This window comes from Cupressus sempervirens, chromosome 4, assembly GCF_028749045.1.
Source record: "Cupressus sempervirens isolate cs-2001-9-10 chromosome 4, ASM2874904v1, whole genome shotgun sequence".
NCBI lineage: Eukaryota > Viridiplantae > Streptophyta > Pinopsida > Cupressales > Cupressaceae > Cupressus > Cupressus sempervirens.
Window position 1 is genome coordinate 191,568,406 of NC_143121.1, and position 144,179 is coordinate 191,712,584.

A 144,179-nucleotide genomic window follows, 5' to 3' on the forward strand; every position below is an offset into this window, starting at 1 on the left:
TTGGGCCATGTGTAATCAAACATCATCTTGCAACATCTTTGTCTGGTAGCCTATGCTCGATCACATAGCCTTTGGATCTCCTAATCTCACTCGAAGATCTACATATCCCTAACTACCACCTAAATTTTAAGCTCTCCAATCTATTGGGAGGCTTGGGGGATCCACTCTTTATACCACTATAGTGCATCCTAAGGTCCTATAGTAGGCTGCTCCTCCATCTCCTCATCAAGCATCTCAAGTGCTTACTCTATGGGTGCTTACTCCTCCACCCTCAACCTCTGTTGCTAACCTTGCTCTCTTCCACTGCCTCCAGCCCCTGGGTCTGACCCTATCTACCATGGGGGAATCTAGATTTGTCACACCCTCTATCTCACCTATGTTGGTGGACCCTATAGTGGCTGCTACTACTGTATAGGTCCCTATATTGGTGCCTATTGGGGAGCCTGTGCTGCTACCCCCAGGGGATCTGTGAAGCATGGGAAAGGGTGAATAATAAGATATGCCTGATATGCTAGCATCACCCCTACATCTGATACCTCTAGAAGGTAATCCCACTATGCCACAAAAAGGTTGCATAAGGATCAAAGCTAAAACATAAAAAATACAAGTTTTAATTAACATGACGTGCTAGATTTTTGCACAAAGATGCATTTACTCACATGAGAATTCATTTCTTCTTGCGAGATTGTACATTTTTGCGTGAGAAAACAACTCCTCGCATGAAGAAATATGATCTCACATGAAAGGTGATGACAACATGAGTGAGGTATGCCCAAATTCTTGTGCTTCTCATGCGAGAAGTGGGTATTTTCCACATGAGAATTTCCACTAGTGTGAGTGGAGAAACACCGAGTTGGTGAATCTTTGCATGCAAAGAGATTGGCTTCAGATGAGAAAGGACGGTCTTGCATGAAAATTGATTGATGACCTCCTACAACATCCTAAAAATGTAATAAATAACCTCAAAATGTGTGAAAATGAAAGTACAAAGCAAGGTTATCGACCACTCACTGGAGGTCCATAGTACACTAGATGGCTATATCGTCAGAAGCGCTCAAAATGATGATATCAGATAGGGAGTACCATCTTCCTCTTAGAGCTCCTATTCACTAAAGACAAAAGGCATAAATGATTTGAAAATGACACCTTGGGCCCTTATATAGGGTTTGACTTAATTTCTCAAAGTGCTTCGATTTGTGCAAAAATGACCTCCTAGCTAATTTGACCATTCTGAATCCATTTTCAAGTTCGAATTTAAAATCTTACACACTTAAGTGGCTCAAAAATGTGTTTGAAATTTTTTGGACCGATGCAATCGAATGCTTGTGCAATCCAAATTCTTCATGTTTTCAAAATTTATTTTGGAAAAAAGTCAACGCAAGTCAACTATACTCAATTTTGGTCAACTTTTGGTCAAACTTGGTCTATTGGACCTTGAAATCATGGTGAATTGACTCCAAATCTTTTGCTAATCATTATGATCTCTTCTACATTCTTTTGAATCTTGTATTTCTTCTATATCCCTCAACACACTACTTTACATCATATTTTTGGTGTGTCATGTTTTGATTTCCCTCCCGAGGGGGCAGGATGATTACATCATTGAATCTAAATTTTGACTCAATCTAAATCTTCATTGCTCGGGGCATCTTGTTCCCATATTGTGTCCTCACCATTTAGGGCATCTCATCACTAGGGGCATCTTGTTCCCCTCTATTTGACATCTTTGTCCTCTATTTCATGTTGCAATCAGTTGATCACACTTTATAGCAGTTTTTATCAGAGTTTGATAGATAGGTATTAGGAAAATCTAAACCTTGACTCCTGAGGATCAAGCCTCATTCTAGGGATGATTCTATGACTCATAATTTGATCTTGTTATCTGCTATCAACTTTAGGTATCCTTAAAGATTAAGCTCCATTTTGGAGATAGTCTTTTAAATGCTATCAATCTCAAGTATCTAGATGTTATATCTAGATCCTTAAAGATTAAGCTCTCTTCTAGAGATAGTCTTTTAAATGCTTATCGAATCTTGGGTATCTAGATGTTCTATCTAGATCCTTAAAGGTTAAACTTCATTATGAAGAAAACCATTAAAATGCTTATTGAGATAGGTATCTAGGTGTTCTACTTGGATTCCTTAGGATTAAGCTTTTTTCTAAAGATGGTCATTAAAAGCTTATCAATTGGTCTCCATAACATCAACTTAGGAACCAATCTTATTTTCTAATCTTTGCATCATGCTTTTTGATTTTCTTTGAATCAAACATGCTACTCACACATTAATGCAAAGAGAGGCAAAATGTAATACCCCAAAATTGGCTCATTGCCATGACCACCAATTTTGGTCTATTTCAATCAATCCTAATTCCTATGTCACTAGGCAATTCTTATTCTGGTACTCACCACTTGACTTAATTGTCAAATACAGAAAACCCTAAATTTGCATTCATCATACTCTTTATTTAATTCTAAATATTGACTCATATTAGTCACATCAAACCTACTAATCAAGATTTAATTTAATTTGAATTATTTATACTTTAATTAAATTAATTTATCACCTAAGACTAATATAGTAAGGGATTAAATTTATTTAATTTAATAACTATGCTTACTTTAATTAATTGAATGTGATTATTCAATTAAATAAAAAAGGCATTTGTGAGGTCATATCTCACTTATTAGATTAAATAATATTATTAAAATCCTCTCTTCAGTCTAAAGAAGAAACTCTGAGTGAACTACTTCTGGAAATTAGAATTAATCTAGTTAACTTGCTCTCACACTTATGACAAGTTCAGTTAACTACTTATCACACTCAGATTTGAAACAGTTAACTTCACCTACACAAGGAAGTTTCCATATTAACTAAATCTTCTATCTAATCCTAACCATTGATCAAAGTTGATCCTAACCATTGATGGATTCTAGGAATTCTATTTAAGAGACTCCTAATTCCTCATTATGAAGGTTGAATTGAATTTGTATCGAATCTTTGTTGAATCATGCACTCATTTAAAGCTCATTATTATCATAAGCTTTCATTTCTTATGTTAAATAGCATATATTTTAAATATGCATACTTATAGTTTAGTTTATTTTATATGTTCTTAGATTAAGTGCATATTTCATTTAGATTACTTGCACACTCATATAGACTTAATTGTATTTAAATCCTTCATTCTAGAATGATCTGGTTGCCTGCATCTCAATCCTAAGAGCATAAATAGGCAAAATCCTTCTAGATAGAAGGCAATGGGTCTCACTATTAGACCTCTCGGATGAACTATTCCATGTTCATTGCAAGATGAATCCGTAGGTAAGGACAACATTGAAGTGTGTGTGAGGTTCAAAGGCTCAAAAATTCACACATACACTGGCCTCTTCCCTTAACCACACAAACATGTGAATGAACACATTTAACCATTTTTTCCAAGTCATAACATAAACTATTAATAGTCTTTTAACCCCTCCAAAACTATGACCAAAGCAATCACTACATTGCACAATAAAATCTGGGTTAAACAAAACCATGTGCAACCCTATGACACCATCATTTTAAACCATTGTGATCATGTGATATGCATGTAACTAATTGGTAGAAATTTGGGCCTAGTGGGACACATGGCATTTTATTGTATTCTCACTTTGGGTATCTTCCATGCGTCTTCAAAAATTGATAATACAATAACCCAAGATTCACATTTGATCAACGGGCTAGGTAAAATTGTAATACATGTGATTTTTGTTTGAACTCACAACCAACTAGGAGCTACCCGTATGCCATATCATTATGACATTGAAATCACCATTCTCATCCACATGGCATCCTACCACATGTCTATGACCTTAACTCATGGTTTCCTAGTAACTCTAGCCATCATGCAATCCACTATATTTCACACCATCATGACTCAAACCCATGGTCAATGTTAACTCATCAAAATCATGTGAAAAATCAATATTTTAACTAGATTACTAGTTTAGAACTCAATTTTATCTTTGACTGATTTGACCCATGAACATGTGATCAACTATTCATATTTCCTTGGTCACCACTTCGTAACTCAAAAACTTAACTCACACTTAACCTCTATGAATGCATGACAAGGAAATCACGATATCACAACCTTTACCCCAAGTGAGCACTAACCAACTATGACCATGTGATGAAGGAAATATTAATTGCTACTACCTTAGGACCACATGATACATGTGTCAACTTGGTGTATCCCTGAATTCCTTAAACTATGCACATCTTCATAACCCTAGAAAATTCCTACCTTAGATCCTTGAAGGTATGATGACTAGGAAAACATTCAAAAATATATAGCCTTGAACTAAGAAGGGGCCTTTCCTAGATACATGGAAACTAGTTGTTCCATCGTGACATGAAATATTTAACTCAACCTGAAACATGCAACCACGCGACAAAGCCTTCAATCATACTACATCTTTGAACCATAGTTAACCTTAATCCTCTATGATCAAGATGTATCATAGCATCATAAAGATTGAATTTAACCCATGAGGTCTTACAATTTACATTTTTATCATGCCATCAGATATCTCCCTTGTCATAAGATTGGCACTCAAAATATCTTCTTTTTAAAAATAACCTGTGATCTTATGATAACTACCTTTTGTAGTATCGTGCACTATCATTTCTTTTACTGAGATCCTATGATAGACTATGTGTCATAACATTAGGACCTAAATGATCACTTGGCACTTCATACCATTATGATCCTAAAACAAAGAGAAAATTATATGATCAAGGACCTCAACTCTAACTTTTATGATGTTACGAACACATAATATATTGTAAGATTGAGGACAATAGACCACCTGACTACCCTAACATCGTAACATTAGAAGATGGACATTTCGAAATCATGACTAGACATTTAAACTTAACATCTTAAGATCATAACATTTGAATATGATTCGATTTCCTGCTCTTGGAGAAAACCTAGGGTAAGGGGAAGGATGATCATAGATTTTTACTAGATTTTTCATGGCATGGTAAAACATGACCAAAAGATAGAAAAAAAAATTCCCTTAGGAAAAATTTTCAATACTGGGCTAGGGAAAAATAACTAGGTTAGGGTTTTGACTTGAAATTAGAAATAAATGAAAGACAAATGCTAACAAAATAACAAAATTCAAACATTTTCATGAGGGATTTTCAAATTTTTTTGGTATAGTTGAAATGAGGGCTATTTGTTAGAAATTCTTTAGAATAATTGAGAGTGGGGGTGAATAAGTTATTCAAGGTCCAAATTTCCTATCCAAACTTTTTACTAAGTGTAGTGAACCTATTCAATCATTCATTCATTCAAGCTTTAACTTTTCTGATTAGTAGGTTATTGTAAATCAGCATGCAAACATAATACATGAAAAATCAACACATAACACAGTAATCAACAACATTTTTTTCTTGGTCTATGACTCCTTAAACAGAAGTGTTGAAGTTCCTTTTCCCTCTCAATTCTTCATTCCTTTAATTTTAATTTTTATGGATTAGGTAGGATTCATTGCATCTAACCCATATTTTTTTTCCTCTAGAAACTTCTTGAATAATCCTTTTGAATTCCTCCAAAAATGGTTTACATAGATTTTTGTACTACCATCTCATCATCCTTATCCTCCAACTCATTCAAAAAATTCAAGAAAACAAATATGTCATCTTAGATTTGGTGAATCTTTGTCATTTGAAATAATGAAGTAGCTTAGCACTATTGAATTACTAGTGCTCAACGCATACTAGGTTACTCAGCATCAACTATGTTTTTCCTGATGCTCAGCACTTGATCTTCACTCAGCACCAACTAAAAATATCCTGATGCTTGACACTTAAACTTTACTCAGCACCTGATCTTCACTCAGCACCCACTAATGATCTTAGTTTAAGCTTTGCAGTCAACCTTGTTACAACTTCTTCCTCCAATGTTTCTAAGTGTGACCAACCTCTATATCTTTGAGTATGTTATCAATACATCATTTAACCATTTTCTTAACTGATCCTTGCACTTCATTACAACATCATAACTCAACCTTTCCCTCAGGTACTCTTGTTACATCTTATTGATCAAATCCTCTTCATCAATCAACTAATTTATAGTACTTAGATCTTATAAGAAAATTTCATTCTTACAAATAGCAGGTTTGACATCAATGAAAAAATAATGATTGAAAACAACAATCTTCCTTTTTTGCAAAAATCTCCCTCTTTCATCTTCAATCAGATTTCCAACACTATTAGGTGTGATGACAAGAAATAGAGTGAATGAGGAATTGTATTCAATTTCTCAAGTGGAGCCTAAATGTGTAGATGAAGCTTGTAAGGATGATCATTGGGTTCAAGAAATGAAGGAAGAATTGGATTAAATTGAGAAGAATGAAACATGGGAGTTAGTTCCTAGACCTAAATAGAAGAATGTGATAGGAACCAAATGGGTATTTAGGAATAAGATGAATGAACAAGGAGAAGTTGTGAGAAAAAGGGCCAGATTTGTTTGCAAATTTTAGGCACAACAAGAAGGCATAGATTATGAGGAGACATATGCACCTTTAGCCAAAATGGAAGCAATAAGAATGTTCTTGGCTTATGTAGTGAGTAAGAAGTTCAAGTAATATCAAATGGATATCAAGTTAGGATTTTTGAATGGAGAAGTTGAAGAATAAGTCTACATTGATCAACCTAATGGATTCCCTCTAATAGAAGAAATATTTATATGGTCTAAAGTAAGCTCCTAGAAGTTGGTATGGAAGGTTGGATAAGTATTTTAAAAAGATTGGATTTATTACAGGTACAACATGTGGTAATTTATATTTGAGAGAAGTTGATAATGATTTATTTATCATTGTAATATTTGTTGATGACATAATATTCAGGGGAAATGATGAAGAAAGTGATAAGTTTGCTAAAGAGATGAAGAATGATTTTGAAATATGTATGATAGGATAAATGAATTTTTTCCTAGGATTGTAGTGTTTGTAGAATAGTGATGGTATTTTCATTTAACAGGCTAATTACTTGATAGACTTGTTGAAGAGATTTCAGTTATAGAGTTGTAAACCTATTGGTACACCTATGATAAATGGTCACAAGTTATTTAGCAATGATGAGACACCCACAACTAACAAGAAGAAGTATAGACCTATGATCAAAGGATTGTAATATCTAACTCACACTAGATGAGATATAGAAAATGTAGTTGGGATTATAGCTAGATTTGAAGTTGATCCTAAAGAGTATCATTATGTAGCAGTGAAGAGGATATTCAAATACTTGAAAGGAACATTTGATTATGGGATTTGGTATGATAGATGAAGTGATTTCACTTTGTGTGCATATATAGATGCACATTGGGTAGGAAATATGGATGATAGAAAGAGCATCAATGGTGGAACATTCTTACTTAGAGGAAGATTGGTTTCTTTCCTAAACAAGAAACATCACTGTATTTCACAAAGTACAACTAAGGTATAGTATGTTGTAGTAGAAAATAACTATGATCAAATTATGTGGATGAAGCATATGTTGAAGGATATTGGGATTGAGTTTATAGAACCTGCTATCATTTACTATGATAACACAAGTACAATGAGTATGTCTAAGAATCATGTATGGCCTTCTCAGATCAAGCATATATCTATCAAGTATCAGATTAATTAGAGTATGTAAGTACTAAATATCATATTTTTTATATCTTTGCAAATCATTTGCCTAAAGATACATTTGAGTACCTGAGAAGTATGCTTGGGGTTATGCCCTTGCCTTCTTCTGAGTAGATGATATAGAGAGTGCATTAGTCTAGTGGTATAGAGCACTATTGTTAGACTGGAATGACTATTGATGCTTCTTATATGGTGGAGTATCTATTGTAAACTAAGTAATTAAGGACTCTGGGGATTTTGTAATTGGTATTGAATAGTGTCTTTAGATACTTGAGCTAATTGAAGAGTCAAAGAAGTACATGTAAAAATTGGTATTTTGTATTATTGAGGCCTTTGGAATTGATGTCAATGGGGGAGAATTTCCACAAAAATCATCTCCTAAGTAATGGGGGAGAAGAAATCATAATTATTTATAATGGAGAGATAACTCTCTAGGGAGATTTAGAAAGATTCATGTAAGGAAGACAGAATATGCACCTAATGTGCATCTTATGTACTATAAATTATTTAGTGTGAAATGAACAATTGAAGTCTATCTAGAATATAGATATGCACCTATTGTATTAAGAAGTTGTTAGTGAATAGCTCATGATGTTGATCTAGAAGATGATGATCAGTGCGGTGATAGTAACAACAATAGAGTACAGTTTGGTATTCTTGGAACTTAGATTTTTTTCATCTATGTTGCTATCAATGCTAAAGAGGGAGATTGTTAGCAAGAGTACTGATGATGCTACATTGGGGGAGTATCCACAGAATTGGAAAGTATTGATATGTTGTATTCATGAGTATGTTTGTCATTGATGTCAACATAACATTATTTCTATAAAGACTGGGTGAACAACAGTCAGCGATCTTACTAGTACAAAAATGGTTTGATTGTATAGTGATCCATAGTTAGGATATATTCCAAACTATGTCCTGATGATGTGGTTAAATGCATAGAGTCTAAATTTATGGTGTATGATAGTTGTACCTAATTACTGAGAGTAGTAGAAAAATAGAGTATTAGAGAACAACATTCTGATGTTTGATTGTTATCTTACATCTAAGATGCAATAAAGTAGTGTACAATCACACAATGATAGAGGATAGTCATATGGTGATGTCAGCTAGTGCGCAAGCCCTAGTATTACTCATGTGAAGTTTATTATACACTATGATCCAACAGTGATATTGTAATTGTAATTAATAATTGTTTTATTATCATTAATTGGGAAAGCCTCAAGGCGGACTCAAGGGATTATTATGAAGATATGGTATAAATGAAAGTTTATTTTCTTGTTTGTAAAGTGTATGAAATAAGCATTTACTATCAAGTAAAAGTGCAAAGTGTGAAAAGGAGAAGAGTTCCTATTGAATGTGAGTAAGTGATCCAAGGGATTATTAGATTTGAATTGTGACATCTAGTTACAAGATCTGAATGATCAAAAGTCTAGTTGAAAGGACAAAGATAGAGGTGTTGGCATATTAGTCAAGTTTGTTATTAGTGAAAAACACTTATTCAAATTGTCAGTAGCTACCAAGCTCATTAAATAGTTCACAATTCTTACCAAGCATTTTAGTTGCTACTAAGTCCTATAGTTGCTATCATGTTCCTTGAACAAATCCAAGTGGTTACTGAGAAAATTTAGTTAGTGTGATGATTAACAATGTAAATTGAGCATCTAAGTGTATGCCAAGTTTACAAGTGTAAACCAAGCAGCGCAATGCTTACCAAGTTCATAGTTTATGTGATGTGAATCCAATGTTAACCAAGCTACTCTATGTTAACCAAATGATTCAATTTATACTGAGTTCAAGGTGATAGTGTTTACCGAGTATTGCCATGGTAAACAAGTGATTCAATTTATATGCAAAGTTGCACAATATCTACAAAGTCACCATTGCAGATTGAGTTCAAGACTACTTGGAAGTGATTAGTATGGACCGAGCTTCTATGTCTACCAAGTGCATCATGATGACAAGCATTGATAGTGGATGTTGAGTATCATAACTTCACCAAGTTAGTCTTTAGATCCTGAGTGTCTTGATTTGGTCCAACCTTGTAATATTTGTGTAAACTTGTATTATGACCAACTTTGTAATTATGTAATTGGATTGATATATTATATATGTAATGTAATGTATCACATCCAAATAATTAATGTGTGTACAATGTAATTGAATACAATCAAGAAGAGTAGAAAAGTATGAATTACAAAGGCCATAATAGTATAAGGAGTAGAAAAGACATATCTATCATAGAAAAGTGATCAGTACACAAAAGGATCTCATTCAACAAACAAACTTGTAGATTAGAGATCAACTATTATTTCATTCTAATAGGTGGACTAGTCAAATCCTTTAACAAGGTAGACCTAACAGTCTTTCATAAATCTCTTTATTGATTGCATACTTCATTGTATGTTTAAAATCCATTCACAAGGTGGATCTAGTAGTCATTATTGCTCCTAATAGGATAGATCATTAGAAGTGATCAATGTAAGATTTAGTCGGATAACTTTATACTGTAGTACTAAAGTTTGTGGGTATCATCCCCACCCTAGTTTTACTTTATATTTAGAATATTTATAGGTCACCAAATCTTTGTATCAAACTGATATGTATGCTTTCATGTTTTGAGTTTCTTGTGCATGTAATTAGATCTAATTATATGTGATGAATGCTAATTGGATTGTTTGATTAAGAATTGAAATTGGTGAAGTTTTAGAAGTTACTAATTCACCCCTCTCCTCTTAGTAACTTAGCACAATCTTGAATATTTCCAACAATTGGTATTAGAGCATTGTGGTTCTCAAGGAGAAAGTTTAATAGCTTGAGAAAAGATTAAGGCCATGGGGATATTTAGACTTGACAAAGCTATTGACAATGAAAAGTTAGATTTGGAAATGACCATTGACCAACTCAAGAAAGAAAAAGAGTAACTCTCCCAATCTCTAAAAAGAAGAAAGGATCTTGCAATTCAAATGAATGATCATCTCTACATTGAAGAAAGAATTGAAGACTTTCATCCTTCAAGAAACCCAGATGAAGAAAATGATGCAATCAAAGAACTCCTAGAGAAGAATGGTTCACTACAAGATGAAGTGAGAAAACTAAGAAAAGAGCAAGAAATTCAGTCAATAATACTATGTGAAGTCATGGAAGAGAAAAAAAAGATAAAGTAGAGTTGGAAGGAAAAGATAATGAGATTCAACATCTATCCCTCCAACAAACTAACTTCATCAATTATCTCACCAATGCAAATGAAGAAATCATGAACTTGAGATCTAAGAATGAAAGATTGTAGAATGATCTACACTTTGAAAGGAAAATCAATGAAAGAATGATGAAATCCCAAGCTAACATGAATTAGTTGAATGAGTAGACTCTCTATAGAAAAAATTGAAAAAAAAGAATTGGATACAAAGAAGAAGGAAAATCTTCAAAACAAGTTGCTCAAAAGAATCAAAGACCTACTTGCAATCACTATGGTAAGATAGGTCATACATCAAACAAATGTTGGAGCAATGGGAAAGAAAAATTCAATGGAAAGTACTACACTTGCAATCAGCATGCTCATAGAGCTAATGAATGCCAAGAGAAACCAAGATTTGAAGGCAAATGAGACAAATGCAAGAAACATGGACACAAGGCATCAGAATGCAAAACCAAGACATTGAATCCAACAAAGAAAATTGCGAAAGCAATATTTGGTTGGGACTGTAACACTTGGTGCATATGTCATTACTATGGAGAATTTGGACACATTGGTATGAATTGTGTTAAACATCATATGAGGAAAAGAGATATTGCCAAAAGATGCTTCATTTTGTACAAGACTTGGTCATCTTGCCAAGAACTGCATGAATACTGGTAAAATTGAAGATGAGAAAAAGGAAAAAGATAATAACTTCTAAAAATAGATGAGGTAGTAATGGGTTCCTAAGTCTACTGAGGATACTAGTTCAATCAATGATGGGCAAGTCACTTAAGAATTGGGTGACTCTACCATTTCTAATTAAGTTCTCAAGGGAGAATTGGAACTAGGCTATCAAAGAGGGCATCCAAATTAGTTCTAGTTAAAAGGACACCAAGATCCAAATCTATATTTAGGATACAAAGGCATCATAGAGTGATACAAATACTAATGTCTACTGAGTTACCTTCTCTACTGAGAGAGGTTGGGTCATAGACTCTATTGAGTGAGGTCGAGAGTAACTAAACTTCATATGGTTACCAAGTCGTGAAGACTTCCTCGTGTGACCAATGCAAAGGAGTGGATGATAGTTTGTCAACATGGTGTTAGTTGATCTACCTTCTTAATGTGCATTTATGGTGAAATTTTGATAAAAGGTGAAATTGAAGCCATTTCTTACCATGAAATTTCAAGTTCTATTGCGAAGTGTGATCTTTAGTGCAACCAAAGTGATTTGAATGAATTTTTTGCCAAAGTTTTTGAATTCTCTCAAATCCTACCAAGCAAAGATGGCATTGAACAATAGAAAGGTTAAGAGAGGATATGACATGTTGATTCATGGAGTGGAATGGAAGGTACCAGATTTCAAGCTCACTCCTGTGATCGTTGAAACCTTAGATCCAAGAAGAGCTTAGTCTCAAATCCCACCAAAGGTACTTCTAATCAATGACATTCAAACTCATTTCAAATGTGTTATTCAAGAGATTAGTACTTTGGAAATGGATGATGCCCTAGATAAGTTGTGTGTTAATGGAGTTTTAAAACCTAAGTACCCACATCTAGAAACCAAATGGTTAACTCACATCCCTCACATGCCCCATGAATTTAAAGTTAAATGGATTATGTTTATCCTAGGTTGGGTACATAATGGACAATTGTGTTTGGAACAAACAACATTGATTACAAAGAAGATGATTCATCAAATCATTGGTCTCCCAATGCTAGCGAAAGCCAAAATGACAAAAACACTAGGGTGGGTAGAACTTGAAAAGAAAACCCTAGTAGAATGGGATAGTAGAGGAATGAAACTTAGTAGTTTTTTAGATATATATTTGAAGTTTGGTATTCACATTATTGCACACAAGATATATTTCTCTAGCAGGTTGAAAAGTGTGTCATGTGAAGCTGTGGACTTAGCATACAAGGTGGTAAAGAACAATTTATCATTTGAACTTACTGAGTTATTGTTGAAGCAATTCAACAAGAATATGGAAAGCATAAGGACATCAAAGAATAAACCATGTAAGTTTGGTTCCTTGTTAACTTGTCTATTCTTTTATGTTTAGAAATTCTTCCCTTCTAAAGACACTGTAGTTTGGAGAAATGATGTGCCTTTTCTTTATCAAATCAATGAGTATATTGCCAAGATAGGTGAAAATTATAACAGTATTATGGATAACTACTTTGATGAATTTAAGGAGAAAATGAACAATAGGTTCAAGATTCCCAAGAAGTTAGTTGAAGACTATAAAGATGATGTATGCTTCATGGTGGACAGTGACAAAGTATACATTTAGGTAGTCATGCCTAGAATTGCATGGGTAAAACCTCTTGGTTATGAGGTTAATATTGATGAGACAAAGGATATCATTAAAGATCTTGTTAATGAACTAGTTGATCCCAAGGCTACATATTTTGGGATGTATGATGAAGCAAAGGCTAGGATTGAACTAGAAATAAAGCTCCTTCAAGCGTTCAACAAAGGCAAGAGAAGGATTGCCAAAATGAAAGCCAGTTCCACCCTCTTGTTGATCAAGGGAAAAGTCAAGGATGAGCAAGGTGAGGAAGTAGAGGATGAGGAAGAGTCAGAAAAAGAGGAACCATTGAAGAAAAAGGGCAAGGTGATCATCACCAAGCCAACCAAGCCATCTGCTATAGTATTTACAAGAGGTTAAGGAAGAAATCTAACAAGGAAGGAGGTGACATTATATTCAATAGACCTCCACCCACCTTCCAAGATAGATTGAAAGAACTAGAAGATGGAGCAACTATAAAAAACTTTAAGGCATTAAAATATGAAACTAGGACTGAGGCAGAGTAGAAGCAAATAGAAGATTTGCTCATGGTTAAAATGGATAAGTGGAAGTACTCACCTGACTAACTTATATATTTGATTCCTAATGCCTTAATGGAGAAAATCAAGCCAAGATGGGAATTTTCCATGCAAACTATCAAGGACATCTATGGGAAAACCTTGAGGTAGATATTACCGAGTATATTAGATGCAGAGGTAAAAGAGTCATTGAAGAAAAATGAAGAAAAGATCACTCTTAAGTTCAATACTTGTCTAATTCTAATGAAGGATATTGAACATATAGTGAAGAATGCAAAAAACACTTGGAAGAATGTTTATCATCCTCATAAACTAAGTGATTTTCTTGTTAATGTAAAAGATGATGATAATGATGATGATGATGATGATGATGCGATTAGATTTCCACAATCCATAATAGTTATTAATTAGTTTTTGGATTAGATTGTGTAAAGATTTTTACCATCAACGTTTCAAATCAAACTACGTGATCCATCATCAGGATGAGAGAGAAAGAGATATAAAACAATATAAGTTGTAGATTTAGTAAAGACTCACCAAATAAAGGAGACCAAGAGAAAGGGATTGCACACACTCCAAAGCTAGAAAAATTAATAATAATAAACATAAAAATAATAATACAAAACAATTGGGGTATATGACTGAACAAGAAGACAACTCACAATGCAAGTAGTGAGGTTAATAGTAAGGGGGAGAAAGAGAGAAAAAAGGAAAAATTTGATCAAGATCCAGGAGAAGCAAGCAAATGGATTAAGAAGGAGCATAAGCATAAAAATAACCAATGTATTATAAATATATATGCATATAAATATTACATATATATTAGTAAATAAATATTACATATCTATAGGTAAGTATATATTATAAATATAATATATGCTTATTTATATGTAATATGTGTATTATATATATATATATATATATACACACTTATATATATATATATATATATAAAAGTGTGTGTGTATATCTAAATAATATATATGTCTATATTGCATATATATAAGTATTTATTATATATATGTATATATGTGTGTGTGTGTATATATATATATATATATATATATATATATATATATATATATATGTATGTATTTATAAATATATAATATATATAATAATATATTTATAATATATACTTATATATACGAAGTATATATTAAAAATATATAATATGTATAATATATACTTGTATATATATGATATATGTAAGTGTATAATAAATATATTGGAAAATTTTGCATATATCTCATACAAAGTATGTATGTATGTATGTATAAATGAATATATATTATATATATATAATGTATTCTATATATATATATATATATATATATATATATATATATATATATATACATATATACATATATACATTTATATGAAATATAAATATAGAAAGAAATAACCAAAAGTAGCAAGCAAAAATATATTACACATATATAAGTATGTATGATATATTTGTATATGTAAGTATATATATATATATATATATATATACCTATGTCTAAATGAATATACACAGATGAAAAAGAAAAGAATAGAAACAATAAGATTAAACATACAAGAGCCTAGCCATATATGTGAAATAAACCTCTATAGAAAAAATAAGAGAATGCAACAACAACAATACACACACACACACACACACACACACATAGAAGTGTGCATGTATGAGTGCGTGTGTGCATATAATTAGGAGAACAAAAAATATAAAAAGGAAAAAAAAATGTAAAGACACAAAAGGAAAAGAGGAACACTAACAGAAGAACCTAGGACAAAAGAGAAATGAAGAAGGCGAAGGAGTGAGGTGGAGGGTGCAACACATTTTACTAAGAGGAGGAAGGGAGAGAAGACAAGAAAAAAGGCAAGGGAGAGCAACCAAGTAGGAAGGAAAGGGGGAAAAAAAGATGACAAACAAGGCAAGGGGGAGCAACCAAGTAGGAAGGAAAGGGGGGAAAAGAGGCTAACCCATACAATGAGAGTGTCTGTCCCTAGAGATCAACATGGGAAGCCAAGAGGGGTTGAGAATCCAACCATCATCACAATTGAGGTTGATGGGGTGGTTGTTGATTTTGATGGCTTCTTTAAGATTCCTTTTGAAATAGTTGTCCTTAGTGGAAATGATTTGCATATTCTCCAAACATATGTGATGTTTGGTAGAAAGAGAATGTTTAGCTAATGCTAATTTGTAAACCCTATCATGACTGATGTCTGTCGCATGCTCTTTTATATGAGTGTGGAAAGAGCAGCCCATTTCACCAATATAGGGTGTGTCACAAGAGCATACAACTTTTTAGACCCCTGAGTTGGAATACATATCTCTAGGGTCTTTGATAGGTGGGACATGATTCTTGAGCTTGGAGAGGGGTTTGAAAGCAACATACAAATCATTTTTAGATAGGATCTTGGCAATTTTTGGGAGATGCCTTCCACAAAGGGGAGGGAGGCATGCAAAACACAAGGGGGGAGAGGCAAAGGATTAGGATTTGAGGGGGCAAGGTGGAGGGACCTGGCTTGCTTGAGGGCCCTTGAAATTTGCCGAGAAGAATAGCCATTAAGCCTAAAGACCTGGCGGAGATGGTTAAGCTCAAGGTTTATGATGATGATGAAGTCAAGGATAAAGATGAAATTTATGTAGAGCCAACACATTATGACAATGAAGAAGATGAAGAGGAATGAGGGAAAGAGGCTAATGAGAAAGAAAAGAAAAATGATGAGGAGACTGATCTAGTTAAGATAGTTGTAGTAGTTATTGCCTCACTTCCTCACTCTCCAAGAAAACCAATGAAAACATAAAGTGCAGAGATAGCCCAAGAAAGTTTTATTGTGACCACTAACGACAACTCAAACTTCCAATCACTCTCTACTCCTATTTCACTTAGCACATCATTGATTGAAGTGACCTCGACTTCATCTACCAAGCTGTAGATTCCTCCTTCATCAATTGAGTTGGCTACTTTAGTTTTGAGCACATCAATTTTCAATTCTTTAGGTATTTCTATAAATATTCCTTCAATATGTACAGTATCAATTTTTACTACTAGCCCTTGTATATCTACTATTGTTTCAATTCTGGGCTCAAAGGAAATAAATGCAATGACAGTTGAGACCAAGCCTCAACGAGCACAAGATTTTTGGGGAAAGGAAAGGAGATGGAGGAAGACATTGATTTAGATGAGGAAATAGTAATCCCTAACTGGGATATTTACAAGCTCACTCCAAACCAAATACATACATTTGGTGAACTCCTCTAGAAGAAGGATAAACAACAAAGACTAAGAGAGGAGAGAGATAAGGAATTCAAGATAATTGAAGATGCAAAGAACATTTTGACAAATGCAATTGGTGTAGACATTGATCCTTCATAGCCAATTTTGTTCTAGCTAGCAGAGGAAGTCCAAAAGTTTAACGAAGATAGTGATAGACAAGATAATCTAGTACAAAAGGCTGAAAAGAAGTTTGATAATAAAGTGTTGGAGCACATTGCTTAGTAGATAGCTATTTATCAAGTAGAACTTTCCACAAATTTGGGCAATTTAGAAGCTTCTTGTTCAAATGTTTCATCACTTTTTGGAAAGCTATGTGATGTTTCTGAGTTTACTAAAAAAATAAGGACAAATTGTCCAAAATGGATGAAGGTCAAAAGGCTAGTGCTCAGTAGCTACAACTTGAACCTAGTTCAACCTCTACTCATTTCAAGAAAATAAGATTTTTGTTAGATATGTAAGCTAAATTGCTTAGAGAAGAAGCAAGGATTAGATCCACATTGATAGATATACAAAATATGGTTCTTCCCATCATGGATACATTGCAAAAATAGATTGCAAATTCAAAAACTCTCATCCATGACAATAACTTCTCCATTGTGGACCATATGATAGAATTGTCAGTAGAAGTCTAAATTGCACTTCACACATGTAAGGTCCTACAAGACACTTGGGATAAAACCTTGGAAATCATTCTCAAGGTACATTCATAATTTTTATCTCATTTTGGTGTTAATATGTAAATAAATAGAAAAAATCTTTGGCATTACTATGAAAAAGGGGGAGAAGACATATGGTATGGGGGACAACATGAAATAAATTGCAAACACAATGGTGGAGAAAAGATGCAAAGAGGAATGTTAAGAAATGTACAATAAGATATGTGGTATATAGCAAGAAGATATATAGTAGATTGGATGAAATAACCTTACCATGTATAGATATATACCTTACAAAATCAATTTTGAAAAATCTCAAAAAAAGTATACTCTACTAAGGCAGTATCACAAGGTGATGGATAAGAGGTATTTAGGAAACCTTTTAAATTTAGTTTTGGCTGATAAGTGTTTTTGTCACTAATGCCAAAGGGGGAGATTATTGACATATCATTTAAGTTTTTTATTAGTGATAAACACTTATTTAGATTGTAAGTAGCTATTGAGCTCATTGAATAGTTAACCATGCTTACCAAGCATTTCAGTTGCTACTAAGTCCTACATATGCTACCGAGTTCCTTGAACAAATTCCAATGGTTACCAAGAAGATTCAGTTAGCGTGATGATTAGTAGTCTAAAACAAGCATTTAGTGTATGCCAAGTTTACAAATGTAAACCAAGCAATGTAGTGCTTACCAAGTTCATAGTTCATGTGATACAAATCTAGTGTTAACTGAGGTACTCTGTGTTAACCAAATGATTCAATTTATATTGATCTCAAGTTGATAGTGTTTATTGAGTATTTCCATGGTAAACAAGAAATTTAGTTTACATGCCAAGTTGCATAATATCTATTGAATCACCAGTGTAGACCAAGTTCAAGACTACTTGGAAGTGATTATTATGGACCAAGCTTCTATGTCTATCAAGTGCATGACAATGCCAAGCATTGATAGTGGATGCTGAGTATCAGAACTTCACCAAGTCAGTCTTCAGAACCAAAGGGTCTTCATTTGGGCCAACCTTGTAATATATGTGTAAAATTGTATTATGGCCAACTTTGTAATTATGTAAATTGGATTGATATATATGTAATGGAATGTATCAAATATAAATAATTAATGTGTGTACAATATAATATAATAAAATGAAAGAAGAGTAGAAAAGTGCAAATTACAAAGGTCATAGCAGTATAAGGAGCAACAAAGACATATCTATCACAAAAAGGTGATTAGTACCTAAAGGAATCTCATTTAGTAAACCAAGTCACAGATCAAAGATCAACTACTATTTCATCCTAACAGGTGGACTAGTCAAATTCTTTAACAAGGTAGACCTAATAGTATTTCATTAATCTCTTTACTGAGTGCATATTTCATTGTATGTTTAAAATCCTTTCACAAGGTGGACCTGGCAGTTCTTATTTATCCTAATAGGGCAGATCATTAGAAGTGATCAATGTAAGCTTTAATAGTCTAACATTATACTACAGTACTAAAGTTTGTGGGTATCATCCCCACCCCAATTTTACTTTCTATTTGGAAGGTTTCTGAATCACCAAATTTGTGTGTCAAAGTGTTATGAATTCTTTCATGTTTTGAGTTTCTTGTGTATACAATTAGATTTTATTATATGTGATGAATGCTAATTGGATTGTTGGATTAAGAATTGAAATTGTTGAAGTTTTAGAAGTTACTAATTTACCCCTTCCCTCTTAGTAACTTAGCATAGTCTTGAATATTTCCAAAAAGAGGAAGGAAGTACATTTCATTTCTATTATTCTACAAGAAATAATATAGAGATCATTTGGACAATGGGTTCATTGGTCTTAGCCTTGAAGCTATTTTCTTAGTGGGTCCAACTATCTTCCACAACTCCTAATAGGGTTGGAATCTCCTAACATGGATTCAAAGTTTGCTAACAGGGACTCATATTAATTGAATGTTGTAACAGACTCCTAAGATGGTTTATCCTCTAACAAGGAATATTTATATTAGTACACAATCTTGTGGGTTCCATCCCCACTAGGGATTTCCCTCTGATCAAGGGTGCCCTAGTTAACATATCTGTGTATGAGTATCTTGCTGTGGTTTTAGTTTATATTACTCATATGGTTAAGTTTGATTAAGGTTTATATTTTGTATAATAGTTAGATAATTGAATCACACCCCCACACCCCCCCCCCCCCCCCCACCCCACCCCCCCCCCCCCCCCCCCCCCCCCCCCCCCCCCCCCCCCCCCCCCCCCTGCACCCAAGTTATATTTGTGGACTATAGATTCTAACAAGATTTTCTACCTTCCTTTGGATAGTCAATTGGTCTATCCTTGCCTATTTCACCTTCCTCTAATTCTTCATGTAATGGGGTAACTATATCTCTCTGAATAAAACCTCCCCCATTTTCCCTAAAACACATCTCAATATTTGAGTGAGAGCATACAATTGTTGGAAATATTCAAGATATGACAAGTTACTGAGAGGGGAGGGGTGAATCAGTAACTTTAAAATTTCAAACAATAAAACTGCATACTGATATATTCACCATTCATCCAAGTAACCTACTGTAAGCATGAAACAAAATCATTTGCAACACTTGAACACACAGATTTGGTGACCTAGAAACCTTCCAAATAGAAAGTAAAACTGGGGTGGGGATGAAACCCACAAAGCTTTGTTACTGCAGTATGAAGTTGGCCGGTTAAGGCTTACAATGTCCACTTCTGGTGATCTGCCCTGTTAGGAGCAAAAAGGATTGCTAGATCCACCTTGTTAGAGGATTTACAAACATACAATAAAGTATGCACTTTGTTAGGAGATTTACAAAAGACCATTAAGTCTACCTTGTTAAAGGATTTACAAAAACTGATTCACCTGTTAGAATGAAATAGTGGATCTGATTACAACTGATTGCTGATAAGATCCGCTATGCTCTGATTCACCTTGATGTGATAGATAAAACTTTTCTGCTCCAAAACTTGACCTTGCTGAATACCTTCACAACTCAGCACACATACTTTTGCACACATGTATTTCTTTCACACTTTCACATTTTCATTCATTATCATTACATTTGAATGATACAATACATTGCATATATATACCATCCAAATAAACAATACATGCAAGGTCGGCCAAAACAACAAGTGCAAATCTCTATACAAAGTCGGCCCAAGGTAAAAACTCGGGTTCACTGAATTGACTCGGTGTCCCTCTGATACTCGGCGTCCATTGCGTTACTCAGCATCGTCATGCACTCGGTAGAAGTGAAGGCACAGTCCATACTAAACACTTCGAGTAGTTCTGAACTCGGTAACCACTGGAGACTCGGTAGAAGAGATGTCACTCGGTGAACACTAACTTCTTTGTTCACCTCGATCACTTGGTAAACACTGAGAACTAGGTAAAGCTTGGCTTACAAAGGAATGTTCGGTGAGAGCTTGGTAAGCATTCGGAATCCAATAAGTGTTGTAACTAATGACAAAAATGTATCATAATGCCAACAATCTCCCCCTTTGGCATTAGTGACAAAAACACTTATGAGACAAAATTTATCTGACATGCTGATGACTGATTCTGAATATACATAGCTTCGTTATATATAACTCCCCCATAGAATGTACATACAGTATTTACATGAGCTGTATATCTCTTCCTTTGTACAATTTCTCCAAAAACACTTATTCACCCATAGTATACATATCCAACAATAATCTCCCCCTTTTTGACAATAATGCCAAAGAATAAAAGAATATATATACTTATATAGAAACACCAAAATGAGAGATGAACTCTGAATGTACCTGAAGAATAAGCTGGAGAGTCTTATCCCAATTCTCTTGCAAAATTTTGCAGGTGGAAAGAGCTACTTGAACTTCAGCCGAAAGTTCAATCACATGGTCTGCAATGGAGAAGTTATTATCATGGATTAATGTCTTTGAATGTGTAATGTGCTTCTGCATTGAATCCATGATGGGAAGGATCATGTTTTGGATATCTATCAATGTAGATCGGATCCTTGCCTCTTCTCTCAACAGCTCTGCCTACTTCTCTAACAAAAATTTGATCCTGAGGTGATGAGATGAGCTTGAACTGGGGTCAAGCTTCAAGTTCTGTGCGCTCACCTTCAGATCCTCATCAATTTTATTTAGTTTCTCTCTTATTCACTTAGTGTACTCGGTAACATCACAAAGTTTAGCAAAAAGAGATGTTACATTATTAAAAGAATTTTCCATATCTGCCAAAACTAAGGTTAATGCAACCTGATTTATTGCAATGTTCTAGGCAATGTGCCCCAACACCTTATTATCAAATTTCTTTGCTGCACGCTCAATCAACTTTTCTTGTCCGGAGGCATCTTCATTGAATTTATTAACAACCTCTTCCAATTGAATCAAAATGTGTTGAGAAGTATCAACATCAACACCTATAGCCTCAGTAATTATGTTCCAGGCATCCTCAATTATCCTATATTCCTTATCCCTTTTCGATCTTAACTGCATATGAGTAGCCTTTTTCTCAATAAGTTGACTAGCATACCTCATTTCTTCAATGGTAGCATTATCAAAGTCAATCTTTGGAATTACTATCTCTGTGTCCAAGTCAATGTCTTCAGGAATTTCCTTTCCAGTGATCATAAGTCTTAATGGTTGCTTTTGTTTGACTTCTAAGATGACTGGTTTGACCTTTGGAATAGACACAATAGTAGAGACAGAAGGACTAGGAGTAAAAATTGGGATGCTTGAGGGTTGAGTGCCAATAGGAGTATGTACAGGGTCAAAAATTTGAGTACTGGCCAAAAATGGTGATACACTCGGTAATATAGTATCTAAGCTCACTGTGCCTGAAGTAGATGGCGACAAAATTGTAGAACAAATTGGAGTAGTCAAAATTGGAGAATCACAGCAATACCAACTGATGATGATGGAGTCGAGGAGGCCAACTCAGTAGATGAAGAGGGGTGCATCTCGGTAGATGAAGTGGTAGTCACTTCCACTGATGATACCTGGAGCTGAGATATGGTAGGTGTAGATGGTAAATCTGGTGTAGATGAACCTGCTGAAGCTGACTCCAACCTTGATGATGTCACAGGTTTAGCTAGGGAGTGAGGAAGGGATGCAATAATTGCTGCTACAATTTTTACTGGATCATCCTCCTTATCTTCCTCTTCAGCTTCTTCCTCTTTGTCTTCTTCCTCTTTCTGTTCCATCATTGCATGCAACTCTCCTGGTATAACTGTGATGGATGGAGCACTATCTGATTCATCATTGCTGCTACTACTATCATCATCCTTTATTTCTACTGGGTCTACACTGGGCTTATGTAGATGATAGATGTTTTTCCACATGTTTGTAGCATCATTTACAACATGCTCTATATCTTTGATCAAAATCAAACAAGTGTGGAATCTGATCATCATTTTACCTTCATAGGTTTTCAATTCAGATTTTACCTCTGCTCCAGTGAGACTAGGCTGAAGATTCTTCAGGGATTGCTCATATATATCTTTTACCGTCTTGGTGGCTAACTCTCATCTTGACTGTACTCTCTCCAGTAGTTCTTTAGAGATATGAGGAGCAATCTGGTCCGGGGAGTATTTCCATTTTCCCATTTTGTTAAGTACCAGTTCCTCAATCTGCATTTTCTCTGCATCAGTCCTTGTCTCAAATTTCAATGCCTTGAAATTTATGATGCCAGCTCCTTCTTCAAATGATTTGAGCCTTTGCTTGAATGTAGGTGCAGGCTTGACCAATACAAGTTCCTGAATACCTTTTCTTGTCCTCCGAGTAAATACTGTAGTAGGATGCTTCTTGGGCTTGGTAATGATTACCTTGCCTTTCTTCTTTGTCGGTTGCTCTTCTTCTGATTCTTCTTCTCCTTCTTCTTCTTCTTCACTTACTTTATCTTCACCTTTTCCCTTGGTGAGCATAAGAGGACCCATTGCAGTTTTCAGTTTGGCCACTTTCCTCTTACCTTTGCTAATGGCTTGTGGAATTTTGATTTCCAGTTCAATTCTGGCCTTTGCTTCATCATAAGTACCAAAAATCTATTGCCTTGGGTCTACTGGCTCATTTACCAGTGCTTCAATGATATCCCTTGTTTCATCAATATTTACCTCATATGGAAGAGGTTTCACCCATGCAACTCAAGGTCTAACTGCCTGTATGTACACCTTGTCACAGTCAACCATAAAACATACGTCATCTTTATATTCTTCAACAAGCCTAGGAGAAATTCTGAATCAGTTATTCATCCTCTCCTTAAAGTCTTCAAAATAGTTATCCATGATACTATCAAAATTTTCTCCCATATCTGCTATAAACTCTTTAATCTGATACAAAATTGGGACATCTTTTCTCCATTCTACGGTTCCCTTTGATGGAAAGAATTTTTGTACATAAAATAGTAAACATATTAACAGAGATCCAAATTTATAGGGGTTATTCTTCGATGTCCTCATACTGTCCATGTTCTTGTTTAACTGCTTCAACATTACTTCTAACAGATCAAACTCAAGATTCTTCTTTACAATTTTCAGGGCCAAATCCACAGCTTCACACGGTACACTATTTAACCTACTGGAACTATATAACTTATATGCAATAATATGTATGCCAAATCTTAGTTCCAGATCTGTTACAGTGTTAACCTTCAAACCTCTACCATCCCACTTGGCTAGGGTTTGCCTCTGTAACTCATCCCGTCCTAGGGTTTTGGTGGTTTTGGCTTTGCTGAGCATCGGGAGACCTGTGATTTTGTGAATCATCTTCTTGGTTATCAAAACGGGTTGTTCCAACCACAACTGACCATTATGCACTCGACTCAAGATATACCTAATCCATTTGGTTTGGAAGTTTCTAGGCATATGTGCGATGTGAGTCAAACCTTTAGTTTCCAAATGCTTGTGCTCAATTTTGAGAGAACCATTTACACATAACTCTGCTAGGGCATTATCCATGTCTAATGTCCCTATTTCTTGAATAGCACACTGAAAATGAGTGCGAATGTCGTTCACGAGGAGTACCTTGGGTGGAATCTATGATTAAGCTCCATTGGGATCGAGCGATTCAGCGATGGCAGGAACGAGCTTGAAAGTAGGTGCCTTCCATTCTGTTCCCTTCACAAGCATTTCGAAACCCTTCTTTGCCTTGCTACTGCTGGTGCTTGCGGATGCCATTGCTGCTCGGTGAGTGAAAATCTTTTGTAAGAATACTTCGCTAGAAAATCTCTTCAAATCGCTTGAACTCGCTTGAAAGCCTTTTTTTTTTCTGTGTAAATCTCGAATTCGCGATGAAAAATGAGGTCAAAATCTGCCCTTTTGATGAAAAATTCACCATTAACGTTCAGTATGGAGGTAGCTACGATCGATAGACTATCATCCACTAGCTCGGCTTAAACTTTGCAACTCGGTGACCAAAAGAAAATAGGTTAAACCGACCTTAACTCGGTAAGAGAAGAACCAACCGTGCTCGGTAAGTGCAACTTGGTGAAAGAAGCTTTATTGCACCCGACTGAGCTCGGTAAGGTCATGTACCGACCATGATCCTGATGTATCTGAAATACTGATTTGATCATATTTTCATTCTAGGACTGCTTAGGATATTGCATTGTAGATACAGTCCTGGTCTTATCCTGATGAGTCTTAATTGGAAATGGTAGAGTCACTCACTTCTTGAGTGACCATTCCATCACTTGAATTATCTGGCTCAGTAGACTTAGGAATCCATTGCTGCTTCATTTGCTTCCGAATATTGTCTACTTTGATTTTCTTCTCATCCTCGACTTTCTTTATGTTCATGCAATTTTTAGATATATGACCAAGTTCTGTACATGTATAACATCTTACAGTGGTATCCCTTTTTCTTAGGTGATGCCTTACACAGTTTATGCCAGTATGACCATATTCTCCACAATAATGACATCTGCACCAAGTGTTGTAGTCCCAACCAAATGTTTCTTTGACAAGTTGTTCAGCTGGATTAAATGATTTGGATTTGCATTGTGATGCCTTATGACCTTGCTTTTGGCATTTGTGACATTTACCTTCAAATTTCGGTTTCTCTTTGCATTCATTGGATTTGTGTCCATGTTGATTGCAATTGTAGCATTTTCCATTAAATTTGCCTCTTCCATTGCTCCAACATCTGTTAGATGTATGACCTAACTTACCACAGTGGCTGCAAGTAGGTCTTTGATTCTTTTGAGTACCCTGTTTGGAGGATTCACCTTCTTCCTTGTATCCAAGGCCTGCTTTACCATTTTGTTTGTGAAAGTTTTCTTCATTTTGCAGATTCAATTGATCCATGTCCTTTTGAGATTTTACCATTCTCTCATTGTCTTGTTTTTCAAAGATTAGATCACTTTGTAAGCTTGCATTGATTTGCCTTTCAGTAATTAAGTCATTTCTCAAATTCTCATTCTCAGATCTTAGATTCATAATTTCTTCATTTGCATTAGATAATTGAGTTACAAGATTTTCAAGCTGAGAGGATTGATTATTCCTTACCTCTTAGTCTTCAGCTGCCTTGTTCCTTTGCTCCAAGATTTCACATAGCCTGATGGACTAGATTTCTTGTTCCCTTTTGAGCTTTCTTACTTCTTCCTACAGAGATCCATTCTTTTCTAAAAGTTCTTTGATTGCTCTGTCAGCTTCATCTGAACTACTTGATGGTGAGAGATCTTCAATCTTTTCTTCAACATACTGATGGTCATTCATTTGTCTTGCAAGTTCTTTTCTTCTTTTCAAGGATTGTGAAAGATGCTCTTTTGCTTCATTGAGTTGAGCCATGGCCATTTTTCAGATCTAGCTTTTCATTCTCAATAGTTTTGTCAAGTCTGAATATCTCCATTGTCCTTGATCTTTGCTCAAGCTATGAAACTTTTATCTTGAGAACGTTATTGCTCTGATACCAATTGTTGGAAATATTCAAGATATGACAAGTTACTAAGAGGGGAGGGGTGAATCAGTAACTTTAAAATTTCAAACAATAAAACTGCATACTAATATATTCACCATTCATCCAAGTAACCTACTGTAAGCATGAAACAAAATCATTTGCAACACTTGAACACACAGATTTGGTGACCCAGAAACCTTCCAAATAGAAAGTAAAACTAGGGTGGGGATGAAACCCACAAAGCTTCGTTACTGCAGTATGAAGTTGGCCGGTTAAGGCTTACAATGACCACTTCTAGTGATCTGCCCTGTTAGGAGCACAAAGGATTGCTAGATCCACCTTGTTAGAGGATTTACAAACATACAATAAAGTATGCACTCTGTTAGGAGATTTACAAAAGACTGTTAAGTCTACCTTGTTAAAGGATTTACAAAAACTGATTCACCTGTTAGAATGAAACAGTGGATCTGATTACAACTGATTGCTGATAAGATCCGCTATGCTCTGATTCACCTTGATGTGATAGATAAAACTTTTCTACTCCAAAACTTGACCTTGCTGAATACCTTCACAACTCAGCACACATACTTTCGCACACATGTATTTCTTTCACATTTTCATTCATTATCATTACATTTGAATGATACAATACATTGCATATATATACCATCCAAATAAACAATACATGCAAGGTTGGCCAAAACAACAAGTGCAAATCTCTATACAAAGTCAGCCCAAGGTAAAAACTCGGGTTCACTGAACTGACTCGGTGTCTCTCTGATACTCGACGTCCACTGCGTTACTCGGCATCGTCATGCACTCGGTAGAAGTGAAGGCACGGTCCATACTAAACACTTCGAGTAGTTCTGAACTCGATAACCACTGGAGACTCAGTAGAAGAGATGTCACTCGGTGAACACTGACTTCTTTGTTCACCTCGATCACTCGGTAAACACTGAGAACTAGGTAAAGCTTGGCTTACAAAGGAATATCCGGTGAGAGCTCGGTAAGCATTCAGAATCCAATAAGTGTTGTAACTAATGACAAAAATGTATCATAATGCCAACATTAGCCACACATTTGTTAATTTTATCTGGAAATCCTTTTAAGTGACCATCATAAAATTCCAAAGAAACTATAAACTTTTGATTTCTCTTTTAAGCATTACTAGATCTAGGTTTTTAATGCTAAAATCCATATACATGATCATAATCATATCTCATTTATTATATTTTCATTCTTCCCATCCCACAATGGACTCTAATCGATTTCCTATATCTTTTATAATCTCTATCTATTCATTCCATAGGTAGATCTGGATTATAAACAACTCTAATATTTTAAAAAAAAAAATTTACATCATTAGTTCTATAATTTTTTTACAATTTGTAAAGTGAGATGGATACCCATCTAGAAAAGAAGACCAACATTTTAAAAACTGTGTTTTAAGATTAGAAGGGAGTGCCATGTATAAGAAACCAATGCAGAGGATTATTCTATTTACTTGAGGAAATTTCAATTTGAGCCAATCAATAATGGTCTCCATCATTTTACTTAAGCCATACCGTTTGGAAAATATACCATATTTCTTACAAATCAATTGAGCATGTTCAATTTAACAATCCTTAATCTCTATCTCCACGTCTATAGAAACAAGTGTTTGTTTGCATAAAAAATGTATTACCACAGGGGGTCTACATTGTTTGACTTGATGGGAGCCAGTTTTAGAAAACCATCCTCCTTCAAAAGGAGCTGATTAAAATGATTTGAGAGATTCAAACTTTTGTTTGGAGGAAATTAGTCTCATCGATGCTTGTAGACACCTAAATTTGATTACACCGCTTTGGTAATCCTATTCAGTCATCTCTAAAGGAATCATTAATTAAATTTCTATTTAATTAATCCTTTGCCATCCCCTAGCTGATTAATTTAATTAATCATCTATAGTCCTAATTGATAAATCAAATAACCTATTATTTATCAATTAAATCCTATTCTCCTATCTAATTCCAAAAATCCCCATTTATTAAATAAATCTATTTGATAAATAAAATCCTCAAATCTAAAAATCCCCTAACTTATCCCTAATCCTCCATTTAGCGTAATCCACCCCATCCACCCATACTAACCAAGCTTAGCCACTAACTCACCCACCCTCGTTAATGCCATCCACTTGCACATCTCTAACATTCCTAATCTAATCCTAAACCCAAGCCTAATCCACCCCTTAATGATGTCACATTCCCTAAACAAGTTTAAGACTTTCCTAAACCAAACCAAAGTCCCCCCTCAAAAATCCCAACCACCAAGTCATGAGTGCTCTTACAAACCATAAAAGACTTTTACAAGCCCACTCATGATTCTTACATCCATCTTCCACACTCTTCCCTCTTCCACACTCATTCCTCTTACATCTCTCTTACATACTCAACCCCACTCATCATGCCTTTAACCAACCCTTTACCCTACCCTCTCACATTCATCCTCCTTGTGACACATGTCACCTTCCCATTGGTGCTAAACAAGAACAATCCATGTGCTCCCCTTTGACTGCATCCTAGCCCTCCTTAACCATCTCCCCATCCTTGCATCTAATCCCTCCATCCCTCTACCCCTTGGCTTATAAATTGAATCCCATCCCAAGCCATTTCAACAACAATCTTTGAGCTAAAGTTACCATGCTATTTTGAGAACCAAAGTCATCAATCTTAACCTTATAATGCCAAATTGAGAGCTCACAAAGCTACCAATTTTCTATTATCTATCTCCACCATTGAAGAAACTTTGAGCAATTGAGCATACATCCACATCAAAGGACACATCTACAAAATCAAGAAAGCATGGAGTATTTTCTCTTGTGAGGTTTGCATTTCTTGTTTTCTTTTCTTTGTCTAAACATATATGTGAATTTAGTTTTGGTTTGTGAATGTTTACTTTATTGTTAATGTTCTTTGCATACTAAATCTTGTTCTACAATACTTAGCATGACATTTTTTGTATGTTACTTGCATCCATCCATCATCCAAGATGAATCTGATGCAATATTTCATACCATGTTCTAGGGGCTTGTTTGAGACCATATAAAGATTTTTTTAATCTAAAAACTATGTCCATTTTTCTAGGATGTATGAAACCTTCATTTTTTTTTAATGTAAACTTATTTTTCTAGAATTCCATTCAAGACTGTTGATTTAACATCCATCTGGTACACTTTGAATCCTTTATGTGCATCATAAGCAATTAGTGTTCTAACTCCTTCTAATATTGCAATAGGAGAAACACTTACACCATAATCAATACCCTCTTCTTGTGAATAACCCTTGCATACTAACCTTGGCTTGTTTCTTGATACTTCTCCATCTTCTTTATGTTTATTTCTCAATACCCATTTTGTGCCAATGACATTTTTGTCCTTAGGTCTAGGAATAAGAGTCTAACTTTTGTTCCTCTCAATTTTTTCAATATCTTCATTCATTTATTCAATCTAAATTTCATTATCCAAAGTATCTTTAATTGTTCTAGGTTCAAATTCAATGAGAAAACATGTACCTTTCAATTTGTTCCTTTTCATGGTGTCTTATGACTAATCTCTAGTGATTTTCTTAGGTGCTTGATTCCTTTTGACATATCTTGCAAGTACAAGTACCTTGGATTTATAACTTCTTTCAATTGGCTCACCATGTTCAACATGATCTTATGAATCATGTTTGGGTCCTACTGTCTATAAATCTAGTCCTTCAAACTATGACTCAGGTTGTATTGGTTGCAACTTGGGCCCTTTTGACTGTGAATTGGGTCCTTGAGAATATGATTTAGGTTGCATTTGCTTCAACATGGGTCCTTCTGGATATTTTGGGGACTCAGGAGGTAAATTCCTATGAATTACAATTGTGTTTGTTTGAATATTAGGCAATGTATGAGGTCCAAAGTAAATAAAACTTCTGTAGTTTTTAGGTTCTTTGTTGCTATCCTCTTCACTCTTCCCTGCAAACTCATCAATCTTTACATGTTCACTCTCTACAATCTTATGAGTAGTTAGACTCAAACATTTTTATGTTTTGCCTCTGTTGGAGTATCCTTGGAATATAACTTCATCACTCTTGACATCAAGTTTTCCTTTCCTAGTCTCTTTTAGGATATAACATTTCTACCCAATACTTTGAAATAACTTACCTTAGCTTTATATCCATACCATAGTTCATAAGGAGTTAGAATTGAGTCTTTCTTCATTTGTACTTTGTTCAAGGCATGTGTTGTTGTACTATTAGATTCCTTCCAATAGTTGATTGGAACATTATTTTCTATCATCAAGGTTCTTGCACATTCCATGATAGATCTATTCCTTCTTTCTACTATGTCATTCTGTTGAGGTGTACTAGGGGTTGATACTTGTCTTTTGATTCCTCTTTTAGTGCAGATTTCATTGAATTCATTAAAAATGAATTCACCTCATCTATCTAACCTTAAATAGTTTAGTTTCTTTCTTGTTTCTTTCTCAACTCTAGTCAGATACCACTTGAACTTTTGAAAATCTTTAGACTTATCTTTCAAATACATTATTGTCATTATCCTAGAATAATAATCAACAAATAGAATGAAATACTTATCTCCATTGCAACTCTCTATGCCATTAGGTCCAAAAAGGTCTGTGTGAACTAGCTCCAAAACTTCTTCATAATGATAGTTCTTGCTTTTGAAACTTGTCTTTCCCATCTTTCCAATTTGAAATTTTTTGACATGCCCATATTAGGCTTTCTTAGACTTGGAATACCTCTCATCCTTTTATTCTTCCTTATTTTTATTAGGTTATCAAAATTCACATGACACAAATTTTTATGCCATAACCAACTTTCTTCTACTTGAGCTATCAAACATGAAATTTCACTTAGATCTAGGTAGAATTGATGACCTTTTGTTTGATTGCTAGTCCCAAATAGATTTCCTTTTCAATCCAACAACTTGGCATTTCCATTCATGAATTCTACCTTCAATCCAATATTTTTCAACTAAGCCACACCAAGTAGATTATTCTTTAGTTCTTTAACCTAGTAGGCATCATCACATTTGAGTTCATTGGTTATTGTAATACAACCTTTTTGTCTTATACAACAAGGTTCATTATTACCGAATCTGACACTCCCACCATCATAGTGTTGCATTTGTTCAAAATTTGTTTTATCACCAGTCATATGGTGAGAATAGCCACTATCAATAATCCATGTGTAATTCTTACTAACATGATAAATAAGTCTTAAATTATCATCTTCACCATCTTGATCATCTTTTATATCAATATAAACTATTTCATCATCATCACTACTATCCAAATGTTTAGCCATGTAATAGGATTTCTTACCTTTATCCTTTTAGTCCTTATAGTTTTTGAAATCTGTCTTTCCTTTGTACATGGTCTTCCTCTTTTCTTCTTGGCCTTCTTTTTTTGGACACCTCGCAGCAATGTGACCAATTTCTTCATAAGAAAAATAGATTACAAGAAGTTTACCTTTGTACTTTCTTTTGCCTTGGGGGCATCTTCTTGAAATAAGGAGTTTAATGGCTTCAAAATGACTACCACAACTATCTTCACTTTTAGATTGGTTTCCTTTAGATTTTCTACCTTTTTTTAAAAATGTAATCTTAGCTTGAAATGTAGACTCAATACTACAAGAGTTAGGAACATAATTGTTGTAGTTATCTAACTCAAAGGATCTTAACCTTCCCACTAGTGCATCCAAAGTTATATCATTTTTGGAATTACATCTCATTTCTTAAATAGCTAAAAATTTAATTGAATAAATAGGAAGAAGAGTTATAAGTACCTTTCTTACCACTATCACATCATCTATTATCCCTCCTAATCCTTTGATTGCACTGACACTTGATTTGATGTTTTCACTATAGTTAGCAATGTTTTCATCTTCTCTCATTTTTATCTGATCAAAATAACCTCTTAGACTTTTTGCCTTGGATCTTCTTAAATTTTCAACTCCTCAATAGATATCTTTCATCTTGATCCACATTTCCTAAGAAGATAACAATCTTTGAATTCATCAAATTCAACATAATTGAGAGTAGAGTTAATGTCAATCATTATTATGTTATGATTCTTTTTTTCAATGATTTCTTCCACTCTAAAATTTCTTATAGGTACCACATGTTTTTCAAATATTTTTAGGCCCAAGTCACTGATGGTTGCCAAATGTAGCTTCATAAGTTCTTGCCATGCCTTGAAATTATCTTTGTTCAGCTTGAGAATCTCTCTTTTGTAAGACATCTTGATCTTTTTCTTAAGTCCTTGAAACCTTCTCTTTAAGCACTAAAAGCTCTGATACCAATTGTTGGAAATATAAGAGGAGTGATTGAGAGGGGAGGGGTGAATTAGTTACCAAAAAAATAAATCCTAGATCCCTTAGATGTCAATACAAATCAAAATCAATATTTTGCTAAAAGTGGAATACTCCTCTAACTTGGTTAGCACTAGAATCACTTGATTAACACCAAGAATTACTATCACTCAACAAGCATTGAAATAATTACTTCTTTTGACATTTAGTTTTATAAACCATAATTAAATTAGTTTTAGAAGCATAAAATAAATAGCATGAACATAAGAGACACCAAGATCTAACATGGAATCTAATATGGGAAAACCACCAATTGTAACTAGTTATTGTTTTTCACTCTATTGGTCATGTTTTCACTTTATCCCTATCTAAATATACATCAAAGTGAATGTTCCAATTTTCTTTGCAAAATTTGGGTTTGATGTTCTTAATTTTATTAACCTTAGAAAAGCCCTGATTCTCTTTCAATCAAAAATATGTTGCCCTATAAAAACCTTTTGGTTAGGTGCCTCCTCATTTTTATTTCAAGTGGGAGAAATATTTTAAAATATTCATTCATATTTCTAGTAATCTTTATATAGTTATGTTGGAAGATTGGGGAGATTGTTGGAAGATTGGTTGGAAGCATGAATTCTTATTATATTCTTATGGGGGAGTACTACTATGATGATATGTTACATTCATGGCTAAGTCTTTCATTGATGTCTACATAGCAGTTTTCTATGGTATATGACAGAAGAAAAATGGAAAGATTAAATTGGTACGAATGGCCTATTGAGCATGATAACCACCTAAGGTTATGTGAGATAGTTCTAAGTATTTAGTATATGTAGTTAACATCAAAAGAAGAAAGGACAAGTCTAGAAGAAGTTATGTAAGTTTTGGTGATGTCTATTCTCGAATAGAGTTTATAGAGGCATGTTCTGGCAGAATTGTTATATCTCTTATCATAGTTGATATCTTTAGGATCAAGGTTGAGTAAATGAAGAAGACATACTAATAATGATGTTTCTAATATTACTCATCATAATATTGCATGTACAAAAAGTTTTTCAAGTTGCAAGGTGGAAGAGTAAACTTATCGCTAATTGTAATGAGTTCTTAATGTGGTCCTATAATAATTAATTGAGAAGATCTAACAACTAACTTAGGGAGATTTTTTATGGACTTGGTATAAAGGAAGGACATTTTCCTTTATCATGAAGTATAAAGATATGATTGAATGGTCGATGATAAGTAGCAGAGAGTGTGTAATGTGAAGTTGAGCAGAGTAGTGCAGAAGTGAAGTAAACTTCATTATTGAGCTTTTTCTTAGTGATCCAAGGTTTGATATTTAGATCTGAGGTTTGTGACCTAGTCTACAAGGTTTGACAGTGATTGGTCCAATTTAGAGTACAAAGGAAAAAGAAAAGGAAAGAAGGAGATAATAGTAAATTACTTTTTTGAGTAGTGAACTCTTCTTGTAGTTGAAATTGCATGTTTGGGTAGTGGGCTCTTCTTGCATACATTATACCACAACTCCTAACAGGGTTGGAATCTCCTAATAAGGATTCAATGTCTCCTAACAAGGGCTCATTGCACTAAAGTTTTAATAGACTCTTAACATGGACTATCCACTAACAAGGAATATTTATTTTTGGCATTAAATTATATTAGCCATTAGTGACAACACTTATTCATATCTATGAAGTTACTAAGCTCAGCACTTAGTTTCTAGCATCTACCAAACACTTCAGTATTAACCATAATCAACAATTATTACTGAGCTTCATAGTGTCTACCGAGAAATTAGTTAGTGTAATGGAAATTTATTATAAACCAAGTATTGTAAGAAGTAGTGCTTACCAAGTGAAGCAAGGTAAACTCAGCATCTAGTATCTACCAAGTGACACTACATCTACCGAGTCTCCAATGGTCACTAAGTTCAGAACTATGTCACATGATTATTGTGGACCATGCCCTCACTTCTATCAAGTGCATAACAATTCTGAGTAATGTAGTGGACATCGAGTATTAGAAGGTCACCGAGTTAGTTTACTGAACCCAAGTTATTTTCTACTGAGCTAACTTTGTAATGTTTTGTTCACTTGTGTTTTGGCTGACCTTGCTATTGTAATTATTGGAATGCTATATATGTAATGTATTGTATCATTTTCAATGTATTATGAGTATGAAGAAGGAATGGACATGTAATATTTTGAGAAGAGTAAATGTGAATCAGCAGTAGAGTAGAGTATTCATCAATGTCATCATAGGAGCAAAAAAAATTTATTCATCACATAAGGTGATCAATGCTTAATGATCTAATCAGCAATCGAAGTTGTAAGTAGATCCACCATTTCATCCTAACAGGTGAATTAATTCTAAATCTTTTAACAAGGTAGACTTAACAGTCTTTGTATAAATCTCCTAATAGAGTGCATACTTCATTGTATGTTTGTAAATTCTCTAATAGGGTGGACCTAGCAGTTCTATTTGCTACTAATAGGGCAGATCACCAGAAGTGGTCAATGTAAGCCTTAACTGGCCAACTTTATACTGCAGTAGTGAAGTTTTGTGGGTATCATCCCCACCTCAGTTTTACTTTATATTTAAGGTTTCTAGTTCACCAAATTCTTTGTTCTTTGTGTCATCTTTCAGTTCTTATAAAGGTAGTAATATAGATGGATTTATGATAATTGATTCATGCTAAATTAATGAAAAGTTTTGAAGTTACTGATTCACCCCTCCCCTCTTAGTAACTTAGAAAGTCTTAATTATTTCCAACAATTGGTATCAACGCTTTGTCATTCTCATGATAAAGTTTGATAGCTTGATAAAAGATCAAGGGAAATGGAGATATTCAGACTTGATAAAGCCATTGGTAATGAGAAGCTAGATTTGGAAATGGCCATAGCTCAACTCAAAGAAGCAAAAGAGCATCTTTTCCAATCCCTAAAAAGAAGGAAGGAACTTGAAAAAGAAATGAATGACCATCAGTATGTTGAAAAAAAGATTGAAGACTTTTCCATCAAGAAATTTAGATGAAGCCAATGAGGCAATCAAAGAACTCTTAGAAAAGAATGGCTCTCTACAAGAAGAGGTAAGAAAATTGAAAAGAGAATAAGAAGTTCAGTCAATAAGATTGTGTGAAATCTCAAAATAGAAGAATAAGGCAAGTGAAGACTTGGAGGCAAGAATTAATGCAAATCAAAGTCAATTCATTCAGCAAGAAAGTCTCATCATTTAGCTCTCTAATGCAAATGAAGAAATCATGAATTTGAGATCTGAAAATGAAAGCTTAAGGAATGATTTAACCACTGAAAGACATATCAATGAAAGATTGAGAGCTGATCTAATTTATGAAAGGAAACTCAATGAAAGGATGATGAAATCTCCAGTGGATATGGATCAATTGAATCAACAAAGTGAGCAGAATCTTCATAGGCAAAAAGGTAAAGCAGGACTTGGATACAAAGAAGAAGGTGAATCTTCCAAGCAAGGTGTCCAAAGAAATCAAAGACCTACTTGCAATCATTATGGTAAGTTAGGTCATACATCAAACAAATGTTGGAGCAATGGAAAGGAAAAATTCAATGGAAAATGTTACAATTGTAGTAAACATGGTCATAAAGCTAATGAGTGCAAGGAGAAACCAAAATTTGAAGGTAAATGTCACAAATGCAAGAGACAAGGTCACAAGGCATCTGAATGTAGATCTAAACCATTCAATCTAGCTGAACAATTTATTAAGGAAATATTTTGATGGGACTAAAATACTTGGTGCATATGTCATTATTGTGGAGAATATGGACACAGTGACATAAATTGTGCAAGGCATCATCTATGAAAGAAGGATACTACTATAAGGTGTCATACATCCATTGAACTTGGTCATGTGGCTAAAAATTGCATGAATATTGGACGAGTTAAAGATGAGAAGAAAGCTAGAGCTAACAACATTTGGAAGCAGATGAGATAGTAGTCGATTCCTAAATGTACCGAGTAGAACAATTCAAATGATGGCAATGTCACTCAAGAAGTGGGTGACTCCACCATTTCCAATTAGATTCATAAAGGAGGAACTAGAATTGTATCTTCAAACCAAATCTTGAGTAGTTCCAAAATGGAAGAATGTAAAGGATCCAAATCAGTATTGAGATACAAAGGGATTACATGAATGTAGTTCATGCCAAGCAAGGTCAGGAGTAGTGGAAGTTTGGTTTGTTTGCCGAGTTGCAAACACTTGCCGAGTTAGGTTAGTGGATGATAGTTTTTCATGTACTATGTCATTATGACACTAAGTATTAATGGAAATTTCTTAACAAAATGGGAAAAATCAACTTCATTCTTCATCACGATTATATCATTCACAAAGAAGAGCAATTTGGAAGAGCTTCAAAGGGTTTTCGAGAAATTTTGTAGCAAGATCTTCATAGAATCCAATCACCCATCGTGCAGCGATGGCATCCACAAGTGGTAGAAGCAGAAAAACAAAGAAGGGTTTTGAGATGCTGGTAAAGGGTGTGGAATGGAAAGTGCCCAATTTCAAGATTGTTCTGGCCATTGCAGAGTCACTTGATCTGCATGGAGCTCAATCCCAAATTCCACCCAAGGTACTCCTAATAAATGATATTAGAACTCATTTCAAATGCACTATTCAAGAGTTAGGAACACTAGGAATAAACAATGCCCTAGCAAAAATGTGTGTGGATGGATCATTGAAACTCAAGCATAAACATCTGGCGACAAAATGGTTAACACACATCCCTCATTTGTGACAAAATTTTCAAGTAAAATGGATTAAATACATACTTATTTGATTTCATAATGGGAAATTATGGTTGGAGCAACCCGTATTGATCACAAAGAAAATGATACATAAGATCATGGGTCTCCCAATGTTGAACAAAGCCAAAACTACCAAAACCCTAGGATAGGAGGAGCTGTAGAAGAAAATCCTAGCCGAGTGGGATAGTAGAGGTTTAAGGATTAACAATGTCACTGATGTAGAGCTTAGATTTGGTATCCACATTATTGCTTATAAGATCTATAGCTTGAGTTAGTTGAATAGTGTTCCATGTGAGGCAGTAGATCTAGCATACAAAGTTGTGAAGAAAAATCTTGAATTTGACCTTTTAGATTTGTTACTAATGCAGCTAAAAAAAACATGGACAATGTAAAGACTTCCAAAAACAATCCCTACAAGTTTGGATCATTATTAACTTGTCTATTCTTCTATATTTAGAAATTCTTTCCATCTAAAGGTATTTTTGTATGGAGGAAAGACACCCCAATTTTATATCAAATTAATGAGTTTATTGATGAGATGGGTGAAAATTTTTAGAAGGTTATGGATAAATATTTTGAGGTATATAAGGACAAAATGAACAACAGATTCAGGATCCCTCCTAAGCTTGTAGAAGACTACAAGGATGATGTATGATTTATGGTAGACTGTGATAGAGTATACATTCAAGTAGCCATACCTAGAGTGGCATGGGTAAAACCATTGTCTTATGAGATTAATATTGATGAAGCAAGAGATATCATTGAGGCACTAGTCAATGAACCAACTGATCCTAATCTTCCTACCTTTGGTACTTATAAAGAAGCAAAGAAAAGGATAGAACTAAGCATCAAAATTCCCCAAGCTATTAGTAGAGGTAAGAAGAGGGTTGCTAAGTTGAAAACTATGGAGCGACCTCTAATGATTACCAAAGACAAGGGAAAAGATGAAGAAGATGAGCCTAAAGATGATGAGGAAGAATCAAAGAAAGAAGAGGAACTAGTAAGAAAGAAAGGTAAGGTGATCATCACCAAACCTTCAAAGCCCACAACTGCAGTGTTCACAAGGAGAACCAGGGGAGGTAAGAAGGAAAATGAAACATTATTTGTCTGCCCTCCACCCATATTTGAGGAAAGGCTAAAATAGTTAAGGGTTGGAATAGGTATCAATAACTTCAAAGCTCTCAAGTATGAAACTTGAACTCCTGCAGAGCAGAAGGAGATTGAAGATTTAGTAATGGAGAAACTAGGAATTTGGAAATTCTCTCCCAAATAATTTGCATCTCAAATTCTAATAGTACTCCTTGATAAAATAAGAGTTAGATGGGAAAGCATAGTACAAACTGTCAAGGATATATTTGAGCAAAAAATGAAAGAATTGGTACCCAGTCTGAGAGATGTAGAAGTTAAAAAGGCATTGATAGAACATGAAGTAAGAATGATTCTTATATTTAACACATGTCTCATACTAATAAAGGACATTGAATCAATTTTTAAGCATGTCATAGATATTTGGAGAGATGTATATCATCTCAATAAGCCAACTAATGATCTAGTTCAAATAAAAGATGATGACAGTGACCAAGAGGATGAGGAAGATGATAATATTCCCTTGGTCACTGTAACTAAAGAAGATATGCAAGAATTGATGAAGGAGAAGGAAGAAGAAGAAAAGGAGGAAGAAGCTAAAGAGGAAGACAAGGATGAAGAAGATCCAGTGAAAATTACAATAGTGGTAATTGCATCTCTTCCTCACTCTCCACCAAAGATTGTTACATCTGCTATGGAGACAACTTCTGCAAGTGAGATTGTGAGCACAAGAACCATATCAATAGCTCAATCATCACTAGCCACCTCCCAGCTCTAGGTATCTTCAATGGAAGTGTCAATCACTTCATCTACTCTGATGAAAGTAAGTTCTTCAGCTACCAAGTTAGCTCCCACTACCCCTACATCATCATGTATAGTAAGTGTATCAGATAGTTCCACAATTTTGTTAATTTCAGCATTATCTGCATCTACTTTAATTTTAGTCAATTCTATAGTAGATATTTCTATATGTGTTCCACTAAGTTATGCATCAATTTTGGGAAATCTTTCAGCTTTGGACTTGGTTGGTATCCCCCTAGGCATTTCTTCAATAAGTCAAATCCCATGTTTCATTTCTAGCCCCTCTATCTCTACTATTGTCTCAATTCCAATGGTCAAATTAGTAATCCTAGAGGTAGAACTCGAGCAACCTTTGAAATTTCTTATTACTGGGAAAGAAATTGAAGAAGATATTGACTTGGACACTAAGATAGAGATACCAAAGATTGATTATGACACTGCCACTGTTGAGGAAATGAGACTGGCAAGTCAACTCCTAGAGAAGAAGGCTAGGCAGAAACAACTTAGATAAGAAAGGGATAGGGAATATAGAATAATTGAAAGTGCAAAAAATATCATCACTGAGGCTATAGGTGTTAAAGTGGATTTTGCCCAATACATTTTGGTTCAATTAGAAGAGGCAATTCAGAAATAGAATGAGGATTCTACCAGCCAAGAGAAGCTTATTAAGAAGGTAGAGAGAAAGTTTGATAACAAGGTGTTGGAGCACATTGCTCAACAAATAGCAATAAAGAAAGTAGAGTTGTCTAAATTTTTGGGAAATATTGAGGACTCCTTCACTAGTGTCACATTACTTTTTGTCAAACTATGTGATGTTTCTGGCTTCACCAAGGAAATTAAGGAGAAGTTGAATAAGATTGATGTGGACATACAATCCAGTGCACAAAAGTTGTAGCTTGACCCTGCTTCAAGCTCAAATCATCACATTAAGGTGAAGTATTTCTTAAAAGTGTAGGAAAAACTCTTGAGAGAAGAGGCAAGGATCAGATCAAACCTGATTGACATTCAGAATATGATCTTGCCTATAATGGACACAATGCAAAAATACATTGCACACTACAAATAATTAGTCCAAGATCATAACTTCTGAGTGGAAAATCACATGACTCAACTGTCAGTAGAAGTTTAGATTGCTCTCTCCACTTGTCAAATTCCACTTGTCAAATTTTGTAGTATAATTGGGATAAGACAATTTCTCTCATCCTAAAGGTATATGAAGACTTTCTATCTCATTTTGGTGTCACTATGTAAATAGATTATATAGCTCTTTGGCATTACTATCAAAAACGAGGAGATGGATTACAATAAAATGAGAATGATAAATCAGTTAGTATAATATAAAGGGGAGATGGAAATAAAACAAAGGAGGAGATAGCATTAAAGAGATAGATAGATTTGATGAATATGTTTATAGCTATGTACAAGAGTGTCTATGTATATACATTATGTTTCATAAAGGAGATATATGTAGAGATGTATATACAACATCTTTAAAAACATCAAATTTGAAAAATCAAAATTCAGCATGTCAGATTGTGTACATAAATTTTGGCTTATAAGTGTTTTGTCACTAATGCCAAAGGGGGATATTGTTGGCATTAAACTATATTTTCCATTAGTGACAACAGTTATTCATATCTGTGAAGTTACTGAACTCAAAACTTAGTTTCCTACATCTACTAAACACTTCAGTATTAACCAAGATCAGTAGTTATTACCAAGCTTCATAGTGTCTATTGAGCAGTCAATTAATGTAATGGAAATTTAGTGTAAACTAAGTATTGGAAGAAGTAGTGTTTACCAAGTGAAGTAAGGTAAACTCAACATTTAGTATCTACCAAGTGACACTACATCTATCGAGTCACCAATGGTCAGCAAGTTTAGAACTATGTCATGTGATTAGTATGAACTGTGCCTTCACTTCTATTGAGTGCATGAAATTGCCGATTAATTGAGTGGACACAGAGTATAAGAGGGTCACCGAGTTAGTTTACTAAACCTGAGTTATTCTCTACTAAGATGTCTTTGTAATGTTTTGTTTACTTGTGTTTTGGCCAACCTTGCTATTGTACTTATTAGAATGGTATATATGTAATGTATTGTATCATTTGCAATGTATTATGAGTATGAAGAAAGAACAGACATGTAATATTTTGAGAAGAGTGAATGTGAATCAGCAACAAAGCAGAGTATTTAGAAAGGTCATCATAGGAGTAGAAAAGTTTTATTCATCAAATAAAGTGATCAGTGCTTAAGGATCTAATCAGCAATCAGAGTTGTAAGTAGATCCACTATTTCATCCTAATAGGTGAATCTGTTCTAAATCCTTTAACAAGGTAGGCTTAACAGTCTTTGTTTAAATCTCCTAATAGAGTGCATACTTCATTGTATGTTTATAAATCCTCTAACAAGGTGGACCTAGCAGTCCTATTTTTTCCTAATAGGGAAGATCACAAGAAGTGGCCAATGTAAGCCTTTACTAGCCAACTTTATACTGCAGTAGTGAATTTTTGTGGGTATCATCCCCACCCCAATTTTACTTTCTATTTGGAAGGCTTTTGGGTCACCAAATTCTGTGTTCTTTGTGTCATCTTTCAGTTCTTATGCATGTATTAATATTCCTGGATTTATGATAATTGATTTATGCTAAATTAATGAAAAGTTTTGAAGTTACTAATTCACCCCTCCCCTCTTAGTAACTTAGAAAGTCTTAATTATTTCTAATAATTTATATTAGTATATCATCTTGTGGGCATCATTCCTACTAGGGTTTTCTCTCTAATAAGAGGTTTCCCTAGTCAACATATCTAGTGTAATTGTCTATGTGCATCTTATTATGGTTGTTGTAAAGAGTTTGGTCATTTTTCAAGTAAATGTCTTAAGAGATTGAGAAAAGCTAGAAAGAGTCTACTTTCTGATAAAGTTGAAGAATTTAGAGAAAGTATCAAAAGATCCTTGAAATACTATATTAATGAGTCTAGATTGGTTAATGAAAAGCATGTATCAGAAGAAACAACTTTGGTAACTATTATGGAGAGTGAAAATGTGGGAATTGATGAGAAGTTCAGAATACAAGAGAGAATAGTTGATTACAATTCGGATGATGATGTTGTTATTAATCCAAGGAATGATGAAGTATTTCTCGAGACTAATAATGATTTGCAAAATGAAGAAGAACCAAGGAAGTATAAAAGTTCACAACTTTTAGTAGAGCCAAGAGTTGAGATACCAACTCCTACTTCAGGAAGGAACATGATTAAGAATCACCCATCCAAGTAGATCATTGAAAGCAAATATAAAGGAGTGATGACAAGAAGTAGAGTTGATGAAGAACTATGCTTGATATCTCAAGTTGAGCCAAGAATGTAGATGAAGCATGTAAAGATGATTACTATAAATGAGCTATGAAAGAGGAATTGTATTATATAGTAAAGAATGGGACATGGGAATTGGTCCCCAGACCAGTAGACAAGAATGTGATAGGAATTGAATGGGTATTCAAGAAAAAGATGAATGAACAAGGAGAAGTTCTAAGAAACAAAGAAATATTGGTATGTAAAGGTTACTCATAGCAAGAAGGAATAGATTATGAGGAGACTTATGCTCCAGTGGCTAGAATAGAAGTGGTAAGATTATTCATAGCCTATGCAGCACAAAAGAAATTCAAAGTATATTAGATGCATGTCAAGTCAGCATTTTTGAATGGAGACCTTAAAGAAGAGGTATACATTGAGGCAACTAAAGGATGTCCTTTGATAGATGACAAGGACATAGTATGCATATCGAGGAAAGCATTGTATGGATTGAAGAAAGCATCTAGAACCTAGTATGTAAGGTTAGACATGCATTTGACAATGCTTGGATATAGAAAAGGTATTGCAAATAGTAATCTATATTGGAAAGAAACTAATGATGGTTTGATGATTTTGGTAATATTTGTTAATGGTTGAAATGAGTATGATAGGAGAGATGAAATATTTCCAAGGATTGTAGATTGTACATAATAAAGAAGGAATTTTATTTCTCAGTCTAAGTACTTCAAGGATTTACTAAAATGGTTTTGTTTGGAAACATGTAAATCTATTGGAACACCTATGGTAAATGGACACAAGTTATCAATGAAGGATGAGACACCTACTATTGAGAAGAAGAAGTATAGATCTATTATTGGAGGATTCCAATATCTAACTCACACAAGATCGAATATAGTATATGTAGTTGGAATTGTTGCAATACTCTGGGCCGATCCTAGAGAAGCACATTATGCAACTGTGAAACGGATATTTAGATATCTAAGTGGAACATCTAAGTTTGGATTGTGGTATGATAGATCCAATAATTTTACTCTAAGTGCTTGTACTAATGCAAATTGGTAAGCAGTATGGATGACAGAAAGATCACCACTGGAGGAACTTTATTTATTGGAGGAAGATTGGTTTCTTGGTTAAGCAAGAAGTAGGATTTTACATCTCAAAGTACATTGTGAAAACATACACATAGTAGATATGTCTAAGAATCATGCATTGCATTTGAGGACTAAGCACATTTCTATTAAGTATCATATCTTGAGAGAAAAAATTGTAGAAAAGGAAATCAAATTGGAGTATGTGAGCACTAAAGAGAAGATTGTAAATATATTCACTAATCCTCTTCCCAAAAAGACTTTTGAGTATTTGTGAGGTATGCTTGGGGTTATGCCCCTTGCTACATCAAAGTAGAAGATGCAAGAGTGGATTAGTCCAGGGTAATAGAGCACCATTGTTTGTCTAGACTAGATGTTGATGTTTCCTATATGGGGGAGTATCTATGGTGGATAGAGTCATGTAAAAATCTTTTTGATATTGTTTTGAATAGTTTTGTTTGATATTCAAGCTAGTAAGTATCAGTTGATCTAGAATTTGATGCAGAGACGTTGGTTGCAGAAACTTTTGACATTGGTGTCAATGGGGGAGAAGTTTAGCATGAAAAACATTATACTAAGTGAATTTTGGTAGTATGAAAAATAATAGTTTGGTATAGAGCACATTGAGGTATATCAATGTGGGAGTATGATTCATGAAGAGGATTTTAAGACTGATAGTCTTTTGTTGGTATTATTGGAAATGGATATTTTTCATCTATGTTACCATCAATGCCAAAGGGGGAGATTTTTGGAAAATTGGTTGGAAGTATGAATGTTGATGATATTCCTATGGGGGAGTACTACTATGATGATATGTTCAATTCATGGCTAGTTTTTTCATTGATATCAACATAGAATGGTTGATGTGGTATCTGATAGAAGAAGACTGGAAAGATTGAGTTGGTAGAGATGGCTAGTTGAGCATTATAACCACCCAAGCTTATAGGAGATAATTCTAAGTATCTTGTGTATGTAGGTTAATTTTAGAAGTAGAAAGGACAAGCCTAGAAGAAGTTATGTAAGTTTTGGTGATGTCTATTTTGAGATAGAGTTTACAGAGGCATGTTCTTGTAAACCTATTATATCTCTTAGTAGAGTTGATATCTTGAGGATTCAAGTTGAGGACATGAAGAAGACATATTTAGGATGATGTGGCTAAGCTCAATCATCATCATATTGTGTGTACAAAAAGTTATTCAAGTTGCATGGTGAAATATTAAGGTTATCACTAAGTGTAATGTGTTCTTAATGTGGTCCTATAATAATTAATTGAGAAGGTATAACAACTAACTCAGGGAATTTTTTTATGGACTCAGTATAAAGGAAGTACATTTTCCATTATGATGAAGTCTAAAGATATGATTGAATCATCGAGGATAAGCAACAGAGAGTGTAGAATGAAAACTTGAGGAGAGCAATGCGAAAGTGAAGCAAACTTCATTGCTGAGGTTTTTCTAAGTGATTTGAGGTTTGGTATTTGGATCCAAGGTTTGTGACCTGGTCTAAAAGGTTTGAAAGTGATTGGTTTGGTTGACAAGATTGAGGAAAGAGTAGAGGAAAGAAGGAGATAATAGTAGATTACTTGTTTGACCATTGAACTCTTCTTGTATCTTAAATTGCATGTTTTGATAGTGGGCTCTTCTTGCATACATTATACCACAACTCCTAACAGAGTTGGAATCTCCTAATAGGGATTAAAAGTCTCCTAATAGGGACTCATTGTACTAATTTTTTTAGTAGACTCCTAACAGGGTCCATCTTTTAACAAGGAATATTTATATTAGTACATCATCTTGTGGGAAAAATTTCCACCAGGGTTTTCCCTTTGATCAAGGTTTTCCCTAGTCATATCTGGTGTAATTTTCTATGTGCATCTTATTATGGTTGCTATTTACTTTGGTTGAATGGTTAAGTTTGTTTAAAGAAGATAAATATTTTAATTGTTGGATAACTAATTCACCCCCCCTACTCTTAGTTATCTTGGTGGACTATTGTTTCTAACAAGTTATTCACATCATCTCCTAAAGTTCCTAAAATGATCTTTAACTATCAGATCTCCCTAAAATTAATGGTGGTTACTATGTCAGCATAAGAAATAGCTTTCCTTTTACTGCTAGCAACATGGTGACCAAAGGACGGTTACAAGTGGGACCTAGTTGGTGAGTAAACAATAGTTTCATGATTAGTTACCTACACCATTAGATCTCCCTAAGATCAATGGTGGTTGCATTATTTCTACCATAAGTTGTACAAACTTTATTGATAGAGACATAGCAACTTCCCATGAAAAGAGAATATGATGGGACCAAACTTTAAGGTGGCATAGAAAATTTACATGTCATTAATGTTTGTGTGAGCATCTCAAAATGGTATGATGTAATATGATACTAAGGATCCACACTAAAGGAAATGTACTTGCTAATCTATGCCATCAGATCTCTTCAAGATCAATGGTGGTTGCTATGTTGATATGAAAACTTCCTCAAACTTTATTTCTCATGACATGGAAAATAAAAGGGAATTTATGTAGGCCCACCACATTACAATGGAATGATCAAAATGTTTTAACTGTTCGATCAAGGCATCATCAACAGTGGTCATTATGTTGCCATTAGAAGTTGCGCGATATTTACACTTGGTGAGATATAATAATGTGACATGTTTCCAAGGGCATAAGTGGGACTGGTGTAATTTTATAGTAGTGAAAAGAAAAGCTTATGTGGTTAGATTCAATTGGTTTGACTTCCAACTTGGAAGGTAAGAGCTGATTCATTAAAGTTTAAATCCCTCAAACATCAAATTTTCCACAAATTGATGACTTATTTTTAAATTAGAAGGTGATGCCACCTTGTTTTTCCCTATGATCTATTTATGAAAATTAAGGCTCCTCGTGCAAAGTAAAACCAAAGATATAGTGCAAGATCTCAGATTCCTTCTCCACACAAATGAGCTTCTAATTTTCTGAGAGCCAAGAACGTTTCTTGCCTGGTTGAATTATGAAAGAGATTTCTATATCTATTCTCTATTGCAAAATTCAAAGCAGAAATAGAAGAGAGCCAAGTAAGTATCTCAACTTGCATAACACTCAAAGAATTATAGTTTCTCTATATTATTATCATCAAATATTCCTCCAAAGAAGGGTTTCTCAAGAAAATTAAAATATTCTAGTAGGAATGTACACAACAATTTTTTGGACCAGTTAATTGAGTCCATGAATGAGTTTTCCGAAATTGAAAAGATAATTCCTATGAACGCTAGGATCAAGACTATAGATGGTTTATATGATAGAGGGAATTAGGTTAGGGATGCTATTACTTCTAAAATAGGGCTCTATCTTTTTAAGAAGTGGTTTTTAGAAAGGAAGTTGTTTGACCCCCATGGAAATATCTAGAATTATGTCTTGGGTAGATTAGTAGTCACTGGAGTTTTTATGGATTCAGACCTTCTTATAGCCATAGCCTAAAATTGTGACATAGTGGCCAAGATAGTGAGAAGAGTAGATGGGGAATGTCTAGTGAGAATTAATGCTAGAAAAATTTGAGAGGTGTTTGGGTTGGAGCCAATTACAAATTACCATGAGTTTATTAATTTTTAGGGTTTGGAGAAGGAATATCTTTCTAAAAAGGATTAGGTTAGGCAAGGTGCATTGGGAGAACATCTAGCCACAATTGGGAATTTGACCTTTGTTACCACATCAATTAAAGAGCCTTTTAAGAAGGAATTTTTCACTACTATGGCCATAGATATTTACATGACTTTATGTACAGGGTTCCTAGTGAGGATGAACAAAATTTTATGCCCATAAAGTTCATGTATATGATGACATATATTTCTTCTTTTGGTGTATATATCATCTTTGATTTTGCATCTTACCTAGTAGAGGAGATTCATGTAGGACTAGTTGGGATTGCAAAGAGAAAAGTTGAGAAAACATTTGGCCATTATTCATTAGTGATGCACATGTTCTTATTTAAAGGGGTTACTTACTTTGAAAAAGAAATAGTTTTAAATAAAGAATATGAGGGAGAAGCTCTACCAGTCTAGTTGTGGAGTGCAGATATGACCTAGAATGTAGAGGAGGCTAGCTTTGTTAGAATTGATAGATACTTTGCATCCAAGTTCAGAAACCTCTTATTAAGGGACAATCCTAGAATTCCCAAGGCACTACTAGATTTTATTAGGCCTACGAACAACCCTTCTAGTTTGAAGGTATTCCACAATTGGGCAGATATTATACCCTACCTTATTTCTACAAATTTTAGAGTATGTGGTTTCCAAGGGACTCCCCATGTACTTCCTTACCAAGTGCCTCTAAATGTAGGGATAGCTAAAATGATATGGCAGATAAGTGGATTATAGGAAGCACAATTGACTGGTAGGTCTAGGGGCTCAATTTTCCCATCTTGTACTATTTCTCACCAATTCATAATAACTAAGGGTGGCTAGTTATTCCTATGTAAATTTTGGGACTAGTATAAAATGGTTGTATCTAATGCACATTTTAATGATAGTAAGGGATTTTTTGATATATTCAAATGAAGGGATAAGATTGGTGCTAAGGATCATCAACCCTACTTCCTCAAGGGCACAATAAGCAATGAATTCTCTCTTGAAGAGCAAGAGATTAAAAATGAAAAGTGGAGAGTTTACTCTAGGGTTTAAGAATTCATTAATTATTTTGATAGGAACTATAAGCATCTAGAAGATGCCAAGACAGAGGCAAATAAATTAAATAAATTGATAATCGCTTTTCTAGAGATCATGGAGAATATGTATGAGAAGAAATTATTTTTATTAATTCTTATCTTGATAAGGCCCGAGAGGTCATGCGAAGGTTGTATTTCACCCCTGCAATAGGAACAAGGAAATTAATTATTCAAAAAAGACCTAGCTACAATGTAATTTAGAATAAAATGCTTGTAGTGGATAAAGGAAAACAAGTAATTTGATCAACTAGTGCTATTCTAGAGGAAATGCCTAACAGGTAGAAGGTAAAAGAAAAACAAGTACCTCAAATATGGGAGTGTTCACCAACTCAGTCCCCATTACCCATAGGAGATGAATAACTCACTAAGGAGAAAATGGAATAGTGGGGGCCCCAAGGGGGAATTTTCATTAGTGCATTAGAGTTGGAAGAAGGAAATCCTCAGGAACCTCCTATGCCCATCCTTGAGTTGAAAATTGTTGATTATAGAGGAAGAGAGTTGGAACCTATTGTAGAATAGTCCAACCATGAATTTAGTTCTAATGACAATTTTTTTAAGTCTAGAGTCTTTTATAATTTTTCCTGGAGGACAAACATTGAACTTTTTGAAGAGAGATGTAATAAAATGAAAATAGAGCATCCAAAGATGGAGGAGGCAGATCTACAAAACTAAATAAAGGAGGAAATCATGCAAGAGTTTAAAATCTTGACCCTTGAAGAAGGAAGGAAAATGATAAAATCATCTAGGGTTCTACTGCTGCCAAATTGGGATATTGTAGATACGATGGTCTTTTATTATGTTACCAAGAAATTAAATATAGATGAGAAGGAAAAGAAAGAAATAAAAGGTGTCAAGTTCAGTGAGGATGATGTTGCATTGGTAATCTAGTCAATGAGGAAAGGATATAGAACTAGCACTTCCAAGCCTAATGATACTGACCTAATAGGAAATTTAATTGTAAAGAGAGTTGAAGAAACTATGAGTGAAGAGGTTACAGAACTACGTGTTGGATCAGCCAACTTTACCTTAGCCACAACTCTAAGGGATAAAAGAGAAAGGTTAGAGTTACAAGATAAATATGAGAAATTTTTAGTTGCCTATAATAAAGAAGTTCAAAAGAGAGTTGAGCTTGAAAATAAGTTAATGGGACACCAAGGGAAATCTAGTAGGCCTAGGATCACTTATCCTTATCCATTCATGGAGCCTTTTAAATCCACTCCTCTTATTGAAATTCTAGACACACCATAGAGACCTCAATATTACGCTGAAGAGGATTTTGAAGAAAAAAATAGTAAATGGTGGGCATTGTATGTAGAGTTAGATATTCAATATGAGGATAGGTTAAGGAAAACCATCATGTATTTAGTTAATAAGATTGATTGGCCATCATTTTATAAGAAATTAGCATAGATAATAGATATATGGGAGGATTTGAAAGCAAGTGATGATGCCCTAAAGCCAATTATTAGTAAGTGGAGCAAGAGGGACAAGGATGTCACTCTTCTATGTTTTTTAGTTATCACTCTGTCTTGTGAACACATAGATGAAACTTATGAATTGACTAATGATCTCTCTGAATCTAATGATAAAAGAATTGCATTGTAAAGGAGAATCATGAATTATCTTGAAAACTATAAGAGTAAAATTTTTAGACTCTTCCCTCATGCCCTGGATAAAAAGGATAAGTTGAAGAACAAAGAGGACTGGGCCTAGGAATTAAGTGTGTTATTATGTATTCAGATGAATAGAGTCATAAATGAGAATAGAAATGATGGTGAACAATTACAACTAAAGTTGTAAAAGTGCAATTATTCTATGATTCTTTGAGGGAAGATTTTGTTGAAATTGACAAAATTGGAGAATAAATAATCAAAAAATAACATGATATTCTAAAATTTAATTAGCCAGACAACACACTTTTTGACAACTGGATGGAAGATTTTATTCATGCAAAAAATTGAAATATTATGAAATTGATGATGAAGAGATGGAACATGATGAAATGAAAATAATTGACACATCAATAAATGTAGAAGAGGATAAAGGTAAGCAACAAATTATAGTTACGGACATAGAGTCACAAATAGAGGACTTGGCAATAGGACAACCAATGGTGTTTGTTAATTTTTTAGTGCAAGAGGACATGGATGGAGTACCTCAAGTTCAGTTCAGCCTTCAAGTACTAGAATAAGGCTCATCTCATGCAGGACCAATGATCACACACTCTAACAAAGAACAACAACAACAAGACCAATCATAAAACCCTTAGCAATAAAAATTACTCTCCACAAAAGAAAATTCATGATGAAAGACATTCTGTTGCACCAATTTTTGTGTTTTGTAATAGTAACATTGTAAATATCTTTTTGTCTTAAAGACAACTATCAATTTTTGCTATTCCTAAAGCTTGTTTGATCTCACACTATATAAGTGATATCCCAAGGCTAGAGAAAGGGTCCAATTTATTTTATAACTTTTACTTCTATTAATATTTTTCGATTCAATTTTTCTTGATGTCAACTCTTTGATGTATTTTTTGTGTAATTCTGAGAATACATTATTTTCCATGATCATGGTGTCTTATCATGAATTGTTTTGAGTATTATCTAATATCATATAATTTTCAAGAAGAATTAATACAAAGATGAATTGTTCCCATGTCTTTTCTCTCTAAATCTTATCTCCATTTTTACTAGTTGGTTATTTTGAGATTGTATGGGAAAAGCTTGTTTAGTTTAATGCAACTAGGATAAGTTGTATATCAATTTTTTATTTCTTTTGATTCAATGAATTGAGTAAATGCTTCAATGAATGTGACAAGATCTCTAGGAAATAAGAAGGATTTGTGTAAAAAAGAGTTCTAAGGAGAATTGTTGATGATATTGATTATAATGCAATCAAATAGGTCAAGAAATTGGATAGACTCTAAATCCGAATGGATGAGACAATAATAAACTATTTCGGTTAGCATATGAAAAGATCATATATAGATGTTAGCCAAACATCTAAAAATCAATATTAATTTTACTTTAAATGTATGAAGAATATTATACCTGGTCAATGTTAGGTTTAAACCGCATGTAGAAATAACAATTACATGCAAATATAACCAATATCAAAAAATAATAAATCTCACATAAAAGAACACAAGACACCAAGATTTAACGTGGTTCACCCAATCCCTGGGCTACATCCACCAAACAACAAGTTCGATATTATTATGATTTAGTGATTACAACTTGATTACAACCTATAATCCCTTACAACTAAATACTACCACAAGAATGAATTTTTGAATCACCACTATGGAAAAATCCCTAACCCTAAGCTCTTTTATACAAGTATTTTCACTACTTTAGGGTTGTAATTAATAATTAATAATTTATGAAGTATGTACAATACTTCCCTGATCAGTCACCACAAACTAATAGTATCCCACTTGGGGACTAATTAGACTCCAAACTAGACCAATAATCTCCCACTTAGAGACTAATCCTATAGCAATACCGCTACCAGATGGGGTTCCCATTAGATCAGACCACCCTAGCTTTGTTGTTTTGTATTCATGTTAAGTCTAGAAGACCAACCAAAGCTAAAGAGGAGTTCAAATTCTCCCTTGGTACTACCTTTGTAAACATATTTATTGGATTGTCATTTGTATGTATTATGTCTAGCTTTAACTATCCATCTGGCCTTTGAATGCAAAGCTAAATTCTTTGCAAAATGAATGGCACTCTGACTATTTATAAACAAATAATTATCCTTCTAAGGGTCTCCCAATTTTTCTAAGAAGAACTGAATCCATATCATCTCCTTGGCTTCCCTTTTAGTAGCAACATACTCTACCTCTATAGTGGATAAAGTATTTACCTTCTATAACCTAGAAACCTAGCTCACGACTGCCCCACCAATAGTAAATACATACCTTGTAGTATTGTGCCTAGTATCAATATGCCCTACCAAATCTGAGTCAACATAGCCCTATAAATCAGTAGTATATCCCCCAAAGTGTAAAAATGTATTGGATGTTCCTCTCAGATATCTACGAATCCATTTAATTGCATTCCAATGCTCAATTCTTGGATGACTCATATGCTTGCTAATGACTCCCACTATATGTACAATATCTAGCCTTGTACATACCATAGCATACATCAAAATTCCTATAGTTGAAGTGCAGGGTACCTTGGACATCTTATCCTCCTCTTCTTCTATCTTGGGACACATCTCCTTAGTCAACTTCAAATGAAAAGGTAAAGGTGTGCAGACAACTTTAACATTCTCCATAGAGAAATGTTGCAACACCTTCTCAACATAATTAGCCTAAGATAGTGTCAATTTTATGTTCTTCCTATCTATGCAAATCTTCATACCAAGGATTTGTTTTGCTACCCCCAAATCCTTCATAGAAAATGCATGTGCTAATTGGTGTTTCAACCCTTTAATGTGATCCATGTTATACACAACTACAAGCATATCATCAACATATACATAAAATAATGTAGCTATCACCATCCAACCTCTTAATTTGAACACAATGGTCTAAATAAAACCTACTATATCCATGCTTGTGTATAAACCTATCAAATTTTAGATACAATTGCTGAGGTGCTTGTTTCAAGCCATATAAACTTTTCTTCAATTTGTACACTAATTTCTCCTTACCCTTGACCTCAAATCCATGTGGTTGTTCCATATATATCTCTTCATCCAAATCACCATGAAGGAAGGTTGTTTTAACATCAAACTATTCCAAATGAAAATATTTAGTATCCACAATACTTAAAATAGTATAGATAAAAGTCATTTTAACAACAGAAGAAAATATCTCATCAAAATCAATACCTTTTTCTATGCAAATCCTTCTACAACTAACTTGGCTATAAATATTTTCTTACCCCCTTCCTCTTCTTTCAACCTGTAAACCCACTTATTCTGTAAAGCCCTTTTACCTACAGGAAACTTGTATAAATCTCATGTCTTATTTTTTAGCAAAGACTCCATTTCATGTTTCATTGTAGACTTCCATTGAATCTTAGTATCCATCTACACAACTTCATCATAACATTTAGGTTCACTAGCATCAGTAAGTAAAATAGAATATGAAGAGGGAGAAAATCATTCTGGAGGTCTACTCATCCTTGTTGACTATCTAACATTGATTGGTGTGTGTGGTATTTGTTGTTGTATTTGTTGCACATCATGAGGAATTGCTAGAACATCATCTTTTGGAGTATCATCCAACACTACATAATCATCTTCTTTCTTCTCATGTTGCTACAACAAATCTTTTTACAACACTTTCTCATTGAATATGACCCTACTTCTTACAATTTTATGATTTTCAAAATCCCAAAGCCTACAACCAAATTCATTAATGCCATATCCAACAAATACACATTTCTTTGACTTAGCTTCCAACTTGGTTCTATTTTCAAAATCTATATGAGCAAATGCTTCACAATCGAAGGTTCTGAGAAAAGAATAACTCACCTCCTTACCAATCCATGATTCCTCTAGAATACCACAACCCAAAGGAGTAGAGGGGCCTCTATTATTCAAATATACAATAGTACTAATAGCCTCTACCCACATGTGTTAGGGAAATCGATCATGCAACCTCATGCTCCTTGCACACTCCATTATAGTCATGTTCATGCATTCAACCACTCCATTTTCCTGTGGAGTCCTTAGAATAGTTTTCTATCTGCAAATACCATTAGTGGAGCAATAATTTTCAAATTCATGACTACAATAGTCACCAACATTATCAGATCTAAGACATTTTAATTTCTTACTAGTCTCATTTACAACCAATCATTTCCATTTCTTAAAAGTTTAAAATACATTAGATTTTTGTCTAAGAAAATAAACCCATACTCCTTTATTAGCATAATCAATGAATGTGACATAATGATGAGAACCACCAAAGGAAGATACCTAAGCTGGTCCCCATACATCGGTATGCACAAGCTCTAATTTCTCTTTTTTATTTTCCTTCCCAGTCTTCACAAAATTCACTCTCTTTTGTTTTCCATACACACAACTTTCACAAAAATCCATATTAACACATTTCAAACCTGGTAAAACATTCTTTGAATGAAGTAATTTCATACCTTTCTCACTCATGTGCCCAAGTCTATTATGCCACAACACTATATTAGAATTTATAGCAGCTATTTATTTTCCTTGCTCAATTGCAGCAACTATTCTTGAACATTCATTTTTCTCTGAAACAATTAAAGTAGAAGGAACAATATGACCTATACAAAGATATATGGTGCCTAATTTCACACCTTTCACTACTAGAAGGGAACCTTTTGAAATCTTCCAATTCTTATCATTAAAAGTAACTACACAACCCTCATCATTGAGTCTCTCTATTGAAATTAAATTCCTACTCATCCTTGGAACATGTCTTACCTCATGGAGTAGCCAATGATTACCATTCTACAACTTAATCTTAAATTTTCCCTTTTCAAAAATCTAACAGGGTTCATTATCCCCCAAATAAACAAGTCCAAAATCCCCTTGGATATAATCAATGAAATAACCTCTATGAGGTGTAGCATAATATGAAGCACCAGAATCTAAAACCTAGGAATCATCAACACTTCTTAAAGACAAAAGCAAAGAATCCTCTTCGGAATTGTCACTTACCACATTTGCCTCATTGTCTCCATATGGTTTATCTCCTTCATTTTTCTTTCAATTCCAACAATCTTTCTTTTTATGCTATGGTTTCCCAAAGAACTAGTAGTTTTTTAGTCTTCTCAATTGATACCTTCCCCCCTTTGACTTTCTTCTTGATTTCCCATGATTTCTGGAATTACTTCCTCTCCCAGTCATCCTGCCTCTTCTTTGTGCATTCAAAGCACTTCCTGATGTAGATCTAGCTAAGGTTTTCCTATGAATTTTCTCACTCAAAATAACACCGATCACATCATCATATTTTAAGGTACAAAATCTAGGAACAAAATTACTCACAGCCATTACCAAGCCATTCTAGCTTTTAGACAAAGAACAAAAAATCAAGAGAGTCCTAATTTCTCCATAAAAATTAATTCCCATAGAATATAACTAACTAGTAATAGAATTAAACTCATTTAAATGATCTACAATAGATCCATCTTCTATCATTTTCATATTAAATAAATGCTTCATCAGAAATACCTTGTTTGAAGTGGAGGAATTTTTATATAGTTTTGCTAGGGTTTGCACCAAATCTTCTATTGTCTTTCCTTTTGCAATATTAAATGCCATGGATACTGCCAAGAAAAATTGAATGCTTCGAAGTGCTTTTTTTTCTAAAAGATCCCATTCATCATTTGACATAGATCCCTAATTCTTGGTTTTTCCTTCCTCCGACTTCCATAAATCCTTCTAATAAAGATAGTCCTCCCTTTACATTTTTCATAACTAAAAGTTCTATCCATTAAACTTGTTAACCCTTAGCTTTCCCTCATCTACCATTGCTCCCACTCAACCGTGAGACTCTCACTCAACCATGAGACTTTTCTGCAAAGAATAACTAAAAAAGAGCTTGTTCTAATACCACTTGTTATGATTAAACCACAGAGATAAATAACAATTACATGAAAATATAACCAATATTAGAAAATATTAGATCAAACAAGAAAGAACACAAGACACCAAGATTTAATGTGGTTCACCCAATCCCTAGGCTACATGCACCAAACAACAAGTCTGATATTATTACAATCCAGTGATTACAACCTAATTACAACCTATAATCCCTTACAGATCAATACCACCACAAGAACCAATTTTTTCATCACCACTATGAAACAATCCCTAACCCTAAGCTCTTTTATACAAGTATTTTTGCTGCTTTAGGGTTATAATTAATAATTACGTGTTGGCTCAAAATCCCAATAAAGTAGGGTCCAAATTTTTTTTGGGGGTGATGCCTTAAGCCCCAAAGAATTTATGAAGTATGTACAGTACATCCTTGATCAGTCACCATAAACTAACAGTCAGTACATGTTTATATTTAACTTATGAGTCTTAGTTAGTTGCTATTACTAGAATTATTTGTAGTTCTAAGAAGAATTGTGACCAACCTACTATAAGGGAATAATATTGTTATAAAATGTCATGGAGTGAATAAAATGTGGATGTAGTATCAAGTTGTGAATCTTATTATCCCTTAGGTGCACCTAGCTTGGTTTTGCAAAGCCAAAAGAGTGAAAATCTTCCATGATTTTGTTGAAGTTGGGTCCAGATCTAAAGAACATATAGTTGTTTATAGGAGGTAGCTAATCCTTAGGTTATTGTGATCTTAACCATCTTGGTATCAAGTATTTTGTTTTTTAGTAGTGTAAAAAAACCAACAAAATAATGACTCCATTAGTGAGTTGTTCAACACATGCTTATGTGTGATAAGTACAATAGTTTCTTTGGTCTTGTCTATGCACATATTTGTCAAATTCTTCTAGTAATTGCTCATGGTTGTATTCAACTTTTCTAGTGAAAAATCTTGATTTTTTTTTTTAAAGGAGAAAGGCATGGTACCCCAGGTGTAGACTAACATATAAAAACTTTATAAAAGTGTCTTATCTATTAAGAAAGAGTTGCAGGCCTATGTTATTTGTGATTGGTTCTTTTGTGTGACAATCTGCTTCATATTATCCCATGATTTTTCCCTGAGTCAAAGATTTTCATGTTATATTTTCCCTAGGATAGGGTGGCAACTCGATCAAGGTTTTGAAATCTAGTGCTTTTTGACAAGTAATTTCCACAAATGGAAGACAAGAGAAAAAGTACATGAGTTTATACAAGGGCCAATCCTAAAATACCATTATATATTGATTTACCTTAAGGTGGTAGGAAGAACCAAAACAAAAAGAAAGAATATGTAAATCTTACTTGGAAACCAAGGGGTAGTGTATCAGTAAATTCTCAATACTAGCCTATGGTAGGGAGAGAATCTTCTTCATTAAGCTCTGAATTAGAAACCACAAGACTCTTAGGAGGGATGTTTAGTACCCCATTACAAGAAAATAAAACTTACCATGACAAGAATGTTTCCTCGGTAAGAGATACATTGCATAGACTAGAAGTAATAGATGTGATGAATCATAAGATGGGATATAAGAATGTCTTGGAGGATCCTTTTAATCCTAGAGCAATTCCATATGTGAAAAATAAACCTTATAGATCTTGATGACCTTACTAATTCAAAAGAAACTTCTATAGATCCAAAGGAAGTTTACTTAGATATAGAAATTTTACAGAAATGGGTTACAAAAGAAGAAGCCAAACATGCTCATTTGGAGAAAGAAAGAAAGAAAGCCAATTTGAATGCTCTTAGTGAAAGGGATAATTTACTTAGAAGGATGGCTTCCCTAAAAGAGTAGAATAAAAAGCTAGAAAAAAGAACTTTTGTTCTTCATGCTGATATTTTTGGGGATATAAATAGTTTGAGATCCAAAGTTTTAGAACAAGAAAAACTCATAATCCAAAGGAAAGAACTTGTCATATATCAAGTTCAACCCTAAAAGCTTATTTAGACAGACAATGTAGAGCTTATTGTCAAGCCAACAACTAAAGGGAAGGGTAAGGTTGTAGGGATCCAGATAAATAAACCTCAAACTATACCCAAGTAAGTCTATAAACATTCTCATGTCTAAATTGGATCTAGATCTAGAAAAGGCTAGAAAGGATAAGGATAATCTTGAAAAAGAGCTTGAGAAGGTGGAAAATGAAGCTTAGGTAGTAGAAACTAGAAGAGAGATTCAATTTATCAAGTCTAATTTTTCCTTAGCCTTGTGGCCTAATTTTTCCATCCAAGCCACAAATTCTATACCTACTAGTGGACTAGTAGTCTCTAACCAAAATATGTCATAATCTACCCCTACTTCATCATCCACCATTAGTACCTAAATTCCTACTATTCAAATATAACAGTCTCAAAATTTTGTTCATAGCTAGACCAATATAGCAAGCACATCAAATGTTTTTGGTTTTCAAAAGAAGCCTATATACATGGAAAACTATAGAAGAATGTCATTATCAAGTATTCCTAGTTTCCCACACCCAATATCATTTGATTTAAGAGAAAAAGTTGTGAAATTCTCTGGAAATAACACTATTACTAGTGAGGAACATCTGAGAATCATTATAGATATGTTAAATTATTTTGAAGTTGAACTTGAGGATGTAGTGATGAGTTTGTTTGTTCATTCATTAATTGAAGATGCAAGGGACTAGCCTAAGAGACTACCAGATGATAGCATCAATTCATGGAGTGATTTAGAAAAGCTTTTCAAAGAACAATATGGAGATAACACTAATGTTGGCTTTATGTTGAATGATTTCAACAATATAAAAAAGAACCCTAATGAATCTACCTTTGACTTTAAAGTAAGGTTTTAGAAAAGAAATGTACAAGCTATTTTAGGTAATAAGATAATATGAGGAAGTGTGTCTTACTACATATTCCAATTCTTTTGATATTAAGATGGCATATCAGTTGAGAGAAAAAGATCCCAAAACTTTATAGGATGCTTACAAGGTAGCCATGAATATTGAAAATAATAGAAAAGAATTTGGTAAGCTAGGAAGGAGGGATGATTCAAAGTTGTTCAATCTCAAGAACAATAAGAAAGAGAATGATAAATATCCAATAGGAAATAAGCCTGAAGAAGCAACAATAGGTCAAGAATTGGACTAATTGAAAAAGACAAATCCACCAGCTTTCAGTACACATAAATCAAATGCTGGTGAAAAGGCCCCAATAAATTATAGTCATTTCAATAGGAAACCAAGAATGCAAGACTACCCATATACTGCCTAATGAAAAGATGGTAAACCTATTCCTAATTAGACTCAAAGTGTGAAAGATAAGGGTACCCCAAATCCTCTACAAAGGAATTATATTAACATGAATGATGATGTGTCATGGTGCATCATATGCCAATCACATCACTTCTGAAATTACAATGTGGTTGCTCAATCATTTATTGCAGATCAAAATGTGAAGAATGAAGAGGAGGAAGAAGAGAAGAATCAGGATGATCTAAGTTTTCATATGGTTAGTATGTGTGATGACTATGAATATTTTGACCTAGAAGAGCATGGAAATGACATTGCTAGTCAGAGAGTTGTTTACCAATTACATCAACGAAAAGTATTCTTAGACAATGAAAATTATAATGAAGATAAGATATGTGTTACATCCTTAGCTATTGATCATGTAAATATGAGAATTCCTTCTGAAGAGGAGATTGATAGAATTATTGTAGCAATGATCTCTTAAGTTCATAGTAATTATAATTTGAGAAGTAGGATAATTGGTAATGAGATCGGTAAACCTTCTAGTATCTTTATAAAGGATATTACTAATAAGATGAAGGATGAAATCAAGAAAAATAATGTAGAGATAGTGAAGGTTAAAGACAGTAAGACCAAGAAGTGGGAACCCAAAAAGAAGGTCCAATTTTAGAAAAATGAAATAGTTAGGGCAAACATGCAAGAGAAGAAGTCAAGATCTAATATTGCTAAGAAAATAATAGTGCTTGTTGTTCAAAAGGCTTCAACTCCAAGTTTTTTTGTAAAACCTATTGTGTCTAAACGAATTGACATGATGTCCATGTTGTCACAGATAAATGTCAAAGTGCCTTTATCTGAATTGTTTAGAATTGATGAACTAAAGGTTAAAGCCTTATCATGGTTGGGTGAGATAGGTAATAGTAGGAGTATTGTTGAATAGAATATTATATAGAACACCCCAATGGTAGTTAAAGATAGCAACATTGTATCTCAAATCCCTCAAATGTTCTTAGATGATTCATCTGTGACTTATTTATAGGATATTGACCCATTTTTCCTTAGTTTGATTATAAAAATGAAAGCTTTAAAGAATTACATGATAGACTCAGTAGGCTCTAATACCATTATGCCTTTTAAATTCTTGGAAGCCCTAGGTTTGAAAGTAGACACCAAACATGGAGTATGTAGAGGTATGGATGCTAGGGAAATGCCTGTCACAAGTACTATAAAGGTATTACCCTTCAAATTAGTTGCATACCCTAATGTAGAATTTACAATGTCAGTGCTTGTAATTGATATTCCTCCACATTACGGAATGTTGCTATCCATAAAATGGAGGGCTTCTATGGGAGGTAGCCTAAAATTTGACTTATCTTATGCTACTTTTTATATAGGTGATAAGGCTTTTAGAGTAGATAGGGAGTCAAGGGTCAATCATATTTTGGGAGATGAAATTGATAAGGATTCTACTTGCTTTCTAGATACTAGTGTGAATGCATTTAGGACATAACTGATTATCCAAGAAGTTGAGAAACTTCCAGCTATAATTACACATGAGGTTGAGTGTTATATGGATTCACAAATTTTGTGGACTATGCATTTTGATGGGACAAGTTCTAAAGAAGGTTCAAGTGCAATAGTAGTTTTTGTATCTTTTGAAAAGAACACTTTCAGATATTCATTCACCTTGGATTTTTCATGCACTAATAACATAGAAAAATATGAAGCACTCTTATTAGGATTAAGAGTTGCAACCCATCATGAAAACAATAAGTTACATGTCATTGGTGACTTTGAATTAGTGGTATCCCAAGTTAGAGAAACCTATGCATCAAAAAGTAAGATATTGAAGTAGTATAGAAATGTTGTATGGGATCAAATTGAGTTATTTGATGTATTTGGTATTTCTTGGATGGAAAGGAGTCAAAATAAGATGGTTTATTTGCTAGAAAATGTGGCTATTAAACCCAAGGACGTATCTTTTTTTGGAATATCATAGATTGAGGTACAAAATTATTCTTCAATACCTGATAATATAGAACATTGGAAAGTTTTTGAAGATGATAGAGATATTTTAAATTTCTTGTCAAGTGAGGATAAATATCATGGCCAAGAATTAGATTATAGTTCCCTAATTAAAATAATAGATGGCAAGGAGACAATTTTTGGGCAAGAAATTAAGCAATTGAAAACTAATAAAGTACTCAAAGGGTTAGTAGTTTTGGAGAGCATGTTTGATAACCAAGATAAGGTGAAGTCTAGAATCAAAGATCATAAACCACAAGAATTTGAAGAGATAAACCTAGGTACTTCAGAAGCTCCAAAGAAAGTTTATATTGGTCAAAACTTATCAAATGAAACAAAAAAGCCTATGATTAATTTGCTAAGAAAGTATAGACATGTTTTTACATGGTCCTATGATGACCTTAAGGCCTACAAAGAAGACCTATTCCAACATGCCATACCACTCAAAGAAAATATTAAACCTTTTAGGAAAAATCAAAGACTAGTAAATCCCACTTTAGCTCCTAAATTACAAGAACAATTAATGAAGCTAAGGGATGGGGGAATAATTAAACCAATTAGGCATTCCACCTAGGTATCAAACTTAGCACCTATTAGAAAGAAGAACTGAGACATAAGGCTATGTGTGGATTTTAGAAACTTGAAATTGCTTCCTTGAAAAACAACTATGGACTACCAAACATGGAAGCCATGCTACAACAAGTGACTAACTTCAAATTAATGTCTATGATGGATGGATACATAGGATATAATCAAGTCCTTGTAAATGAAAAGGTGCAATTGAAGATAGCTTTTACAACTCCATGGTGTACTTATATATATGTGAGAATGCCATTTGTGTTAACTAATGCAGGGGAAACTTTTTAGAGGGTTGTGGATGTGGCTTTTCATGATTATATTGACAATTTTATGGTAAAGTATCAAGTTGACCTCACAACATATTCCAAGAAGGTTGAGAACCATTGTAAACATATAGAATTTTTTTTCATCAAAGCCTTATAATATGGAGTATCCCTGAACCCCATAAAGTGTACATTTGGAAGGGATATTGTTAGGTCATATAGTGCCAAAGGATGGTGTGAAGATAGACCCCAAAAGAGTAGATGCCATTGATAAAGTTCCTAAACCAAAGAATGTAAAAGGAATATAATTATTCTTTGGGCAAGTAAACTTTTTGAGAAGATTTGTTACAAATTTTGCTAAGATTAGTAGACCAATATCTAAAATGCTCAAAAAGGGGGTTGTTATCAATTGGGATGGTGAACCTTCAAAAGCTTTTCAAGACATTTAAACAACTATAAAAAATGCCCCAGTCCTTAGGACTCCAAATTATATAAAAGAAATGCCCATATTTTATTTTGCATCTTTTCATACTTTAGTAACAGTGTTATTATAGAAGAATGAAGAAGTGTATGAGAAACCTATTGCATTTTTGAGTAAGTCCCTTCAGCCTACTGAGTTGAAGTATGAGATAAATGAGAAATAGGCTTATGCTTATGGTAGCTATAAGGATATATTCTCTTAGTAGGAAGTGTCTAGTAGAAGATGCAGATGGATCAATAGGATCTAGGAATTTAACATTAATATCCAGATCACCAAATTAGTAAGAGGTTACAGACTAGCAAAACTTATGGCCTAATTAAACCTAGATGCCAATAAAATAAATATGGTGGGAGATGACTTAAGATCAGGGTTATGTGATATGGATAATTGTGAATGGTACACCAATTTAATATACTTCTTGTAGCACATGGTAGCTCCATCCCATTTAACAGATAATAAAAAAAGAAGCACAAAGTTATAGGCCATTAGGTACATTATTGTTAGAAATACTTTATGGTGGAGAAATTTTGAAGAAGTGTTATTTCAAATGTATTGATCAAGTGAAGTAAAAGGAGATATTGAATGAGATGCATGCAAGACTATGTGGAGGACACTATATGGCTAAAATTGTTGCCCATAAAGTGATGAGAGCTGGATTTTTTTCTTTTTAAGAATCATCAGGTATTGGTTAGCGAATGTAATGCTTGTCAAAGATTTCCAGGTAAGCTAATTTTTTTTGGAAATACTCCTTTAAAACTAGTTGAAGTCTAAGAACCTTTATAGCAATGGGGTATAGAATTTATAAGTGAAATTTCTTCCAAATAAAGCACTAGTTATTCATGGATTCTAATAGCCACTAATTATTTTACAAAATGGGTAGAAGCTATTCCTACAAGGAATGCTACCAAAAAAGTGGTGAATAATTTCCTTTTAAATAATATAATTTCAAGATTTGAATGCCAACAAAATATTGTAACTAATAATGCAATGTGTTTTAGATCAGAGGAGTTCATAAAGTTCTTTGATAAATATGGTATGACCAAGTCAATACCTTCCCCTTATCATTTACAAGGAAATGGAAAAGCTAAATCTACAATCAAGAGCTTGTTGAAATTCATAAAGAGAACTCTAGATGATAACAAAAAGGCACGGGATTCCAAAATATAGTTGGCAATATGGGCTGATAGGGTAGCAATAAAGAAAGAAATGCCCCAAAACAATCTAGTATGCCTATACAATTACATCCAGATGTACAGCAAGGATATGCAGGAAATAATGGATGAATTGGTAAGGCTAACTAAGACTAAAAAGGAAGCTTCTCTCAGAAATGAAAAATTGCAATTACAAGTCAAGACACTATATGATAGAAAGACAGTGAATACGAATTTTGAAATTCAAGACTTAGTTCTCATGTGGAATGCTAGGATTGATGATAAAGGAAAGAATGGGAAATTTGATCCTATTTGGCTAGGTCATTATCTAGTGGAAACTACATGAGGAGAAGACTTTTATATTTTGAAAGGTTTATTAGGCAATATTCTTGAACTACCAGTTCATGGATGGTTCCTGAAGAAGCATTTTTGACAAATTTAATTGTATATTTTATGTATATTTTTTAAAATCCCTCTAAATACTTCTATGGTCTATTGGTGTTTGAAAATGCTATAGGTTTCCAATTACCCTAATCAGAATATGGTACATCTAGGGGTAGCTAACTCCCATCTTTAACATATCATTTAAGACACTAGGCCAACTATAAGGCTTGACCCTTCTTCTACTTCAGGCTCTACAAAACCTAGGCAAGTGGACCTCAAATTCAATCAATATGGTATTGGTGCAAAAACATACTCCTGAATCTATCAAGAAAATTTAACCCTTATATCTCCTAATAACTCATGCAATAACATAGATTTGTAATAGTAAATTGCAATCTGATACTATTCACAAGTTGATTGATGGCATCCTATTGTATCTCTTCAACATGAAAGGGGAAAAGCATTTGATTAATAATGTTGAATTTAGCACAAATCAAAATATGCAGCATTAAGAACTAATGATCCTATAACTGATCAATGCCTTATCTATTGGGAAATTTTATGAATTAAATACATACATATGTGATACTAGGATATATTTCACACACCCTGTTGGAGTTCTTTTTGGTAAAGAACATATTAGGTAGATTTAAACCTGACACCAGGAAATAAACACCAGGGACAAGCCTAAGGATGAGCTAAATCCTATCTTCAACAAGGTTAAATCTTAATTTTAGGCCAATTAATAGAGTCAACAAGACTCACTTCACTTTAGGCTTTGGTAAGCCAATGTGGGAAAACCTAAGGGTTTTATTCACCTGATATTCTTTTATATAAAATACCCTTTATAGCAAAGATGGCCACTATCTTCTATGATTTACTGGAAAACCTCTTAACTACAATAGCCAATTACAACTTAAGGGAAGCAACAACAAATAAGCTCTGACCAACAAATTTTTCTTCTTTATGTATGAAAATATTTTTTTTTTTGTTATGACTATTATATAACAACATGAATCAGCTATGTACCTTTTGAAATTTAGAATGGACCAGTGCATTATCCATTGGGCTATAGAGTCAAGATTAGTAGTATAGACCCTATTAATTCACTTGAAATTAAAGTGTCAACATTAAACTTTTAGTTTCATTCTAATTCTCATATTTTCCATAGACCCTAAACTTTTCCATTTATAGAAAGCAATTACCCAATTCTTTAAATTAGTAGCAATCTATTAAAGACATACAACCTATTGGATTGTATTTAACTATATAGAAATTTATATATTCAATTTCAAAGCTACATATATCTGAAAAAAAGACAAAACTTCAAAGATAATGATATTTAAGGATAAATCCTTCCATTTATATCTTAATACTGCAAATAAAACTCACAAGATGACAAGGAGATGAAAACATTGGCCCCCAATATTCCTTTTTGTATTCAAAGATGTGTACATATGAACTCATTTAGATCATTATAGAACATAATGGATGGACTGAATAATATTACATGAAACATATAAAAATCCTATAGACAACTAAACCTTCCTTCTCATCTTGGAAATCCATATATAGGATTGTAGCAAGCTACAGATGAGAGGAGGACACATGTTCAAAATTCAATGGGTAACACAATTTTGGAAGGTGTAAAAAATAAATACATAGGACATTCTCCCAAAATATCGATCAAAAAGATAAGTAGCTGCAATGATAGAATAGCATTTAAAGTTAAAATCCTTGATCTTTCTATTCATGTACTATATCTTCCCTATTAGTAAAATATCTCAGCTACTCCCTACCAACAAAGCCTTTATTTCTCCTACTACTTCCCAGACATAAATCTCCCTTTTTGTGGGCCATTTAGTCTCTTTCAAAACCTGAAAATCTTGCATGGCTTTGGTCCATCTAGCATTCATTATTGCCTTTGTCTCAACAATAATTTTTTAAAAATCTATCTCTACCCTAAAAAGAGAATCAATCAAGGTGTGAAAAGGGAAATCACAGGCATCCTCAAAAACTGCTATTGTAGTCTCCCAAGTCAAAATGTCATCAAAAGAAGTTCACCACTCTTGCCAGTCCCTTAGATTATTAGTAGAATCAGTTACTAATGGTATACAAGGCTCTACTCCATCTGAATGAACTTTTAATCTACCTTGTATAATGTGCAACTAACCAGCAAAAAAGCCACTTAATTCTTTTACCATATCTAGGCTTTCTTTCACAGTGAAAATCTTATCTAGTAAGTCTAGCTTCTTAGCCATTAACACAATTAATTTATCCAAAAATTGCATATAAGGTCCCCATAGATTAAAGGTGGGGTTTAACCATGAGAGTGCTTCATTGCAAAATTGCTCAGCACTTTTTAAATCAACAAAAGAATTATGAGCCTATTGTGATATGTTCTTTAAAACATCAACCCTATGGCTTAGCATACCTTTAAGGATTTCCATCCTTACATCTCCTTCCTATTGGACTGATTGAGTATCAATACTCATCCTTCTTGGCTATGAGAACTCATCTTCCTTTGTTTCCTTAGTTTGAATTAGAGCCTCAGGAGTGTCCTTGACTGGCATTGAAGTCCCCTGCCCTTCTTCTCTCTAAACTGGACCAATTCTCTACTCTACCTATAGTAGTTGTTCCTTGAGAGAGGTAACCTCACCCTCAAGCTCTTGGACTTTGGTGTCTAGCTCAAAAATTCTTTCTTTATAAACATTGCTACTCCTAAGCTCATTTTCATAGAGCTTTCTGACATGAATATACTCATGTATAGAATGAGCTAGCCTTGTCTCCATTTCCTCTACCTTCGCATCATTCATAAATGAGAAATGTTTTAATTCCTTTGAAATCTCTATTCCAGAGGTGCCCTATAGAGTCCATATAATCATGTTACCCTTCTCTGTACTCTGTGCATCCATCAATTTAGGCTTGTTGGAAGCAGGGGCCATACTCCAAACTACTAGGAACTTGCTATCAATATTAAAACTAGTCCCCCTCTTCAATCCATCAGTGCCAATTGCCTCATAAGAGATGGCACTTTCCTATCTCTTGATTTGATCAAGCATAAAAGATTGCTCCAAATCCCAACTAGGTACTAACAACATTCCACTTCTCTAAACAAGATCCCTGGCCTCTTCTAAAGTCATCTTTTCACTATCAAGATCATGGGCCTGCAACTTCTCTATCAATTTTATTCTTTGTTCATCAGATTCATTAGGCCTCATCTTCAAAACAAGCTCACTCTATTTGATCTTATATAAAAAAAACTTTTAAATTCATTGGATTTGATGAGTTCATCATCCTCCAATAATTGTTGAGCTTGAATGATCCTCTCATCTAATTGTGATGCTACAAACTCTAAATCTATAAGAGTTTTTTCTATTGTAGTGGCCCTGGCTTGCAAATAGCTCTGTCTCATGTCAACAAAATATTGACTATTTCCTGGTAGGATCTACAGAATGCTCTGTCTAATTTGAGGAGAGATTGGAATGATCTTCTGACTTTTATGTCCTTTTTCTATCCAAGACGATTGAGGAGCATCATCTTTTTCCTCTTCATCTTCTTCCTCATCAGGACCTACATCTGGCTCAGGGCTATCTGGACAAACTATATCTTCTTCTCCAATTGAGCCCTCTGGAAACTTAGTAATAATTTCAGCATGGTCTATAACCATCTTCCTAATTCTTTGAGGATAAGGGACATCCATGTAGAAACCTACAAATTGAGGATGTACTCTTTTCAGCTCTTTTTCCACCCTTAACACATCATCAATCTTTGACAATTTGTCAGCTACCTCCCCCTCTGCTACTATGTTTGGAATCAAATCTTCATGGGGCAGCTCCTTGGAGTTTGGTAACACATAATTTCTCATTTATTTTAGAGTTTCCCTCATCCAAGAAAAGGTAGCAAATAAGAAAATGTCCCCCTAGTTATGATCTATTCTCTTCCTTTCAGGAAGTAGGGCTTGTCTTAAAAGACCTTTCAAAATATCAGGGTCTCTGAAATAACTTGGGTCTAACATTTTCATTATTACAACACTAAAATTATTGAGAAAATATACAACATTAGAAAAATGATAATTACTATCCCATACCCATGTCCAAAGCTATACATGAAGGTCTCCATTCAAGTTTGAAGTCTAATCAATGAAATCAGGACTGATATACCTAACATTCTTGTAAAGAATCAAATGCATCAATAGTGAGTAATAGGGGAAGAAGAAGTTTCTCATATCTCCAGTCTGGGCCCTGGAAATGTTCTCCATCATTATATCCCGAATATAACTAACATAGTCATATTCACAAGCATGGTAGGAGTCCTGAACATCCCTTGCAATTATATACTCTGCTCCATAGACCTCATGAGTCCCATCTATGCCAATCACCTTATGGACACCATATATAGTTTTGACAAAATAATTTTTGACTTTGTCCAATGGCATCTTCTTTTCAACTTTCTTAGGGTAATCACCTACTCTCTTCAAATCCATAGGAATATGCTACAGCGTTGAAATCCCTATGAAAGAACTGGGGTTTGCTTCAAATTTCTTCTATAATTCCTTTAAATATACTTGTTGCCCCATAGCACCACTCAATCCAAATGCTTCCATGAATGATTCACAATCCAAGCTTGTAACATTTGAAAAAGGCCTTCATTAAATCTATATCCAAGAAAACTTTTGGAAATATCAATTTAGCAAGATTCTTCTTCCATGGGTTACACACAGGAATCTTCTTATCCCTATTACAGTAAAAATAGTAGAACAGCTCAGAACCTATAACATTTGGACATGTAGCATCTTTCATCTAGCATATGGATCAATGAAAGAAAGATCATCTGCTGAATTTGCATTTGTAGAACCAGGGAAAAGCTTTAACCACTCTTCTACAAATCTGTTTGGCCTTCTCTGCCTGGTCCTACCTCCCTTGGAGGTTGAAGTCTCTGAAATCGCCATCTCTGAAGCCTAAATTTCTTCTACTTCCTGGTTAGACATCTTCAAAATATGGAAATCAAATACTTAGGTGACTACTATTTTGTTCTTAACATGCTCTTGAAATAGTAAGTTTGAAGTTCAAAAAATACCAGGAATGTTTAAATTTTTTTCTTTGGCAAATAATAGATTCTAAATATCAGGAAACAAATCTTTATAGGTTGATTGTGCAAACTATCATTAATTTAGCATTGATTTTAGCATGCTTGAAAGTCAATATCAACCCATTCTGTCAGCCTCATGGAGCATCTTCATAAATTTCTAAACATGCACTTTTGTACTGCAATCAATTCTCATTGGTTGAGAAGCTTAGGGTTCATTATGTTTCTGTCAAACTAGATTCTACAATCTTACAAAAAAGTCACTGAAAAGACCTCTCATAATATCATGACATTATAGAGCAAGCTTTATGATCTTATGACACCCCTTTGAAAACCCTCTGTCGAACAATTGGACACAAAAGTAGAAACCCTTACGACCTTATGACAAGGCCTGTTGTCGTAGCATCGGCACCAATTTGGTCTTCTTCTACGATACTACGACAAAAAGGCTTTCATAGCATCACAAACCACTTTTCTTCATCATATGATACTATGATTGTAGATTAAACTTATCATTTTGTAATATCACAAAGCATTCAGCTAACTCCTATGATGTTATGACAATCTTTGGAATCCTTTACATCGTATCATCGTAAGCTTTACAATCTTCTTCCACAATATTATGATCAAGCCCTAGTTGTAACATCATAGGGCTTTTCACATTTCTTTAAGATCTTAAACCAAAATCTGTTTGACTTTACACTCTTTTTGGCCCACAAAATCTGACATCAGGCACACCTGGCAGTCGTACATCCACCTTGTCCAATCAGGAAACTCTTTGTCTCTAACAAACCATCTTTGCTTTTACCTTTATCCTTTTTTAGGATCCTACAATGACACACCATTGTGTCATCATAACCCTTTTTAGAACTCCTCCCGATCCTATGACACAATGGAGATCGTATCATTGGAAGACCACAAAGTTTTCTTTACGACCTTATGACAAGGGTATGTCATAACATCGAGGCCTCCCATTTTCTCTTTTGTGATCTCATGAAAAGAAAAGAATAGTAGCATCATATGCACATGAAATGACTTTTGAGATCCTACGACATGTTCCAAACTGCCACGTGACATCATCTCATCTCCTCTTGGATCCACATCATTTTCCACCTCATGTCCTGATAGTCACCATGTTAGCTCCACCTTGGTACTCTAATTCACTATGCCACATGTCACATTAGGGCTTCCCCGCATTACTTAAACTTCTTGCATTTTCAAAATGCAGGCTAGCGTTGGCCTTTGATTTGATTTAGATCAATAATCAAACAATTTTACCCTTAAAACTGACAAATTCCATCAGTTTTCCTTTATCACTTTTACGATACTACAACAAGGGCATGTCGTGAGATCGTAATGTCCATTTATTTTCTCTCCAAGCTTATGACACATAGCTTATCATAAGATATTAGCTCTCCTCTCAATAGCTCACAATACTACGATGGGCCTTTTATCATAATATCAGAGACACAATATTGCATAGTGCTTAGAAATGCTTTACGATCATACGAAAAACAAGATATCGTATGATTGACAAAATTCAAAATTTTACCTATGATAACACGATACAAAGGATATCCTAAGATTGGAAAAGTTAAAACCCTTGCTTATGACCCTAGGCTAACCCTCCATCATAACATCGTAAGAGACAATGTTCTTAAGGAAAAATGAGAACCCACTCATTTCCATGGCCTAGGGTTAGGGATTCAAAACTAATGGAGATAAATTTCACATTTGCTAGGGTTAGACTTATGAATAAGAACAACTTTTTAGGTAACCCTAGCTAAAATATTAAAACACTTATTTTCACCACAAAAATTGTAAAAATTTATCACTAGCAGGAAAAAGGGCTACTAGTGGCTTTGTCTGAGGAAGATGGATAATTCGTATCCATACAAGAATTCAAAATTTCTAGTTTAAGCAGACCACAAACTTGAAAACATGAACAAAACTAGGGAACATTTAGTAGAAATGTACATACATACAAAGGATATACACATTTGTACCAGTATTTACAAATATACAATTTTCTTGGGAAGTGAAATACCTTTAACAGAATTATCTCTTCAAAAATTGCCCATGAACTGGCAACTCTAGAAAGTTACCTAACAATTCTTTAATAAAATATGAATCCTCACCCCAGGAAGAATCGACCAAATAAGGTCCCAGCCAAATAGGATCAAATTTCCCATGTTTCCCTTTATCTTCTTGCCTTGCATTCCACCTTAAAACAAGATCATCATATTGGAATTTCCTACTCAATGTCTTCCTGTCATATAGATGCTTCACCTGTAATTGTAGCATCAGATTTTTAGTAGAGGCTTCTTTTCTTGTCTCAGCTAATCCAACCAATTCATCAATCCTTTCATTCATGTCATCAACAATATCATCATCATACATCTAAATAGAGTTGTACAGACCCATCAGATTGTTTTGAGGCATTATAGCCTGGATTCCATATACAAGGTCAAAAGGTGAAACACCTATTGTCTTCTTTACTATCACTCTATCAGCCCAAATGGCTAATTGCAATTTTGAATCCCAATCCTTTTTGTTATCATCCAAGGTCCTCTTGATAACCTTCAATAAGCTCTTATTTGTAGATTCTGCCTATCCATTGCCTTGTGGATGATAAGATGAAGAGACTGACCTAGTGATGCCATACTTTTCACAAAATTTAATAAATTCTTCAGATCTAAAGCACATAGCATTATCAATTACTATTGTTTCAGGGCATCCAAACCTTTTAATGATATTATTGAGAAAGAAAACATTTACCACCTTGTTGGTTGAATGTCTAGTGGGAATTGCCTCAACCCACTTTGTGAAATAATCAGTTGCAACTAATATCCAGGAGAAACCAATACTAGAGCTAGGGAAAATTTCACCTATAAAATACATCCCCCATTGTTGAAAAGGTGTTTGAAGTTCAATTGACTTCAAAGGGGTATTTCCAGAAAATTTCAATTTTCCTACAAATCTCTGGCATGAATCACACTTTCTAACTAGGACTTGAGCATCTTTGAATAAAGTAGGCCATCAGAAACCTAATCTCATTAACTTGTGGGTTGTAGTCTTTGCCATATAATCCCCACCACATCCTCCTGAATGCATCTCATTTAATATATTTTCATATGTGTTAGAAATGGAAAAAGGAATATGTAAATAAGCAATACTAGGAAAGAATCTAAGAGAGTTAATGCATGAAAAGATATTACCATAAGATAGGAGAGAGAAAGCTTCAAGATCCAACACCATGGGAAAAGATATTTGGAAAGGGGAAAGCAAAGAAAACCTCTTGTGACATTATGAATGGGGCATGAAAAGCCTAAGAAGAGAGAGAGAGAGAGAGAGATGGAGAGCAATCAGTCATACAATAATTGAGAAGAGGAAGAAACCTCATTAGAAATGAGAGAGGAGGGTCATCTCTTAAATAGAGATGTGAGAGAGGAGTTAGAATGTAATTCCCATGTCTATGAATGCCAGCATTCATAAGTGTGTGAGGCCAAGTGTGAGATTCCTCTTAAGGAGGAATAATCTAAATTACAAATTATAATAAATATTTTTCCTCACATATTCCACTAGATGACAAAATAAGATGTGGTGGAAAAAGGACAAAAAAGAAATATATTAGGATACCTTGGCTTATATCTGAATATATTATAACAATAAAGAAAGGAGGTCTAACCTTTGTTTATAAACACACCAAGGAAAGATTACAACTTCTAACACCCCCCTTTAATCTTTACTTGGGGTAATTATATTAAGGGGTATTAAACACATAATTTACAATAATCTACAACTTGATCTTCAATGTGAAGTAATTTGATTGTCTTCAAGCCATATGGTACATTTTTAGATCCAAGAGAAGTGCATGAGCCCTTTGAATGTGATCAAGTAGAAGCATATACACTTCTTCATATGTGAAAAATAGAGAAGGTTCCTTGATGGATCACTTGGAAAAAAAAAGAGAACAAAAAACAAGACAACTATCCACAAGTATAATTACATTGAATGGAGAAGTTAGTAAAAAAATGAAGTTATAATAATTTAATCAAGGAGGAACTAAGAGAGATGAGGACAAAAAAAAATGTGTTCACCAACATGATTCGAGTTAACATGATATCTAAAATAAGTCATAAGCCCAAAATGATCATAATAGATGCAATAAATCTATCATGAAAGGAACATACTAATGCACAAATGACCATAGACAAGGCCAACTAATGAAACCTGCATCAACATTGCATCAATCACATGGATATAGATAGTCCACTAATGAGTCATCCCACTACAAGTGAATGGGTCGGGACTCCATCACCTACATGATCCATGATCTAGGCAATAAAGTATGCAAAACATTATCACATAGTATATTTATCAAAGAAATATAAGAGAGACAATAATAAATAATTAGAACATGTGCCTTAAGCACCAAATAATTCAAGTTATAGTTTTGCCAATGTTGACCAAAGGAAGGGTTTATGAGGAGTAAGAACATATTGCCTTCAAATAAGAAATCCATCATGGACAAGCAACATCATTGCCACGAGGAAAAAGATCAACATGGTTCAAAACAACTTTCTCAAATAGAGTCTCCAATATTGGAGTGCTCCAAGATATGGTATCCTCGTCACCTATACACTAAAAAATGAGCAAGGTGTAGGAAGTCATACCATGAATAAATCACAACTAGGAGCATACACCAAGGAGACAAGGAGTTTGGAATGGGAAATCCCCATAAAATATCATCCTCATATTGAGGAACAAAATGGAACAACATGCAGGGAAACTCCATAAATATCAACCTTTCAAAGTAGAGCATATAGAATCAAATGGAGGGAAACTCCATATAAATATCAACATTTCAAAGTGGAACAAATAGAAGAAAATGGAGGGAAACTCCATATAAAATGAGTGCACACCAATATAGGATGGAGGGATACTCCATGGGCTAGATAAGGAAACTATGTATCAGTTATACTGAGGGGACCTACATTGTTAACCTTGAAAAATTGGCTCCCTATGCAAGTCAAAAACAAATATCATATAAATCATGTAGATCAATGGTATAAAACCATAAAATGCCAACATGGGCATAGAATGATGCTATAAAAGCATAAAAATGCACAATCTAGGTGCAAATCAATAGATCATAGTAACAACTGAAGGCAATAGTGTATGATAACTCATAATCCAAAAAAATATGTAGAGATAACATTGAAGAGCAATAAGCAAGATAAGTGTATGGATATCAGGTAGAAAACTCCATTAAAGGTGAACATGGGTATGTAAACTATTTGAAGGATAGAAAGAATTAAAGATATTTACTTTACACAAGAACATACACATCACAATCAAAATAGCTTGTATATTTATCTTGGTATATATGTGTGCACCCATATATACTTGAATAAATATACCTTAAAAAAAAAAAAAAAAATCATAGTATGAAATCACACCAGTACAACTATTAAATCATAGCTTAATGCTAGAAAAATGATTACCCCCCCCTTTTTTTTTAGAATAATCACCTTTATGTTGAATACCTTGGTTCAAAATATAATCTCAAAGTAATAAGAACATAAAGTCATGGGGCTAGAAAAGATCTCCCCTTTTTTCCATACATATGCCTCCAAGATTGGAAGTGTTTCAAAAAGTAAATTTTTTGAAATAAAACATTAAGAAAGATATAACTATGTGCATACAAAGGATGGCATAAAAATTTAAAAAAATTGTCCCATTTCTATATAGAAAGAGATGTGAAAAACCATAGTATAATTGATAGTGAGACACACTAATCAATACTTGGTGAAAGACAAAGAATCAGTGAAAATTGTAGCTATAAATGGTCCCCTTGAAAAGGTATAAGTTACAATGAAATTAATATACCCTATTTAACATTTGGTGCAAAATCTAGCAAAGAAATCAGATTTGTAGCAGCCTTTAGCAAGTTCTTCAAACAAACAATAAATGCAATATGTGTTATGCATATATGAGAGTTTGAACTATTTAATTTCATTTTGTAAAATTAATATAGGCATGCTTATATAATATATAAACTGATAAGATATAACCTTCTATTGAAGTACTCCACCAAAAAAAGTGTTACCTACAAATATTAATCAAAATGAATGTCTTTTCATATCATTTAATTTAATCTATAGAATTAATGATGAAAATAGAGAAAAGGATAATTTTTGGAAAAAACTTAGATAAAAAGTTTTAATAGGAAAAAGCTTACAACACAACTATTAATTATAAGCTTCTTAATTAGAATAATTGAAATAATGAATCACAATAGAAATAAAAGAGACAAAAAATTGATACTCAAATTTTATATAAAACGTTATATTACACTTATTTTAAATAAAATAAATGTCTAGATTAAAAATACAGATTATAACAACAGACAAGAATAATAATTATGAAATGACAAGTTCTATAAAATGAATATGAAATCTTGATCTGTGATGTCTCTCCTATTGTGTGAGCTACTTTTAATGGCAAATCCTCTACTAATTCTATGTCCACTTGCTCACCAAAATAAAAAATAGTTGGATAATCATTTCAAAACATAGCATGCAAATAAAGCCTAGCAGAAAATAGATGGATAATCATTTCAATCATTTACCTTGAAACCCCAACCAAATTTTTATGTCTCAATAGGCTTGCATAAGTCAAAGGGGATGATTAAAATTGAATTTCGAGGAAGGGGCCAAATAAAATATAAAATTAAAAAAAACATACATTAACTTACCATAAACATGCACAAAAATATCTTGTTTGAATGAACAAGCAACTTCAGTAGGGTAGGTGATTGTGTATATTATATCAAAAGAAAAAAATTTATGCATACCTCTACAAAATATAAGATACCAAATGTGTAAGCCCAGACTATATCCATGCGCTTTATTTGATTGTCATGCCTAAGAACCAAGTATGTCAATTTCTGTAGCATTTTAGGAGGTGCAGTTTGTCCAACCAGGGATGTCGCATTTTCAAAAATAGTTATAGACCAATGTAGTATAGTATAAACTAAAAGAACAATTGCACCAGTTGGGTCCATCCACCAAAAAAAAAATTGTCACCCAGAACTGTTGCAGCTAAACCAACAACATTGGTCACAACATCAAAGTAGTGATCCTTTGCATAGGCTCTGACTATTTCACTTCCAGATTTTTGACAATAAAGCCAAAGAGCTAACTTCACCACAATTGCTGAAATCATTATAAAATATAGCCACTATAACTATGAATGTGTCATCTTGTCAGATGGTGTATCTTTAATCAACTGTTGAACAACTTCAACGAGAACTTGGAACCCTAGTCTAGGTGAGTCCTAAGACTTAGACTCATCAAGGGTTGCCATTATTGCAGCTCATTATTAAAAAAAATGCAGAGAATAAAATGAATGATAATGTTGCATATCCAAAGAATAAAAATAATGATTATAGCAGAGAGTATAAAGAAATGTTACAACTGAATCTATATATAGAGAGGGGAAAACTTATATGATTTTAAAAAATTATGTTCAATTAAGCCAGACAAAAACCAGTTTGGTTTTATTCAGCGTGGCTCAAACCTAGGTCGTAAAGAAGATGAAATAGAGTTAGGTGGTGTGACTCTAAGACAATGGCTGGCAAAGCCACATAGAATTGTGAATAGAATTCAATTCTTGCTCATATTTGCACAAGTGGTAGAGGTCATAAATGCTACACATTCTCAAGGGCTAGTCCAATGAAACATATGGCCCTCGTGCTTACGGATATCTTCTTGTAGTTGAGTATCCATGACTGAATTTATAAACAGTTCAGGAAATAGTATTTACAATAAAAGGTTTCAAGGCCATGCTCAACTAGATTATAAGAGGGACGAGACAAATATGTGACTAACTATAGAGAAGGGAAACGCTTGGTCTAAAGATGTCAATAGCGAAATGTTCATCAAGAAATATTTGTTCCCCAAATGACATCTCAAAAATAGTTTCTTTCACTTCAACTAATTTAGATAGTGATTCCATGTTCTAGGGTTTACAAAACTAAAATAGTATGAATTGGAAATGTTCCAAGAAGCAATCTGCGGTAGTTTGGCTTGCTCAAAAAGTTACACTATTTCAATTGGAAGACTGGAATGTGTAAACAACAAAAGAGGGTTTTGAAATTTAAAATAAAGAATCAAAAAATTCCCAAAAATAGCTACTATCAGAATTCTAGCTATTTTAGCAGGGAATTTTGAACCTTCATAATGATGCCAAAATTTCCCTATCTTGGTCATGAACGCTTTATAATGCTGCAGTAAATGGCCCATAATCTACACCATTTTTTTGTCCTATTTCTCATTCTACATGTCTGCAAATGAGCCTGTAAAGACTTTAGACAGAAAGCATCCATCCTTTGAAGGATGGCCTGGCAACAACTCTCTACTTGGAGTAGGGTGCACCACACCCTAATGCCATGCATACATTCAACCCAAGAATTGAAAGGGGTGACAAGAAAGACATCTAGCTGAAGATAAGAGGTTTGAATAATGAAAATAAAGCAATACTTCTCTTTGTTTTGGTGGTAAACCATCCAAAGCAAGAGAAAGGAAAAAAAAGTTAGATAATAAGAAAGAGCATAACGAAACCTACAAAAGGATTAAAAAAAAACTAAAAAAACTTAACTAACAAAGTAAGGGGAGGTACTAAATTTTTCTACTAAATTAAATTAGTTAAAGAAAAATGAAATATATTAGAATATACCTACACAAATTAGAGAAAATAGGAGTTAATTGGGTTTGGTGGTAATACAGCCAAACCCAAAAAAAAATTTCAATTTCTTCCAACTTACGAAGATTAAAAAGGAATTAGTGAAATCTCTCTCAAGAGTCTCCTTTGAATCGTACCTTCATGCAAACACTCAAAAAAAAGATTAAACTACTATGATACCATGTTAGAAATGGAAAAAGAAATATGTAAATAAGCAATACTAGGAAAGAATCTAAGAGAGTTAATGCATGAAAAGATATTACCATAAGATAGGAGAGAGAAAGCTTCAAGATCCAACACCATGAGACAAGATATTTGTAAAGGGGAAAACAAAGAAAACCCCTTGTGACATTATGAATGAGGCATGAAAAGCCTAAGAAGAGAGAGAGATAGAGAGCAATCACTCATACAATAATTGAGAAGAGGAAGAAACCTCATTAGAAATGAGAGAGGAGGGTCATCTCTTAAATAGAGATGTGAGAGAGGAGTTAGAATGTAACTCCCATGTCTATGAATGCCACCATTCATAAGTGTGTGAGGCCAAGTGTGAGATTCCTCTTAAGGAGGAATAATCTAAATTACAAATTATAATAAATATTTGTCCTCACATATTCCACTAGATGACAAAATAAGATGTAGTGGAAAAAGGACAAAAAATAAATATATTAGGATACCTTGGCTTATATCCTAATATATTATAACAATAAAGAAAAGAGGTCTAACCTTGGTTTATAGACACACCAAGGAAGGATTACAACTTCTAACAAGATGCCTATTGGTCAATGCATTTCAGTAATATGCCCTCAAAATTTCTCCACCATAGAATTTCATTCACAACAATATACCTTACTAAATGCAATTTTATAGTTCTCTTTTCATTGTTTGTTAAATGAGGTGGAGATTGCATGTGCTATAAATAATATATTACATCTTTATACTAGTCACATTGATCCATATCACATATTCCAAAAGAGGAATCCTAACCTTGCACATTTATTTGATTAGCATCTAGATTAGCCTGTGCCATAAGCTTAGCTAATCCCTATCCTCTCAGTAACTTGGTAATTTGTATGTCCATGTTAAACTCTTGGATTCTATTAATCCACCTACATCTTCTGCTAGACACTTTCTACTGAGAGGAAATATCCTTTACTGCTGCATTAGGCACAAAAGAAACAACAATAGCACCAACTAGGTAACACCTAAAAGCCTTAACATCTTTGACCAAATCATAAGCTTGCTTTTCATTTATGTCATACTTTAACTCTGCAGGTTGTAAAGATTTACTAAAAAATGCTATAGGTTGTTCATGTCCATTCTCATTTTTCTGAAGTAGCACTGCTACAATGGTGTGAAAATATGCAAAGGAGAAAATGTGCATGGCCTTTTCATAACTAGGAGTCCTAAGAATTGGAGCATTCTTGATAGCTTTTTTTATTTCTTGGAATGCAACATTAGGCTCTCCTTCCCAATTAATTGTAGCACATTTCTTGAGCATGTTTGAAATGGACCTACTAACCTCAAAAAAATTAGTCACAAACCTCCTCAAAAAATTAACTTGTCGAAAGAAAGATTGTATACCTTTCACACTTTTTGGCTTTGAACCTTGTCAATTGTTACCACCCTTTCTGGGTCAATTTTTACCCCTTCCTTTGAAACAATATGTCCTAAAAGTTTTCCTTCTATGACACCAAATTTTTTTTTTCTTGGGTTTAGAGATACTCCATAATCTAAAGCTTTAACAAAAAAAATTTCAAGATGGCCACAATGGTCCTCAGCTCCTTTTGAATAAGCAGTCAAATCATCTTAATACACCACCATGAATTTGTCAATATACTATTTAAAGGCCACATCCATAGCTCTCTAAAAAGTTGCCCCTACATTCATGAGACCAAAAGGCATTCTCACATATACATAGGTTCCCCAAGGAGTAGTAAATGCTGTCTTAAATTGTTCCTTTTCATCAACAAGGACCTAGTTATATCCTGAAAAACCATCCATCATAGACATCAATTTTGAACCATTCACTTGTTGTAACATAGCCTCCAGATTGGGTAACCCATAATTATCCTTTAAAGATGCAATATTCAAATTCCTAAAATCCACACAAAGCCTAATGTCACCATTCTTTTTTCTAACAGGGACCAAGTTAGATACCCATGAGGAATGCCTAATTGGTTTAATTATCCCCCCATCCCTAAGCTTCAACAATTCTTCCTGCATCTTAGGGGCTAGAGTAGGATTTATAGGTCTCTATTTTTGTCTAAAAGGTTTCACATCTTCTTTAAGAGGTATTACATGTTGGAATAAATCTTGTCTATAAGCCTTAAGGTCAACATAAAACCAAGCAAAAACATGTCTAAATTTTTTCAGCAATTCTATCAAGGACTTCCTAATTTCAAGCGTTAAAGTTTTACCAATATATACCTTTTTTGGAGAATTAGTTGTGCCCAAATTGATTTCTTCTAATTCTGGGGGCTTACTACTATTTATATCAGAACCAACCCTATCCTGATTGTCAAAAGCATTCTCCAATACAACCAATCCCTAAGGTACTATGTTTGTCTTCAGTTGCAATATTTCTTGATAAAAAATGTTTTCTTTTCCATCTACTGTTTCTACCCAAGCACTACAGTCAAGTTCTTGTCCATGATATTTATCTTTACTCAAGAGAAAATTCAAAATGTCCTTTTCATCCTCAAAAACTTGACAACTATGTACATTATTAGGAATTGAAGGTCTATGTTGTACTTCCATAGTAGACACACCAGCAAATGAAATTTCATCAGGTTTTATGGCCACATTTGCTAGTAAATCAGACATTTTATTATTAGTTCTATCTTTATACATTATTCCAAAGGCAACAAATGACTCAATCATATCCCAAACAACATTCCTATATTGCTTCAACCTTTCATTTTTTGAAGTGTACACTCCTTTCACTTGGGAGATGATTAACTCAGAATCTCCTATGACATGAATCTTCTTAATTCCATGGTTTGCTGCAACTTTTAAGCCTAATAATAAAGCCTCATACTCTAAAACATTATTAGTACATGCAAAATTTAGAGAGAAGGAATACCTAAATGTGTTTTTGTAGGGAGACACAAAGACAACACCTGCTTTTGATCCTTCTTTTGGATTTGCTCCATCAAAATACATGCTCCACAACTTGGGTAAATCCATACAAAAAGTAACTTCTTTTTCGATCAATGTAGGAAGTTTCTCAACCTCTTGAATAACCAATTTAGCTCTAAATGCATTCACATCTGTGTCTAAGAAACAAGTTGTGTCTCTGCCAATATTTTGCTCAAAAATATCAGTCACTCTTGGCTCTCTATTAACTTTGACAGCTTTTTCTCCTACTTGAAAAGTAGCATATGGCAAGTCACACTGTAAACTACCTCCCATTGCAGCACTCCACTTCCTAGAAAACAACATCCCATAATGAGGAGGAATATCCACTACTAGGACATACATAGTTAATTCTTCATCAGGATATGTAGCAAGCCTAAAAGGAAAAGCATTAATTGTTCTTACAGCACGTATCTCTTTAACATCCATTGCTTTGAACCTACCCTACCTTGTGTCAACCCCCAAACCAAGGGCCTCCATAACCTTAAAAGGCATCATACTTTTTGAAGCACCAAAATCAATCATGCAGTTTTTTAAAGTTCTTCCTTTGATAATCAAATTTAAGAAGAAGGGGTCAATATCTTGTAGGTATGCAACTGATGAATTGTCCAAATACATTTGAGGTATTTGAGATATGACCTCAGTATCTTTCTTCTCCTTTTCCAAAGCTAGGACATGTTGAATGGTTGTTGGTTCTTTTATGACAACATTATTTTCTCCTATTCCTCCTAACCAAGAAATAGCCTTCTTCTTGTGTTCTTCTATTCTGAACATTTCTAACAAAGGAACCTTGACATTAATTTATGAAAACATTTAAATCATGTCAACTAGGTCATAATTGATAGGTTTAACAATATTACTTGTGGGTACAGGGATTTGATGAACAAGTGACTCCTTCTGCTTGTTATTTTCAGGTTTTGATCCATCATTGGAGGTGATTGGCTTAGTAGTTCCAACCTTTTGAAAATGTACCTTCCTTTTTGGCTCCCATTTCTTAGTAATATGCTCTTTGGTCTTTGAAGTTTTAGGAATACCCTTCTACATTTCATTTGTCATTTTGGCAGGAGTATCTTTGATAAAAATTCCTGCTGGCTTCATAGGGATACCATTCACAACTCTATTCCTTAAGTTATAAGTACTTTAGACTTGTGTAACCAATTCTAAAGTAATTCTATCAATTTATTCTTTGGAAGGCTTCCTTAGGCTTACATGATCATTTTCCACCAGGGTATTACATACAATATTTTGATCAAGACCTTCATCATTAGAAAACACTTGCTGATGATACTTTTGATACAAACTCCTTTGATCCACAATATTAGGCTCTGGTCCCTTCATATCAAATTCCCCATCACTATCACAGAGATGAATCATGTTACCAAGAATATCTTCCTCTTAATTTCATTCTTTTGTTTCCTCTTCATTCTCTATATGCTGGTTTGTAGCAAAAGATTGGCCTATAGCACAAAAATTAGGGGAGTGAGGAGATTGACAAGTAAAGCACCAATGCACATCTTCTACCATGTTGACAGAATTCTTTTGTAAAGGATCTGGTGTTCCTTTGTCTTTATTTCCTTAAGCAATACTTGGACCTAGCTTTCCATCTTTCCACTGGGTAGTATAGGGATAATTTTGTATCCTAGGCTGCCTATTGGAAATGTTATTGTAAGGGTTCTTCTCTCCAACATTTGGTTTATTTGTTTGGTAAGCAGGAGGATTCATTTTATTTAATAAATTTAACACTTGCCCCATACTATCATCCTCTGGCTTTTTTCCTACAATAGGCTTTTCAATACCCTTCTTATTTCTAGGATTAAACAACTTGGGATCCTCCCTCTTTCCAAGTTTACCAGTAGCCCTTCTATTGTTTTCAATATTTATAGCCATAGTATAAGATTCTCTTAGTGTTTTTGGATCCTTATCCCTAAGAACATAAGCCATCTTACTATCAAAAGCATTGAAATGAGTAGTAAGACAAACATCTTCATTCAATCTCATCACTTGGAATAACTTGTACATACCTTTTTGAAATCTGACATTGAAATCAAAGGCTGATTCATTAGGGTTTTTCTTAATATTGTTGAAGTCATTCAACATAAAACTAGCATTAGTCTTATCACCATATTGTCCTTTAAAAAGGGCCTCAAGATCATTCCATGATTTTATATTGTCATCAGGTAATATTCTAAACCAGTCTCTAGCATCTTCTATCAATGAATGAACAAAGAGTTTCATCACCATATCTTCATGTTCTACCTCATAATCATTTAGCATATCCATGAATTTCTTGAGATGCTCTTCACCAATAATAGCATTATTTCTAGCAAATTTTGTGACCTTGTCCCTAAGATCATTTGAAATGGGATGAGGAAAACCCGAAATCCCCAAAAAAGACATTTGCCTATACTGTTCTATCTAAATGAGTCTCTTTTGGGAAATAGGAACACTTGCAGAACTAGCTCTAATAGGTTGACTTTGGCTAGGAACATGAATTTGGGGAGTTGGTTGAAGTGGGTAACTAGGAACAATAGAAGTTACAATAGGGAGCAAATGTGTAGAACATTGACCTAGAGTTAAAGGACCCATACTAGATATAGTTGGAACAACAAGTGGAGTCTGAATGGGTTGAGCAGCTAAAGTAGAATTCGATTTAATAAATTGGATCTTTCTCCTAGTTTCAGCTGCTTGAGCTTCATTCTCAACCTTTCCAAGCTCTTTTCCTAGATCATCTTTTTCTTTTTTCGCCTTCTCCAAATCTAGGTCAAGTTTAGATATAGTAAAAGAAGTAGACTTACTAGAAGGATGAGGCTCATTAATTTGTACTCCAATAGCCTTTTGCTTTCCTTTGTCTAGATCCTTCTTGATGACATCGTCCACTCTTGACTACAAGGGTTTATAAGGTAGAACTTGAGCAATTATAGGGTTCTCCTTCTGCTTAAGAAGTTGTTCTTTCTTTTGAACATTAGACCTTAAAACATCCATATCCCCAAAAATATCAAAATGCAAATTAGTAGATTTCTCCTCTAATTTCTTATTTTTCTCTTGTAGTGAAGTCATCCTTCTCATCAAGTTGTCTCTTTCAATGATACTATTCAAAATAATTTGTTCTTTTTCCTTCTTCAGGCTCATATGCCTAGCTTCCTCTTATGTAACTCTTTTTCTAAGAAGGACAAGTTTTGGGTATAACTCCTCATGATCTATAGTAGCAATCTCAAAATCAAGTGTATCAAAATCCATAATATTTTCCTCATATGTTGACTACCTTGGATTAAAACTTGTATCCCTATTTCCTTGGAAAGCCAAACTATGGTTAATTTCATTTGCCAAATTTGGTTTATATGGAAGATCTCCTATAGGGGACATAGTTTTACCATGAAACACCCTTGGTTCCCTTAATGGGCTTGGAATAGTTTCCCCCAAAAGAGTAACCTCTTTAGACTCATTACTCTTGGAAGAGGATTCTTTCTCTATTACAGGTTGAAAAAAGGACATGGCTAACATATTTCCCCTAGGAACCCAAGTAGAAGTAAACTCAGACTTTTTCTTGTGTTGATGTTTTCTTGTCTCAGGGGGTAACTCAGCCATCAATGGTATCTCTGGGTGGTCCCTTGTAAAAGAACATGTATTCTTCTTCTTCTCAATCATTCAGTTAAGATTGTCTTCAAACTTATAGCACTAGCTACAAAACCTTAGACTTGAGTCGCCACCCTATGCAGGGAAAAGAAAATTTGAAAGACAAAGAAAGATACAGATGAAGAACACACTAATAGTCAACACAACCCATATAGATACTCATTATGTTATTCCCAATTAGAGTCACCATTTTTTTGGAGTTCTTTTTGGTAAGGAACATATCAGGTAGATTTACACCCGACTCCAGGAAATAAAGACCAGGGACAAGCCTAAGGATGAGCTAAATCCTATCTTTAACAAGGTTAAATCTTAATTTTGGGGCAATTAACAGAGTCAACAGGACTCACTTCACTTTAGGCTCTGCTAAGCCAAGGTGGACAAACCTAAGGGTTTTATTCACCTGATATTCTTTTATATAAACTACCCTTTATAGCAGAGATGGTCACTATCTTCTATGATTTACTAGCAAACCTCTTAACTGCAATAGCCAATTACAACTTAAGGGAAGCAAAAGTAAATAAGCTCTGACCAAAAAAAATTTCTTCTTTATGTATGAAAATAAATTTTTTTGTTGTTATGACTATTATATAACAAGATGAATTAGCTATGTACCTTTTGAACTTTAGAATGGACCAGTGCCTTATCCATTGGGCTATAGAGTCAAGATTAGCAATATAGACCCTATTAATTCACTTGAAATTAAAGTGTCAACATTAAACTTTTAGTTTCATTCTAATTCTCATCTTTTCCATAAACCCTAAACTTTTCCATTTATAGAAAGCAATTACCCAATTCTTTAATCAATAGCAATCTATGAAAGACATACAACCTGTTGGATTGCATTTAACTGTATAGAAATTTATCTATTTAGTCTCAAAGCTATAGATATATGAAAAGGGACAAAACTTCAAAGATAATGATATTTAAGGATAAATCCTTCCATTTATATCTTAATATTGCAAATAAAACACACAAGATGACAAGGAGATGAAAACATTGGCCCCCAATATTCCTTTTTGTAGTCAAAGATGTGTACATATAAACTCATTCAGATCATTACAAAACAGAATGGACATATTGTATAATATTACATGAAACATATAAAAAGCCTACAGTTAACCAACCCTTCCTTCTCATCTTGGAAATCCATATATAGGATTGCAACAAGCTACATATGAGAGGACACATGTTCAAAATTCAACAGATAATAGACTTTTGGAAGGTGTAAACAATAAATACATAGGACATTCTCCCAAAATATCGATCAAAAAGATAAGTAGCTGGGATGAAAGAATAACATTTAAAGTTAAAATCCTTGACCTTTCTATTCATGTACTATATCTACCTTGTTAGCAAAATATCTCAGCTACTCCCTATCGGCAAAGCCTTTATCTCTCCTACTACTTCCCAGACATAAATCTCCCTTTTTGTGGGCCATTCAGTCTCTTTCACAACCTAAAAATCTTGCATGGATTTGATCCATCTAGCTTTCATTATTGCCTTTGTCTCAAAAATAAATTTCTTTAAATATATTTTTGCCATAAAAAGAGAATCAATCAAAGTGTGAAAAGGGAAATCAAAGGTATCCTCAAAAATTGCTACGATAGTCTGCCGGGTCAAAATGTCATCAAAAGAAGTTGACCAATCTTTCTAGTCCCTTAGATTATTAGTAGCATCAATTACTAATGGTATCCAAGGCTCTACTCCATTAGAAAAAACTTTTAATCTACCTGTAGGGCCCATTTACTGTTGCACCAAAAGCCATGACTGTTAGTGAACATGGAACACCACATAATTAACCCCCTGTGGGCAGGGGAGCGCATCGCATCACCCAACAATCTCCCCCTCAATGCGCATACCAGGTGCTTACATGGGTTGGGAAGGCACCGGGGAGATTTGAACCCATGACCAGGCCAAAACCAGGCTTTGATACCACTTGTGGGGTCCATTTGTTGTTGCACCAAAAGCCATGACTATTAGTGAACATGGACCACCACATAATTAACCACCTGTGGGTTGGGGAGCGTGTCGCATCACCCAACACTACCTTGTATAATGTGCAACTTACCAACAAAAAGGCCACTTAATTCTTTTACCATCTCTAGGTTTTCTTTCACAGTGAAAATCTTATCTAGTAAGTTTGGCTTTTTAGCCATTAACACAATTAATTTATCCAAAAATTGCATATAAGGTACCCATAGATTAAACTTTGGGTCTAACCATGAGAATGCTTCATTGCAAAAATGCTCAGTACTTTGTAAAGCAACAAAAGAATTATGAGCCTGTTGTGATATGTTCTTTAAAACATCAACCCTATGGCTCAACATACCTTTAAGGATTTCCATCCTTACATCTCCTTCCTACTAGACTGATTGAGTATCAATACTCATCTTTCTTGGCTATGAGGACTCATCTTCCTCTATTTCCTCAGTTTGAATTAGAGCCTTAGTAGTGTCCTTGACTGTCATTGAAGTCCCCTACCCTTCTTCTCTCTGAACTGGACCAATTCTCTACTCTGCCTGTAGTAGTTGTTCCTTGAGATAGGCAATCTCACCCTCAAGCTCCCAGACTTTGGCTTCTAGCTTCAAAATTCTTTCTTTATACACATGGCTGCTCCTAAGCTCATTTTCATAGAGCTTTCTAACATCAATATACTCATGTATAGAATGAGCTAGCCTTATCTCCATGTCCTCTACCTTGGCTTCATTCATAAATGAGAAATGTTTTAATGCCTTTGAAATCTCTATTCCAAAGGTGCCTTGTAGAGTCCATATAATCATGTTACCCTACTTTGTACTCTATACATCCATCAATTTGGGCTTGTTGGAAGCAAGGGCCATACTCCAAACTATTAGGGACCTGGTATCAATATTAAAACCAATCCCCCTCTTCAATCCATCAACGCCAATTGCCTCATAGGAGATGGCACTTTCCTGTCTCCTGATTTGATCAAGCATAAAAGATTGCTCCAAATCACAACCAGGTACTAAAAACATTCCACTCCTCTAAACAAGATCCCTAGCCTCTTCTAAAGTCATCTTTTAACTGTTAGGATCATAGGCCTGCAGCTTCTCTATCAATTCCATTATTTGTTCATAAGATTCATTAGGCTTCATCTTCAAAACAAGCTCACTCTATTTGATCTTATATAAAAAACTTTTAAATTCATTGGATTTGATGAATTCATCATCCTCCAAGAATTGCTGAGCCTAAATGATCCTATCATCTAATCGTGCTCCTGCAAACTCTAAATTTGTAAGAGTTTTTTTTGCTACAGTGACCCTGGCTTGCAAATAGCTGTGTCTCATGTCAGCAAAATACTGACTATTTCCTGGTAGAATCTGCAGAGTCCTCTATCTGATTTGAGGAGGGATTGGAATGATCTTCTACCTTTTATGTCCTTTGGCCATCCAGGATGATTGAGAAGCATCATCTTTTTCCTCTTCATCTTCTTCCTCATTAGGACCTACATTTGGCATAGTGCTATCTGAACAAACTATATCTTCTTCTCCAATTGAGCCCTCTGGCAACTTAGTCATAATTTTAGCATGGTCTATGACCATCTTTCTAATTATTTGAGGATAAGGGACATCCATGTAGAATCCTACGAATTGAGGATCTATTCTTTTCAGCTCTTTTTCCACCCTTAACACATCATCAAGCTTTGACAATTTGCCAGTTGCCTCCCCCTCTGCTACTATGTTTGGAATCAAATCTTCATGGGGCAGCTCCTTGGAGTTTGGCAACACATAATTTCTCATTTCTTTTAGAGTTTCCATCATCCAAGAAAAGGTAGGAAATAAGAAAGTGTCCCCCTAGTTATGATCTATTCTCTTCCCTTCAGGAAGTAGGGCTGGTCTTAAAAGACCTTTCAAAATATCAGGGGCTTTGAAATACCCTAGGTCTAACATTTTCATTATTACAGCACTAAAATTATTGAAAAAAGATACAACACCAGAAAAATGATAATTACTATCCCATACCCGTGTTCATAGCTGTACAAGAATGTCTCCATTCAAGTTCGAAGTCTGATCAATGAAATCAGGACTGATATACCCCACATTCTTGTAAAGAATCAAATGCATCAATAGTGAGTAATAGGGGAAGAAGAAGTTTCTCATATCTCTAGTCTAGGCCCTAGCAATGTTCTCCATCATTATATCCAGAATATAACTAACATAGTCATATTCACAAGCATGGTAGGAGTCCTGAACATCCCTTGCAATTATACACTCTGCTCCATAGACCTCATGAGTCCCATCTATTGCAATCACCTTATGGACACCATATACAATTTTGACGAAATAATTTTTTAATTTGTCCAATGGCATCTTCTTTTCAACTTTCTTAGGGTAATCACCCACTCTCTTCAAATCCATAGGAATATGCTACAGCATTGAATTCCCTGTGAAAGCACTGGGGTTTGCTTCAAATTTCTTTTGTAATTCCTTTAAATGTATTGGTTGCCCCATAGCACCACTCAATCCAAATGCCTCCATGAATGATTCATGATCCAAGGTACATAGAACAATCCCATCTTTCTTATGAAAGGACTTGGTAGCAGGGTTGTAACATTTGAACAAGGCCTTCATTAAATCTATATCCAAGAAATCTTCTAGAAATATCAATTTAGCAAGATTCTTCTTGCATGGGTTACACACAGGAATCTTCTTATCCCTATTACAATAAAAATAGTAGAATAGCTCAGAACCTATAACATCTGGACATGTAGCATCTTTGCATCTGGCATATGGATCAATGAAAGCAAGATCATTTGCTGAATTTGCATTTGTAGAACCAAGGAAAAGCTTTAACCACTATTCTGCAAATCTGTTCAGCCTTCTCTCCCTTGTCCTACCTCCCTTGGAGGTTGAAGTCTCTGAAACTAGCATCTCTAAAGCCTGAATTTCTTCTACTTCCTAGTTAGACATCTTAAAAATATGTAAATCAAGTACTCAGGTAACTACTATTTTGTTCTTAACACGTTCTGGAAATAGTAATTCAGAAGCTCAAAAAACACCAGGAATGCTTAAATTCTTCTTCTTCAGCAAATGATAGATTCTGAATATCAGGAAAAAAATCTTTATAGGTTGATTGTGCAAACTGTCATTAATTTAACATTGATTTTTGCATCCTTGAAAGTCAATATCAACCCATTCTATCAACCTCATGGAGCATCTTCATAAATGTCTAACCATGCACTTTTGTACTACAATCAATTCTCATTGGTCAAGAAGTTCAGGGTTCATTATGTTTCTGTCAAACTAGATTCTATGATCTTACAACAAAGTCACAGAAAAGACCTCTCATAGTATCATGACATTATAGAGCAAGCTTTATGATCTTACGACACCCCTTTGAAAAACCTCTGTCAAACAATCAGACACAAAAATAGAAAGCCTTACAACCTTATGACAAGGCATGTTGTCATAGCATCGGCATCAATTTGGTCTTCTTCTATGATACTACGACAAATAGGCTTTTGTAGCCTTGCAAACCACTTTTCTTCATCATACGATACTACGATCACACATTAAACTTATCATTTCATAATATCACAAAGCATTTAGCTGACTCCTACGATGTTACGACAATCTTTGGAATCCTTTACATCGTATCGTCGTAAGCTTTGCAATTTTCTTCTGTGATCTTACGATCAAGCCCCAGTCGTAACATTGTAGGGATTTTCACCTTTCTTTGGGATCTTATGATAAAGAGTTTATCGTAATATCTTAAACAAAAATCTATTCTACTTTACACCCTTTTTGGCCCACAAAATTTGACATCAGGCACACCTGGCAGTCGTACATCCACCCTGTCCAATCAGGAAACTCTTTGTGTCTAACAAACCATCTTTGCTTTTACCTTTATCCTCTTTTATGATCCTACGATAACACACCATCATGTCATCATAACCCTTTTTAGAACTCCTCTCGATCCTATGACACAATGGAGATTGTATCATCAGAAGACCAGAAAGTTTTCTTTATGACCTTACGACAAGGGTATGTTGTAACATCGGGGCCTCCCATTTTCTCCTTTGTGATCTCATGACAAAAAAAGTATCATAGCATCGTATGCGTAGGAAATGACTTTTGTGATCCTACGACATGGCCCAAACTACCACATGACATCATCTGATCTGCTCTTAGATCCACATCATTTGCCACCTTGGTACTCTGATTCACTATGCCACATGTCACATTAGGGCTTCCCCGCATTACTTAAACTTCTTGCATTTTCAAAATGCGAGCTAGCGCTAGCCTTTGATTTGATTCAGATCAACGATCAAACAATTTTACCCTTAAAACTGACAAATTCCAGCAGTTTTCCTTTATCACTTTTACGATACTATGACAAGGGCATGTCATGAGATTGTAATGTCTGTTCATTTTCTCTCTGATCTTATGACACACAACTTATCGTAAGATATTAGCTCTCCTCTCAATAGTTTGCGATACTACGATGGGCCTTTTATCGTAATATTGAAGAGACAATACTGCATAGTGCTCAAAAATGCTTTACGGTCATATGACAAACAAGATACGTATGATAAGGGAAATTCAAAATTTTACCTATGATAACATAATACAAAGGATATCATGAGATCGAAAAAGTTAAGACCCTCGCTTATGACGCTACGCTAACCCTCCATCATAACATTGTAAGAGACAATGTTCTTAAAGAAAAATGAGAATCCACTCATTTCCATGGCCTAGGGTTAGGGATTCAAAACTAATGGAGATAAATTTCACCTTTGCTAGGGTTAGACTTATGAATAAGAACAACTTTGTAGGTAACACTAGCCAAAATATTAAAACACTTATTTTGACCAAAAAAATTGTAAAAATTTATCACCAGTGGGAAAATGGGCTACCACACCCAGACATTAGATCTATCCTATTACTTTGTGAATTAGACATCGATGTTCATCAAGACCTCATTCTCATGAAATATCCTTCTCAAATAACTAGCAACCCTATCAAACACATCAACCATTTACCTGGCCCTTTGTTCTGACAACAAAACGTATCTAACATACAACCTTAAAGGGATACAAATGTATCTTAGTTCTTTGTTCCTAGACCACATAAGACTAAAAATTAGTGAGATAGGAAATGTGAATCGGAATGAAACTAATGAAATTCTTGCTCATTTGTATTCATTACCTTGAAACAATACAATCAAATGCATGAAATCAAAACATGAAAACACCTAACATATCAGAACTAGTTGTATTATCTTTCCTACTGCTATTCATACAAGAAAGAATATGCTGAAGAATAAAGGTGGAATCTCAATTCTGGATCCAACAAATTGGTCTCACAGAAAGATTGAGAATTTCCAACCAACAATGGTCTTACAATGAAAAAATCGGAACCTCTACAAAGAATGAGAAAGAGAATGATATAGGAGGAAAGAATTCTTGGATTTTTTGTGAAGATGACATGTGTCCACTTGAAATTCCCTCCTCTGTAGTGAAAATAATCTCTCTAATCTATCTCTACAACTAGTGAATCAAATCCTTTATCATTTTTTGCTTTCTAATTGAAAATTGAGGTCAAATTATACTAGAATGGCATAATATCCTCAAAATTTATCCAATAGATCTTTTACTAAGTGTTTTTACCAAGAATGTAACTGCATTTCCAATTTTCACTCATTTCACTAAGAAGGCCCAAATTTTACATTTCTTCCTATAACTCGAACCAGTGAATTCCTATGCAAAAACTAACCTCATAATTTGAAAGTTTGTGTTCTCCCAGTTTTGACTATATATAATATTCCTATATTTGCTTCTTAGAAACTCCCAAAATCTTAGTTTAAAAATCATACCCCCTGCTATAGCTTAGGTCTAAACTTTTAATTTTTTTCAAAAATTTAAAATGTCTAAAGTTTCAACTTTAGAAAATATCATTTTGAAATTTTATAATTTTGCACGTAACTTTTTTGAAAAACTAATTTAAAAATGACATTTTCAAATATTTCATTTTTTTCCATCACCCTACAACTTTAGGTCAAACCTAGTTTGACCGTGTTGCCACATGTTGACCTCTGATTGGCTCTAACCTACACAGTCATCAAACCCCTCCAACTAGGTTCCATGTGGCATCATTTGATTCATTTGCTATTCTGCCACATCAGCATGCCATATCATCACATCACATCATTGGTCGCTATGTCACTATCCTAGTCAACATCTGCCATGTCATCAGTGCCATAGTGACAGAGCGATACGTGTGACCTACCGCCACGTCAACACCTTGGGAATCATGCCGCATCTAGAGCCTCCACCACATTTTTTCATCAGATTTTCCACCTCACCACCATGTTTTATGCCACTTGTCAACTTTCTATTAGGTCTCCATGTTGCCATGTTATCCATCGAGCAACTTTGTTTTGGCAACATGGCGATAGTCATTAGATGTGTCACGTGTTGCCATCTAGTTCATTTGCAAGATTTTCCCACCACATCACTATTGAGACACCGCCTACTCACCACATGCCACTATGTGTCAGATTCTAGTTCATGCTAATGATCTATAAGCATGAAACATGACCTTCTTGTCAGATTTCAAGGTTTTCAGGTAGGTCGCTATGGCACTATTGGAAAACCTTACCATTTTCTTGTGCTGACATAGTGCCTTGCCAGATTTTCTAGTTTTTTGGTGAGATTCAATGTCATCACCTAGTTTTGCATGTCCTTTCAAAATATCTACAAGGCTTTAACAGCTAGTTAGGGTCCACCATATGGGTCTACAGTTTCAAAATAGAAATGTCTTCAAGACATATAACATGATGTGTGTCTTAGTATTTAAAAATATGAGAAAATTATTCCTTCCCAAATGTGGGATATTAGACTTTACATGTTTTTTCCCTTTTCTTTGTTCCTTCACAGATGTCACTTCCTTTGCTTCTTCTATTCAATGTCTACTTCTTCTCTGATGTGTCTGTGGCCTCCTTTATTGCCTACATGTTCTTCCATTCTCCTGAAGTAGATGAAATTTTTCCCTTTGATCCCTACTCTGATTCTGAATTAGTGCTAGGAGTATTTATCCTAGGTCTAGGTCATTTTCCTCTTGGTCACCCTTCATCTTAACATGGTACCTTTTCTCAATCCTCATCTTTGCCTTTTGCTCTTTCTCTTTTTGAATCTTGTGAGGAATGCTGACGTTGAATGTCTTTGTCTTCAAAAACATTGTAAGTCAAGTCTTGTTTGGTTAAACACTATAATTCTCACCATTTTCCTTCATACCTCCCATTGAAGTCAGACATTGTTTCTTTCTATTTCATGCCCTTCTTAAGTTCTCCTTTAATGTTAGAATGGTAATAGTGCAAACAAGAGATCAAGAGATCTCTAGACAAGAAAATCCTCATGGTCTATTGAGGCTTCTCCCATGTCTTGTGGGCATCTTCTTTTTAGTTTTTTCCTCCTTCATTTAGCATGAGCCTTTCTTCTAGCATGCCTTTCCTTTAACTGCTTCCCTTGACTTCTAGCTATCTCTTTTTCATGGTTAGCTTGATGGATGCCTCCTCTATTGTCTTTCATCCCAGTCCTGCGTAACTCTCAATTCACTTGTGTGAAATGTAAGGGCATTGCCTTAATCTAGAAATAACACTGACCTGTGTTGAGAGAATTGCAAATCAGAGAATGAGATGAAGATAATTGAACAATATTGATACCGTGAAGCATCCATATTTTACTAAACTAGATGGGATACTTTTATAGGTTGTTGTGTCCTAATCTCCAATGTATCCAAGTCAATGAAGAATAATGGCAAGAAGCAACATAAAGAACACAAAAGAAAGACCTAATTTTCCTTCCATCTAGTTTTTTTTATTTTGCAAAAAGTCAATTATCCTCTGGAGCCTGGCTACCCAATTCATCAATTTATCTAAATCATTTAGAGAAAGAGAGGCCATTGCATTTTGTGCTTTAATTGCATCCTTGCGTGAAAGCTTAAGCCCAAACTATTCACCCATACTTGCCATCATCTCTAGGCTCATATTTTGCATCATCATTTTGAACATCTATCTCATAGCTAGATCCTTCACTTGATTTCTCATTTTTTCCTAATCATATCTAGGTTTTCACTAAAGCTCCTCAAAATTTTAGCATGTGCATCATTAGAGGAAGCATTATTTGCAAGTTGGTCTATAGAGAACTTGTTTAGATCTAACTCCTGCTCAGCAACATTATTGTGATCTAAAATGAAATTCACTAAAGAATTTTATTGTGGAATCTTTGTGTCATTTTTTGTGGTCAACTAGCTAGCTTCTTCCTCTATTATCTCTTCAATTCTAGGCCTGTTTCTATAAATTGTTCAAATAAAGATAGATTCTTAAAATGGATGATTAAGAATTCATTGGTGCATTGTTATGCTCTGTTACTATATTTGATATAATTGACAGTTTAAAAAGAAACATTCAACTAACACTATTCTTGGATTTTTCGCATAAAAAGGTTGCATCAAAAGATTTTACAAACTAGACATTCCCTCACTATCATGAAAACCTAGATTCTCTTCATCTTTTTCCTACCAATACTATAACCATGGAAAGAAGAATGGAACTTTATTTAAAATGCTCATACCCTCTCATTTCTATTCAATCAGATGTAATTAGTCGAGCCCCAAAGTGGGCTCGGGTAAAAAAAAATTCATTTTCAAACAATTGATATGCAAAACTGATCTATTGAACCCATCATACTGATTGAAATAAAATTTGATCACTGAACTACCAATTAAAACTCATTTTATCACTTTCTTGTAGATTGTCAACTTTGTGCCAGGAGGTCCTTTGACCAGCTTTAAAAATTGATCCAAATGGATAATCGGGCTCTGAAATCTAGCATACTGATTCTTTGTCCTACATATTGCTACCTTGTCGAATCTCGTCTCATGATGAATTCTTAGTCAAAAGATATTGATTGTCAAAATTTCCCTCTTAGAACTGCCTGCAACAAAACATGTCAGAAAACAATAAATTGTGTTCAGAATCAGCCCTAAAAATTGGGTAAACTAACACTTAGGGGGACGAAAGCTAGGACGTTAGTTCACTATCATGAGGAAAGTATGAATCTATGATTTTGGCTCATGATGAATGATAGGATGCATTTGGAAAGAGGTCAAACTGGGCTACTCAAATTTTGTAGATTGAAAACAATGGTAGAAAAGCATTTTTTGCAAATGGAATGGACTTGGGAAAGCGTGCAAACGAATTTGTCAAGTTTTGAAAATTAGCAAACTTGAAGTATTTTTAGAGTAAAACATAGTAGTACAATCCATTCAATCTCACCTATCACAAATCTCAAGTTATAACATTCTGAACTGGGGTACTGACCAATCTGCACTTTATGACACCAGCAAAAAGTTACAAATTGCATTCGAAATCCTATTTGAAAACTAATCAAATGGATTTTTCAAAAGCTCAAAAGTGAAACATAACAAGTCTCTAACCTTTAAAATGCAATGCAAAAGGAATTTTCTCATTTGGATCAACTTGTCAAAAGTTATAACTCATCAAACAAGGCCTTCTAGAATTCAAAAGAATTCATATCAGTGTGACATCAGTAAATGACCAACTTTGAGGGATTCAAAACCTAGTCAAACAGATTTAAAATAACTCAAAATCTAAAACATAGGCTCTCTAGTATGGACTTTCAACATTCCCAAAGTGGCAAGTCATGAAACATTACTGGGTGCGAGATGTTCATATGCAAACATGGCCTCCTGTCTCTGTTTGACACTCAGGTGAAAATGTAGATTTGAGAATTGCTCAAAATGGGACTTCATGAAATGGATTGGAATGGTAATTTATCTTCATGGGATGCATAGGAATACTAAATTCAAGGTTCTAAAAGCATTAAACACCTCTTATGCTTCAAATTGGCAGTCGGGTACATATGCATTTAAAAGCATTTATTAGGCTTAATTTTCTCAATGGTACTCAAAATCAGGGCTTTGATTTTGAGTCCCAACAAGGTCTTGTATAATTTTCCTTCCTATGTCATTTTTCTCTCAAAAAATTTCATAGACTTTTGTTTCAATTATGTGGTCTACTTCCTCCAGGGATTCTGAGCCCTCATATGAACATGCATATTCATCATCCCCATGTAGAGCCACTGTTGGTCATGTTTTCACTTTATGCCTATCTGAATATCTATCAAAGTGAATGTTCCAATTTTCTTTGAAAAACTAGGGTTTGATTTTCCTAATTTTCTTAACCCTAGAAAAACCCTAATTCTTTTTCAATAAAAAATATGTTTCCCTAGAAAAACCTTTTGGTTCGGTGGCTCCTCATTTTTATTTCAAGTGGGAGAAATCTTTTTAAATATTCATTTATGTTTCCGGGAACCTTTATATGGTTATTCACATAATCTCCTAAAGTTCCCAAAATGATCTTTAACTGTTAGATCTCCCTGAAATCAATGGTGGTCACTATAATGGCATAAGAAATAGCTTACCTTTTACTTCTAGCGATATGACGACCAAAGGATGATTACAAGAAGGATCCAGTTGGTTAGTAAACAATGATTTCAAGATGAGTTACTCTCACTATCAAATCTCTCTAAGATTGATAGTGGTCACATTGTTTCTATAAGAAGTTGTATGAACTTTATCGATAGTGACATAGTGATTTCCCATGAAAAGAAAATACGGTGGGACCAAACCTAAAGGCGACTCTAAAAATTTACATGTCATTAATGTTCATGTCAACATGTCAGAATGGTATGATGTAATATGATACTAAGGATCTGCACTCAAGGAAATGTACCTACTAATCTATGCTATCAGATCTCTTCAAGATTGACAATGGTTGCTATGTCAATATGAAAACTTTTTCGAACATTATTGCTCACAACATTGTAACTAAAGGGAAGTTATGCAGGCCCACCACATTTACAATGGAATGATCATAAATTTTTAACCATCTGATCAAGGGATCATTAATGATGGTCACTATGTCATCATGACAAGTTGTTTGATGTTTACCCTTGGTGACATAGCAGTGAAAAGAAAAGCTTATGTGGATAGATTTAATTGGTTTAACTGCCAACTTGGAAGGTAGAAGCTAAGACATTCAAGTTTTAATTGCTCAATCATTAGATTTTTCATAATTTGGTAGCATATTTTTAAATTGGAAGGTGATGCCACTCTATTTTTCCCTACAATCCATTTATAAAAATTAAGGCTCCTTTTGTGGAGTAAAACTAGAGATATAGTGCAGGATTTCAAATTTCTTCCCCATGCAAACGAGTTTCTAATTTTTTGAGAGCCACGAACTTGTTGAAGAACTTTTCCTGGCTGGTTGAATTGTGAAAGAGCTTTCTATATCTACTGCCTATTGTAGAATTCAAAGAAGAAATAGCGAAGAGCCAAGTATGTATCTCATTTCCCATAACACTTAAAGAATTCTGGTTCTCTTGCATTATTATCATCAAATATTCCTCCAAAGAAGAGTTTCTCAAGAAAAGTAGAATATGCCAGTAGGAATATACATGATTTTTTTTGGAATAGTTAACTAAGTCCATGAATGAGTTAGCCCAAATTAAATAGCTAATTCTTGTGAACACTAGACTTAAGATTGCAGATGGTTTATATGATAAAGGGAATTAGGTTAGGGATGCTATTACTTCAAAAATAGGGATCTAACTTTTTAAGAAATGGTTTTTAGAAAGGAATTTATTTGTCCCCCATGGAGATATCTAGAATTGTGACTTGGTTAAATTAGTAGTCACTGGGTATAATGCCCCACTTGAAGATCCTTGGAAAAAAGGATAAATAAGATAAGATAATTTTTTTTTACAACAAGAAGGATGCACATGGCATACAAAATATGAAGATCATAAATATTGCAACGAAAAACTATCCAAACATTGTGACACCAATGAATCTCCAAACACCACTACTAACCAAAATGACTGACAACAAAAGACACACAATAGAATTCGAATAAAAAACATGTCAAATCTAGAAACTGACACCAAAGGATTACAGAGCACTTAAGAGGGTACCCTAAAAACTTCCTAAAAAGTTTGGTCTTACAAAAAAGTGCTCACTATCCACTTGTGTAGGTCTTTGAAATTTCTAGGTGACATATTAGATCAACACTGGGTGATACTTTATAGTATTGTGTGACATTTCCAATGAAGCAAGGTGACACTTTTAGGGATGGGGTGACACTACTCTTAAGAGTGTGTGATATTGTACTAATATCATATGATACTTCACCAAATAGGGTGTGATACTTTCTAGTATTGCATGATATTTCTTCCTAAGGGGTGCAATACTTTCTAGTATCACATGAAAGAATCCTAATGGGCATATGACATAAAAAAGTGTCACCCCATGCTGACACATGGTCACCCAGAAGAAGCAAGAAGACATAAAAGGACAACAAAAAAGGTTAAACTAGGTTCAGAACCTCGACACTGGGGAGTACCAGATCCATAATTTGAGGCGTGAATACTCAAACACACTACAAAAAGATGAGAACTATATCTAACCATCTAACAAGTAGAAAAAGGAAAGTGCAGAAGGAAACATCATAGTGTACTAAAATCAATAATGCAATGAACAATACAACCAAACTAAGTATGTGGTTCCTCCCAACCATCAATAGCATCATAAGACCATCGTGGGCTCTAGCCATCATCCATGCATAACATCCCAATCCATCGATTAGATCATTAGTACTATTGTAATACGGGTGTCACTACTAAATATGCTACAACATAAGCATATGGAAATCTAACATGATATAAGTAAAGCATATGATAATCCTAGAAGTAGATAACATCACCTATCACATGCTAATCATCAAAGTAAGGAAATGTGTCAATAAATAACATCATCTAAACATGATATACAAGCATCTCAATAAAAGCATAAATCACAAGAAATAATACTTTGGAACCTAAAGCACCAAATTAAAACATCTAGTAATAGTTGCACTAAGACAAGAGACCATCTTTATAGACTGGTCCCTAGCACAGGTGTAGGTAGCTATGCCTCCCATCCACATATAACTGATAAGCCCACTCTCATCGTGCTGATAGAGATAACGATCCAACCACAAACACACACAAAGAAAACTTCCATGGCTAACACACACACCAGACAATATGAAGACTGAAACCAAGACAAAGACAATGCATAAACTACAGGTCTTGGTCAAACACTTAAAGAGCTACTAAGGAGGGTTTAACATCATGAAGAGTCACTTGGCATCAACAAGCCCAAGCTAGTAGTGATAGCTTCTCTCCCCAATGGAAGGAACACAATCGAGTTTTAATTATTTTAATTTATTTATTACCACCTGTAATACCCCAAAATTGGCTCATTTCCATCTCAACTAATTCTGGTCTATTTTTGATCAATTCTAAAGTCCTATTTCACTAGACAATTCTTATTTTGCTACTCGCTACTTGACTTAATTGCCAAATGCAGAAAACCTAAATCTGCATTCATCATACTCTTTATTTAATTCCTAAAGTATTGACTCATATTAATCACATTACACCTACTGATTACGATTTAATTTAATTTAAAGTATTTACACTTTAATTAAATTAAATTATATCCTAAGGCTAATGTACTAAGAGAATTAAGTTTATTTTATTTAATAACTATGCTTACTTCAATTAATTGAATGTGATTGTTCAATTAAGTAGAAAATGCATTTATGAGGTCATATCTCACTTATTAAATTAAATAATATCTTTAAAATCTTCTCTTCAATTCTAAAATGGAAACTCTAAGTGTACTATCTCTTGAATTGGAATTAATCTAGCTAACTTGTTCTCACACTCATGAAAAGCTCAGTTAACTCTCCTTTCTTAAGGAAGTTTTCATTTTAACTGAATCTTCTCTCTAATCTTGACTATCAATCTGAATTGATCTTGACCGTTGATGGATTCTTGGATTCTATTTAAGGGGCTCATAATTCCTCATTATAGAGGTTGAATTTTCATGCTATCGAATCTCTACTGAATTACTCACTCACTTTTCTCAAATATTTTATTGCATTCTAGCTTCCTTTAAATATCATCTAGATTAAATAATGCATACATGTAGTTTAATCTCTTTTATTAATTCTTAGATTAATTGCATATCATCTACATTTAATTTCATCTTTCAAATCCTTCATTCTAGAAAGGTCTGGTTGCCTACATCTCAGAGTTGAGGACACTAAATAGGAAAAATCCTTCTAGATAGAAGGTGACAGGTCGCTCTGTCAGACCTCTCGGATAAATGACTCAATGTTTATTCCAGGATGATCTACAGGTAAAGACTATGTGAAAGTGTCTGTGAGGTTCAAAAGACCATAATTCACAAGTACATTTTTGGTGCCCACCATGGGGCCCAAGAAAATCAATTTCTCAGGGCTTCTCTGCATTTTTAAAATCAATTTTTAAGCTCTTTGCCCATACAGTCCCATACAAATTCTATAATCTTCGCACAAGATAGTTCATTTTCACACGAGGATTCTTCTCAGTTCACACAAGAAAGTGCCTAAATGCGCAAATCTTCACGCAGGCTGTAAAAAGATCTTGCGTAGACATTTGTAAGATTTCGCATGAAGATCTAAGGGTTTTACGTGTAGTCTCCACTTTCTCAAGTGAAAAAGTGCCCTATTGTGCATATTTTCATGCGGCACCTTGTTTTCTCATGCGAGTCGTTGAAAGATCTCATGCAGGCCTGCCCAAGATTTCATGCGAAGTCATGAAATAACATGATTAAAATGCAATTTTTCAGTTTGTTGTTTTATCAATTTTCAGTATGCTATTTTTTTCAGTAAGCATCTTTATTTTTAAAAAAAAAAGAGTATAAAATGAAATTTGACTTTTGATGTTTTCATAAGTTTCGACACTTTCTAAGCTTTTTTATGGGTATAAAAAAGAACAAAAAAAGTTAATTTTTGATTTTCCCATAGTTAAGCTTCCTTTTTTCTAATTTTTTTTTCTCTTAATCTTTATAATTCTATTTTTCTGGTTTTTACCAGCTTAACTGTTGTTTGTAGGACATTTGGCAAAGACTTGTTTACACAAACTTTCCCAAACATGAACTAACTGTGTTTTTGTAGGATGCTTGTCAAAGATAAATTTGTTAAAGAACAACTTTAAAACCCACAAAATAGTGTGTTTGCTTTTCTTGTTTTTCAAACTAGTCTAATTAGGGGCTTATGAACTTCCTAGGGTGCAAGATGGAAGAATAGGGGATTATGCTCTTCACCACTTGGAGGTCATGACCAAGGGTGAATCAGAAACCTAGATGCTTTTGAAACACAACATTTTGAAGAAGGAAAACAACTTAGTGGTTCTCTAGTATGGTTCTTTTCTATGAAGGGATGATGGTTTCCTTTTAGGGAATTAGAATCTTGAGAAAAGACAAGTCTAGATTGATTAAGTCAGGTCAGTAATTAACTTTTTTTTCATGTTTGGGTGAGAAAGTAAGGTAGAGGAGTATGCTCTTTCCCCTTGAGGGAAATCAAAAACTTTGACCCTTATGATCAAACCACTAGTCTGAGTCAATCCTTTAGAGGGCCTACTGGAGTGATCTGACCTCTAGGAATGACCCAAGTGAGCACACTCCTTTCGCTAGAGATTCCAACTCACTATAATAAAGAAGTTTTGTAGAGCGAAAGACTCCAAAACTGGATTAATTTTCTCTCCTTCATTCTTGATATCACATATCAAGGGGAGGCTCTATTTGTGCACTGGTTGGTGCCAGTGCCAGGCTTGCTAAGCAACTAGTGTTCACTTTCAGATGCTGGTGTGGGTTGCTAGTCTCAACTCTTCTTGTCAAGCCACTAGAAATTAATTCAAAAGGAAGCCAAGTAAAAACCTCTTAGTTAGAAGCTACTCAATTCACCTCTGAAAGGAGGCATAATATTTGTGCGAGGGGGAAGAATCTCTCTTGTAGAACTCACCATAGGCATGCTACTGGATGTTGGAAGGTTGTATATGCACTCATCCCCTACCACAAGGGCACTCATTCAATGTATACTATTGAGTCCTTTGAATATACCAAAAACACGGGCACCCTCTAGGGGGTGACATAGCTGTGTGAGGTACATGCATGAACATAAGTTTTGGGACAAAGGTTTTGCCTTCTCTATCATTTTCTATTTCTAGGGATAAATTGTGTTTGTTATCGAGTCCTAAACATGTCCAAACCTATCTAAACAAACTAAAAGTCAAGACTCCCCCATCCCTCTGAGTTGCTTTGTCCTCAATTGGATTGTATTCAACTACTACTTGATTCACGTTTCTATCTAAAAACAAACTCTCTTTTCAAACCAATGATGTTGTCCAACTGCTATTTTACAACTTGAATACAAACCTTGCAACCTGTCTAAAATCTATCAAAACAACCAACAATTTGTCCAGAATAGTTTGAAACCTTCAAAGTCTCTTCAAAATCCAATTCAGTTGTTAGTTTGGTCTTTGATTTTGTTCCTAGTCTTCAAGATTTTGAGTGGAATCCTTTTTGCCCCACACTTTCTCGTGTGACTCTATTAGAGTCCTCACGTGATCCCACAAGTCTTCGCATGATCCTGCAAGACTTTGTTTGAAACATGTCCTTTTCTCTGTCAAAATCATACTATCTTGTCAGTTTAGCACTTTCTCGCATAGCCCTATATAGGTCTTCGCATGAGAAATCTAGCCCAAAATTGCTATTTTGAGTCTTCGCTTGGTTATGTGTACTTTCTCATGCACCTCCCAAAGGATCTTCATGCAATATCTTTAGTCAAACCTATCAAATCAACCTATTTGAGCTATCTATGCTCTATGTCTAGTCTATTTCCTACATCAAGTTGCCTCTTTTCTGTGTACAAACAATCCCAAAATAGTGGCATCTTGCTTAGCTAATGACTTGTGATCCATACTTCAACTAGTCTTGTCTCTCAATCATCTTGTTCTTGTCCTTTAGTGCTTGTTATACTTTGTGTCATGATAGTCATAATCTTGGGTTGTTCTAGCCTTTAAATCAGGCTACTTGTACCTTAGTATACAACACTCTTACCTTGCTTGTTTATGAGACTACATTCTAGTGTGGTCCTTGTCTAAGCTTTTTCTTTTTGTCATTATTTATGGCTATGGAAACTTGGCTATCACTACTTGAAACATAGTACATCAAAATGGCTAGCAATAAATACACTAAGTCTAACATTCCTAGTGAGGAAGAAGGGATTCTAAATAAAACTATGAAGAAACAAATTGAAATGATAAGTGCTCAACTTCAAAGACTAAAAGAAGAGGAAGAAACATCATCAAACAAATTCTCCTTGAGATAAATTTTCCCTTCCTCCTCTAACAACAAAAAATCAAAATCTTGTGATCTTGAATCCAATATATCTGAGAACACTTCACAAACACCCAAGAAATCTAGAAATATCTTTGAAGAAAAACCTTGGGATCCCAAACCAAAGCATGATTTCACACCTTTGGGAAAATCTTACAAATTAACCTTGGAAGAACTTCTTGAAGAAAAACTCATTATTTTACCTAAGGTCACTTTGGCATGAGTTTCCTTTATGAGTAACTATTTTGCCTATCACAGACATAATTGACATAAAACTTCACATTGTAAGGAGCTAAAAAACAAGATCCAAGATCTCTTTGACAATGGTGCAATTAAAAAATCTAGGCTCTCATCTAAAGATTTTATTCTCAAGAAGGATCAACATCATGAAACCAAGTCTAGCAATGGTTTAAATGTGACACTTACTTCTTCCCCTAGTTGACTATGTGTACCCTCAAAGGATGCCTTTAAAGGAAACTCAAGCTAATCTTGACTTAGCTACAAACCTCTCCCATACTACTCAAACTAAACATCCAAAACCTCCATGTGCTAATCCCCCTATTATCCCCAGTCCAACTATCCCTCCATTGTCTCTTCAAGAGCCTATTATGCAAGTTCTAGAAATATATTTGAATACAGATTCAGATACTCCCTTATCCTTTGAATTGGTTTCATGTCAAGAGGACTACTTAAATGATGAAGAAACAAGTGTTGATCAAGGCCAAGATTCCTTCATCCCCTTTCAAACCTTTAAAGATCTCATGCCTCCATCTCAAGAGCCACATAGCCCTCCATCTCCCATGTCTACTAAGCAAGATCAAGATATTCCTTTCACCATAGCTAAGGAGATTATTAAAGACCAAGAGAAGGATACTTTTCCTATGCTACCTAAAATCCCTTTTGAAGAGAAAATTGTTCCCTCACCCTCTTATTCTACCTCGCTACATTCACTTCAAAACTATGCTCAAGCTTTAAATACTCCTATCAAAGCTATTGTTCCTATAATAGTTACTCATAAATCTATTTATGGCTTTGGTCATGTTGCTCACTCTAAGGATGCTGATACCCCTACTTGTGGTCCATTCACATCTTCTAAATCTATCCTTGGTCCCTATACATCTAAGTTGAAACCTTGAAGTCTTCCAACCATAATGTGAACTTATGTTCCTCTATCTCCTACTGCCACTATTAGCTCATTACATGTTCCTCCTACCCTTCCTTAAGATCAAAAAAGATACACATACTTGAACTCTTCACATTCACCTTTCCATCTAAACTAGTCATATTGTCCTCATTCATCCACAAGTCCCAAGTCCTTTGGAAGCAATTTGAATGATCAACTCAAACACAAGTGCATGAATCCATCTTCAAAAGTTCACTATGTCTCCTCTAATCAACATGTGAATGTTAAGAAGCAAAATGCACAAAAGAGACCACAAAGGTCCACTATTCAAAGAGCTCAACCAAAGAAAATGTGGGTTCTTAAATCCATTATTGAAGAAATGTGTTCCAAAGCATCTAATGACAAATCAAAAGCTATATGGATTCCCAAGTCCCTTTTGAAGGACTTGAATATTGAAAACAAATTAAAGTTGACATTCAAGCTTCCAAAGGCTTGCACTCGATCTTCTTCCCAACATATTCCTAAAAAGGTTTCAAAACCTTTTACTCCACCCCTTCTACCACCTCATATATCTAAGCCTCAATCTATTTCATCCATTGTTTCCCCATCATTCCATCACACTTTGAGGTGAGTGTCAATGTTGATCTTTCCTAATATCTCATCCACCTTCACAAAATCCTCTAAACCTTATGCCTACTTTCTATCCTTGCTCATTCCAGTATTCCAAAACCAACAACCTTATCCTCCATCTACCTCTCATTTTCCAATCATTTCCCTTCCATTACCTTATTAGAATCTTTGAGTGTACCTTGCTATGGCCTTGGCTTATCATAACTTACATTATAGGCATGCTATCTAACTTGAGAAATCTTGAACTCTTTTTGAAATAAAGAAAAATAAATAAAAATGAAAAAGTGCCTTGGTGAAAACCACTTCTTGTGGCACCTTGGTAGCAAAAGTAAAGATAAATAAATCCATCCTATGATGAAAATCACTTCTTGTGGCACCTTGGATAAGTACCATGATGAAAACCTAGTAAACAAGCATCATGCATAATTCTTCCATCCATGACATCATATCATGATCTTTCTTATCCTTGAAATGTTCTCATCTCAAGTCATTCACTCATAACCTCCACAATAAACTTTTCTATCCTATTCAGTTAACCTTTTGGTCTTGATCAATGAAAGAAAGAAGAAAACCCAATTCTTACCAATCTCTTGACATGGTAATTTTCTTGGATTACTTATGTGAAACCCTTCATTACACCATGAGCTTATATTGTTATATCTTTTTCCCTAGCTTGGGTAATCTTGTGAAGACTTTCCTTGAGGATAACATTCACCGCCTCATACTCCTTACCTATAAATCTCTACTTATCCACTTGCTTGCTACTACATCTCATCCTACACCATGCTAGACACTGGAGGAAAATCAAGGCAATCCTTCTTGAGAGCTAGTAATCTCTAAAAAAATCTAAAAATTTCAAAATGTCTTGAAAAAATCTAAAAATTGGAAAAAGTCCTGAAAAAAAAATACAAAAAAATTGAAAAACTCAAAAATACAAAAAAAAAATCAAAAAGAAAAAAAATACAAAAACATTGAAAAACTCAAAAATACAAAAAAAAAAAAAAAAATCAAAAAGAAAAAAAAATTAAAAAATTGAAAAACTCAAATATGCAAAAATGCAAAAATCAAAAAGAGAAAAATATTTTAAAAATGAAAAAAAAAAGTGCCATTGATGAAAACCTAGAAACACGTATCATGGTAGCAAAAAAATAGAAGTTTTGCCAAGAAGGTCAAAACCTAGTAAATAGGTGCCTCTTGTTCCCAATGCTTTATCTTGCAACGCAACTTCTAGCTTTTTGTATAGTTGCTTTCCTACTCTTCCCACTTTCTGCTCATGTATCCATGGATTGAGTCTCGTCACAGCTTAGGGGCATTCCCCTTCAGTGTCACTTTTTTCAAGTTCTTCTCATAGAAACTCTTTCACGATAGTCACCAATTGTTCTAGCTACGTCTTTCTACTATCGCTAGTGTCACTCTTTCTAAGATTCTTCTCAAAATCTCTCTTTCACAACAGTCACCAATCATTCTAGCTGCGTCTGCCTACTGTCGCTAGTGTCACACTCTTTTCAAGATTTTCCTCATAGAATCTCCTTCACAAAAGTCACTAGTGGTTTTCATTGCATCTGCCTACTATCGCTGGTGTCACTCTTTTTGAGATTCTCCTTATAGAATCTCTTTCACAACAGTCACCAGTTGTTTCAGTTGTGTCTACCTATTGTTGCTTGGGTCACATCTCTAGATTCCTTTATGGAAGATCTCTCTTACGTCAGTCACCAGTCATCCTAGCTATGTCTGTCTACTATCGCTCAGTCCTTTAGGTTATTCATCAAGAAGATTCCTCTTTGACCTCAGTCACCAGTCATTTTGACTACGTCTGCCTACTGCTGTCACCCTACTAAAGAGATTTCTTTCATGTTCTGGACACTGACACTTGACATTAATCCCAAAAATATTGAACTCAAAATGATATACTTGTTGGATATGCTGAGAATTCATTTTGCTTTCTTTATTTGCTTTGTTTCCTTTGTTTTCACTTTATCATGTCTCCTTGAACAACTCAATGATGTCATTCCTAACTAGAGAAGTAATGACTAGGGGCATGATCTTTTTCTTTACTTTCTATTTGTGGTTTAGATCTAATAAGTATGCATATTCCTATCAAAGGGGTGTCCACTATAAGAGCCTCCATCTCATATTGGATGGCCGGGTGTACCCCGACTCCTTTTATATGAATACGCCAATAATGTTAGTTCTTCTCCTTGTTTGTTGGAGTGAATTCTATATGCTACAGTATATACTGATACTTGTCCTGTTAAGTGAACGTATGGGTCACTGCGAGTATATCTAGCACACTTCTATCTCAGGTTACAAACACAACGATTGTTGTAGATAGAATACTTACTGATTACTTAGCATAAGAAGGATCTCTTGTGTGTTTGGTGTGTTTGCATGCAAGCAACATTCTGGTCATCCTAATGTTTATGCTTTGATGCTTATGTTAACTTGCTACATTAAAAGGGACAAATGTTCTGGTCATTTTGGCTTCTTGTGCCTCAAATGCTTACATTTAATCCCAAAAAACTTGTGATGTATGTCCTATTCATATTTACATGATTGCAAATTCAGTGGTAATTGTAGGATATATAAGCTTCATTTATGTCCAATGATAATAAATTGTCAAGGCTCGGTAACCAAACCTAGAGTTGCATTTAAGATAGTCTTGCATTGCATAATTCAATTGCATAAGCACATGATTCAATTGCAAATCTGATTCCATCCTTTGTGATGAGGAATTGTCAGCTTCTTCAAAGCATCATATTCTTCACGACTACACAAATGATCAATTAATCACCCTCTTGGCTATTTTGGCTCCTCTAAACCCATTTTTGGGATCGAATTCAAAATCTGACACACCTAAGTCACTCAAAAAGGCATTTTAAAATTTTGGGACCGACACAATCAAACGCTTGTGTAGTCCAAATTTTTCTGATACTTTGTGACTCTTGGAATCTTTTCAACTCAAAATTGGTCATTTAGAGCTCAAAATCACTTCAGATCGACTTCCAAATTTCTTCAACTCATTCTGATCTCTTCATATTTTCTTCTGATCATTCTAATCTCTTCTATATTCTTTAGATTGTTCTGATCTTTTCTATATTTCTATAGATCGTTCTGATCTCTTTATATTTCTTCTAATAATTCTAATCCTTTTACATTCTGCTACATATCATATTTCTTCTATATCTCATGATATATTGCTTCACATCATATTTTTGGTGTGTCATCTTTTGTTTTTGCTCCCGAGGGGGCAGGATGATTACATCATTGAACCTAAATTTCAAATTAATCTAAATCTTATTGCTCGGGACATCTTGTTCCCATCTTATGTCCTCATCACTAGGGGCATCTCATCACTTGGGGCATCTTGTTCCCTTCTATGTCCTTATCACTTAGGGCATCTTGTCCTCCTTTTATTTGGCATCTGTGATATCTATCTTATCCTTTCATCAACTGATCGATCTTACAACATATTTTCTTAGAGTTTGATGGATAGGTATTGGGATAGTCTAAACCTCAACTCCTAAGGATCAAGCCTCGTTCTAGGATGATTCTATGACTCATGATTGGATCTTGTTATCTTTTATCAATCTAAGGTATCTAGGTGTTCTATTTGGATCCTTGAAGGTTAAGCTCCATTCTAGAGATAATCTTCTAAATGCTATCAATCTCAGGTATCTAGGTGTTCTATCTGGATCCTTGAAGGTTAAGCTTTGTTCTGGAGATAATCTTCTAAATGCTTTCAATCTTAGGTATCTAGATGTTCTATCTCAAACCTTGAAGGTTAAGCTCTGTTCTGGAGATAATCTTCTAAATGCTTTCAATCTCAGGTATCTAGGTGTTCTATTTGGATCCTTGAAGGTTAAGCTCCATTCTGGAGATAATCTTCTAAATGCTTTCAATCTCAAGTATCTAGGTGTTCTATTTGGATCCTTGAAGGTTAAGCTCCATTCTGGAGATAATCTTCTAAATGCTTTCAATCTCAGGTATCTAGGTGTTCTATTTGGATCCTTGAAGGTTAAGCTCTATTTTAGAGATAATCTTCTAAATGCTTTCAATCTCAAGTATCTAGGTGCTCTATCTGGATCCTTGAAGGTTAAGCTCTATTCTAGAGATGATCTTCTAAATGCTATCAATTTGGGTATCTAGGAGTTCTACTTGGATTCCTTAAGATTAATCTTCATTCTAGAGATAATCTTTAAAAGCTTATCAATTGGTCTTCATGTCATCAATTTCAGAACCAATCTTATCATCTTAGGTATCTAGGTGTTATACTTGGATTCCTTAGGATTAAACTCCATTCTGGAGATAATCTTTAAAAGCTTCTCAATTGGTCTCTATGTCATCAATTGCAAAACCAATCTCATCTCTTGATCTTCACATCATGCTTTATGGTTTTCTTTGAATTGAATGCGTTGCTTGCACATTCATTCAAAGAGGGGAAAAATGTAATACACCAAAATTGGCTCATTTCCATCTCAACCAATTTTGGTCTATTTCTAATCAATTCTATAGTCCTATTTCACTAGACAATTCTTATTTTGCTACTGGCTACTTGACTTAATTGTCAAATGCAAAAAACCTAAATCTGCATTCATCATACTCTTTATTTAATTCCTAAAGTATTGATTCATATTAGTCACATTAAACCTACTGATTACAATTTAATTTAATTTAAATTATTTACACTTTAATTAAATTAAATTATATCCTAAGGCTAATGTACTAAGGGAATTAAATTTATTTAATTTAATAACTATGCTTACTTTAATTAATTGAATGTGATTGTTCAATTAAATAGAAAATGCATTTATGAGGTCATATATCACTTATTAAATTAAATAATATCTTTAAAATCTTCTCTTCAGTTCTAAAATGGAGACTCTAAGTGTACTATCTCTTGAATTAGAATTAATCTAGTTAACTTGTTCTCACACTCATGAAAAGCTTAGTTAACACTCCTTTCTTAAGGAAGTTTCCATTTTAACTGAATCTTCTCTTTGATCTTGACTGTCAATCCGAGTTGATCTTGACCGTTGATGGATTCTTGGATTCTATTTAAGGGGCTCATAATTCCTCATTATAGAGGTTCAATTTTCATGCTATCAAATCTCTACTGATTTACTCACTCACTTTGCTCAAAGCTTTTATTGCATTCTAGCTTCCTTTAAATATCATCTAGATTAAATAATGCATACATGTAGTTTAATTTCTTTTATTACTTCTTAGATTAATTGCTTGCACTTTATCTAGATTAATTGCATATCATCTAGATTTAATTGCATCTTTCAAACCCTTCATTCTAGAAAGATTTGGTTTCCTACACCTCAAATCTGAGGACACTAAATAGGCAAAATCCTTCTAGATAGAAGGTGATAGGTTGCTCTATCGAACCTCTTGGATAAATGACTCAATGTTTATTCCAGGATGATCCACAGGTAAAGACTATGTTGAAGTGTTTGTGAGGTTCAGAAGCCCACAATTCATAGGTACACCACCCAGTATTTTCATTTAGTTAATTTTGCCAATCCTCTAGGCACAATGATCACCAAGCTACATGGTAGAAGCCCCATCCATATGCTAACCTACCCTACCCATGTTCATCCAATGATGAGTTCCTATAGGAATGAAAATTATAAACCCAACCCCCATGATCATAAATTTTGAAAGTACCATAGAAGATCAAGCCTCACAAGTCACCCGATAGATGTGTGCACATGTACTCATTCATGGCGAACTACCATCAGGAATATCATAACAGAAGGACTGGATGAGAGCACAAAGTAGAAAGTTACTCAAATGAAAATAGAAATAAGAGGACAAATAAAACATGCATCCCAATGCAACATAAAAGTGCAATAGTGGTCTGACTAACATCCAAATGGATCATCTAGATCCATAACCCACTTTGTGCCAAGAAAACCCAAGAAAAATAGGGTTGCATGCAAAACAAGGTAAAAAGATCAAAATTTAGAAAACTTCAAAATTAAAACCTATTTGGCCTTTGGGTGTAAAAACCTCAAAAATCCAAAAATAACTAAGTTTAGACACCATGTACAAAAATGGCTAGCATATCAGCTCAAAACCCCAAACCCTCATCTAAAAAATAGAGGAAACATTAATAACTGACCAATCGGGTAGAATTAGCAAACATAAGTGGAGGGAAACACTAGTTCTTAGCCTTCTAACATACTACTACAAGAGACAAAAGCTAAAACAGAGTGAAAACAATAAAATGGGAAGGCCCTACTTGTCAAAAAAGTGGCAGAAACCAAAACCTACAGAATAAAATAAATATCCAAACAAAACTACTAGAAGTGATAGCAAAGCAAGAAATCCCCAAGTTAGATCTAATGAGTTTGATCTCAAGAAAAACCAATGCTCACAACTCCCAAAACGAGTACAAAATGAATCCTTTAGAAGAGGATTCTCAAAAGAAATCTCAAATTTCTATTTTGAAAAAGTGAGAAGTCAATAATAAAAGCTTTCTTTCAATACTTATTCACTTTTCAAGTGAACAGCCAATTAGGATACATAGCCAATTAGATTAGCTAGAGTCTAAATCAACCCAAATGAAAATAGGTTATTCTCCATAATGAAAATTCACCTAAGGAAAAGATACCAAAAATTAAATTTGAAAAAATTTAAAACCCAAAATCATAGAAATCATTGAACAACTTTCACGACCATGTGAACCTCTAAATTCATCGACATGCTTACTAGTCTAATCACATAATGCAAATGAGTTCGTATTTATCAATCATTGAAAGGCTTTAATTTAAAAAATTAAAATAAGGATATTTCAACCATACATGGATGACATTTGTAAGATATGAACAATTGGATCACTAACTCCATGTGCCACTACCAAGGATATAATTCATGCACACTTAAAAACACAATCAAGTGCAATTACATAATATCATAGCTGAAGCAAAATGCATTATATACCTAATTAATCTATTTAAATCACTCACATTCACAAAAAGTGTAAAGATAGAAGGATGAAGTAAATATCCATAGCATAAAATCTATCACATAACATAATCAAAAAGTATGTCCAAATAATAGATAGTTAGGTATCATCATAGATATATTGTCATCTCAAATTTGTATCAACATGCAAATATGATAAACTAAATAGCATAGTAGTAAAGCATATACGATACTGAATCTAAGTATAACATCCGACCCTTGAGTCATCACCAAATACAAATAACAATAAGAGTATTAAGTATCTCTTGAATCAAAATAGACAAGGTACAAACTACAAACATGAGAGACACTAAATCCTTCTCACTAGCATAGGTTTACTCCTAGAAGCCAACAAAAAGGTAGGGGTACAATCTCCTCAATCATGTAGCATCCTCCCAAGTCATAGAGGTCTCATTGCTTGGCTCCCATTAGAATATTACCTGCTCTATGTCCTGACCTCACAAGGTCAGCCTCTAGTGTTGTAGGATACAAATGGGCTCTAATGTATGCTTCCTATCTACTACCTACAAAGCATCCCAATCAAGAAGACGGGTCACATCCAAAATATATTGCCTCAAAATAGAAATATGAAAAACATCATGGATGTATGATAAGCTAGGTGTCAATGCTAGTCGATAAGAAATAGGACTAATCCTCTCGAGGATCTCAAATGGTCCAAAAAATTGTGGCACCAACTTAGAGCCTTTCCCATAATGGATGGGGCTTGTCCTTAGATGCACTTGCAAAAAAACTCTGTTAGTAATAGAAAAGTGACGATCCAACCTATGGGCATCTGCATACTTCTTCTACCTATCCTAAGTAGTAACCAATGCTCCCTAATGTAAACAACCTACTGCTCCATATCCTGAAGCATCTCTAGACCCAAAAGAACTTAGTCCTCTAAGTGATCCCAACTCAAAGGGGTATAGTATGGCCTATCGTACAAGGCTTGAAAAGGTGACATGCCAAGAGAACTATGACACCCATTATTGTATGAAAACTCAACAAGGTACAAATAGTCCTCTCACTTCACCTACCTATCCATAACATACATGTGAAGCATATCCTCTACAACTTGATTTACTCTCTCAGTCTAACCATCAGTCTCTAGGTGATAAGCCAAACTAAAATTGAGTTTCACACCCAAAGCATGTTGGAGAGACATCTACATTATAGAAGTAAACATTGGATCTTTATCTGAAATAATCTAACAAGGAATCCCATGCAAAGGAACAATATCCTCCAAGAAAACATGTGCTATGAAAGAAGCTATGTAGGATGCTCTTGTGGGTGAAAAATGTACTACCTTGGACAATTTGTGAACTGTCACCATGATGCAATTGTCTCTCTATGATGACATAGACAACCCCGTGATAAAATCAATGGATATCATATCTCATTTCCACTCTAGAATGGTATGTGACTACAAAACATCTGTCGGATGTTGATGCTCTACCTTCACTCTCTAGCACTCAAGACATCTAGCAACAAAATTAGCAACATCATGCCTCATCCCTACCTAGAAGTACAATTTTTTGAGATCAACATGCATCTTCTTAACACCAAGATGTGTGGAATATGGTGCACAATGTGCTTCTAACAAAACCAAGGTACGAAGATCTCCCAACATAGGTATATAGATATACCCCAAGTTTCATAGTAGTCCATCAAACTCAAGCATATAACCTAAAAATCCCCCCTCAAGGGTATGCCCAAACTCAATCTCCACCCTCACCTCCTGATACCTAGTGTCACTAGGCAAGGCGTCAAAGATACAGCCTCACAAATCCACTGCTGATGAAATCATTGATACCTCATGTTGCCTCCTACTTAAAGCATTTGTGATGATATTCTCCTTCCCTTTAATTTAATGAACATCAAAATCATACTCACACAGGAACTCCATCTAGCAACGCTATCATGCATTTAGGTTAGGCTGAGTAAAGATGCACTACAAGCTCCTATGATCACTATGCAACTAAAACTTATGTCCTAAAAGAAAATGCCTCCAATGTATAAGGGCATGCACTATGGCTATGAATTCCAGATCATAAATGGGGTAGTAAATCTCATGGTTCTTGAGGTTCCTTGACTCATATGCAATCACTTGACCATCCTACATCAACGTCGTACACATGCCTTCCAATGAAGCATCTGTGCAAACCATGAAATTGCCTAAAGGATTGGGCATTGCAAAGACGGGTGCACTAGTCAAACACTCCTTAAGAGCATTAAATTTTTCTTCAATTGGTTGGACCAAACATACTTCTTCCCTTTCCTCTAAAGGGACGTGATGGGGTGAGCTACTTGTGAGAAATCCCTGATGAAGTGAGGGTAGTACCCTGCCAATCCCATAAAATTTTGGACTTCTAAGACATTAGTAGGTACTGACCAATCCATGATAGCATGAATCTTCTCTAGATCCACTACATTGCATCACCTATAATGATGTGTCCTAGATACTTCACCTCAGACTAGAAGAACCCATATTTACTAAAGTTTCCATACAACTGATGGTCTCTCAAGTACTACAATACTTGACATAAATGGACTTTGTGCTCCTCCATAGCCTTTGAATAAATCAATATGTCATCTAGAAATACAATGACACACTAATCAAGGTAAGTGCAAAATACTCCATTCATTAAACTCATAGACACTAATGGTGCATTGGTTAACCCAAAGGGTACAACCATGAACTCATAATGTCCATACCATGCATGAAAAGTTGTCTGATGAATGTTAGCCTCCTGAATATGAAGCTGATTGTATCTCAACTTTAGATAAATCTTTGAGAATACTCATGCTTCCTTCATCTAATTAAACAAGTCATCTATTCTCGACAAAGTATAATAGTTCTTCACTATCACCTTATTCAAATGTCGATAGTCAATCCAAAAACACAATGAACCATCCTTCTTCTTTATAAAGATGATCCATACACCCCATGGGGATACACTAGGACAAATATTGCTCGTGGCCAAAAAATCCTCCAACTACAATCTAAGCTCACTCAACCCCTGAGTAGTCATGTTGTAAGAAGCTCGTGAAATTGGCTCTACTTTTGTTACAAGATCAATTTTAAAATCAAAGTCACACTATGGTGGCATACCTAGCATCTCATCAGGAAACACATCTACATACTCACAAAGAAGTGGGTGATCATCAAGTATCAGTGTACAACTCTCAACTTCCTTGAGATCACTAATAGACAAAAGAAACAATAGATAACCTTTTTGCATACTCTGTTTTAGCTAATTAGTCGATATCATCTGAAGTGAGACTTGTCTTAGGACTCCCAAAAGTTCCACCTACCCACTTGTATCATCAACACACTATACTATCTTATGATGACAATAAATATTTGCCTGATGGGTGGCCAACCAATCCATGCCCAACATAATACCATACAATCCCAAAGGTTGAATGTGTAGATCCATTGTGGTGGTTAAGGTTCCCAAATTCAAAACACAACTCCTAACCAATGAGTGAATGACCACCTTGGAACCCATGGCTAACTCAACCTACCACCTATCAACCTGACACATTGCCACTAGCCCACATCATTGAACAAGAGATGGTGTTATGAAAGAATCAAAAGCACCTAAGTTGAATAAATCTGAAGAAGAAATACAAAGAAATGTACATATAGCCTCAACTACCATACCTTGGTAATCAGTTTGATGGTTGTCAGCCATCACAAAGACTCTATGATTCCTACTAGTACCTCCTATAGTAGGCTCAGATCTTGCTATGTCCTTACCAGGTCCTGAAGATGGTTTGATGGAACACTCAAAAGACTTATAGATAGGTTAGCCACATGAATAATAGCTTCCTCAAAATTTTGGACTTGTTCCACAACTACCCTGGGTAGAAATAGGATAAGGTACACTAATCCTACTAGAATTCTACTAAGCACTCTTAGGAGGACAATCTTGCTGAGCTTTCTGTCCTTAATTTTGATCATCTCCTTTCCTTTTTGAGGTACTCAAAGACTATCCACCCTTGCTCCAATAACTCTTCTTATTCATACAATGTCGAACACCCTAAGAGGGTTCTTATCGGGCTTTGCCCTTTCTAGAAAATTGAGTGAACTGAGTATCATGTCCTAAATTCTAACTACTTTGGTTTTGAGAACTAGATCTGGTACTAGAACCTCAAGCCATATTCTCCTCTGCAATACATTCTTTCTCAATAGTGAGAACAAGACTCCTAGGCTGATGCATATAGACTTCTCCAATGAGGGCATCTTAAAGGCCTTAGATGAAATAGTTAGCTATGAGTACATAATCATTATTATAGCATTAATACTTCCTAAGTTCAAAGAATCAAATTTCATACCGATTCATTGTCATGTTCCCTTTTCAGATTACATGGAACTCATCAGCATGAGCCTCTCTAAACTAAGGAGATAATAATCTCTCTCAAAACCTCTCCTCAAAGATCCCCCAAGTGAGATATGCAACACTAATCTAAATCTTCTAACTCTCAATATTATAGCAAATGGATGTGTGGTCCCTCAACTACATAATTGCACAATGAGCCCTCATGTTGGTTGAATATGGGTACATGGTGAAGCAGTACTCCATGTCCAACAACCAAGTCTCAGCCTTGAGGCTACTTCCCTTGTCATCATACAGTGGCAGTGTAGTTTACTAAAGAGACTTCATAATATCTTACTTGATGAAATCTTCACTATTATAGTCTCAACCACCCTGACAGTGCCCTTTGCCACTTGGCGGAGTAAGATAAAATTCTCATTCACGTTCCTCCTCTCTATGCTCTAAATGATGGGAATCTCCATGATGAGATTCATCTTCCTAACCATGATCCTATTGGCACTCCTTTACATGAGGGCCCAACTGAGTAAGAATTTCTTAGAGTACTAGCAATAATTCCTCAATGCCATTCTGATTAGTTTTATTACCCTATTCTCCCCCTCCTTCTAGACATCCTCCTTCTTGGTGTTCATTTCCATGGTCACTGCTACTGATAGCACTATGGCCACTAGCTCTACATATAGGAGGCATCCCATTAGAAAATAATAAGATAATGTCAAAACAATCAGATCACAAGCATACAAGTCAAAATCATGAACTAACAAGATATCAAAATAACAACCATAATATAATAATACACAATAGAAAAGAAAACCATAGTGGAAGCATGAAACAGAGATCCCAATGTTTTAACATGGGCTCTAATACTAGACGTAATTCCCTATATAGAGATCCTTGGGAATAAGGATAAATAAGCCAAGATAATTTTCTTACAACAAGAAGGATGCACATGACATACAACATATGAAGATCATAAAGATCACAATGGAAGACTATCCAAACATCTTGACACCAAAAAATCTCCAAATGACACTACTAACAAAAATGACTAACAACTAAAGACATTCAACTAAATTTGAATCAAAACATGCCAAATACAAAAAGTGATAGCAAAGGATTGAAGAGAACTTAAGAGGTTACCTAAAAATTTTCAAAAAATTTTAGGTCTTACAAAAAGGTGCTTGATGTTTGCCTGCATAGGTCTTTGCAATTTCTAGGTGATACATTAAATTAACATTGGGTGATACTTTCCAGTATCATGCAACATTTCCAATGAAGCAAGGTGACACTTTTAGGGATAGGGTGACACTACTTTTAAGAGTGTATGATACTTTACTAGTATCATAGAAAACTTCACTAAAGAGGGCGTGATACTTTCTAGTATTACACAATATTTCTTCCTAAGGGGTGTGATACTTTCCAGTATCACATGATAGAATCCTAATGGGCATGCAACATAAAATAGTGTCACCCCATGTTGACACATGGTTTCCTAGGAGAAGCAAGAAGACATAAAAGGACAACAAAAAAGGTTAAACAAGGTTTAGAACCTCCACACCAGGGAGTACTACATCCACAATTCTAGGTGTGAATACTCAAATAGACTACTAAAATATGAGAACTACATCTAACCATCTAACAAGAAGAAAAGGGAAAGTACAGAAGAAAAAATCAGAGTTTACTAAAATCAATAATGCAATGAACAGTATAGCCAAACTATGTATGTAGTTCTTCCCAACCATCAATAGCATCATAAAACCATCGTGGGCCCTAGCTATCTACCACATGTAGCATCCTAATCCATCGACCAATCATCATTACTATCATAATAGGGACATCACTATTAAACATGCTACAACATAAGCATAAGGAAATCTAACATGCTAGAAGTAAAGCATAAGATAATCCTACAAGTAGATAACATCACCTATCAAATGCTAACCATCAAAGAAAAGTAAGGAAATGCATCAATAAATAAAATCAACTAAACATGATATACAAGGATCTCAATGAAAACATAAATCAGAAGAAACCATACTCTAGAACCCAAAGCACCAAGTGAAAACATCTAGCAACAGTCTCACTAGGACAAGAGACCATATCTGTACACTAGTCCCTAGTAGAGGTATAGGTAGCTATGCCTCCCAGCCATGTGGAACCCATAGGCCCACTCCCACCATGCTAATTGAGATAATGATCCAACCACAAACACAAAAAAAGAAAACTTCCATGGCTAACACACATGATGGACAATATGATGACTAAAAGCAAGAGAAAGACAATGCATAAACTAGAGGTCCTGGTTAAACACTCAATGGGCTACTAAGTAGGGGCTATAATCATGGACAGTTTCTTGGTATCGACAAGCCCAAGCTAGTAACAACAATTTCTCTCCCCAATAGAAGGTGCACTATCTAGTTTTAATTATCTTAATCTATTTATTATGACCAAGTATTTTTGTTTAGTTGTCACTTAATTAAAACTTCCTTCACCAACCCTCTGGGCACAATCATCACTAAGCTATGAGGTAGAAGCCCCCTTCATATGCTACCATACCCTACCCATGCTCATCCAACAATGAGTTCTCATAGGCATGCAAACTCCAAACCCAACCCAAATGATCACTTCTGGAAGTACCACAAAAGATTGGGCCTTGCAAGTCACCCAATAGATGTGCACACACATACTCATGTGTGCTGCACCACCATCATGAAGATTATAATGCAAGGACTGGATAAGAACACAAAATTCAAAGTCACTCAATCAAAAATAGAATCAAGAGGACAGATGCAACATGCATCCCAATGCAACATAAAAGTGCAATAGTGGTCTGAATGACATCCAAATAGATCATCCCAGTCCACAACCCACATTATGCCAAGAAAACCTAAGAAAAATAGGGCAACATTCAAAATGAAGTAAAAACCACAAAATTTGGAAAACCTCAAAATTAAAACCCATTTGGCCTTTGGGTGTAAATATCCAAAAATTCAAAAATAACTGAGTTCAAACACCATATGCAAAAATGACCAGCATAACAACTTAAAACCCCAAACCCTCACACTAGTTCTTAGCCTCCTAACATACTTCTACAAGAGATAGAAGCTAAAATGGAGAAAAATAAATAAAATAGGAAGGCCCTACCTATTAGAAAAGTGGAAAAAACTAAAACCCATAGAATAAAATAAGTATCTCACCAAAACTACTGAAAGTTACGGCAAGGCAAGAACTGCCTGAGATGGATCCAATGAGTCTGATCTCCTAAAAAACCTATGCTCAAAGCTCCCAAAACAAGTAAAAATCAAATCCTTCATAAAAGGATAGTGAGAAGAGTAGATGGGTAATGTCTGGTGAGAATTAATGCTAAAGAAATTCAAGAGGTTTTTCGGTTGGAGCTAGTTACAGATTACCACTAGCTCATTGATTTTTAGGGTTTAGAGAAGGAATATTTCTATTAAAAGGATCAGGTCATGCAAGGTGCATTGAGAGAACACCTGGTCACAATTGGGAATTTGACCATTGTTACAACATCAGTTAAAGAGCCTTTTAAGAAGGAATTTTTCACTGTCAGGGCCATAGATATTTACATGACTTTATGTAGGGTTTTTGGTGAGGATGAAAATTTTTTAATGCACATAAAGTTCATTTATATGATGACACAACTTTCTTCTTTTGGTGTGGATATCATCTTTGATTTTGCATCTTACCTAGTAGACAAGATTCATGTAGGACTGGTTGGGATTGCAAAGAGAAAAGTTGCATTAACATTTGGCCATTATTCATTATTGATGCACATGTTATTATTTAAAAGGGTTACTTAATTTGAAAAAGAGATGGTTTTAAATAGAGAATATGAGGGAGAAGCTGTACCAGTTTAGTTGTGGAGTGAAAATATGACCTAGGATGTAGAGGAGGCTAGATTTGTTAGATTTGATAGATACTTTGCATCCAAGTTGAGAATCCTCATATTAAGGGACAATCCCAAAATTCCCAAGGAAATACTAGATTTTTTCATGCCTATGGACAACCATTTAGGTTTGAAGGTATCCCACAATTGGGCAGATATTATACCCTACCCTGTTTCTACAGTTTTTAGAGTATATGTGATGCAGGAGCATCTAGTGGTGTAAGGGCAATCATGTATCACCCAAAAATATTCTTAGAGATAGTTTTTGTTTAATGTGTTTTCATTTTTTCATACCCATTTGGGTCAAATAAAGGTTCCAACTCTCACATATCCACTATTAGTTTTCTGGGTTAGATTTTTTAAGCACCTTGGGATACATGTAAATGTAGAAAAAGGGTTATTTTGTAATTGAGCAATAATTATGGTGAGTTAGAGGGTGTAATTTGGAAGGATGATTATAATTGTAATTTTAAGCACTCTAGAAAAAGAATAAGGTCAAGAGGCTTTGTGCTTAAAAGGTTATTGTAGTTTTAAGTTTCCTGGAGACCTCCTAATAGCACTACAAAGTCAGATTTGAGGCACTGAATGGCCTCGTACATGCCCAAAAAATGAGGGATGAGAAAAGATCCATAGGGATATAGAGTTCTTCAAGAGCTTTCTAGAAATGTAAATGGTTCATCAATTGGAGTCCCAGTTCAAAAGTTATGCCTCTTGGAAGTTGGGCTACCATTTTTGGATTCTTCTAGTTTCACACCAACTTCTAACATCATTTTTAGACCCTTCTATTTGGCGGTGGATGCCAACTGGCATATTCTAGAATGTGTTCCTAACCCTAAACCAATTAGGATTTATTTAAGAACATTTCTAGCACTATAAAGGTAGTTCTCAATGGAGTTTGAGAGAAGGTACAATAAGGAGGATTTCTTTCCCCAAAACCATACTGTTGTAAGCCCATAGGGAATGCTTTTGGGTCTGTTTCCTTTGAACTAAATGTAGTAGCAAATTTTCACTAATAATAATATTTCCCTTTTCCTATTGTGTGCATTATGGTTGTGGGTTGTGTCCCCATCAATATGGTTTCCAAGTGACTCCCCATGTGCTTCCTTACTAAGTGCCTCAGAAGGTAGGGATAGCTGAAATGCTATGGAAGATAGGTGGATTGAAGGAAGTACAATTGATTGGTAGGTCTAGGGGATCAATTTTCCTATCTTGTACTATTGCTAACCAGTTCATAATCACTAAGGGTAGCTGGTTATTCTTGTATAAAATTTTGGACCAGTATAAAATGGATGTATCTCATGCTCATTTTAATGACAATGAGGGAATTTTTGATATATTCTAATGAAGGGATAAGAGTGGTACTAAGGACCATCAATAGTACTTCCCCGATGAAATAATAAGGAATGAATTCTCTCTTCAAGAGTAAGAGATTAAAAAGGAGAACTGGAGAGTTTACTCTAGGGTTTTAGAATTCATTAATTGTTTCAATAAGAATTATAAGCCTCTAGAAGATGCCAAGATAGAGGAAGATAAATTAAATAAATTGATGATCACTTTTCTAGAGATCATGGAGACTATGAATGAGACAAAATTACTTTTTATTAATTCTTATCCTGATAAGGCCCGAGAGGTCATGAGAAGGTTGTCTTTCACCCCTGTAGTAGGATCAAGGCAATTAGTTATTCAAAGAAGACCTAGCTACAATGTAATTCAAAATAAAAGGCTTGTAGTGGATAAAGGAAAGAAAATAATTCAATCAACTAGTGCTATTCTGAAGGAGACACTTGTTGAGCCTATGCCTAAGAGGCAAAAGGTAGAATAAAAACATGTGCCTCAAATAGAGAAGTATTCACCCACTTAGTCCTCATTACACATGATAAAGGAAAACAAATAATTGGATCAACTAGTCATATTTTGGAGGAGAGACCTGATGAGCCTATGCCTAAGAGGTAGAAGGTAGAAGGAAAAATGTGCCTCAAATAGAGGAGTATTGACCAACTCAGTCTCCATTACACATAGGAGATGAACAACTCACTAAGGAGAAAATGGAATAGTTGGGGTTCCAAGGGGGAATTTTCATTACTGCATCAGAGTTGGAAGAGGGAAATCCTTAGGAACCTCCTATTCCAAGCCTTGAGTTGACTATTGTTGATTACAGAGGAAGAGAGTTGGACCCTATTGTAGAACAAGCCAGCCATGAATTTATTTTTGATGACAATTATTTTAAGTTTAGAGCCTTTTATCAGTTTTCCTAGAGAACAAATATTGTACTTTTTGAAAAGATGTAATAAAATGAAAATAGAGCATCTTGAGATGGAGGAGGTAGATCTACAAAACCAAATAAAGGAGGAAATGATGCAAGGGTTTAAAAGATTGACCCCTAAAGAAGGAAGGAAAATGATAAAATCATCTGGGCTTCTGTTGATACCAAATTGGGATATTGTAGATGCAATGGTTTTTAATTGTGTTACCAAAAAATCAAATGCATATGAGAAGGCAAAGAAAGAAATGAAATGTACCATGCTTAGTGAGGATCATGCTGCATTGCTAATATGGTCAATGAGAAAAGGATCCAGGATTAGCTCTTCTCAATCTGATGATACTGTTCTGATAGGAAGTTTAATTGTAAAAAAAGTTGAAGAAACTACAAGTGAAGAGGCCATAGAACTAGGTGTTGGATCCTTCAAATTTACCTTAGCCACAACTCTGAGAGATAAAAGAGAAAGGTTAGAGTTACAGGATAAATATGAAAATGTTTTAGCTTCTTATAATAAAGAAGTTCAAAAGAGAATTAAGCTTGAAAATAAGTTGATGGGACACCAAGGGAAATCTTGTAGTCCTAGGATCACTTATCCTTATCCACTAGTGGAGCCTTTTAAATTCAATCCTCTTATTGAGATTCCAAACACACCATAGAGACCTCAGTATTACATTGCAGAGGATTTTGAAGAAGAAAAGAGTAAATTGTGAGTATTGCATGTAGACTTAGATATTCAATATTTGGATAGGTTAAGGAAAGACATCATGTATTTAGTTAATAAGATTTATTAGCTATCATTTTATGAACAATTAGGAAAGGTAATTAATGTATGGGAGGAGTTGAAAGCAAGTGATGATGCCATGAAGCCAATTATCAGTAAGTGGAGCAAGAGGGACAAGGATATATCTCTTCTATGTTTTTTAGTTTTTACTCTATCTTGTGAACATAAAGAAGAAACTTATGAATTGAATAATGATCTCTTTGAATTTATGATAAAAAGAATTCTATTACAAAGGAGAATCATTAATTATCTTGAAAAATATAAGAGTAAAAGTTTTAGACTATTCCCCATGCCCTAGATAAAAAAGGTAAGTTGGAGAACATAGAGGAATGGGACTAGGAATTAAATGGCTTATTATGTATTCAGATGAATAGAGTCATAAATGAAAAGGGAAATGCATGGTGGGAAGTTACAACTAAAGAAGTTGTAAAAGTACAATTATTTTATGATTCTTTGAGGGGGAGTTTGTTAAAATTGAAAAAATATGTAATAAGAAAACAACATGATCTTTTGAATTTTAATTTACCAGATGACAAACTTTTTGACAAGTGGATGGCAGATTTTGTTCATGAAAAACAATTGGAATATGGTTCAACTGATGATGAATAGGTGGAACAGGATAAAGTACAAACAATTGACACATTAGTAAAAGTAAAAGAGGATAGAGTTAAGCAACAAATTATAGTTACAAGCATACAGGCCCAAATAGAGGACTTGGCAACATGACAACTGATGGTGACTATTAATCTATCAATATAAGAGGACATGGATGGTGTACCTTAGGTTCAACTTAGCCTTCAAGTACCAAAACAAGGCCCATCACATGTAGGACCAATAATCACACACTCTAAGGAAGAACAACAATAGCAAGGCCAATAATAAAATCCTCACCAATGAAAAGTGCATGACAAATTCATCCCCACAAAAGAATACTCATGATGAAAGACATTTTGTTACACAAATTTTTGTCTTTTGTGATAGTAACATTGTAAATATTTTTCTATCTTAAGGGCATCTATCAGTTTTCTCTATTCTTGAAGGTTTTTGCATCTCACACTATATAAGGGAGATCCCAAGGCTAGAGAAAGGGTCTGATTTATTGTATAACTTTTAGTTCTATTAGTCTTTTTAGGTCCAATTTTTGTTGATGTCAATTCTTTGATGTATTTTCTCTACAATTATAACAATACATTAATTGTCCATGATCATGGTGTCTTATTATGAATTGTTTTGAGTATTATCCAATGTCATATAATTTTCAAGGAGAATTAATACAAAGATGAACTATTTCCATATCTTTTCTCTCTGAATCTTGTCTCCATTTTTACTGGTTGGTTATTTTGAGATTGTATGAGTAAAGCTTTTTCAGTTTAACGCAACTAGGATGAGTTGTATGTCAATTTGTTATTTCTTTTGATTTTATGAATTGAGTAAATTCTTCAATGAATGTGATAGGATCTCTAGGCAATAAGAAGGATTTGTGTAAGATTGATTTTTATGAAGAATTTCTAATGATATTGATTATAATGTTGTCAATTAGGTTAAGAAATTGGATAGACTCTAAATCCCAATGGATGAGGCACCGATCAACTATTTCAGTTAGCATATGAAAAGATCATAGATAGATGTTAGTCAAACATCTAAAAATCAAAATCAATTTTACTTTAAATGAATGAAGAATGTCATATCTTGTCAGTACTTGTTTACATTTAACTTCTGTGCCTTAGTTAGCTACTATTACCTAGAATTATTTGTAGTTCTAACAAGAATTGTGACCAATCTAGTATAAGGGATGAATATTATTATAAAATGTCATGGAGTGAATGAAATGTAGATGTAGTATTAAGTTGTGAATCTTTTTTACCCTTAGGTGCACCCACCTTGGTTTTGTAGAGCTAAAACAGTAAAAAAATATTCCATGATTTTGTTGAAGTTGGGTCCAGATTTGAAGAACATATAGCTATTTAAAGGAAGTAGCTAATCCTTAGGTTATTGTGATCTTCACCATCTTGGTATTAAGTATTTTGTTTCTTAGTAGTCTAAAAATACCAACACACTCTTCTTAAGTGAGCCCTATTAGGAGCCAACCCTATTAAAGGTTACAAAATACACTATTAGGTTTGACCCTATTAAAGGATTTAGTTCACTCTAGTAGGAGTGGCCTTGTTAGATTTCTTTAGAAACTTCAGTAAAGGAAATGCCACCTTATTAGAGGATTTATAATTGGTTGTTAGGCTAATTTTATTAGGAGATTTGATTCACTACTACAGTTGTTAGAAAGTAAAAATGACTTGAACTGATTGCTGATGCAACTATCTTTTTTCATTTAGATCTCAATGTTGGCTTGTATAATTGATATTCCTTCCTAATAAAATTAATATTTATAGCTCAGCAAAGACATTCTTCTTATCCTTCCAATTCACTTCCTTTATTCATCTTCTTATATTACACATATATTCATTGTTTCAATCCTCAACTTCACCTTATACGTATATCATTCACCTTATCAACTCAGCTTGAATATAACTTAAAATAATTAATATTCATCTATTCAGTTAGCTAGAACTATAAAATTAATTCATCAATCTCAATATGGTGAAACTAGAAAATTCTTTGTTAGCCAAGCCAACTCAGTAGACACTAACTTAGAAAACTTTCTTGTAGACATTCTTTGGTAACTGAGTGAACTAGGTTAACACTGGTTCCATCCAACTTTCCTTTGGCTTCTGAGTGAACTCATTATACATTTTCTTCATGTGAATTCTCTTTGGTAATTGAATGAGCTTGTAATACTTGTTCCCAGATGACTTTCCTTTGATGCCTGAGTGAGCTTGGTAGACACTTGCTTTGAACTTGGTTAACACTGTAACATCCTTTTACTCTTGAGTGAACTCGACATACACTAATATTCTTGTCATATTCTTGAAATTTATGTAACATCAAAGACACCATGAAATTTAATGATTGTAGCCAATAGAATAGATTTACAATATGCATGGACCAACTCAAAATTTATAGAGACGCATGTAGAAAAAGAAATTTAGACTTTCACTCCACATCTTGGAAATCCTTTTATAGAAAAGGATTGGAAGAAGCTTCATATGGTAGGACACTTGTCAAAATTTAATTCAAAAAATAAAACAAAGATATTTTTTATACTTTCTCTTTACAAATGGGGAATTAGTTCTAATACTGGTAGGTGGTGATTTTATTTGGGTGTCTCTAGGATGAGCATGTATGCACTTCAACAACATGTAATTATGATTTTTTTTTTCTCTATTTCATCCCTTCTTCCATCTATTTATGACTTTTAACTGCTCCCTATGGGCAGAGCTTTAATTTCTCCAACTACCTCCCACACATAGATTTCCCTCTTGGTTGTCCAATTAGTGCCTCTAACTCCATCCAAGTCACTAATTTCCTTGTTCCACCTAGCATATGTTATAGCCTTTGATTTAGTTGCAAATTGGATTAGGTCATTTTCTACCTTGAAAATGGAATCAATTAAATTATTGAAAAGAACATCACTTTCATCATCAAAAATAGTTGCTACCCCTCCTTGAGCGAGTATTGTATGACCACTCCTTCTAGTCCTTCAATTTATTATCATCATCCAAAATTGGTGGGATAAATGGTTCAATCCTGCTTGATAAAACCTTCATTTTATTTTCCATGATTTGTAGCTTTATAATAAAGAAACCAATTCGGTCTTTTAGTATCTCTAGGTCTTCCTCTTCTATGAAGATTTTGTCATGTAAATTAGGCTTCTTTGCCATCAACAAAAATAATATTTCCAAAAAATTGAATATATGACCACCACTAATTAAAAATAGGTGATATCCATGTTAATGTTTCATTTCATATATGCTCACCATTCTACAAAGAAATGAAAAGGTTGTTTTCCTACTAAGATATCTTCTTCATTGTATCTATCCTATGTCCTATCATACTTTTTAAAACATTGGTCCTCATCTCACCACCTTGCTATGGAGCTTGAAAATCTATGCTCATTCTTCATTTCTCAACATCATCTTGCACTTGTTCTATGGTCTAGGTGACATTTCTTGTATGGCCCTCATTAGTTTCTCACTTTTGGTATCTACTCTATTCTATTCTACAGTATTAAGTTGCTCCTTTTAGGATGCAACCTTGACCTCTAGCTCTTTATCCCTTCCCTCCAACTCATTTTTTTTTGTCTATAATCATAGCTCTTCTTGAGCTCTTCCTCATAAAACTTCCTAATATCAATGTAATCATGGAAGGTTCTCACTAGTTTTGTTTCTATTTCTTCAACTTTGGCCTCATTCATAAATGAGAAGTGTTTTATGGCTGTTGAAATTTTTGAACCAAAATTACTCTACATGGTGTAGACTATCATATTACCTTGAGCATTATTTTGTACATCTATCATATTTGGCTTGCTTATTTTAGGTTCCATCCTCCATACTGCTAAGGATTTTGAATCTATATTGAAACATGATCCCCTTTGAAGACCATTAGTACCAAATGCCTCTAATGAGATTGAATTATTTTGTCTCTAAATTTGATCAAGAGTGAACGCTTTCTCTAGATCCCATCTAGGCACTAGAAGCATTCCACTTCTCTAAACAAGGTACCTTTCCTTTGCATGAGTCATCTTTTTACTCTCTAGGTCATAAGCATGTATTTTGTCTACCAGTTCCTAGATCTTTTCTTTTGATTCTCCTAGTTTGAGTTTTAGAACCAATTCACTTTACTTTACTTTGTATAAAAAGATTTTGAAATCTGTAGATTTCAGAGACTCATCATCCTCTATAAATTGTTGTGCTTGGATGATCCTGACATCCAGCCTAGCTACTGCTAGTTCCAAGTCAGTTAGAGAATTCTCTACTACATTCACTCTATCATGTAGATAGCTCTACCTCAAATCAAAAAAATATTGATTCTTCCTAGGCATTAATTGAAGTGTCCTTTTCTTTAGCTTCTAAGGTATCTGGATCACTTTTTTTTCTCTTATTTCCCTTGGCAACCCATGAAACTTCTATAGGCTCATCCTCCTCAACTTCTAGGGAAACATAAGGATCAGGAGAGTCATGGTTCCCTCTTCCCTCTTCATCTACTAGTACTTTAGGAATTTGTGTCATTATTTCACTATAATCATCCACCATATTCCTCAACTTGTGGGGATATGGAACATCTAGATAGAAGCCCTTAAAGAATGGATCTAATTTATTCAATTCATTCTCTACCTTTAAGAAATTATCAAATTTTCTTAATTTCTCTACATTTTCCTCTTCATCTTTGAGGTTTGTGATCAAGTATTTATAGGGTGACTCCTTAGTGTTGAGCAATAGATAACCCCTAATATCCTTTAGAGTATTTCTCATGAATCCCTCTAGGTCATACGTTATGTATGGGGTAGTGGATGGGTTTTAGTAGTGAAGGAAAGAATGGATTTGATCTAAGAATTCTTTTCCAATTGAAAAGTCCCCTATCCTAAAACATCTACACAAAAAGGTTACCTTATGGACTTTTGGTCATAAATATACCTTATTTACCATGAAAATTTGCCATATGGATTCAATGATGGTAAGTTTGGGAGGGATACACTTTTGCATTATATGTGGTGGTTGGGGACATGCATAAACTCTCATAAGAGAAAAGGTTTGAAACAAAAATATATCACCCCAATTATGGTCTAGCCTATTGTGTTCAAGCAATATGACTATTCTCAATAAACTTTTTAAAATTTTAGGGGCCCTAAAGAAACTAGGGTCTAGCATTTTCATTATTACTAAGATGAAATTATTAAAGAAGGAAATATAATTAAAGTAAAGGTAAAACATATCCTATACCTATGCCCAAAGTTGCACCAACAACTCTCCATTTGCATCAGATGTTTGGTCTATGAAGTCTAGACTAATGTATCCCACATTCTTATATAATATAAGATACATTAGTAATGAATAATAGTGGAACCTAAAATTCCCCAATTCTCCTCTTTGTGCTGATCTAATGTATTCTTGCATCTTCTTAATAATGTAGGGCACACAATCAACATCTCGGGTTATAATGTACATTGACCCATACATCATGTCAGACCCACCAGTCCCTACCACCTTGTGGACATCATATACAATCTTTTAAAAGTAATTTTTGAATTTTCCCATAGGAATCATCTTATCCACTTTCTCAAGAAAACCTCCCACTTTCTCGAGGTCTATAGGGATGTGCTACAACATAGCCTTCCTAGTATAGGTTTTTTTATTTCTTTCAAATTTCCCTTAAAGTTCATCTATATCGAGTGGGATGCTCATTTGACCCTCCAATCCAAAATAAATGAATGAATCATAATCAATGTACAAAAAATACTCCCATCATTCCTATGGAATGATTTGGTTACTAGATTGTAAGACTTGGTTAGGGCTTTTACCATGTCAACATCTACAATTACTTCTAGGAATAGTAGCTTTTCCAAGTTCTTCCTCCATGGGTTGTAGATAGGAATCTTCTCAAACCTATTATTATAGAAGTATCTAAATATTTCAAATCCATTGACACTAGGGAGAATATCATCCCTACAAAATGTGTATGGATCTCTAAAGTCATGATCATTTATAGAGATGGCATTTGATGAGTCTACGAATGTCTTCATCCATTTGTTTATAAATTTGTTCAACTTTCTCTACCGAGTATTTCCTCCTTGAGAAGTCAACATTTTTTTAACCTTCATGTCATTAGCTTGAATCTCTTATACTGCTTTATCTAGCATTTGGATGCAAAAAAAATTTTGGGAACTCTGTGACTAACAACTAGAAAATCTGCAACTTATTTGAAAGCTCTGCAAATTCTCAAACTCTTTGTGCTTTGTGACCAGTATCTTGTTATAGTTTGGAAAGTGTTCTTTTATGCTATGTTTACTTAACCAACTATCTTTCTCCATTCATTTACTATATCCACGACCTATAAATATCTTTTTTTTTTGTCACCTTAATAGAGCATCAACATAATTATCCATCTTAGTAATTTATTGTACTATCTTAAATTTTCACTTGTCTAAAACCTTCTTTAGTTTTTTAGCTTAGAGACAAAAAAAAACACTTTTCATGACATATTTTAGGGATTTCAATCTTACACTTCCATTTTGAACTTCAATCCCTTTGTAGCCTCGTAAGAAAGGAAATTTATGTTTAAGATCTTATGATCTATTATTTACCATATCAATGGAAAGCCCTTTTAAATTTCCTATTACCATGAATGCTAATGATACTACATTGGGGGATTATCCTAAGCATTGGAGAGTATTGATATGTTGCATTCATGATTGTATTTGTCATTGATGTCAACATAGCAGTGTTTCTGTAAAGCCTGGATGAATAGAAATTAGAGATCTTATGTTGTGTAGTAACTAAGAAAGGTAGAAGTGATGTGTAGTTAAGGAAATGTTCCAAAGGTTATCCTGATGGAGTATTTAAGTGCACAAAGTCTAAGTAGATGGCATATGAGAGTTATAATTGATTTACTAAGAGTAGTATAGAAAAAAAGTATTGAAGAATAGTGTTCTAATGATTGATCACTATCTTTCATCTAAAATATAATGAATAAATAAGTAGTCATACAATCATAGAGGACATTCGTGTTGTGACATCAGCAAGTGTGCAAGCCCTAGTATCACACATGTGAATTTTTGTATAGATGGTGAGCCAATAGTGCTATTGTAATTATAAATTAATTCATTATCTTATTTTAATTAATTGGGAAAACCTCAAGGCCAACTCAAGGAATTATTATGAAGATATGGTATAAAAGAAAGATCTTTTCCTTATTTGTAAAGTGTGTGAAAGGATCTGGACAAGAGGATCAAGCAGAGTGCAAAGTAAATTTATGAAGTGTGAAAAGAAGCACAATACCCACTAAATGTGAGTAAGCAATCCAAGGGATTATTGGATGTGCAATATGAGATCTGGTTACAAGATCTAAAGGAGAAAAAGTTTGGTTGATAGGACACAGATAGAGGAAGGAAGTAAAATTTAATTCTATTATTCTACAATGAATAATATAGAGATCATTTGGATAGTGGGTTCATTGATCTTAACCTTGAAGTAGTTCGAGAAGTGGGTCTAGCTATCTTCCATAACTCATAATAGTGTTGGAATCTCCTAATAGGGATTCAAAGTCTTCTAACATGGACTCATACGTACTAAATGTTGTAATAGAATTTTAAGAAAGTCTATCCTCTAATAAGGAACATTTGTATTAGTACATCATCTTGTGTGTACCATCCCCACTGAGGTTTTCCCTCTAATCAAGGGTTTCCCTAGTTAACATATCTAGTGTTAATTGTGTATGAGTATCTTGTTGTGGTTTCAATTTATTTTACTCACATGATTAAGTTTTTTTAAGGTTAATGATTGTGATATAGTTGGATATTAATGGACTATATATTCTAAAAATTGGTATCAGAGCATCAGGTCCTTGAAGTTAAGGCTTAAAATCTTTGGAAGATCATGGCAGAATATAGTAGTCCTAAATTTGATGGAGTAAATTTTGTCTTATAGAAGATAGAACTTCTTGGTGAATTATTAGATATGTGTAAATATTTGGACATTGAGTTACTTGATCTAGAATCCTTTTGTTGCATACAAAAGAATGAAAGAAAAATTAGATCATTATGCAAACAAGACAAGAAGATTGAGGAAAGTATTGATATTTTTATGAAAAGGAAGCTAGAAGGTATGAAAATTTTAATTTTTTGGAGATGTAAAGAATTAGGTCATTTTTCATTGAGATATCCTAAGAGGGTAAGAAAATCAAGAAAGAGTTCATTTCTAATGAAGAAGAATTTAAGCCTAGTATGGAAAAATTCTTGAATGGGTATGATAATGAGCTTGAATTGGTACAATATAAAGGATACATTTTTTCCTTATTTGTAGAGCATGTGAAAAGATCTATACAAGAGGATCAAGAATAGTGTGAAGTAAAGTTGTAAAGTGAGAGAAGGAGAAGAATGATCACTCAATGTGAGTATGTAGTCCATGAGATTAGTGGATGCATAGTATGATATCTAGTTACAATATTTGAAGGAGAAGAAGTTTGATTGACAAGACACAAATAGGGGAGGGAAGTACAATTCAATTCTATTATTCTACAAGGAGTAATACAGAGATCATTTAGACAATGGGTTCATTGATCTCGATCTTAAAGCTAGTTGGGCAACGGGTCCAACTGTCTTCCACAACTCCTAATAGGGTTGAGAAAACTCTTAATATGGTTGGATTCTCCTAATAGGGATTCAAATTCTCCTAACAGGGACTCATATATATTGAATTTTATAATAGACTTCTAATAGGGTCTATCCTCTAATAAGGAATATATATTAGTACATCATCTTGTGGGTACCATCCCTACTGGGGTTTTCCCTCTGATCAAGGGTTTCCGTAGTTAACATATATGGTGTTAATTATGTATGAGTATCTTGTTGTTGTTTTAGTTTCTATTAGTCACATGGTTAAAAATTTTTAGGGCTAATGATTGTGATAATAGCCGAATAACTGATTCACCCCCTCCCCCCCCCCACCTCTTAGCTACATCAATGGACTATATATTCTAGTTACACTTCCTATGACCTTATGCCTATCAATCCATCATTAGATCTAAAGCATCAACTACAATGTCATCTTCATGACTAAAAACTTATGCTAGGTAGTTTACAAACCTCTTTGTAGAATCAATAATATACATCTGAACCTTTATGATCTTATGTTCATAGCTACCTAAACTTCCATTATAACTTTGAGAGGTTTATTGTAACCATTCCCTTCACCTTCTGACCATAAACTAACTATTATCTTTCTTTACTAGAACTTTCAAATCTCTAACATAATTTTTACTTTAACCCTTATGACCATATTCTTAACCTTGTCTCATAGTCATAGAAACCTTCATCTCTTTCTTTCGTGATCTTACGATCTTCTAGCTTCGTATCCTTGGGAAAATTTATTAACATATGTTGAATTCCCTTACGCTTATGCACTAGGCCCCACTTCTTTAGATCATAACACTATAAATCATCATAATTTAATACCTTACAATCCTTCAATTCTCTTATTTGCCATTCAAAATCTTTTATGCTTCTACATTGCTCCATCTACCATAACATTGTAACACCTCTGAACCATCATAAAATAATTACATTGATATTCTTCGAACATAAGTGTAACATTGAAACCCACATAAAATACTTACATGCTTCTATGATTGCATTGGATATTGTACCATCAAGAGACCCAACAACTAACCTTTACAATCATGCGCTAATCCTTGTTTTGTAGCATCAGGAAATTGAAAGACTTAGGCCTAAGACTCCATGTTAAAGACCTTGATCATAAGATTGTAACAAGAGATAGAAAGCTTTGAAACTAAAACATGACCTCTCACTAAATATAAACCTAGGGTAAAGAAACAACCTGGTCATAGAACAAGGAAAGTTTCAAAAGTAAGATAAAGGTCAAAATTCTTAGAACACTTGCATGATCCTAGGCTAGGGAAAATTTTTGAAATTGGTTGAGGCATAAACCTACTAGGTTAGGGTTTTTATATGAAAATTTTCAACAAAATATAGGAAACCCTAACTTCACAGTATTCTTTAAGATATTTTCATAGTATATATTTAGAATTTTAGCACGCTAAAAATATGGGCAATCAAACTATTTGACAAAATGTCTCAAGTAAATATGGTCTCATGGACTGCAACGATTGTTGGCTAAGTACAAAAGGGAATTGTCCAAAAATATTTAGAAAATTTCAAAGCAAATGTAATTGGAAGGTGCAAAACTAGACTACTCAACATATTGTAGCATCGTTTGTGTTAGTACAAAATTTGGAGCTTCAAAGAATGGTATATGAATTTTGTTGGAGGTTGTAGTTGCAATGACCCTGGTAAACATGTAATATAAATCTATAATATCTAAGATTAAAAAAAACCCAACTTGTGACTAAATATTTCCTTAACTAACACCTTAACTAGTGCAGGTCAAAGATAATCAATCAATAGGCCAAGGTAGGGCTCCCTGCCTTCTCCATTAATCTATCTCCTAGGTAGGGCTCTTTGCATTCTCCATTAATCTATCTCCTAGAATTCTTCCTCAATTAAATAATCAATTCCCAACAGAAATGATCAAAATAAGGTTCTAGAGATAGTAACATGAAAGTAGGGATTAAAAAAATAGTGAAATAGATAGAGAATCACAATTGGTTTTCACATGATGTAGCAGGTTTTTGGGTTTGTGTTTTTTTAATCTAATTTTTATATAAATTTTATATACTTTTGTCCATTTTGAATTACAATAATAGTTAAAAATTATGTGTGGTGGAATATTGGGTTTTGCATTTTTATTAAAATTATTTTTATAGGGATTCTATATATATTATTTTAAACAATTGTCCATTTCAAATTACAATCATAGAATCAAAAATTATGTCCTAGATCTTGTAAAATCATGTAGTTTCTTCAATGTGAAAATAGTTTCATATCAATTTAAGAGGTTTGGGGGAGCATCAAATTTATAAGTAATCAAATACAACATAAATGAACAAAAAAACAAAAAAAATATTGTAAATTTATAGTTAATGATTTTTTTTCAATTTACTTATTTTATTTTATAAAGTATTCAAGTACAAGAATCATAGATGAAATTTTCTTACATCAAATCATTTAAGTAATATATTGAAGAGAGTGAAACTATAAATTTGAATTTACATCACCCTTATGGTCTTATAAGAAATTTATAAAAGTAACCAATGTTGTCAAAATTTTGCAAGCTCTCTAAGATTGTAGTACAAGGAGAGTTTCTTATATCAAATTCCAACCATAAATTAACAAGTGCTTAAAAGATTTTGACACTTTTTTTCAAATCAAATAGAATATAACTTATTAAAAATTTATTGATGGTAGAATATGGTCAACATATCATGTTTCAATTTTTCATAGACTAAAGATTGGATATGGCTCTTTGTTTTGTCCTATTCTCATAATGAAGATATTGATGACGATAAACCCATCATTTCTTAGGTTTTTTGGTAAAATTGAACAAATGAACTAAATGCAAAATAGAATCAAATTCTTTCACCTCAAATCTATACTTGTAGGCATAGTTTAACATGGTGTAACCTATATTAGTCATAAATAGGTCACATAAGATTGATCTATATATGGGGTAGTCAAGCAACAACATGGCATACAAGGAAAGAAGAAAACAAAGATGGATACATAAGTTGATATGTTTTAACCCAACTGATTGTTGAAAGAGGAAATAAAGGGATGGTGCATGTGATAAATGTGGTATTCATTTGTTTTGTGTGATGGTTTTATTATCTTTATACTTAGTCTAATTCAGCCCAATTTTGTTATTTTTGCTAGTATTTGTATGCCTATTTAGATGGATGGTATAAGTGTCAGGAGGTGAATTAAGAGTGGCAATTATTTGTGTTTGCTTACAACTTTCTTTTAAGCTTCAAAAGGTTGTAGGTCAGTATGGGACACTTGTAATCTGATTGATGGTGAAACTACTATACAATAAAATAAATATATTATAGATTTTTAAAAAAAGAATCGATTTTCAATTTTTTTTTTTTTTAATTAACTAATTATTTTATTATTATTATTATTATTATATAACTAGTTCTTTATTTATCATTATTATTATCATCACACAAACATATACATTCATAGATATAAATACATATGATGTTTATTAATATTTGATTTTAAAATCACTTGAAATCTAGATTTTTGGTATGAGTTAGGTGTGGATGAATTTAGCAAACAAGCATTTCTAGTGAAATTGAGCTTCTATTTTATATATTCATATATGATTTTTTAATCAAATATTATTATAAATTATCAATAATAATTAATTCATTCATTTGTGCTTGAGGGTCTCATTTTTAGCGACTAACTATTTAGTCTTTTATTTAGTATTTTATTTAATAATTTATTTAGTAGTTTATTTAATCATTCTTTTTTTGGTGACTAAATTTTTAGTCATCTATTTAGTCATTTTTCTAGTAGCTTGTTTAGTCACTTTTGTTTGGTTGATCTTGTGATTTTACCCAATGACTAAATTGGTCACTTATTTAGTCACCTATAGTTGTAGATTATTAAAAAATAGTAGAAAGTAACATTTTTAGTTACATGACTAACATGACTAACATTTTTAGTGGCCTAACTAAAAGTTTTAGTCACATAGTCACATATTTGCCAAAATGTACTAGTGTCAATTGTATCTTACTGTAAATTTTATTATTTCTCTTCACTAGGGGTTTTGGTCATCTCCTTTTGGGTTACACTAGAATTGTATTGTTGTAATGCCCCACCCATAGATCCTTGGAACAAGGATTCAATACAAGCCAATATAATTTTTTTACAAGTATGAATGTGCAAGACAACATCATACAGGGATCACAATATTGCAATAGAAGACTTTGCCAACAATCCTAGCTACCAATGGATCTCCAAATGCTACAACCTAACTAATAGAACCAAACCAAAGAATGAGAACCCAAGATGGCATCAGAACACAAAATCTTTGATCTATCAAATCATGGAACCACTAGCATAACTAATGGGTAATTAAAAGTCCAAAGTATATTCTGCAAAAAATAGGTAAGATGCCTCCTATTTTTTGCATGAGAGAATAACAACTAATAGTATCACATAAGGAAGTAGCTTTTCAAGAAATAAAGTACACTAAGCCATGCAAGGAAACACCATCTTGCATGAGGACATGTTGGGATTAGTAGTCAAAAGAACTACACAATGTGGGGTTTCACACAAGGATACAAATTAGCAAGCAAGAAAACATAAAGATAAAAAGATAGGAAATAAAGTTACTCCACACTAGGGAGTACCAAATTCATAATCAAGATGAAGACACTCAAACAAAATATTTCAAAGACAAAAACTACATCTAACCATCTAACATAATAATGAAGGAAATAATTGAAAGCAACATTGCACTATATAGAAGAAACATCGCAATATGCTAAAATAATAAACTAAGTGTGGGGTTCCTCCCAACCATTAATTGCATCATGAGACCATCATGGGTACTAGCCATCCCATCCCCCATGCGTAACATACCAAACCACTGACTAGATCGTTGGAGCTATCCTATGAGGACATCACTACTAAAACATGCTACAACATAAGAATAAGGAAATCTAACATGCTAGAAGTAAAGTATAAGATAATCCTACAATTCAAACTCATCATCTAACATATGCTAAACATCATATGAATATGAAATCTAATATGCTAAACCAATAAGCATTAGATCCACTGACGAAGAAATTCACATCATCTAAACATGATATCCAAGCATTCCAATGAAAGTATAAATCACAAGAAACCCTACTCTAGAACTTGAAGTATAAAGTGAAAACATCCAACTATAATACCCCAAAATGGGCACATTGCCATTTTAACCAATTCTGATCTATCTGATCAATTTTAAGTCCTATTGTACTAGGAATTTCTAATTCTGATTATCGCTACTTGACCTTAGTGTCAAAATGTAAAAAACCCTAATCTACATTAATCACACTCTTTATTTAATTCCTAAGTATTGACTCAAATTAGCTACATTAAACCTATTAATTTAGTTTAATTTAATTATAATTCTTCATGTTTCAATTAAATTCAAATTACCTCTTCATATAATGTATAAAGGAATTAAATGTATTTAATTTAATAAGATAATGTCCTCATTTTAATTGTTGAGTTTAATTATTCAATTAATTAAAATTATGCACTTATGAGGTTATATCCTATTTTATTAAATTAAATATCTTCTCCAAAATCTTCTCTTTAGTTTAGGAATGCAAATTCTGAGTAATCTAGAACTTGAAATGGAATTAACTTAGTTAACTATTTCTCACACACAAATGAGACTCAGTTAACTCTTCATCACACTTAGATCTAAATTAGTTAACCTCACCTGCACAGGAAATTTTCCACTCTGACTAAGTCTCATCTTCAATCTCAACTATCAATTAATCCTAGGATTCTATTTAGGGAGCCTTTAATTCCTCATTATAGAGGTTGATTTGATTTGCTATTGAATTTATGCTGAAATATTCACTTGCTCATACATCCATAGCTTTTACAATTTCTAGCATTATAATATCATCTTAGTTTAATATGCATACATATAGTATAATTTTCTTTCTTTTTTTCTTAGATTAATTTCATCTCATCTAGTATAATATTGCATTCTCATATACCTTTACAAAATCCTTCATACTAGAGCTCTAACTACTAGCTTCTCATTCTAAGAGAAATAACATAATCCATCTAGTTAGGAGGCAATAGATCAATTTGCCAAATTATTTTGGATGAACAAATCAATGTTCATTCCAAGATAATTTCACATGTAAGGATCATGTTGAAGTGTGGTTTATTAATAGGCCATAATTGACACATACATTTTTGGCCTCATTTATTCTCTTTTTCTCCATTTTTAATTATTCTATTACTATCATTCATACAATTTTCCAAATTCTCATGTGAGAAATCTTCTTTTCTCATGAAGAAATTGAGATTTCATCCCTTTAATTACACTTCCTCATGCAAAAAAGTGTATAATTGTGTAGTTTGTAATGTGGTACACACAATTTTCTTGCATAGGCCTATGTAGGATTTTGTGTAAAATTTTGCATCAACAAATGCAAATGCAGTTTTCAAAACTTAATTTATCATCGTGTTTTGACTAATGAGTTGTTTTTGAAGCGTTTTTATTTCTAATTTTACATTTTCTATAGCTTAATAGTCATTTGCAAGACACTCATCAATGATATCTTATCACAAAAACTTAAAACATGTACTGATTCTTTGATTGCAAGATGTTTGTCAAAGATACACATGTCAAAGAAATCATTTCAAACCCACTTAAACATCATGTTTTCTTTTACTAATTTCTTACGCAGTATAAATAGGGCTTGTGAACTTTAGAGGGTACAAGATAGAAGAATAGGGGAGTGTGCTCTTTACTACTTGGAAGTGATGCCCAAGACTAAATCAGAAACCTAGAAACCTTTGAAAGATGGTACTTGAGGGAGGCAAGCATGTTAATGGTTCTCCTATATGAGTCTTTTCTATGAAGGGATGATGATTTCCTTTAAGGGAATCAAAAATCTTGAGAAAGGACAAGTTTGGATCGATAAGCTAACTCAATGATTAACATGTCTTGCATGTTCGGGTAAGGTGATGAGGTAGAGGAGTATGCTCTTTCCCCTTGAGGGAAATCAAAAACTTGGACCCTTAGATCTGAACCACTAGTCTTAGTCAAGCTTTAGAGGGTCTTCTGGAGTAATTTGACCTCTGGGAATGACCCAATTGAGCACATTCCTTTCACCAAAGGTTTGAACTCACTATAATAAAGAAGCTTCATAGAGAAAAAGACTCCAATACCATATTAATTTCTTTCTCTTGATTCATGATATCACATATCAAAAGGAGGCTATGTCTGTTGCATTGTCTGGTGCCAACCCCAGTCTTGCTAGTCAAAGGTGTACACTTTCAGATGCTAGCATCAGTTTCTGGTCTTAACTTCACTTGCAAAGCCATTAGGGATTAATATGAATAGAATCCAAGTAAAAACCTCTTAGTGGCTACCTAGTTCACCTCCAAAAGGGGGCATCATCTTTGTGCAAGGAGGGGGAACAATCTCTCCTATAGATTCTCACCATAGGCATGTACCTAGATGTTGGAAGGTGGTATATGAACTTGACCCCTACCACAAGGGTATTCATTCAAAATATATATGATTGAGTCCTTGGAATACACCAAAAAAATGGTTGCCCTCTAGTGGGGTGATACAGCTATGTGAGGTGAATGCATGCACATAAGTTGTGAGACAAAGGTTTTTCTTACTCTACCATTTTTGGTTTTAGGGATAAAGTGTGTATTTTTGAGTCTTTCAAATTTTCCAATCTTGTCAAACAAACAAAAAGTCCAGACTCCCCTATCCCTCTGAGTTGCTTTGTTCTTAGTTGGATTGTTTGCAACTACTACTTGCTTCTTGTTTGGAAACCAAAATGGTGTCAAAAACTTGAAAACCATCTTGCTACCTATCCAAAATATGTAGACACAACCAACTATCTATTTAGAACTGTCAAAAACCTTGAGAATCTCCTCAAAATATAGTCAAAACTATCAATTTGGTCCCCTTACTCATGCCTAGTTTTGTGAATTTTTGTGCAAGAATAGTTTCTGTCAGCACTTCCTCTCGTGGCTTTGTGAAAGTCCTCGCATGATGCCCTATGAATCTCTATATGAGATTTTTCCAAATAGTTTCTTTTATGCCAAAATTTTTCCTTTTCTTTTTCTATAAACTCCTAGCATGACTTTGTGCAAATCCTCATGCAAGAAAAATTTCCAAAATTTGTTGTTTTAAATCTATCCTAGTTCTTTGTGTTTTTTTGTGTGGTTCCCTAAGAATCCTGACATGAGATCTTTTCCTAAAAAATATCAAACTATTCTATCAAAGATATCTCTGTTCTAAGTTTGATTTGTATCTGCAACATTTTACCACTTCTCTATCTAGCAACAGTGTCAAACTATGATTTTTTGCTTAAGTTAACAACTTGTGATCTATGCATGAACTAGTCTCCTCACTTAGTTATCTTTTTATTGTCCTTTCATGTTTGTCATAGTTTGTGTCATGATAGTCATAATCCTTGGCTATTCAAGCCATTACTTAGATGACTCATACCTAAGTATACAACACTAGTATCTCACCCTTTTGAGGCTACATTCTAGTGTGGTCCTTGTCTATGCTTTTTCTTTTTGTCCCTTTTTATGATGTGGTAACAAGAAATGAAAACATGTTTTATCCTCTTAGACTTAGGTGAGGTAGAGCTGGGGGTCAGAATCCTGGTAGAGGTTGCTTCTTAGCTTAAACATAGTCTATGTCTGGTATGTCTACTAAGGAGTCTTCATGATCTCCTTCACTTGTTAGATCACCTCGTGTTCAAAGAACATTTTCCATAAACTTACAACAAACTAGGAACCCCTTGTATCAAGATGATCTTGAAACTAATAAAGTTCATACATCTCCAAACAACATAGCTAAATTCTTGTTCAAGGAACCTTTTCAACCAACATACACTGAAACTTATCACATCCCTACAATGGCTAATCAACAACCAGAACATTGGGAAAACGGTAGAGACCAAGATCAACATAGGAATGAAAGACATAAGAAACATTTTACTGATGAGAATGAGGAAGAAGTAGAAATACTTCATAAACATGTCAAAAAATGTTGTAAGGGAAAAAAATTCCAAAAAGTCATGGAAATCTTGCTTAACAAAGAGAAAGAGACATACATTCTCTAACTTTCTCGAGAGGGAGCCAAGCTACCTCATCACTTTAACATTGAAACTATCATTACACTTGAAGAGGAAACTAAAACATCCAAATTGCAAAAACAAATGAAGATCATGCAACAATGGTCAGCCCAAATGATGTATGATAAGAACAAACATACACCATAGATGCTCTTTGTCCATTTCTTTTTGACAAGAGTATAGGCATGCCTCCCTTTCCAAGAGGAGTTGAGTTACCTAAGTATGATAAATACTTTGGAACTTCTAATGTCCAAGATCATGTGTGGGAATTTGGGGCATTATCTATAGAATTTATGCATAATCAGATATATCTCATGTGCCTATTCCCAAGAATTCTAGGTGGTCAAACCATGGAATGGTTTTCACACTTGCTAATAGTATCAAAAATTTTGATGAGATTGTTTGTCCAAAAATACTCACACAACATACAACACTCAATTAACATTCGAGACTTGTGTAAACTTAAACAGAAAGTTGGGGAACCTTTTGTCACATTCTATTAGAGATCAAGTCAACTTTACAATAAATACTCACGTAAAATCCCTCAAACGAAAAACTTGATATCTTTACGAATAATCTCCTACCTAATTATGGGTATAGAGTTCAACTTCAAGATCCATGCACCTTTGAAGACATGGTCACACAAGCTATCCATATAGAGGAATTCATGGTCAAAAAGGGTGAGCTAACCCTTTAAAAGGACACTAAACAAGGGTCAACCTCTAATAAGGAAAAATCCAAGTATGTGAATAGGAACCGAGAGGTTGTGCATGATGGAGTTGCTGGCAACTTTACTCCTAAACCTACTAAAGAAATGTTCAATCTTATAGACAATCTCAAAGCATCCAAGAACATTGAGAAACCTCCTACTAACAACAAGACATTTGGAAACAAACCAAAGAACTCATCTTGGGTCATGTTGGTGTTTGAAAATGCTGGAGGGTTTTCAATTACCTTGATGAGAACCAGACATATCTAGGGGCAGCTAACTCCCATTTTCAACATATCTTTTCAAACATCGGGCCAACTATAAGGCTAGACCCTTCTTCTACTTCAGGCTCTACTAAATCGAGGTGGGTGGACTTGAGACTCAATAGATACTGTACCAGTGCAAAAACATATCCCTAAATCTATTAAGCAGATGAAAACCCTTATATCTCCTAATAACTCATGCAAAAACAGAGATATACAATAGCTAAATGCAAATCTATGAATCACATAAGTTGAGTGAGGGTTAATCCTTTTTAGCCAACTAAAAAACATGAAATACTAAAATGATTTTGATTAATAAAAGATTTGTATCAATAACCTCCATATCAGCTTGCATCTGATTTAGTGATTAGTGCCTTATCCATTGAAACATAGAGTCATTACTAGTGGGATGACCTAACTTGCTTGCATTACAATTAAGTTTATCAACTAAAATCTCCAAATCCCATACTTATGCAATATCTCTTTCATACACCTAGAAACCCTATCAGAATGATGAAGCATTTACTTAACTGCTTGAGTCAAAAACAACAAAGATCTGACATACAACTCATCCAAGCTACCTTAAATC